Source organism: Ruditapes philippinarum, unplaced genomic scaffold (assembly GCF_026571515.1).
Source record: "Ruditapes philippinarum isolate M1 unplaced genomic scaffold, ASM2657151v2 ctg1973_1_1_1_1, whole genome shotgun sequence".
In the NCBI taxonomy this organism is placed as follows: domain Eukaryota; kingdom Metazoa; phylum Mollusca; class Bivalvia; order Venerida; family Veneridae; genus Ruditapes; species Ruditapes philippinarum.
The window spans coordinates 54364-198542 of NW_026853009.1; the positions used below are offsets into that span (position 1 = coordinate 54364).

At 32.1% G+C, this 144179-nt stretch overlaps 5 protein-coding genes across 9 annotated transcripts; 3 read left to right on the top strand and 2 right to left on the bottom strand.

The window, feature by feature from the left end:
* Window positions 1-5648: 5648 nt before the first annotated feature.
* On the top strand, window positions 5649-31703 carry LOC132731433 (5'-nucleotidase domain-containing protein 3-like). The gene is made up of 17 exons (XM_060717616.1): window positions 5649-5801; window positions 9451-9663; window positions 10289-10363; window positions 10866-10921; window positions 11439-11529; window positions 12477-12545; window positions 13274-13330; window positions 14041-14101; window positions 14560-14662; window positions 17205-17306; window positions 18045-18126; window positions 18508-18594; window positions 18960-19013; window positions 22608-22694; window positions 25255-25275; window positions 28129-28193; window positions 29532-31703. Exons 1-17 carry the CDS (start codon window positions 5649-5651, stop codon window positions 29764-29766), a joined length of 1611 nt encoding a protein of 536 aa, XP_060573599.1. The 3' UTR covers window positions 29767-31703.
* Window positions 31704-34504: 2801 nt separating this feature from the next.
* LOC132731378 (cullin-3-like) lies at window positions 34505-54685 on the bottom strand. Of its 3 annotated transcripts, none has more exons than XR_009625881.1 (20): window positions 54362-54685; window positions 51704-51901; window positions 50573-50686; window positions 49482-49642; window positions 48832-48946; window positions 48249-48428; window positions 47787-47835; window positions 46281-46429; window positions 45836-46012; window positions 45467-45637; window positions 44675-44782; window positions 44069-44193; window positions 40951-41170; window positions 40280-40397; window positions 39816-39884; window positions 39214-39289; window positions 38424-38493; window positions 37723-37829; window positions 35771-36982; window positions 34505-35664 (listed from the first exon to the last, which is right to left on the bottom strand). XR_009625881.1 is itself a non-coding variant. In XM_060717555.1 (19 exons), the coding sequence occupies exons 1-19, from the start codon at window positions 54413-54415 to the stop codon at window positions 36958-36960; spliced, it is 2286 nt and encodes a 761-aa protein (XP_060573538.1). In that variant the 5' UTR covers window positions 54416-54685; the 3' UTR covers window positions 34505-36957. The 3 variants fall into 3 exon arrangements, 1 of the variants encoding a protein (XP_060573538.1); XR_009625880.1 differs by having other exon boundaries at window positions 35700-36982; XM_060717555.1 differs by having other exon boundaries at window positions 34505-36982.
* Window positions 54686-71807: 17122 nt separating this feature from the next.
* LOC132731390 (ankyrin repeat, PH and SEC7 domain containing protein secG-like) lies at window positions 71808-93715 on the top strand. The gene is made up of 8 exons (XM_060717572.1): window positions 71808-71878; window positions 82131-82173; window positions 83955-84045; window positions 85543-85666; window positions 86641-86843; window positions 87275-87442; window positions 92265-92363; window positions 92986-93715. The coding sequence occupies exons 2-8, from the start codon at window positions 82147-82149 to the stop codon at window positions 93663-93665; spliced, it is 1392 nt and encodes a 463-aa protein (XP_060573555.1). The 5' UTR covers window positions 71808-71878; window positions 82131-82146; the 3' UTR covers window positions 93666-93715.
* A 4401-nt stretch (window positions 93716-98116) lies between these two features.
* On the bottom strand, window positions 98117-113016 carry LOC132731401 (leucine-rich repeat-containing protein 63-like). Of its 3 annotated transcripts, none has more exons than XM_060717583.1 (14): window positions 112960-113016; window positions 110776-111014; window positions 109178-109649; window positions 108071-108222; window positions 106343-106425; window positions 105841-105891; window positions 104572-104660; window positions 103183-103268; window positions 102706-102789; window positions 102102-102253; window positions 101499-101582; window positions 100419-100563; window positions 99564-99658; window positions 98117-99151 (listed from the first exon to the last, which is right to left on the bottom strand). In XM_060717583.1, the coding sequence occupies exons 2-14, from the start codon at window positions 110977-110979 to the stop codon at window positions 98956-98958; spliced, it is 1893 nt and encodes a 630-aa protein (XP_060573566.1). In that variant the 5' UTR covers window positions 110980-111014; window positions 112960-113016; the 3' UTR covers window positions 98117-98955. The 3 variants fall into 3 exon arrangements, with proteins under 3 accessions (XP_060573566.1, XP_060573573.1, XP_060573580.1); XM_060717590.1 differs by having other exon boundaries at window positions 112941-112963; XM_060717597.1 differs by lacking the exon at window positions 105841-105891.
* Window positions 113017-117053: 4037 nt separating this feature from the next.
* Window positions 117054-128210, top strand: LOC132731422 (guanidinobutyrase-like). Its single transcript, XM_060717607.1, has 7 exons — window positions 117054-117267; window positions 123201-123326; window positions 123737-123921; window positions 125166-125366; window positions 126761-126905; window positions 127243-127337; window positions 128105-128210. The coding sequence occupies exons 1-7, from the start codon at window positions 117090-117092 to the stop codon at window positions 128207-128209; spliced, it is 1035 nt and encodes a 344-aa protein (XP_060573590.1). The 5' UTR covers window positions 117054-117089; the 3' UTR covers window position 128210.
* The last annotated feature ends 15969 nt before the right edge of the window (window positions 128211-144179 follow it).

A 144179-nucleotide genomic window follows, 5' to 3' on the forward strand; every position in this document is an offset into this window, starting at 1 on the left:
CCTTTTTGAACAAAAATAAAAAATAAATACCCTTTTTAAAAAAATAATTGAAACGTCACATCCGAAAAGTTTATTTTTTAAATCCTTTTCATTTAATTAAATTTTCCCTTTTACAGGCGAATACCCAAAAGGGGCCCCCATAGTTTGTGGCAAAATTTTGAAAAGGGTTAAAAGAAATCCCGAAGTTTCTGACGGAATAAATTTTTTTAAAAAAAAATTTCCCAAAGCCCCGTCGGTGTGTTTTAATTTTTTTGTTCAAAAAAATTTTGGAAAACAATCTGTAAAACGCTTTAACTTAAAAAGTTTGGTGATGAGCGAAAAAAAGACTGATTTTTTTATTTAATTTTTTAAATTTATAAGTAACATTGTTTGAAAGTTTTTGTTAATGATAGACCATGCAATTGAAAGAACAGAAGAAAAGCTTTTGAATAAAGCTTGAAAGGCAAGTCAACAGACATTTTTTTATTTTTTCAAAATGCTACGCGTTTTTGAGCAATAACTATTAGACGTCAGGCTTGACCAACATAAAACTATAACAAGCCTGTAACGTCTAATCTATTGGACTAACCGTGACCCAAATTTGGCGTTCTCCTAAATTCGGCGATGTTTTGTTTTTGGTCATTCACGCGAGATTTCAGAGGTGAAGGTCAATCATGTTTATGTCCCACAGTCTATTTTTACAACTCGAGTGATTTTCTGTGCTAAAGATAGAGATACAGCTGGTAAACATTAAAAATTGTATATGACATGGAGAAAATTGTGTGTTTTACATAATGCAATTTCAAGTTCATCTATACTTTACTCTATTTGAGTCAAGTCAAGTCAAGTCAAAAGATTTATTCAGTAAATAAAGGCCACCGGCCCAAAATACATGTCATACAAAATTTGATATTTAACATTATAAGGTTGTGTCTTTTACAAGTTTTGACAATCATTACATTTAAATGCTACTGTGCTATAGATATCATGAGGTGGTAAATATAAGTAGAGATTTTCTTGATTATAAATATATCATTTGATGAGAGTAATTCATAAAAGTTATGTAATTCATTTCCGGAATTATACCAGTTTAGTAAATAGGTATTTCTAATTTCTAAATATTTTTTACAATGAAAAAAAGCATGATATTCACAGTCAATATGATAAGTTAAATGATTTTCAAGACAAAAGTTGCAAAAGCGTTCTTGAAAGGGTATATTTAAATGCCTACCGATTTCAACATTAAGTTTGTGATTTGAACATCGAAATTTAGCATATGCTTTCTTATGTTTAACAGGGATTTCTATAAGAAGATACCGTTCTACATTTAATAAGCTTTTAAAATAACAATAATGGTGACATCTACTGGCATTGTTAATATTATCATGCCAATTTTGAGTATAACAATCTATTATGCGTTGTTTAAAAATGCTAACAAAAATATTCACATCTCCTATTTCTTGAGAAATCCAAATGTAACCAAATCCGTAACTGTATAAAAGTATTCGTATTTTGCTAGCCCAACAAGTTCTTCCAGCTTCATCTAGTGATTTTAACATTAAATAACATTGTTTTGGGTAACGGTATGGTGGCATAACTAATAGCTTACACCAATAACGGATGCAATTTGTATAATAAGTAATACAAAGTGGGAGTCTACCACATTCACCTAACACCATGCTTGTGTTTGTATTTTTTCGAACATTTAATAAACCCTTACAGAACATATTATGAACAGATTCTATAGTTGGACTAAATTCATACCCCCAGATCTGTGATCCATAACAAAGAATAGGTTTGATCATTGTATCAAAAATTTTAAAGTGTTCCTTTATGGGAAAATTACCAAATGGTTTTTCATAACCTTTGATAGCAAAAATTGCTCTTTGAGCTTGCGAAGCTAGTTTATCATGAGCTACATTCCATGATAGTTGTGGAGTGAATAACAAACCCATATATTTATAAACAGCAGTTGTATTTACAGGCTGACCGCGAAAAGACCAAGATTCATAATTACGAAGACGACCTCCATTTCGAAATACAATTATCTCTGTTTTATCAAGATTAATTTCCATGCCTGTGTTCAAGCAAAATTGATCAATTACATTAAGTTGTTGTTGTAATTTTGTAGCAGTTTCAGCACAATTTGCAACATCATCTGCAAACATTAAACAAAGAATATCAGGAATATCATTTGTAATGAAAATGCCTGTGCCACATTTCTCTCTTAAAAGGGAAGATAACTCGTCTATAAATAATGTAAAAATTGTCGAACTTGTCTTATCACCTTGCCTTGTACCAATGTTACAGGGAAATAATTCAGTAATCATAACATTGTTAGACAAATCAGTTGTTTTAACACATGAAGAGAGATGAAAATACATTGATTTCAAAACTCGAAGAAAATTTCCAAAAACGCCCTTCTTTTCAAGTGACAAGAAAAGTTTAGAATGATTCACTTTATCAAATGCTTTACGGAAATCAACATAGAGACAGTAAAAGCGGCCACCCTTTTTAGAAAGATATTTTTGAACCATAGCTTGTAGACAAAAAACATTATCGATAGCCGAGTAACCATGCCTAAATCCTGCCTGAGATTCATCGATTTTTCTTTGATTTTCGGCCCAATCGTATAATCTTTTATTTATAATACCTGTAAAGACTTTATATAATGTATTTGTAATAGATATGCCGCGATAATTACCAGGATTATTACTTGGCCCTGATTTATGAATTGGTGTAATCATGCTATTTCTCCAAGATATTGGAAATTGCCCTGTTTCGAGTATTTTGTTAAATAGTGTATGCAGAATAGGCGCTATTTCATCTGATGTATGTTTATAAAATTCGGAAGGTATGCCATCTGGGCCACAACTTTTATTATTAACTAATTTAGATATAGAATGTTTAATTTCTAGCAAAGTGAATGGTTCATTTAATGTCTGAGCTGTTTCATCGGCGGAATCATGTTCGTTTCCAATATAAGGATCAACAAACACTGAATTTTCGTCATACAACAAATCTTTAAAATAATTGAACCATTCTGTACAAGAAATACTAGGATCAGACATAGTAACAGTTTTGCCTTTCTTCACTAATTTCCAAAAAGAACTTGGGTTGTTACTGTTTGATACTAGTTCTAATCGATTAGATTTCTGATATTCAGATATTCGTACATTACAATAGTCTTTAAACCTATTTCGTTTATCTTTATATATTCGTAAGTCAGACGAGGAATAACTTAATCTAAATGTGCGTAGCGCCGCGTATTTGTTTGCTTTTAACTCATTACATGTGTTATCCCACCACGGAGGTTGAGATGAATGAAAACAAAATTTCTTAAGCATACATTTTCCAGCATCTTTATAAATAGAAGTAATACAGTCGACCGCAGAATTGACAGAGTTATCAACTGATTCCATTATCATCGTGTAATGGTTATGAAACAATTCCCTAAATTTTTGCAAGAAATCTGTACCTGCAGACACACGCCATTTATATCTATCAAAAGTGTTCAATGATATTTGAGCAGTTTGGCTATCTGCGTTATTAGACTTTTTATGGAACACAAAAGTACAACATATAGGAAAATGATCAGATTCATCTCTAGTAAGAACCTCAAAATCTTTAATGTATGAAAATAGAGAAGAAGATGCGATCATAAAATCAACAACACTCGATCCATCATTTGAGAAGCAAGTAAATTCACCGTTTTTATCGCTTGGAAAACGACCATTAAGTATATGAATATCAAAAATACAGCATAAGTTTACTAAACATTTACCATAATTATTGCCACGTATATTATCCTTAATATGACGTACAATATCAAAAGTACTACCATTATAGTCAGTATTACCAAAAATAAAATTTAAATTATCACATGGGATAAAGTCTAAAAAATTTTTACATCGACTATTAAGGTCACCTGACAAAAATAACATGGTGTCCGGGTATTCATATGTAATTTGTTCAAAATGTCTAAACATTTCATTGATACCGTTTTTATCGTCTCTATCATTATAGTGAGAACTTCCCTCAGGACTTATATATGTGAAATACATGATAATGTCATTACAATCAAATATTTCTGAAAAATTACAGTAAAATACAACACAGTTCTCAAAATGATCAAAGATTTGTCTTAAGTTTATGAACAGTACTTTTCACGAAAACACTAATACCACCATTGTTCCTCAATGCATTATCTTTCATTTTCCTAACAAAGTCAAAATGCACATATGAATTTACAAAATTGTTGAATTCTCCTTTGAATTTACTCCATGTTTCACATGTACTTAAAATATCAAAAGTATTCACAAACTTAAGAAAATCATCATCGTTTTTAAATTTATTTAATCCACAAACGTTCCATGACCCACATTTTATTTCTATTTGTTTATTTTGATGAGTAATATTTGGACTTCGGCCAAGCCCCTATTCATTGGATGTTATGAAGTGAGGTATGTCGTCACGGCTATCTGTGCGGTTCTCGATTGGCTGACTTACATCATGTGACTCTTCGTTGGTATCGCGACTATTCCCGCGCTCGCTATCGTCCAATCGTTGAGTAGGGTTAATTTGATGATTCCCACGACCACGTGCTTCTGCGTTAAACCTTGACCGTTTTCCTATGTAAACAATCTGGTCAGTTTGATCATCAAATTTGTAAATACTATCGTTAATGAACAGTTTATCAAATCGAACTGATGCATAGTGACCTCTTTTACGTTCTTCAATCATACGTTCACCTAGCATTCTTCGATGTCTTTTCACTCTGTCGGAGTAATCTTGTTGAACAGAAAATCCAGAATTTAGGTCAGATTTACTATTGCTGGCACGGTTTAAAATTGCCTGACAGTCCTTGAAGCGTACAAAACGTGCTATTATCGTACATGTACTAGAGTTATTTGATCTTATCCTGTGTGCACGGTCTATATCAATTTGGTCAGCTTCTTCACCAAAATTGAGGGTTGTTCTAAGAAAATCACGCAATTTAGTCTCTGTTTCTGACCAGTGCTCTGAAATACCCCCTCTGATCCTGTTAAATCTAAGATTATTCCTTCTGGAATTATTTTCGTAATAGTCTAGTTTTATCTTTATCTTCGACAGTTCATTTTGTAGAGAGATATTGTCTTGTTTTAATTGCTCATAGTTTGATTTTAATTCACATACAGTGCTTAAAACAGAGTCTATCTTGGTATTAATGTTTGATTGATATTGTTGCTTAAAATAATTTGACAGTCGCCGCCTGTTATCTTACTATTTTTCTGCCGATTTAGGTCAACATACTACGTCACAATCCCGCCAAAAATAAAAATTTACTGCAACCAATCAGAATTGCCGAATTTAGGTGACATTTTCAGATCGTAGTAAGATTTTACATCAGCCATATTTGTTTATATTTGACAACCACTGAACGATAACATTGTTAGAAATCACTTTAAAGTAACTTATCAATAGTTGTAGTAAAATTATATCAAGTATAATTATAGATTACTGTAGTTTATTGAAAATGCCATTGACATTTGTTCTTATATCGCCGAATTTAGGTTACTCCGGGATATATTTAAAAAGCAAAAAAAGAAAAAAAAAAATATATAGAGTTCTATACCTATCAGCGAAATTTTCATTACCATTTCTTGTTGGGCGTCGTAAAGCAATGATAAATGGCGGTGTATTCAGATAAAAGCCAATTGCAACTTTTCGACTTACAAGATAACGATAGAAACCGAGAAACTCTGATTGAAAAAGGATGCGGGCCCCTGCGGACATCTATGGGGACCATAATAGAACAGGAAACCAGAATAAAGGGAAGCAGTGTATAGAATACCTAATGGCACTTTTAAAACGGAAAATGTAAAATAAAAATGAACAATTATTTTAACCGACTTCCCGTTCATAGGCTTTGCCTAATTTCCTATTATGAAATGGGTTATTACTTTTACTGTGAAATTATAGTATAAATGAATTGTTCATTTTTATTGTTACATTTACGTTTAAAAGTTGTCATTTGGTATTTTATAGACTGCTTCCGTTTATTCTGGTTCCCTGTCCAATTATGGTTCCCATATAAGTACGCAGGATTCCATTTTCAATCAGAATACTTCTTGTTGTTATCGTTATCTAGTTATTAGAAAAGTTGCAATGTGTCAATTCAGTACTTCGGATGAAAATTTTCAAAACCATCACTATTGGCAGACAGTGATACTCACGATACGGTAAAGCTTGCTTTGCTAGCAGGCCCTTTGGGCCAGCTCTTCGAGCTCGCTATGAATAAGGCAAAGCCTCCAAGTGAGCTCTTTGACAGAAATTATAGTACATTAATAACATACATGCCATAATTTTTAGACTCATTTCCAAGACACTATTTGGAGGTGGGGCATTGATCAGCAAACAAATTATTTTTTTAATTTACATAGTGGCATACAACCTTTATTACTGCTATTTTCAACTTGCAAATTTAATGACAACATAAACAAGACAAAATGTCAATAATTATTAAGTTTTTTTTATCTTTTTTTAAGTATTAAGGCATTGTAAATTCAATCAGTCACAGAATAGAATAAAGCTATGTTAAGTTAGGACAATTAGCCATGTCGTTTACCTGAAGCATTCCCTGAATCATGTAGATTTCATCACCTCATATTTAGCGGGAATTTTGACGGTGTTTGACCACTAATTACTGCCTGCAGGCAGATTAAATTTATACTGGCCAGTTGTTAATCACACTCCATGACACCTTCGCTTATGAAGCCACAGGGGGGGGGGGGGTAAACAATTAATCTTTTAATTGATCAAAATTATTGCTGATGATTGTTTGTCGGAAGGGGCACATAGATATAACAATCAAAGGATTAGTGTCACCATTGCAAAGCTGTAAGGGGATAATCGTTCGTTATTAGCGTTCTTAAATAGTTTATAAAAACTTGACAATAAGATTATATAAAAATGTAAAATTTCTGGCTACAAAGTAGATTATTTATATTTTTTATATATATCCGGGACGTTATGGCATATATGTTAATAATATTTTTACATTGAAAATGGCTGAACCCAGCTAAAACTATGGGTTAAGAATTCAATTTATTTTTTAATTGTTTTTATTTGATTTCCTTTTTAATATGCACATGTAGTCTATAGCCTGGCAAGCCAAAACCCTGGCCCGCTTCGCTGTCCCGGCCTTTGACTTCCCCATATGAATAAGGCAAAGTCTCAAAGCAAGCTTTTTGACAGAAATATAGAACATTTTAATTTGAAAATATGAAAACAAATTTTTCCATCGACGGCTATATATTTTTTGTTTTCAATACACTTTTAACTGCAAACAATTTGTTACACGATTCACTCAACATAACCACACACTTTAAATTCTGGTTCCCTGTCCTATCATAATTCCCATAGAAGTGGGCAGGAGACCAGTCTCTGCACCCGTTATCAATCTGTATTCCTCGGCTTTTATCCTTATCTTGTAATTCGAAAAGTTACGATTAAGCAATTACCCATAATTTTGTAGTACTTCCCGTGAAAGTTTTCAAAACCATAACTATCTAGCAGGTATTCACGTTACTGCAAAGCTCGCTTTGTGAGCCTGCTCTTTGAGCTTGCTATAATTTAAACCTCAATCGGTGGCTTCACACTTAGAACTGCATGCCCGCACTCAACACAAACACACATTATATATGGCCATTTCATGTTTTATATGATATCTAAATTGAATTGACCCATCAGAGAACATAGATGGGAACCATAGTAGGCCTTAAATAAAATTATGTTTGTTTCCCCTTCCCAACCGACCTGACGATAAACCCCGCGACCAGGAAAATTTTATTTCAGTTTCAGGCCTGAAAATATTTTTTCTGTTCTTATCTGTGTTCTAAATTGAAATCATTATAAAATGTTTTGAGTACGTAAGGGTTCCTTTTATTTTCCCTTTGTCATACTTTACCTAGTGAAAACTTAACTTGCATGTATGTACAAAAATAGTGTATACATGCATATTATTCTCATGAATTGTTTTCAATGTGACAAAATAGCCTACGCTCCACCTACATGTATTTCAAAACAGTTTGCAAAACCTCTTCATTGGTCAGTAAAATTGGAAAACCTATGAAACACAAGGAAACAAATTACCGGAAGTGCTGAAGGTGGCCGATGACATGTTCAGATGTCAATAAACATCAATTAATAATTGACTAATTTCGATTAGGACCAATTCTGAATTTACTTGATGACATCAGGTTTTTCACTTGATTTCCTTTAAAACAGTTAAATATAGACATGTCTATAGTCAGGCAAGCTGGGAATGAGACACTTCACCCTAGACACTTCACGGTGCACCCTTCAAATTTTGAAGACATTTCACCCCTCAAGCCAATGCCTAGACCAGCTTCGTGATTGGGCCTTTGACCTGCACGTATAAATGGGTTAAACCATGAAACTTGAAAACTGCTTGTATGTCATTTGAAAAACACCTTTATGTACGTGCACATGTTCTCATATTCATTTTTTTCAGTCTTTGTTATTCTACTATTCATTAAACCATGAAACTTGAAGACTAACTGTAGCCGTAGGTCAAGTGCACATATTTAAGTAGCTTTCTATATGTATGATGAATTGATGGTGATAAACAAACATGAGTTTTGTTTGTTTGTTTGTTTATAAATGAAGATGTTTGAAAAAGTATTAATTGTTTATCATGGCAACACAAGTCTGGGATGTTGTTTAACAGGACAGTTGATCAATTATATCCTGGCAGGTGTATTGATACAGTCAATGAAAATGATGATCTTCTCATGGTGGTTGTGTGAACCAGTTTATTTTTAAAATCCTATTATACACACAGAAGTTATTAAGAGAACACAAATAGGAGAGGAATTCCATGCAAGACCTTGATCATTAGATCAATGTCAAAGCCAGTGATTGATCTTAAGTGTATTTCTTATATGTCAGGTATTCTTAAGTGCATTTTAACTTTTGTGGTCTATAACTGCTGCCTGTATGATTGGATTTGGCCATCGATTGGTACACATGACCACCATAAGTGGACAATGTTTCATGTGTGAAACCTTTCTCATTATGTCAAAGTTAATTTTAATGCAAGATCAATTAAATTTGGTGTATTTCTATTATAAATCTTTTGTGCATTTTTGTATGCAACTTCTTTTCAAAACCTGTTTCAAAACTAAAATGATTATATTAATATATTTTCAGAATTCATTTTGTTCATATTTGGTCCAAATTCAATACATATCTATAAGCACCATAAAAAATTTACCACTAATATTGAGCTATTTACCAACCTGGAGCGGCCCGTGTTGCAGGAGCATTGGTGTTCCTATGGACACATTAATCAACAAAACTTCATTTCTGAATGTCAGAATCAATGTGGTGTTCATGTAATGAAGGGATTGGAGAATAGATTTAGCCTAACATATTGTTCTTCAGTTATCAGAGTATGGGTTTATTTAGAAAAAAATACATGAAAAGTTTTCTTTTACAGAATTACCATTGGAGATAGAACCAATAGCGAACAAGTTTGGTGTATTTGCTAACAATGAGATATGTTTATCAGATATTAAAGTGTATGGGTTTGATTATGACTACACTTTAGCTTCCTACAAGGATGATTTACATCACGTGTTGTATGATCTGGGTAAAGAAGCTCTTATAGAAAAATACAAGGTGACCATTTCTACTATTGAAAATAAGTACTCGAAAAAGTTCCAGTTTTTTTTGGTTGTTTTTTAGCAAATCTTTCTCTTTTTCCTATCCAGTATATTTAAATATTTTTCTCTGTCTTCCAAACAATTCTACAAGTTAAAAAAATAAGTCGGCATGTTGGAAATGTGTAATTTTATTAAGATTCATTACCATTTATCTGAATATAACCTTTACCAAACCCTTTAAGGAAATTATTCTGTTTGTAAACATGATTGCTCTATTATGTTGGATGTATTAATTTTATTTTTTATCAAGTGAAAGAATTTCTTTGGTTTTCATAATTATGTTGATAATGACTTGTGAGAAGTGAACTTTGTCATTTATTACTGAAATTCTATTATACATTGTGACTGCAGTGTTATAAATTTGAAACAAAAGTGAAGTACTGTGATTATGTTTCAAAAACTTTTATCATAAGACCTTCACAGACACCTGTATAGGAGAAACATTTTCTGAAAATTCCCAAAGCTGTTTGCCTTATGCAGATTTTACAGTACTTAAAAATTGTTTAATGGGTTATTTTAATGATGTGCAAAATGAACATTGTTTGGTTTTTGTCACAATTTTTATTTTCTTGATATTATAGTATCCAAAAGGTATTGGAGAACAACATTTCAACCCGGACTATATACTTAGAGGTCTACATTATGATATAAGGAAGGTAAGACAGTATCTTCAGATTTAATTAAGTTGTAGGTCACATGAATACTTTAATGATCATATGAAGAGTTTCAAGCTTAATTGGTGAAGGAAGAAATGTCCTGCACCATCTGAACTAAAACCATACATATGATCTGTAAATTGATTAATAAACATTTATTTTGTCAGATAACAATTTGAATCATTACCTAGATGTGGACTCAGATACAAGTAGGTGAAAGGAAAGATTTTTTTATCTTGTCGGTGTTGTTTTTTATGCCGCCACTCACATGGCTGTTTAGGGAAATATACATGTAGCATTGCCCTTGTCTGTCTGTCAGGTTGTCAAGCTTCTTGTCTGAAGGCTGGTAAAACAGTGGAATGTAGGGGCATCTGTGTCCTATAGACTTGTAAATTTTCTAGTTTATTTGTCTCTTGCAGCATTAACTATTTGGCACATTTGTAACATTGTTTTAACATATATATATGAAACAAGTATAACCGAGTATAATTTTAACTTTCAGGGTTTACTGATGAAAATAGATTCCTATCATAACATACAGCTTGGTACAGTTTACAGGTAATTTAGACTTTTTACAACTATTCAAATGCTAATTTTGGAAAAAAATTTATATATTTATTTGTCTAAATCATATGAATTTGCTAAGCAAATTTTGTTTTTGTATACATATTGAGAGGTTGATGTGAGATGTTTTTGTCTCATTCTTAGCCTCATTCAAGTTTTACATCAACCAATTTTGTTCTATTCCTTGGTGCTCTATGCCAAACAATTGCAGCTCTTATTTTTAAGAATGCCTCAAAATTTTTCACAAATACATGTATAATAATTACTCTGGAAAAAAGTTATGGAGTGAATGATCTGAAGTTTTGCACACAAGTTACTGGCCTAGACCTATATCAAATGGAACATTAATTTTGAAAATTATTTCCAGTCCCATCATGTCAAAAAAACGCACTGGAGTCCCTTTAAAGCTTTTTTTTCTGTAAACTGTTAACAAGGAAGTTGAAACATTATTATGTGATAAATGAATGATTTTATATAAGATATTGTAGCAGTATATTGTAATATTTTACAGAGGAACAACAAAATTGTCAGACAATGAGGTGTTGGAGTTGTATAAAGGAACACATGTACCAATAAGTGATATGAACACATTCTATGGCTTTGTATGTAACATTACAAATAATCTCTCACATCATGTTTCATAACTTAATGTCATATTCTATTTGTAACATTTAGTGTTGATGAATCAAGTAGGAACAGATTTCGTTATTTATATGTTTATGAATGTTATCATGAGTTTTAAATTGATGCTTATATTTAAACCCCCTGAAGGTATTCTCTTAAATCTTTACACTTTGGGATCATAATAGAAAGTCAATTTCCAACAAAGACCTATAACTCTGTCATATATTTATGAATGAAATCTTCCTCAATATTATTCTGGTGATTCTACTTGAAAACTCTGCATGGTGACCAACTTGCAGTTCCTGGTTTAACCTTGGCATGTTAAGCTAAAACCATTATGCATACACACAACATACCTCTAGTGAAGTGTTATTTTTACCATATTGATATTTTACCTTGCCCCTTAAATGAGTTTAATATTGATGGTTAAATATTCATAACTCTAAAACATCTAACATAATTATATGTTATAAATTAACAGGTTTAGGATGTTCTTCTTACAGATTTTATTGCTTTATTAGTGTTCTTGCTCTTAAGTTATGATTGTATTGTCTGGAAAAAACACACTTAGGCATTGAAGCTGTTTTAAATAAAATATTTTTGTAATCTCCTGTAGTTTTCATTGTCTTGGTTTCTGTAAATAAACATGATGGCCTGTCAATAAAGAATAAATACACATGAGCTGCGTCACAACAAAACCAATATAATGCGTTTGCGACCAGCATGGATCCAGACCAGCCTACGCATCCACGCAGTCTGATCAGGATCCATGCTGTTCGCTTACCAACCCTATTACAAGTAGAGAGACTGATAGCGAACAGCATGCATCCTGATCAGACTGCGTGGATCGATGCTGGTCGCAAACGCACTATAATTGGTTTTGTTGTGACGCGGCTCATTTATATATAAATATATATAATTTCAGGGTCCTATGGTTCAGTTAGTAGACATGTTTGCACCTCCAGAAATGAATCTCATAACTAATGTAACTGATGTAAGTTATGTCTTTTAATAATATTAACCTTTATAGTGATCGCTGATTTTTTCAATGTCAAATTGAGCTTAATTAAATATCTCAAAAGATGGTCATTGACCAAAAATTGATAATGACTAACATTAAGTATAAAATAAAAAGAAAAAGACTGCCCAATTCTTTTTGTAAATTGAACATTACCAATAGATTCGGAATGATATTTAAATAATTCATGTTGGTTCAAGGGGTTATTGATTAATTAGGTGACATTAATTATAAAATTGAAAACAAAAGTGAAGAAATGTTAAGTTCTTTTGAATTTTTTCTGAACAGTGAGTGTTTACTCATGGATTGGTATTATGTCAATTTAATACATATATGATAATATGGTTGTAATCTTACTGGAAATTGAGAAGAGTTTATCATGCTGTTGCTGGCAGACAGTAAACGTCTGGTGTACTGGGTTCTAAATCTTTTATTGTGATCATTACTGTTTAAATTTACAGGTAGTACAAAAGCCCCCACCCTCTCTTGAAATTCATATAAAATACACATACATCACATTGAGTCAAATTACAATATAGAGTGGCTGCCACAAGTTCTAGACTATTTATTAAATTTATAGTACAATAATATATATACAAAAGTAAATGCATTTATATTTTTTGCAAGCAAAAACTTCACTTGCCAGTGAATTCATTGAATAAATGTAGATATGTGTATATCAATATCTGATATTTCTTTTTCAGTATTTTATAGAGAATAATATACCATATGATCCAGAATATGTGTTTTATGACATAAGAGTAAGTACAAAGTTAAACATCTTATGTTTATTATAATCTATTCAAACAATAAATGCAAACTTTGCAATTAACTTGACTTTAATCTCAGGTTGTGAACAAATCAATACTTACACTCATGGTTTCTAAGTTAACATTATTCAATAATTTCAGTATTTTTCGGGTATGTTCAGTTCTTGAAATATATTCAGGAACTTCACAAGACTAAAAACTATAATTACAATTTGATTCGTGTATATGCTATAATCTGTTCATTGAGAAGCCAACACATTTCACGGATTTTTTGGCGTATTTTAAAGCCGATATTCGATCATATTCCCAATTGAAAATAGTATATAATTTTCCAAATCCACAGGAAAAAATTCCCAATTGAATTGAAAATTACAAAAAAAAATATTGAATAGGAAACTCTAAAATCTTTAAAAATTAAGCTTCTTAACCGTTATAGTGCTTAAATGTTTGAAGATGCCATGCTAGACATTGACTGTTTGCATTCATTTAATCACTACAAATTTTCATTCTGTCGTGCATTTTTCCCCAATTTTTTAACAAAATGTCACTGAAGTTCCCAATTCCATGGGTATCGGTCATGTTCCCAAAATTCTGGGAAAAAACCTGCATTTACCAAAGATTCCTCTATATAGGAATGTCTACTGATATTGTTAATGATAGCTTTACAAATGTTTAAGATAGTTATATATGATTGTTTTCAGAATGCAGTACAAAGTGTCCATACATCAGGTCAATTACACTCGACAATCATGGGAAATTTAGGTAAGTTGATCAATATATTCCAGTGGGATTCTTCAATACTAGTGACCTGCATTTAAGGTTGTCTATTAAGTCTGTGTTAACTTTCTGTCCAACAAAATCTGACTGACCTGGCCAATTGTCAGAATAATTTTTCTGTAAGTTAACAAAATTTGTATTATATATACCTGTGTATTTTGTTTCAAACAGGACACCTCGAGATTTGTAAAAACATAAAGATTGATGTAATTAGTTAATTATTGTAAAGTGTACAAAGTGATTTATCCTAGCCTAAAGCCCCTACTGTCCACAGAAATTACCAATAACTTGTCAAACCATGCACAACTTACCTTGTTAGTAACAATAAGAATAATAATATCTATTACTTTCAATGTTTCTTCAGTATTGTGAATATTCATATTGTATATTTGGCAGTGTTTATAAATTAATATAATACAATGTTCTTTATTTTCTTGTTGCAGACAAATACCTAGAGAATGGTCCACACATTAAAAAGATTCTAGAAAGACTTGCAAATGCTGGGAAGAAATTGTTTATCATCACAAACAGTGGTTTTCCATTTATGTAAGTTGCTAATTTGAATGAAATAATGTATGTTTTCTTCAGATAAATTATCAGTTGTTACAAACCTTGTATTTTACAGTAACTACTGTGGATTCACTTAATTCCCTGGGCATGAAATTTTGTGGTTTTGTCACAAAAAAAACATTTCTGTGGGTTCTTAAATTTGTTGACTGTAAAGTCTATATATTTTTCCAAAATGTAAAATGTAAATAATGTAATGCAAAATAATCTTACTGAAGACGAAATGAAAATTCGTTGGATCCTAAATTTGTGGATTGATATATCCACAAAAACCATGAAAATTAGTTTTGGTTTCCTCAGAATAATAATGATTTTGCAGTATATGAATTGCTCCTGTAAGTAAATCAAATGCACAATTACATGCACTACATCTAGAGAAATTTAGATTTATTAAACAGACTTGAAATACGTACCAGTCCTGATGATTCCCAATTTAACTTTTTATACGCCCGTTTGAAAAACGGGACGTATTATGGGAACGCCCCTGGCGGGCGGACGGGCAGCGTCCAATTTTGTCCGGAGCATATCTCCTACATGTATGGAGGGATTTTAATGAAACTTCATAGAAATGTTCACCACTATGAGGAGCAGTGTCGCGCACAAGAACCAGGTCTCTAGGTCAAAGGTCAAGGTCACACTTAGAGCTCATTGAAAAATGCTTGTCCGGAGCAAAACTTCCACATGTATAGAGGGATTTCAATATTAATTGGCACAAATGTTCACCATTGTGAGGCGGAGTGTTGCGCGCAAGATTCAGGTCCTTGCGGCCAAGGTCAAGGTCACACATAGAGGTCAAAGTTCAGATAAAAATATGAAGATGTGTATATGGACCATTTAGTCATCATTTATTGAGGGATTGTAACACAAATGGTCATTATCAAGACTATGGCTGTGATACATAAAATTTAGGTCAATATATACAAGGTCAAGGTCACTAAAGATGATGAAATATCCAGATTTTGTCCGGAGCATATCTCCTACACGCATGGAGGGATTTTAATGAAATTTCATAGAAATGTTCACCATTATGAGAAGCCATGTCACGCACATGAACTAGGTCTCTAGGTCAAAGGTCAAGGTCACACTTAGAGCTCATTGAAAAACGCTTGTCCGGAGCAAAACTTCCACATGCATAGAGGGATTTCAATATAACTTGGCACAAATGTTCACCATTGTGAGGCGGAGTGTCGCGCACAAAATTCAGGTCCCTGCAGCCAAGGTCAAGGTCACACATAGAGGTCAAAGTTTAGATAAAAATATGAAGATGTGTATAGGGACGATTTAATCATCATTTATTGAGGGATTGTAACACAAATGGTCATTATCATGACTACGGCTGTGACACATGTACTTTAGGTCAATATATGCAAGGTCAAGGTCACTAAAGATGGTGAAATATCCAGATTTTGTCTGCAGCATATCTCCTACATGTATGGAAGAATTTTTATAATACTTTATGGAAATGTTCACCACCATGATATGTATTGCTCCATGCATGATCCAGGTCAAAGGTCAAGGTCACACTTAGAGCTCATTGAAAAACGTTTGCCCGGAGCAAAACTTCTACATTCATAGGGGGATTTTAATATAACTTGGCACAAATGTTCACCATTGTGAGGCTGAGTGTCGCACGCAAAATTCAGATCCCTGCGACCAAAGTCAAAGTTACACATAGAGGTCAAAGTTCAGATAAAAATTTGAAGATGTGTATAGGGACCATTTAGTCATCATTTATTGATGGATTGTAGCACAAATGGTAACTATCATGACTACAGGTGTGACACATTTAATTTAGGTTAATATTTGCAAGGTCAAGGTCACTGGAGATGATTAAATATCCAGATGTTGTCCGGAGCATATTTTCTACATGCATGGAGGAATTTTAATGTTACTTTATAGAATTGTTCACCACCATGAGACGTAGTGCCCTGCACATGAACCAAGTCTCTAGGTCAAAGGTGAAGATCACAGTTAGAGCTCATAGAAAAACGCTTGTCTGGAGCAAAACTTCTACATGCATAGAGGGATTTCAATATAATTTGGCACAAATGTTCATCATTGTGAGGCTGAGTGCTGTGCATAAAATTCAGGTCCCTGCGACCAAGGTCAAGGTCACACATCCTGTGCATATCTTCCCTACTGATTTGTTTTAAGGTTCATTTAACAACACAGTGCCAAGAATAAAAACTTGCTTGCTAGATAACACTTATCCATAATGCCCCCATCTCCATCTAAAGCTTTCGTAAACGGGCGTATTTTGTGACTATGGCACCCTTGTTTCTATTAGAAAACATTTCCTGCTCGGTTATTTTATTTTGAAATTGATGAAATGATAGCCAGTATACAATCATTGGTTTTATTGAAAATTGCCTACAAGTTTGTCTTAGGGTTGTCATTTAATTGATGTATTAAAAACGTTACGTTTACTAAAACTATTTGTGTCATTTGAATGAAAGTAAAAACAAAAAAGGAAAGTAACTTTAAAAACATCTTTATCAGAAATATTGTTATGTTTTTACAGAAATTCTGGCATGAAGTATATGGTTGGTGAAAATTGGATTGACTTATTTGATGTAGTTGTTGTCAATGCAAGAAAGCCAAAATTCTTTAATGAAAATACAAGGTAAGAAAAATTTTGACTCTCATCTGTCAGAATATACTTGTATAGTTGTGCATTTATATACATGTACATGTAAATTTTATACCATTTTTGAGTCTACTTCTTAGACCAATATAACATGTGGAGAAACATTATCCTGACCCATGTGAGGCTTTAATTGCTGATGTAAGGACTGACAGTCAACTTCCTGTGAATTGATTGCTACTTTTGACCTTAAAAACATAAGTTTTACTGGCAGCAACTGATTCTACCCATGTAACCATGCTCTCCCATAATTGTCTACAATGTCTACAATTCAGTCAGATTTTATTTTTTTGCATGTTTTGGTAAAGAATATAAATAGTTTTGTTCAGATTAAACTTTAGACAAGTCCATTTAAGATATAAAGTGTGGTAAGGGTGCATGTAATGTCTTATTTTTGCCTTCTGTCTAAAACATATGTAATTTAATTGATTGATAGTTTAAAGCTCTTATGAAGTATATATTCATTTGTATTATGTTATTTCCAGTTTTTCTGCAAGTAATTGCCAATACATGTGTACATATCAAAATAATATTTTGTTGATTTATGTATGGACTTAAAGTGTGACTTCATAACTATGGAAAAATATGCCACATCAGAAATTCAAATGTGAGAAGCCAAGGTCTAATGACAGCTTTAAAAATAAACATGTTAATAAATATACAAATAAATATTATTTTAATATAAGTAAAGCCTGATATTAAATTTGTTTTTTACAGACCATTTCGTTTGTATGATCCACAGAATGAGAATTCTTGGCATAGAGTAAAACATCTGGATAAAGGTCAGGTCTATATACAGGTAGGAAAAAGCATGCTAAAAGAAATTGTTGAAGGAAAGTAAGGCAGAATGGAGTAAAAAATGAAAGGTGGCTTTTTTGCTTAAAAACCTTCAGTCGATGCCAATTAAACAAGAGCTGCAAATACAAATTCATAACTGAAAGTCAATATTCAACAACTATAAGTCTGATATGGATTTTGACTGAATTTTAGTTCCTTTTGAACTTAGAAAACTTGCTTGAAGTTTTGCATGCAAGATCAATTTTAAAAACTCTGAAGTTATTCCTCTGATATATCAAACTTGTCCCTCAATCATTATCAGTTAAACCAGATAGCTTAGTTATTGAAATGTATCAGCATTAATACATTGTATTTATATAAGTTTGATATTGTCATTTTCTAGGGAAATTTTCTTGATTTTCAACACATGACGGGCTACTATGGTTCAAAAGTTCTCTACTTTGGTGACCATGTTTACACAGATTTAGCTGTAAGTATTTGTTAGATATTTTATCTTTTTTGTGCAGACAATTATAGGAATGAACTGGTAATTATAATCTTGTTATATAACATACTAATTTTCAAGTGACATATTTCGCTTTTTTTGATGTCCATTTGTTCTTAATAAGTAATAGGACTATTATAATGGTGATTGACCAATAATTGATAATGAAAAATAATTATCGTAAAATATAAAAACAACATAAACTATTTAAAGACTGCCCCACTGATTTTAAGAATTGGACGTTACCAATACATTCTGATCGCTATTTATGAGATTTCCATTGATCATTATTGAATAAATGTCTGAAACATACTATAGAGGATATTTTCATAGTGTATGATATGTTACAGGATCCATCATTGAAGCATAGTTGGAGGACAGGTGCCATTATTCCTGAATTAGAGGTATGTTCTCTAGCTATATACCAGTCATGCTGTGTAACAAGTATAGGCCATTGGCAGCACAGATTATCAATGTAGATATTGTGTCAGATATTTGTGAAAAATGTCTGTAGCTTTATAAGGTCATTATTAAGACTGCAATAGGCTCTAGACTTTTCTTTATTTAATTAACTTCACTTAGATACAATGGAAAAATAAAAGAGAAGAATCAATTAAATTACATTGCTATATGTTTTTGATATTATTTCTTACTTGAATTTCAATGAAAATGGAACCTACCAGGAGGTTAAGAAGAAATTTATCTATATGAAAATAATGCCTTGGACTAGCAGAGGTATTTAAACATTTCCTAAAATCCATTGATAAATTTTATAACCTTGTCTTGATATAATGGTAAAATACACTTCTGTAAATATTAAATATCTATTATAGTTTATTTCAACAATATTACATTTTTGTATTGATTATAGCAATCAAATTTCTCAAACTGTATTATTATGAATATGTGTTACTTTTATTATCTCCTCTGAAAATGGGGTATGGTTATAGTTTCCTTCCACCCATCCCTTATTTTGGTCAGGAGCAAAACTCAAAAAGAATTTCAAATGTTAACTTGATTAGTGGACAGATCTCATCAAAGAGGCGTGCAGTACATAAGAAAATAACTCTTTTTATTCTCATATAATTAAGTATGTAAATGTGACTGTCAATGTATATGGACTGTCCATTTTTTATGACTTTTCTCCTATTGGATGGGGGATTTATGAATTCTTGTGTTCGTTTGTACATGTAATTGTTTTATATTTACAGTCAGATTAGAAATAAAGGTGATAACATGTATGTGTAATTATACCCCAGAAACGAAGTTTGGGGGGTATATAGGAGTCACCCGGTGGTCGGTCGGTCCAGATGTCCGTTGCATTTTCTTTGTCCGCAGCATAACTTGAAGACTAATGATTGGAATTCAATACAACTTCAAACAATGGTCAAGGACATTGAGAGGAAGTGCTGTGCACAAGAACCATAACTCCATCTTTACTAATTACAGAGTTATTGCCCTTTGTTACTTTTCCTTGTCCGGAGCATAACTTGAAAACTACTAGTTGGAATTCAATACAACTTCATACATTCGTCAAACACATTAAGAGGAAGTGCAGTGCACAAGAACCATAACTCTGTCTAGAGTAGTTATTGAGTTACTGCCCTTTGTTACTTTTCCATTGCTTTTTAGCTCACCTGTCACAAAGTGACAGGGTGAGCTTTTGTGATCGCTTTTCGTCCGGCGTCCGTCCGGCGTTCGTCCGTCGTCCGTCCGTCGTCCGTCCGTAAACTTTTGCTTTAAATGACATCTCCTCATAAACCGCTGAGCCAATTTCATCTAAACTTCACAGGAATGTTCCTTTGGGGGTCACCTTTAAAAATTGTTCAAAGAATTTAATTCCATGCAGAACTCTGGTTGCCATGGCAACCGAAAGAAAAATCTTTAAATATCTTCTTTTAAACAACCCTAAGAGCTAGAGCTTAGAATATTTGGCATGAAACATCTTCTAATGAGTGTCTACCAAGTTTGTTCAAATAAAAGCCCTGGGGTCAAAATTGGCCCCGCCCCAGGGGGTCATAGATTTTCCCTATATGCATATAGTAAAAACTTAAAAAATCTTCTTTTAAAGAACCCAAAGAGCTAGAGCTAAGATATTTGGCATGAAACATCTTCTAGTGAGTGTCTACCAAGTTTGTTCAAATAAAAGCCCTGGGGTCAAAATTGGCCCCGCCCCGGGGGTTATTAATTTTCCCTATATGTATATAGTAAAAACTTAAAAAATCTTCTTTTAAAGAACTGTAATAGCTAGAGCTTAGATATTTGGCATGAAACATCTTCTAGTGAATGTCTACCAAGTTTGTTCAAATAAAATCCTTGGGGTCAAAATTGGCCCCGCCCCAGGGGGTCATTGATTTTCCCTATATGCATATAGTAAAAACTTAAAAAATCTTCTTTTAAAGAACACAAAAAGCTAGAGCTAAGATGTTTAGCATGAAACATCTTCTAATGAGTGTCTACCAAGTTTGTTCAAATAAAAGCCCTGAGGTCAAAATTGGCCCTGCCCCAGGGGGTCATAGATTTTCCCTATATGCATATAGTAAAAACTAAAAAAATCTTCTTTTAAAGAACCGTAAGAGCTAGAGCTTAGATATTAAGCATGAAACATCTTCTTATGAATGTCTACCAAGTTTGTTCAAATAAAAGCCCTGGGGTCAAAATTTACCCCGCCCCAGGGGGTAATTGATTTTCCCTATATGCATATAGTAAAAACTTAAAAAAATATACTTTTAAAGAACCCAAAGAGCTAGAGCTAAGATATTTAGCATGAAACATGTTCTAATGGGTGTCTACCAAGTATGTTCAAATAAAAGCCCTGGGGTCAAAACTGGCCCGCCCCGGGGGTCATTGATTTTCCTTATATGTGTATAGCAAAAATTGAAAAATCTTCTTTGAAAAAACCCAAAAAGCTAGAGTTTAGATATTAAGCATGAAACATCTTTAAGTAAATATCTACAAAGTTTGTTCAAATAAAAGTCCGGGGGTCAAAACTGGCCCTGCCCCAGGGGTGTCATTGTTTTTAACTATATGTGTATAGTAAAAACTTAAAAATCTTCTTTTAAAAAACCCAATGAGCTAGAACTTAGATGTTTAGCATGAAACATCTTCTTATCGGTGTCTACCAAGTCTGTTCAAATAAACAAATAAAAGCCCTTGGGTAAAAATTGGCCCGGGGGGGGGGGGGGGCTATATACAGGTGAGCAACCTCAGGGCCATCATGGCCCTCTTGTTTCTTGTCCAGAGCATAACTCGAAAAGTGCTATTTGGAATTCAGTAAAACTTAATACAATGATCAAGTATATTGAGAGGAAGCACAGTGCACAGAAACCATAACTCTTTCTTGACTCATTTAAGAGTTTTAGCCCTTTATTACTTTTAAATGTCCAGTGCATAACTTGAAAATTAATGTTTGGAATTCAATGAAACTTTATACAATGGTCAAGGGCAGTGAGATGAAGTGCAGTGCTGAAGAAGCATAACTCTATTTTGACTAATTACAGTTATTGCCCTTTGTTCCTTTTTTGTCCAGTGCATAACTTGAAAACTAATAGTTGAAATTCAATACAACTTCATACAATGGTCAAGCGAAATGAGAGGAAGTACAATGTACAATAACCATAAAACCATCGTCAATATTTGTAGAGTTATTGCCCTTTGTTCCTTTGCCTTGTCCGGTGCATAACTTAAAACTAATGTTTAGAATTCATTGCAACTTCATACAATGGTCAAGCTCAATGAGAGGAAGTGCAGTGGTCAAGAAGCGTAACTCTTTCTGGATTTATTACAGAGTAATTCAATAAAACTTCATCAATGGTCAACAATATTGTAAGGAAATGCAACATACAAAAACCACAATTATCTTTTATTGCCCACAACCATAATTCTATTTCAATTCTTTTACTAGGTATTCTGTTACTTGTAACTTCCTCATTTCCGAAGCAGTTTGCAGGGGTATTAATCACATTTAGTGATAGTTCTAGTTGTTTTTGTATCTACAGTCAGAAATAAAGGTGATAACTTCATCGGATTATAAAGCATCTGTTAGATGGTTGATTGCTCTTCAACATTTGATAGAGGAAATGCAGGTAGGTTGTTATTAAAGGTCAGATATTTTTAGAAACAATGTTTGTTATCCATATGTTAGCTTGTAGTCCAACTTAATGAATTAGGCGTTGAGATATTGTGATATATTTATGCTTCCAAAAGGGAGAGCATATAGTTGCCACATTGTTTGTCAATCTGTTACGTCCATCTGTCCGACTTTTTTTGTCCAGAATATAACTCTGACTCTACAAGAGTTATCATAAGGAAACTTTGTAAGTAGATAGATCTCATTGAGTAGAAGTGCAGTGCTTAAGAACAGTAACTCTGCATTGCCTAATTTTGGAATTATTGCCCTTTTTCATTTTTACACTTTGAACTTTGTCCGGGGGACTTAAAGCTGCACGCCTCCAGATGAGCAAAAATATTTTGATAAAATCAAACCTGAGAAAGATGTAGTTAGATTTTAGGAAAAGTATAAAGATTCAAATTCTTGTAATAATTACTTGTTATGTGCGATTAATGACCAATTTTTCACTATTTTTTCACTTTATTTCTACTGCGTTACTAACGCAGTGAGGGCTATTTTTGCACATTTTGACCTCTTAATGGTAATTTACGTGGGTTGTAAGTGCCATTGATAATGTGTAGTTTGCACTCTTTTGGTAAGTTCACAATATTATACTGTTAAATACATTTTCAAATTTTCATGAAAAATAGCATGAATCTGGAGGCGTGCTGCTTTAACTCTGAAATTACAAGAGGTATCAACGTAACCTATTTGGAGAGCATCACCAAGTTCGATTCGCTCTTGTGTGTATGGGCAATATCTCCACCAGAACAAAAAATCTTTGACAAAATATCTTGACTAGTTAGTTTGTATTTATTAAATTGAGACAATATTGACTGATCTGTAACACCATTATAGAGTCAAGCTTGTGGCAGTTTTCTTGTAACAAATGTTACAATGATTGATTTGAAACTTAGGCCTTCAAGTAAGAATAAACTTTATAAAATTATTTTAAACTTGTAAGGATAGATAGCATCACAAAGTTGGGGGTAAATCATGAGTAAATGGTAGCAAATTGTTGCTGATGAATTTCCACAAAATGTTACCTGTAGCATCAGCATGAATATATTGTAAAATACTTTTGTGTATATTTTGTACAGTATAGATTGTTTTCTCTGTTAGTGCAAATACATTCTTTTACTTAGGACCATACACTGTTTTTCAAGGAATGGCACCAATATAAAGGTGCCACATTGAAGGTTCCATGAGACCTGCTGTATAAACACATCTGAGGTGTTTCTGGAATCCTATATTTCACTCTAATCATGTGTATATGTTGAATTCTTCTGAAGTTGGAGCAAAGATGCATGGATTGTAGGCTTGCCTAGGCCAAAAAACCCTTCTTTGTTGAGGCCGAATATAGGCTGCTTGCCTCTTTTTTTATCCCCTGTTTGGTCCTCAAAATTCCCCAGTCTTTTGAAATTTGCCATACAATTTAGAACAAAATGAAATGATGGTGTTGAATTAAGGTCTTTTACTTCCCAGTGCTTTTTGAGAACATGTTAAAAGTTTGTGTTAAATTTGAGACCCCTTTTCCCAAGTATGCCAAAGTCATGCATATTTTCTTCAAGACAAAGGCTGAGGCCCCTTCCCAAAAATGGTGTTTTGGCCCTGCTTGCTCTCACCATTATCATCTAAATAGGATAAAATCCTGGTTGTTGGACTGGTGTAAGGCGGGCAGTTGGGCATCAAACAAGATGGTTTCCAGTCAACTTGGTATATAGAAAAATAGTTTCCAGTCAATAACTGGAGTTAGAAATGATATATTTCAATAAAATTTGGTGTATTTTAAGCTCATATGAAGACCTCACTTTGGATCATTTTTGGGTCTCCTGGGGTCAAGGTCAAGATGGCTGTTATGAAAATAGAAAATTTGATTTCTGTACTATAGTTTGGAATGAGATGATTCAATGAAACTTGTTGTGTTGCAAGCTTGTGGAGACTTCCCTTTTGTGTCCTTGAAGATCAAGTCAAGGTCACTGTAACTAAAAATAGAAAATTAGTTTCAGGTTGATAAGTAAAGTTAGGGGTGATATTTTCTTAAAACTTGGTCTAAAGCTAGCTTATGTGAAGACCATGCTTTAGATTGTTTCAGGGTTTCTCAGACCCATCCACTTCCTCCAATCATTCAAAACAATATTAATATTTCCATTAGCTGTAACTACAAAATGCTTGCTAAATTTTTTTTGTTTCTTCATTTGTTTTCATTTGCATTGTACATAGTTTTATTGTACATTGCATGTATTGTATTCCATCTGGAACAAAACTTTCAACATTGGTGATCATTGAAAACCTGGTTTCCTGGCATTGCCATGTTTCTTGTTGTTTGCTTTATTGGATGTTCTTTAGGGCTTTTATTTTTTAATTTTTATTCATGAATGAAAAACTTTGAGTAACATTTCAAGACATTTTGATAATGCTATTAGATATATTCAACTGTGGGCTGTGGTTTAAAATGTAGTTGAAATGGTAGAGCTGAGTTGAGTTTGCTTTGTGTATTGTATTGACTTGTATTGAATGTATTACTATTGTAGGAGGCACAGAGCTGTCAACAGGTTGATTTTCACATTTCCTTATTTCTATTATGTAACTGTAGATATATATCTGAAAATATACTGAGGTTCAAAATCTTCAACATATTGTCCGAAGAATATTTCTTTAGGAAAATAAGATCTTATTAACATATTTCATGTGATTCATTTTTCTAGTTTAACATACTCAGATCTTGACTTTACAATGATAGTGGGGCTGTTTACCTCTATATCTGTGTTATTACATCCCTATGTTAAACTATAAAAAGTCTTCACTCCAAATATCATATATACAGTTATTTAGTGTCATGATAGTAGGTCTGTAAAGACTCGTTACTATATGACATGTTTTAACTCAATTATTCCCTTTTATATGAACTATGAAAATAAAATACTGAGGTCCTGTGATTGTTTATTGTTTCTCGTAATGTTCCTTTATATAGTTTCAATGTATTGAAAATTTCGTCCTAATTATCCCTTAGTACCCAACTATTTGTATATGTATACCTTTATTATTGTCGCTTGATGGAAAGACAACAGTTGTTCATCTGTTGTCCTTTCCACAATTTCTTTAAACAACATCTCCTAAACCACAAGGTTGATTTTGACGAAACCTTAGAGCGAGGATCCTTAGGTTGTCCTCTATAAATTTATGTAAATGTTGCCAGAGTTTGATGCATAATTAGGTCACAAGAGTTAAAAAGCATCGTCAGATACCAACAGTTGATTAACATGTAACGTAACATAACACATTATGATAAAGGTTTGGCCGTGGGTATCCAACGATGCTAAAATTGGACTTAAATCAAAGATTCTTAGTAAATTTTCTCCTCAGAAACTACAATGTGCAGAGCTTAGACATTTTACAAGTAACATCACTTTGTTGTCATTAATAAAAATCAAACCCTTGAGGTCAAAATTGATCCTGCCCGACTTGAATATAAAAAGACATTTGTTCTTATGTGAAACTTCATGGCTAATAGCTTATATATTTCCCTTCTACAAAAATTATAATAATAATACCCCTGGAGTAAGATTTGGCTTGGGTCCTTGGGGTCATTTAGTTTATATAGACTTATATAATAAACTCACTTAACTTAGATAATTGGCATACAGCTGGTTTTAGCATTGTATCTCAGGTGAGTGATACAGGGTTATAATGACACTCTTGTATACAAATACTGCACATTTTAAAAAACTAACATTGATTTGGTTTAATATGTTTATGAAAAAAGTGAAGTTTTTTTAGTGTAACATTTGCAAAACTCAAGTATATTTTTAGATCTATTTACAACATGTTTATATGCACCTTTATTTACATGCTTTTTATATGAAAGCTTTTTGTGCTTCAGGGAGCATTTAGATGTAGATTTTCCTTCCCTCCCTCGTATCTACTGCCACATTTACTGACCATTTCTCATAGGGCCTCTCATAGGGCCTTCATTTGTTTACCATTATTTTGTATATATGTTTGCTATGTAGGTCAGTGAATGTACCGCTACCCTTGGACTGAGTTTAATATTCAAGTCGTGGTCACAGAGACCAGAAATAGATTTTTGTACTTAACTGTTTAAGGGCTACAATAGAAATATTTTGCCAGATAATTTCTTTAGATAATTTGAATATAGACAACTTGTATAAATCTCTACCCTCGGTCAAGGGTTACAAACACTAAGAACAAAGTTTTGTATATTTCATAATAAAGCCTTGATTTAATTTGACCAGTATCATAGATATTTTGCATATTTTTACCTTTCATTGACATTTACCTTTTGTTTGGTATTGAAGGTTTATGGATCAAGGTCACTGAAACCATGAAATAAATGTTCAATTTACTGTGATAGAGCCTTCATTTACTGACCGATATCTTAGATTTTTAGTATGCAGCAATCTTGCATGGGTCTTTACCTTTCTGTTGTGTTTGATTGATTCTACGCTTATAATGTTTTTTCTCAATGCTGGTATATAGTTACCGTGCATTGACATTGTTATTGCATGTCAAAGTAAAATAGGACAGCATCCAATAGGGGATTTTGGCAAATTGCAGCCAGGCTTGTTTTGTTATCACCTTAACACATGTAGCTTGCTACAGAACTTTGATTTTCGATGCATTTCTTTTAGATAAAATCTTTTTTAAACTTAAATAACATTGATATTTTATTGTTCTCTTGGCAATTTAACAACACTGTTTGGATGCTTGTGTTAACTTATGTCATGTAGAGTGGCCTCTGTGGCCTAGAAGCTAAGGTCACTTGCCTGTTGTCACTATTGGTTGATATCCCATCAATTACTTGATATTCTTTCATGTGAAGAAAACAGTTTGTGCATGAAAATCGAGGCAACTAAGACTTTTGTTCTGTAGTTACATTGTGTTTTCCTCCTGTTTCACCTAGCAACTTTATATATTGTATGATATCTTCCAGTGTGTAAGCTAGTTTTGTAAGTACAATCTAGAGAATGTTACTTCTCTCGCATTTTGCTCCTGCAGTTATTAAGCTCATAGTTCCAAACTGTTTTCAATGTACTAACACATACAGATAACACATAAAGTCATTTCTTGATAAAATCTATAATTATTCTTCTTTCAGGTATTACTTTGTGTAAACAAAACATTAGGCAGCATCTTAGCTATTGTTAGTTAAATATTAGGTTGAACTCCTTCTAATTTATCAAAGTCATGTCTCCTTGTATTCAAAGAAAAAACTAGTTCTATATAATTTTTAGAAAATAATTTTATATTTCAAATATTTTTAATGTTTAATTTATCATCATCATAAATTGAAACAGACAGGTTCATAATATTTTTGTGATGTTAAAGTAAACAACATGTGTAATATTTTATGTAGATGTTAACAATGTACTTATATATAATTACAGAATGCTGGCAGTACAGAGAGCCTTGACATGATACCAGAGTTATTAGAGGAAAGATCTCAGCTAAGGTAAACAGGAATTAACTTTGCTATGTTCTTAAAAAACCAACACTAAAATCCTTTAGTTAGTATGTCTGCATTTCATTTGACTACTTTTAATTTGTAATTTCAGTACATCTAATAACAATATCATACTTGTGTTGGCTATATAACAATATCATACTTGTGTTGGCTATATAACAATATCATACATGTGTTGGCTATATAATAAATCATACCTGTGTTGGCTATATAACAATATCATACTTGTGTTGGCTATATAACAATATCATGCTTGTGTTGGCTATATAACAATATCATACTTGTGTTGGCTATATAACAGTATCATACTTGTGTTGGCTATATAACAATATTATACTTGTGTTGGCTATATAACAAATCATACTTGTGTTGGCTATATAACAATATCATACTTGTGTTGGCTATATAACAATATCATACTTGTGTTGGCTATATAACAATATCATACTTGTGTTGGCTATATAACAAATCATACATGTGTTGGCTATATAATTATATCATACTTGTGTTGGCTATATAACAAATCATACTTTTGTTGGCTATATAACAATATCATACTTGTGTTGGCTATATAACAATATCATACTTGTGTTGGCTATATAACAATATCATACATGTGTTGGCTATATAACACTATCAAACTTGTTTCGGCTATATAACAATATCATACTTGTGTTGGCTATATAACAATATCATACTTGTGTTGGCTATAAGCTGTTAGCATGATTGAGAGTTGTCCTATATATCATATGAATTATGAAAACAAATGCTAGGTTACATTTTATATATGTTTAAACACTTATCTTGCTGGCGTTACTGTTTCTACCCATGTAACCAGTATAGTACAAGTATCATCCTGCACATCCATGTCTTAGTAATTATTGTCTGCACTGTTTGCTATTCAGTCACTACATATTTTGAAGAAAAAAAATCTAAAATAATATATAGCTTTGCCCAGATTGAAAGATTGGCAAGTCTAAGATATTAAACAGGGTATGTGCCCTTCATTTATTAGGTTTCAATGTCATCAGATTAGCATCTCTTCTCTCTAGTCATAAGGGTATAACCGTATTACAATGTAGTTATCTTTCAATATTGTTTAATCCTGTACACATTGCTACTTTTTAAATAGATATTATGTGCCCTTCTTTATTTTTGATTCATTATCACATAGTTGCTTTTCTTTAAATTATATTGATACAAAGTACATCACAGTTTCTCTGTAAAATTCTATATTAGAGATCATAAACAAATTAGTAATAAATTTGTATGGAAATCTGTTTTGGATCAGTTTAATCAATTTAAACAAAAAATCTTATTTTACAGATCTCACCTGAAGTCATTGTGTAATGACAGATTTGGAAGTATGTTTCGTACACATCACAACCCGACATACTTTTCACGTCGTATGGCAAGATTTGCTGACATCTACACATCATCTCTCACCAACCTATTACAGTACTCTGTAGATAATACATTCTACCCACGGAGAACTGCCCTACCACATGAACCGTACCCGTTCAATGATCCTTCACATGCACAATGTGTTAAACCAATATGATCTTATACAGTCAACCTGTGGTTCTGATTTATCTGAATCAAAAATATAAGATCAGTAAAATTTGACTTTATGTAAAAGAAGATGGAACTTGTACTTAGATAGTGTCTACATGAAGCAATGCTAAGTCTTGTTTAAGGGCTTGATTCCAACCAATTGTAAATTGTATGAAGTAAAGATGACATACTACTGTGTATGAAGCCTTCTATAGTAGTTTTACAGCCTGACTGTACAGTTAACATTACAATATTGACTTGTCTGTAAGACATCTTGCTGCTACTGACAAGGTCAGACATAGATATGAAAATCAACTGTGGTAAACATTTAAGAAATTAAGAGTTTCATTTTAATTTTTTTGAAAATTATGTTAACATAATTAAGGATTTTAAACCTCTTTCTTGCTATATGAGAGTGTAGAACTTGTTTGCAAAACCCTAATTGTGATATTTTGATTACTTATTATAGTTTTAGTAAAATGTACAAGAAGTGTTTGTAATTATGTAAATATTGTATTTTTATATCAGCATTCATGTATTTGAGATTTTATCATTGATACCAGTGATTTTTATGCTTTAATTTTATCTATTTTAACAGGAAGTAAGAGGACTTTATATAATGTTGTTGTTGACATACTTGTTTTAAATCTCTTTGTTTGCATTGATGTATATTTTAGTAGTACAGCTGAAAGCAAAATGTGCCACTTTTATTTTTAAAGCTCCACAAGTAACAAAACTTTATAGTTCTTTTGAATATTATTCATAAAAAGCAGGTAACCTTTTCCCCAAACAAATATAATAGTTTGTAGTCTCATGTGATACTTAGGGTAACTTAATTTTTTATCAAAAAATGCTTTTACCTCATTTTTATATTTCTGTATTTAGACAATATCTTATTTTAAATAATTGTCCTATTTTACATTGGTTGCCTTTAGGGGATTTTTTTTATGCTTTGCTTTAGTTCAGTTGAGAGGCATTAGAAAAGTACAAGATACTCAAACATGTACAGTTTGTTTTTGTGTTTGTTAGTTTTAGCAATGAAAGTTTTATAATCTGAATGATATAAAGAGAATATATGGTTGATGTAGAGATGGAGAAGATTTATCAAGTGATCGAGAAAGTGTATGATATCTTAGCGAGCTTTAGCAAGTCAAAATTCAATTTACAACAAACTGGATAAACCTTTTCCATTCTGAAATCAACCATGTATTCGATTTATCCTGCTTTTGTCTCGTTTAATCATGTTTTTAGATTATTAAAATGGTTTCATTCTTACTTTTTCTCCAATAAAACAGCATCTGTATGTAGTTTTCTTTGCTGCTAACCATGTCACATAATGACTTGAGATAGAATAGTTTATCTGGCAATAATATAGACAGTAGCAGGATAAAAATATGTGTATACAGCGACTATTGACTGTAGTTAAATACCTCAAGTATAAACTGTGTTGGGCATTTTAAATGTGCTTTATTTTAGTTTGATTGTGATAAGAGTATATTTTAGATTAGTTTATATGAATTGATTTTAATTTGATTGTGTTGGAAGCTATAAGTTTATTGAAACATTCTGGAATCCATGCCTGGAACCAACCAGTATTGTTTCTTTACATTCATTGAAAGTTTAATTAGTGACTTACATGATACAAGAAAATATAGTTATGACTCCAATACTGCTTATGATCATTTAGCTGACTTAACCACTTGCCTACTTGTTGTTAAGATAACTAAAACATTACGGAAGTACTGTTATGACAATTTTCTTCGAGACATTTCACATATTGGTGTATAAATTATTAAAGTTCAAACAAATGTTTATAATTTATAGTATTAGAGTTTCTAGTACATAACGCATGTTTTAGTGATAGGCATTTTAAATTTTATTTTGTGATTTAATAGTTGTTTTTATTTTGTTACTGTTTTAATTAAAATTTATACAAGAGATAAATTACTCAGCTTTTCCTTGAAAGATTTTTTACTTCTTACATTCTCCAAACCATGAAGTAATAGTGTTCACTGTCTGACTACTACTTGTCCATTATTAGTATCAGTAATTTCTTTCAATCATTTTTCTTTTAACTGTGTGTGCAATTTTGGTGAAGTGATATTTCAGTATACCATTTTTCTTTTAACTGTGTGTGCAATTTTGGTGAAGTGATATTTCAGTATACCTTTTACTGCATTTGTGCTAATTGTTCAATTTTATTGATAAGTCTGTCATGAAGAAACAATACTGTTCCTGCATCAAAAGCTGCTATCAGGTCCCCCTTTCAAGGGAAAAATATAAGAATTTAGAAAGGGACAATGAAAGCCCAAGATAACTCACCTTAGATCCAGTGTTAGAAAAGACCCATGTTTTACCGCAGTCATGATTTATGTACCTTGTGGCGATCTACAAGGTAATACTACTGGTACATACCGAATATCTAAGCTCTGGGTTCAGTACCAGGGTAGTTTCAAACAAGATTAAAAAAGTATTTTTCTACTGTATATCATTCAAGTCTATACACACTAAGTAATCCCAAGGAAGGGGTCAAACTTTCAACCGGAAAACCCATGTGATGTGCCAAAGTACTTGAGGTATGATAATATAACTATATCCTGTAAAGTTCCTTTCAAATTGCATAAGTGGTGTCAGAGAAGTAGTCCACATAAATTACAAGAGCAATCAGTGATAATGTCTTGCCAGATGATAGTCAATTTAGCAGTTGTATTGAGGGGTGATTGGACAGTTTGTTCCTTATTTGTTGCGGCTACTTTGTAGCATGTTGCAGCTACTCGTCATAAACAGGCCAAACCACTCTTTTTATTTAAGGGGCAGAACTCAGCCAAACATTGATCAACAAAGTAGTCAGAACACAGCTTTAAAAAAATTAAAATAATGAAAGGACCACAACTTTTGACAAAAATCACGGAACTAGAAAATGCTGTCAACATGGTCAATATGCACAACTAGCCTGATACTTATAATTTCTGTAATGTTTTGATGAAATCACACCACTAGTTTTTTAAAGACTAGTCTGAAAAAGTTTTGTGACAGATAGACAATAGAGAAGTGATTCTGCATGTTACCACTATCTGACACACAACAAGAATTTGTAACAGAGTTACCAACATCCCCCCCCCCCACCGGCTCGGGGAAGTTTTATATGAAGCATAAAATTGTGCTATGATCTCAGGACTTTCAGTCCAAAATTATGATCAATGCTAGATCTGCAAATGTAACAATAAATTTATTAAGAAATAAAATGAAACACGGAATTTAAAAATGTATCATGCTAAGCTTTGCCCTCAACGTGTAACCTTGACCTTAGAGGTGCAGGTGTTGTGCATGACATATCGTCTTATTATTTTAACTATTTGTGCCAAGTATTTTCAAAATCCCTTGAAATATGAAGAAGTTATAGATCAGACACAAAATATACCCTATAACAGAATGTTAATCTTTGACCTCTAAGAGTGATGACCATTGAGATAGGGCCTGACATATCGTCTTATAATGTTAATCTTTGACCTCTAAGAGTGATGACCATTGAGATAGGGCCTGACATATCGTCTTATTGTGATTATTTGTGCAAAGCATTTTTAAAATCCCTTGATCTATGAAAAAGTTATGGACTGGACACAAAATATACCAAATAACAGACTATGTAAATCTTTGACCTCTACATGTGACCTTGACCTTGGAGGTAGGGAAATGTGTTTCGCATGACATATCATCTTATCATTGTGACTATTTGTGCCAAGTATTTTCAAAATCCCTTGATCTATGAAGAAGTTCTGGACGGGACACAAAATATACCAAATAACAGACTCTGTTAACCTTTGACCTTTATGTGTGACGACTCTGTTAACCTTTGACCTTTATGTGTGACCTTGACCTTGGAGGTAGGGGCGCAGGTGTTGTATTTGACATATTGCCTTATTATTGTGATATTGTGCCTAGTTTTTACAAAATCCCGAAGAGTTTCTAGATCGGACACAAAATATACCCTAAAACAGACTATGTTAACTTTTAGCCTCTAAGTGTGACTTTGAACTTGAAGGTAGGGATGCAGGTGTTGCGCATGACACATTGTCTTTTTATAGTGACTATTTGTGGCAAGTATTTACAAAATCCTATGATCTATGAAAAAGTTATGGACCAGACACAAAATATACCCTGTACCACTGTTAATCTTTGACCTCCAAGTGTTACCTTGACCTTGTAAGTAGGTGACCGGTTGATGTGCATGACACATTGTCTCATTATTGTGAACAATTTTGGCAAGTATATTCAAAATCCCTTCAAAAATAAGAAAGTTATGGACCGTACATGACATATACCCTCAAATAGACAATGTTGACCTTGAATGAGCAAGTGCGACCTTGACCCTGGAGGTAAGGGTCTAGTTGTTGTCTTAGTATAACACATCGCCTTAGTATAACAAACATTTGTGCCAAGTTATTTCAGATTCCTTTGATAAATGACAAAGTTATGGACCGGACATGAAAGTGTGACGGACGGACAGACTGACGGAGCCCATTTCTATATCCCCTTTTTTCTTTAAAAAGGCAGGGGACAAAAATGGAGCGAGGTAATTATCTGACTAACATCAATTGGTAAAATGAATCCTAAAAAATAATTCCAGACCCTTAAGAAACATATAAATTTATATGTGCATGTCAGAGAGTAAAAGGTCACAACTTTATTCTATAGATTTGAACCAACCGCAGACCGTTGACAAGTGTAAATAATAAACTAAATCATGAAATTTTTATTCATTTATTATGAGCAGCATAAATAATCTTATGCATACATCAAAGTTTGTTTCATCTTGAAAACCACATTCTGAATTGTGGCAAATAAAAAAACAAACAAAAAACACAATATTCACAGTTACAATGTTAGCTTAAATATCTGATATTTAATATTTCTAATTATTTTATCAATTAATTTCCCACTTGTCTATAAAAACGAAGGAAAAAAATAGATCAGAACATTTCAAAATTTTATGAACAAGAATGAATAAATCTACAACATGGATACAGACCAAAATATGTTTGACATCATTTAGTATACTATATCTCCGTGAATGAGGGCAAGTTTATTTTGCCATTACTCTACTATTTTAAACTGTTTCTCAAATCCTTAAACCTTAACCATATGCTCATCTTAGTAATATCTAGAATTTTAACACTTCAATAAAAACAATATTTCATTCAATGTACTAAAACAAAACCTATTTGTTTTACATTTAATTTTTATAAAGTCATTTCATAAAAGTATTAAAGAGACAAATTTTTCAAATGGGTGCTTTTTTTCGTATATAATGACATCAGGCAGGTTTTTAATTCGGAAATTTGACTTAATTCACTGTAATCGTCAGATAGCAGAAGAGACTAGAGGTGTACCTTTCTGCAATATTTCAGGCTGGGTAGAAACATAGTTGGATTTACTTCCTAACATACCATACATGATTTGAAATTATAGTTTGAAGGGTTGAAACAAAAATAGTTGAAGTTCATATCCAATTTGTCAAATAAGGATTAAAAATCTGAGAAACAGGCTAAACTTTACGTTGTTAAATCTAATAAAGATTACAGTGGCTAAATAGTTGAAACTATCTTTTCAAAGTTTAATAGTGACATTAAACCACAAGCCAACATAAAGCATTGGTAATTTATCAATGAAGTAACAAAATTAAATTTTCCTATACAGTGTCAGGGGTTGCAACTCTTCATGATTACATAAACTCTTGAAATCTATTCCTAAACTTATTTAAGTAAAAATTTTTTTTTATGTATGGATGTAATATTCTTCTTAAATTAATAAAATAATTTCTTTTATAAATATCAAGCTAATCACTTAGTGTTGTATTACACTGATGTAACATTGTTCACTTAGTGTTGTATTACACTGATGTAACCTTGTTCACTTAGTGTTGTATTACACTGATGTAACATTGTTCACTTAGTGTTGTATTACACCGATGATAACATTGTTCACTTAGTGTTGTATTACACTGATGTAACATTGTTCAAGTTTCAAAGACAAGGTACCCATTATATCAGGCAAGCATCTTTAGATAAACTTACAACTTCTTAGTATATTGTTAAACATTAAAATAATAGTAACATTAGCTCATATGAATATCATATATCATTATTAACAGCGAAAAAAAAAAAAGAAAAAAAGAGAATAGCTTAATGATTTGTTTCATTGTTTAACTTGGGGGGAAACAAACTAAAGTTATAAACAGAACATAATCTATATTTGCAAGTAACAGTATCTACAAGGAATGACGGACACAAAAATACAATGAATTTTAAACCCAATATATGTATGTAAAATGTTTCACATATAATCCAATGTTAATCCCCCGTTTATTTATAATTTACATTACATGAAAAAACACACAAGAATCATTCATGCTTCATACTGATAACAGGTTAATTCATGAATACATGAACAGTACATCAATGTTAATGTCTACTATCTTATACCAGGTGTTGATAATTTAGCGTGAGTGAGTGTATGCCATTCATTGCTTATGTTACCATAGTAATACACTGACCACCATAACAACAATGTTACACTCCATGGAAGTGTCACTGAGATAAAATGAACATTTGCATGGTAAAAATATTACCTTGGATACAACATTAGAAAGATAAAAAGCAAGCTGTAGTCATGGCAATAAAAAAATTAACTTAGACACATTACAGCCTGAAATCTGCAATTAGCAATCTGGATAAAATAATATCAAATTGTTAATTCCAAAAAGAAAGCAACACTTGTGATAAAATACAGTATCTACAGCAACGTAAGGTTGTTTAAAGTTAATGTACAATGTCTTGCCTTATAGTGCAATAAATCTTCACTGTACATAAACAACCAAACCCACCCACATAACTGCCACAAAATATAGTGACACTATAATCCAGTAACATTCTAGTCTAGTTTTAACATGAAACATCCTTAACTAACATAACAGTTTATCCTCAGTTAAACATAAATCCTGTCTCTCCATGAAACATCTTATTCCAAGTCTTGTTATTGAAATAAGAACTTTATAAAAACAAAGAAGTTAGCCGGGCACAAACTTGATATTCTAGTTGAGAAGTCAGCCAAGTTATAGCCTGGTATTCCAGTTATTGTGATTTTACTACAAGCATTTCCATAGTAATTGTGTCAACACTTAGTGTATCATAAATTATGCTTAGGCTACATACGTGTATACTTTCCTGAAAAACAAAAAATAAATGAAAATATAAGGCAGGGACAATTATCATATATAACAAGACAAGCATGCAGTGTTACCGCTCGCCTGTTATATATGATAATATCTAAATTAAAAGGAGCAAAACTGCTAAATTATTGCTTTCAGAATTATGCCCCAAGTCTTACAACTGCACCTTGTCGTGATGATAAGCAAGTATCAAGTTAAATTACATTAAAAGTTTTTGCATGACAACAACAATGACAACAACAACAACGATGCCACAGCAATCATAATAGCTTGACTTTTTCTTTGAAACATACAAGTTAAAATTATCACACAGATCACTAAAGATCAGCATTTTTGGTAACACTCTAAAAGTAACCCTGAAATTTCGTAATTAAGTTGAATTTCTGATACAAAAAAAAATTATAAACCAAAGGCAGACATTTCATTATTTTGACATGAATAAACAAACATTCTTTTGTAAGCTTGTAAAAAAAAACTCTACCAAAGAGACTTTCTCACAAGAGCTGACAATAGGACAGCTTGCTCGACTATTTCCACCCATTCCCTTAAGTGATTTTTGAGACATGCATGCAACAAGTGTAACGCTGACACCAGAGTGAGTACAAAAGCCCTACTTTTTCTTCAAATAGTTAAGCTAAAATGGAATTTGTACAGACATCAATCAAAGTTCTTTAGCTGTAAAGGAATGTTAAATCAATTATCATATTTGTAGTTAATAATGTAGAAATACTGTACCTATCCTCGGGTGTTCTAGCTAAATATTCTCTCTCTATAAGACCTTCTATTCTCTTCTTTATAACAACAGGACTTGGTAAAAATCTACTCTTCAGCTGTTCTGTGCACTGTAATAATCATGTTATTTACATTTAGCATGAAGTTTATATTTATACATGTAATAGCATCTGTTTTTATCGCCAATTTTCATTGGACTACTGTGACATGGCCTGCAGTAAAGCATGTTTTATAGTCCACCAACAATCTAAGATTTTAGCCAAACAATTGTTTCGAAAATACTTTAGCATTAACACTTTCTAATAAATCTTGAAATATTTCTCTATATCTTGAAAACAATCATTTCTTTCTTCAAAAAGAAAACAATTTGTTATAAGTCATTAAGTGTACAGAGAAAGAGAATATAGATATGTCATTGCATAAAAAAGTGAAATTATAAACCTTTTGCATCAATGCATTTATGCAATCTATGGGGAAAAGTTGGGTTGGTTAGGATATAAATATATCAAACATTCCTAGCAGTGATGCCAACCCACAGCAGTCATGGCTGATAATTAACAACTCAACAATTAGGACTTTCTTACCAGAAAAAATAAAATACAAAACCACTAGCAAAGTTATGAACAACAAACCTCTCTGCACAGAAAATCAAAATTACTTTTAGCCCTGGTCCTGTAAATAGTAACATATTAATTAATAAATACCTCAGTAACAAGAACATTATGTTGTAGTTTTCGTCTAGCCTTCATTATTCTCACAATGGCAGCTTCAATCGTGGCTACAGTTAAGGATCAAACCTTTAAATTTTCTATCTTTCTTCATGAAACATTGATATTGTAACTCACCATGCAATATGTGACATTTTTACAGACTGAATGTGCAATATTAACATGCTATTGATCTGTCTGCGCCTAGAGACATTATTTCACTAATGAGATTAGATATTATTAACAACTCTGTTTAATACCAAGCATCTTATCTTTATTATTTGGTTTTTATAAGCATATGAGCCCAATCTTGGTTAAGTTATAAAGTGTCAGGTGTTTCAATATTTATATACAATAGTTCTGCCTTCTTTGTTAATTTTTTTGTGACCGACTACATTATCTAACAATGATAAAATCTATGTAGTGGCCATGTTATATAAACAATATTTCACTTCTACATAACAGTTACTTATATTGCACAAACTGCGGGTATATTAAAGGTCCATTATGCGTCAGAAAATGATATAGTGAATTAGTATTTTGTATGAAAGTCAAAATTCAACTTTGTTTACATTTTGCTACCTTTACAACACATATTGCACATTCAGCGCTACTTTCTTCAGCTGTTGAACATCTAACATGACCTAAATTCATTCTAAAAATATTATTAAACTCATATTTTACATTTCTAAAATTTTTTATAAATATGGATTTCTAAGGCAAATCGTGCCTTTAATATAGCAATGTGCAGCAGTAGATTATAACAGTATAATAGTATAAAGGATATTCATGTTTTCTGTCTTCATCTACTTTAGTCCTTGTCTCCTTCCTCTCAGGCTCCGCTTCACCTTTACTAGCAGCAACTGTCAATTATACATTTCTTATATATAATACTCTAATTACTTCATGTATATAACCATTTTTTTTCTCTACAGCTTATTCTAAGTTAAACTACTTTGTTTTTGTTTTTCCTATGGTTGGAATTGTAACACAATAGCACAATTTCAAATCATATATTGCAACTTTACGACTTTACAAATGGAGTGCCACTTTGTTCTCTACTTTAGCTATAAGCAGGCACCTTTCATGAACCACATTTTTAAGTTAGCATGAATAAGAACCTGCTTTTTATTTGAATCTGTTAACAGCATCAAAATGTTAGAACAGTCAACAAAATAGAACGGTCAGACTGAAAAGATTTGGCGTTTTTTCTACTGAGAATGCAATTTAGTATGTTTTTCTTCCAAAGTGTTCAATCAATAGAATAAAAGTTTAATAATGTTATAAATGATGTTTAAAACAAGTGAGTGTAATAGACAAAGTGTTGATGGTAACTATTTAATCAAAGCAGCAAATATTTTTTTATTGTGTAAATTAAACATATGATACCTGTCTGTATTTTCACTCTGTATAATTTTGAGGTGAACTGGTCATTAACAGTAAACACATGACTTGGTTCTGTAAAACATATCATTCTGTGTAACCAAAACTTCCCCATCAAATATATAATACAGAAAAATAAAAGTGATATACAGATTCAATTTTTAGTTATCATCATTACATATAATATAATACAGTCATGAAACTGTTGAAACATGTACCACTACCTACTTTCAACATAAATCTATAATTTGTAATTCTGAAAAGTGGAAAAAGTAATCATCTTAAGACTAGTAACTCTACTTACTTGAATAAATTCAAGGAAATACTTTGGAAATGCTATGATTGCATTGTAAACGTTAACTTCAAAGACAACCAAAATATGACTTGACAAACAAAACATGACTTGACAAACAAAACATGACTTGATGAACTTTGTGAAGTATTAGTATAGAAAATGATATACACATTACCAATTTCTTTATTTTTTGGTTCTTTGTGTAGAATTCTTTGTGCTATTTTACCAACAGCTAGTGACTGTATTGCCCTCAACAAATCTTTCTCTGGTATATCAGTCTCACTTCTTATCTCCTAATGTCCAAATAAAACATACAATAATATTATACAGACATTCTGTTTATAATACAAAACAAATACCTCACAGTTTCATTGTGTTGACATTATCTAGTACATAACCCTACATGTATACTGAGTTCAGAAACCAAGTATAAGTCATGTCTCTACAACTCAATATTCTTTACATAATTCATCTTAATCAGAGTTAGAGAATTATTATAGATCAACATAACGGATGTCAGAATTAGCATTTTAACTGTAAATATAACTTCCATTAAATCTTATTCATTTCTTTTTCTGAGCTAAATGCACAAAAAACACTGTTATTGTCTTTGTTTCACATTTTTATGAAGCTGAGCACCTATAAAAACAACAACAATCTCCGCCACCTTACAAATTAGTTCCAAACCATGAAAATACAATTAAAACTTATATGTTTGGGGCAAATGATTTCAATTGTGTGGTCTTCATTTTACTTCATCATTGAAGTCCTCTTGAATATATTCGATGTAAGATATCTTGAATATATTCACTAAAAGATAAAACACTTTAACTAGCATGTACAGACCTCGTATGTCCATTTATCTCTATTGTTAAACAGCATCAATACACACATCTGGTATGTGGACACTTGTATTATATGTTTTCTTGGACCTTTAGATGAGCTGGCACCAACACTTTCACTCGAGTCCTCTTTCTTTACACCATAAAATACTGCATTCAGATCAGCTGACCCAAGCTGTGGTTGTAAGGTTAACTGTCTACCACTGTGCTTGGCTAGGTAAAACCTGTATCAACAAAATGAACATAATTGAAAAAAATCTCAAATCTAAAATGGAAATTGAAACAAACAAACAAGAGGGCCATGATGGCCCTGAGGTCGCTCACCTGTATATAGCCCCCCCCCCCCCCCCCCAACCCCCCCCCCAACGTTGCAGGGCCAATTTAACCCAAGGGCTTTTATTTGCACAAACTCGGTAGACACCCATAAGAAGATGTTTCATGCTAAACATCTAAGCTCTAGCTCATTGGGCTTTTTAAAAGAAGATTTTTTAAAGTTTTTACTATACACACATAGTTAGAAACAATGACACCCCTGGGGCCGGGCCAGTTTTGACCCCAGGGTTTTTATTTGAACAAACTTTGTAGACACTTACTAGAAGATGTTTCATGCTTAATATCTAAACTCTAGCTATTTGGGTTTTTTCAAAGAAGATTTTAAGTTTTTGCTATACACATATAAAGAAAATCAATGACCCCCGGGGCGGGGCCAATTTTTACCCCAGGTCTTTTATTTGACCAAACTTTGTAGACACTCACTAAAAGATGTTTCATGCTTAATATCTTAACTCTAGCTATTTGGGTTTTTTCAAAGAAGATTTTTTTAAGTTTTTGCTATACACATATAAGGAAAATCAATAACCCCCGGGGCGGTGCCAATTTTGACCCCAGGGCTTTTATTCGAACAAACCTGGTAGACACCTATTAGAACATGTTTGATGCTAAATATCTTAGCCATAGCTCTTTGAGTTCTTTAAAAGAAGATTTTTTAAGTTTTTACTATATGCATATAGGGAAAATCAATGACCCCCCGGGGCGGGGCCAATTTTGACCCCAGGGATTTTATTTGAACAAACTTGGTAGACACTTATTAGAACATGTTTCATGCTAAATATCTTAGCTCTAACTCTTTTGGTTCTTTAAAAGAAGATTTTTTAAGTTTTTACTATATGCATATAGGGAAAATCAATGACCCCCTGGGGCGGTGCCAATTTTGACCCCAGGGCTTTTATTTGAACAAACTTGGTAGACACCTATAAGAACATGTTTGATGCTCAATATCTTAGCCATAGCTCTTTGAGTTCTTTAAAAGAAGATTTTTTAAGTTTTTACTATATGCATATAGGGAAAATAGGGAAAATCAATGACCCCCTGGGGCGGGGCCAATTTTGACCCCAGGGCTTTTATTTGAACAAACTTGGTAGACACCCATTAGAACATGTTTCATGCTAAATATCTTAGCTCTAGCTCTTTGGGTTCTTTAAAAGAAGATTTTTTAAGTTTTTACTATATGCATATAGGGAAAATCAATGACCCCCCCCCCCGGGCGGTGCCAATTTTGACCCCAGGGCTTTTATTTGAACAAACTTGGTAGACACCTATTAGAACATGTTTGATGCTAAATATCTTAGCCATAGCTCTTTGAGTTCTTTAAAAGAAGATTTTTTAAGTTTTTACTATATGCATATAGGGAAAATCAATGACTCCCCGGGGCGGGGCCAATTTTGACCCCAGGGCTTTTATTTGAACAAACTTGGTAGACACTTATTAGAACATGTTTCATGCTAAATATCTTAGCTCTAACTCTTTTGGTTCTTTAAAAGAAGATTTTTTAAGTTTTTACTATATGCATATAGGGAAAATCAATGACCCCCTGGGGCGGGGCCAATTTTGAACCCAGGGCTTTCATTTGAACAAATTTGGTAGACACCAATCAGAACATGTTTGATGCTCAATATCTTAGCCATAGCTCTTTGAGTTCTTTAAAAGAAGATTTTTTAAGTTTTTACTATATGCATATAGGGAAAATCAATGACCCCCCGGGGCGGGGCCAATTTTGACCCCAGGGCTTTTATTTGAACAAACTTGGTAGACACCCATTAGAATATGTTTCATGCTAAATACCTTAGCTCTAGCTCTTTGGGTTCTTTAAAAGAAGATTTTTTAAGTTTTTACTATATGCATATAGGGAAAATCAATGACCCCCCGGGGCGGGGCCAATTTTGACCCCAGGGCTTTTATTTGAACAAACTTGGTAGACACCCATTAGAAGATGTTTCATGCCAAATATCTAAGCTCTAGCTCTTATGGTTTTTTAAAAGAAGATATTTAAAGTTTTTTCTTTCGGTTGCCATGGCAACCAGAGTTCTGCATGGAATTAAATTCTTTGAACAATTTTTAAAGGTGACCACCAAAGGAACATTCCTGTGAAGTTTGGATGAAATTGGCTTAGTGGTTTATGAGGAGATGTCATTTAAAGTAAAAGTTTACGGACGGACGGACGCCGAACAGACGCCGGACGAAAAGCGATCACAAAAGCTCACCCTGTCACTTTGTGACAGGTGAGCTAAAAAGAGGGTGATGACAGCCCTGAAATATAAAAACTCTGCACTTGCCCCTTCTTCTATTGTTACAGAATGACCTCTATTGTTCTGTTTACAGTTAGATGGCCCTTTAACTCTATTCGGTAGTGCAAATGGACGCCAGACGAAAAGCTATCAAAAATGCTCACCTTTTCACTTTGTGACAGGTGAGCTAAAAACACTTGTTTTGAGGCATAGTAGAAGTTCTTTGTACATTATTCAAAATTTACAAAACCAAAACCCAAACATACCCAAAATATGTTTTAACCCTTCTTTACACATATTCAAAGTGATCCACATTATCAAATATTGATGCTGACTATGTTGTTAACATCCAATCATGATCATTTATTTAATTTTGGCAACATTCACTTTCTAACACTCATTATAATTCTTTCTCTTAAAAGAAAGTTGTCTATTTCAGTTGACTTTTCCAAATACTTGGCTGGAAATTTATGATCAACCTTAAAATTAAAGGCAAGTCCTATTTCTTAAACATAAATTGAAAATGTTATCTCAATGAATCTATGACTTTGTCCGTACCTTCTGAACTGTTCGAAGGCAGATCTAGGAGCCTGTGGTATATTACACTTAGGTGTGGCAGATTGGGTGGGCCAGTATCCTGTAGTGAGTACTCTCACAGTTAAATCTACTCCCTGTAAATTTACCTGTAACATAAATTAATATAAAATACATTCAAAGTTTACCAACTCAACTTTATATATAAATAGAGAACTAGCACAGGACTTTATTTAATCTTTACAAACTTACTATGTAAAGACAAAATATAGAATCTAAGAAATGTATTAATGTAAAACACAATAAATGTGATCTTATATTTCAGGATGTAATTATTGTTGTTTGCATACTCTATAATATCTAAGTCAAGAACTGTCAAGTAACTTCCTGTATGAGTCACAAGTGTTCATTACAGAGGTTGTTAGAATGATGAATAATTCAAGTTTTGTAAATAATTTATATGTATAGTTTTTGGAATAAAAAAAACTTCAGAAGAAATACTTTTGATATATTTTGCACTTTGATCCAAAGAAAAAATTGCACTATTACACAGATTTCACAAAAACTAAAAAGTTTTTTAATTTGCGAGATATAAATGAAACATTTTCGAGATTTTATTTAAGCACCTACATTAGCTTGGTTTATAAAGCCCCTGAATTCCTCCATATAGCCATTTGACACGGTCATATCTTTAAACATTCCTTCCAGTTTTGATGTAAATTGACAGCCACATTCAGTCTGTAAATAAGGATAAATACATTTTACATTCCAATATTAAAGCAATGTTCATTATAATAGGAGCTATTTATGATGAATGGGTGGGTAGTGAGTGAAAACTAGAAATGTATCTATAGAATACCCTCACATTCCAGTGTTATGTCAGTCTACCGATGGACAGCAAAGAAATGGGGGCATAAAAATAACTTATAACTGTAATGTTACTATCCTCTTATACTGGAAAAGGAAAACCAAAGTTCTGTTTACTTAAGAGATCATGTTTTATCTTTAACTTAGAACTTGAAGATCATGTTTTACCTTTAATTTGGAGGTCATGTTTTAACTTAGAGATCATGTTTTATCATTAACTTGGAGATCATGTTTTAACTTCGGAGACATTTTTTTTATTTTTAACTTGGAGATCATGTTTTACTTTGAACTTGGAGGTCGTTTTTACCTTTAACTTGGAGGTCATGTTTTACCTTTAACTTGGACATCATGTTTTATCTTTATCTTAGAGATCATGTTATATCTTTAACTTCGAAATCATGTTTTTTCTTTAACTTGGAGATCATGTTTAACTTTAACTTGGAGTTCATGTTTAACTTTAACTTGGAGTTCATGTTTTACCTTTAACTTGGAGATCATGTTTAACTTTAACTTGGAGATCATGTTTTACCTTTAACTAGGAGATCATGTTTTTACCTTTAACTTGGAGATCATATTCTTCTCTGAGTCATCAGAAACACTCTTATTGAGCAGTAATCTACGTGCCAGATGTTGTTTATAGTATCGCTCAAACACATCTTTCTCTTGTAGAAAACGGAATAATACCATACTCTTGTCTAACACAGTCTCTATCTCCTGCTCTGTCATCTACATACATAAAGATGTCATCTATTAGACATATACATAATTGTAATCTCGATTTAAACAAATACAAAAGCCTCCCTTTTATAAGCAAAATTAACTTTGTTTAACAATGTCACATTAAAAAAACAAATGTCATGGCAATTTATACTTGTCATATTACACTTTAAATGCTTAATAATATATACAGCAAAGATTACATACCCCTTTTACTCCCTTTTTCAGTTTATCATCTATAAAGAGGGACAGAAATTCCGGGGACTTGGCATTCAGGTTTATAAAATACTCAAAGTCACTTGATATCATCTTTTTAAATAGATTATCATTGCTGAATGACTCATGCAGGAAATGGTCAAATCTATCCTTCAAATCAAGTAGATTCTGAAATAAATCAAAACATATACTGAATTAACATTAAAGTATATAATATAATGTTATACATCCATTACACCTTGAGGATGGAACAATGGAACTGACTCATTCATTAATTCATATCAACTGAAGCTACACTGGAAAATGTTAAGTCTACTTTATCTGTAGATAAAGATTTTTAATAATGCTAAAGTAAGGTACAATACATAAAACTAAATCTCACATAAAGTAAAAACCAACAAAAGGCTATGGAATTAAGGAATGTGTATCTATTTACCTGTACATATGTGATAGCATTTTTGCCATCTTCACCTTCCTCAGATACGAGAGCTTTGCCCTGCTCTCGTAGATAACCACTGATACATGTACACATTGTCTTTAAACCATTTGGTACTCGTACCAACAGTTTGTACATACAACATAAATCTACAATATACAAACATATTGTTATAGTACCTAGCTGATACATATATAACGTTAATATTGAAACGAAATCATTGTAGGTGCTGAAACTGCAATAAACTATTATATTATGAAAATAAAAAATTCAGTATTTCCGTATCCTGTTAGCTAGTCTGATAAGTTCCTTATATAAAAAATATCAAAGACCCTTGCTGGATTCAAAGCAATAGCATAGTGGCAGTCAATGAATTTAAGATTTTGAATTTACTAGCCAGAAGTCCAGTTTTGAATTTATTCTACTATATATTTAACTAAATTTTCTTAAAATGTTCACTGGCCGAACAAATTTTCACTGGCCATGGGCCACCTGGCTAGTTCTCAATTTGATGACTGTAGTGGGCAAAGTGATTTGGTGTAAGAGTACTTAAAAATTTGACAATAGATGCAGAGTCAGTTTGAAACCATCTATGATTGTTTTACAAATTGCGAGAATGACCACTTATTAATATTCTAATTAACATTAAAAAAAAAGAAATGTCAATAGAACAAAGTCTCTTAGTTTTTGTAATGTTTAAGTAGTGTTCATTGAATACTAAGCAGGAAGTTTATTACAACAGTTTGTTTTAGTATTAAGATATAGTGTGACCGAGTATAAAATATCTTTTATAACTCAAGTTTATAACAAATTGTCAGTGAGTGAGTGCACATCATTGTCAACATAATTAAAGGACTAAAGGTCATCATGCACAGTCATTTCAAGATAAAAAGTTGTCTTCTTTTTAAACTAAACTTTCAATATCAATGTGCAAAGACCACTTAACTTCTCTGATTTTTTTGTCTTATTTATCCTTTGACAATGAAAATACTTCCTTATACTACAGACAAACAAAACTGTTTATAATGCAATTTGTGTGATTTTTCACTTTGACAATTATAAGAGATAACTTTCACCTAAGAATAGCTCTATCTATAATTAGATGCTGATTCAGATGCCTATTTACATCTTTAATTTCATTTGATGCCCTTTCGTGACACATATATCTCTATATAAGTAGCAAAATCTTTCAACACAAATCACAGTTTTGTGAATTTTTAATAAGTTGCAAAGAAATAAATAAATAATGCTACCTGATTTTCAATAGATGGTAATATATCTGAAACTGTTTTCTGCTATTTATGTGTTGTCACTTTAACATTTGTGATCTAATTCTTTTATGTGAAATTTTGAGAAACAAACTTTATTTCACGATTAATGAATCTTTTATTTTTTTTTATAGACATGGGACTTTAAAACTGCCCAAGGTCTCGCTAAAAAACAAACATATTTATAATTTTATCTTAGGCCTCAGATATAAATAAATTTTCTAAAGAGCATACATACCATCTGTTTTGTTGTTTTTGAGCATATGTACAACCCCAGAGTTCTCCATCTGTAATACAGTTATATACATTTATATTTTTCAATATTATAATATGTGGGAATAATTAGAGTCCAATAATTATCTTTTCAAGCATGAATATCACATGACCACTGAAAAACACTGTATATTATAGTGTCCAGAATTGTTCTGCAAAACCTATCAACCAAATTTAATGTACCTTGATGGCAGTAACCAACATGATGTCAACTTGCACATATCATAAACAATTTGACCATGACCTTTTAGGGTTAATTTAAACTAAAGTTAATTCCTTGAATTTTGCTGAAACTTTGTTATTAATGATTGTATAAACCGGTATACTCCCCTTACAACTTTAGTTGTAGGACCAGGGGGACTGGGGATGGGGGGACTGGAAACGGGGGGACTGTGGGGAGGGGGGGACTGAGGGTATAATGACTCACCTCAACAATGGTTTTCATATGCTTGCTAATCAATTCCTCCTCTAGAACTTTAACTATTGGCTCCTCGGTTGTTTTATCAAGATAATGTGTAGCTCTCTCAGCCTCCTCATTTATACGAGCTTCAACTTTCTTTATATACATTGATGCACTGTTCTCTGCTAAAAACTTCTGACTCTCAGCCTAAAATATGTCCAATATTCTCCTATTAATTTAAAGAATTTATGTTCATCTTGAAGTATATAACCTTTGTGTGATCAAAGCTTTTAATCTGGAACTCAATTTTAATGTACAAGCATTTAAAGGGACAACATTGCTTTTTCTCTGACCCTGTTGAAAACAACTTCGGAATTCTTTAGCAGTGACATGAAGTAGAATGCAGGGGAAAAATGGTTAAACCATGAAATTTCTGATAGAATTTTAAGCACCATTAAGGGGAAAGCTTCCTTGCAGATTTGACAAAATAAAACACCACATCTTATAATCTAACCTCTAGTATACGTTACATTATACATGTTAGATACTTTCATATTACTTCATCTGTATTATCATTACACATCATCCTTACACCACAACAAAGCTATACCTGGTAGAATTCCCTGGATTCTGAGAGGAAAGGTTGTTCAAAATCTTCAACATATACTTGTCTTGTTTCTATTCCTAAAATCATCAACATCTGACATGCATTCTTTACAGCTCCCCTGTAATATACACAAATGAAATGTTCATTTTAAAACACAACTAGAAGGGGATTTTGTCACAAAAACATGTCTCCCACGTATGTACTCTAAGGATGTAAATACAACCAGCAGTTTGACCTGTGGGAGCCAGACAATTTGATTTTTTAGCTCTGGCTGCCATTTTGTGCAGAGAAGCGGAACATGCCAGCAAGCACAACTACGATTTACTGATCAATCCTCTCAAGTTTTGTTGAAATCCCCCCCCCCCCCCCCAGGAGTTTGACCTGAGGTAGCAGACAAGCTTAATGCGGACAAAAAACAATATATCTCCCAGAATTTTTGGGAGACATAACAAATACTTTAATTTTGACATACACTAGAAATACAATTTACTTTGTACATGTAATAGTGAAATTAAGGCCATTTTTCTATCAAAAATCATAACAGGAATTGCCCCATCAAGCAAAATGCACAAAAAAAGGGACAAATAACTTACAGATAATTAAATATGTAATATAAAAACTTGTTATTTTGAGACTAGGATTAAGGAAGTCACCTATCAACAACTTCTCCTCTTCTTTCTTTTGCCACCATATCTAGGAGTGTGTGTCTTAGATGTTCATTAATTGTCTGGTAACGTACTACTTCATCTCTAAATATCTTTAGTCCGAGATTATACACATTATCCACATTGTTCTGCTGTACATATACTCTATCCTTTAAAAAAAAGGTAATTTATTAGATCTCTATAGTAGAAGCTATACAACATAATTTACACGTGAATATCAGCATTCCTTATAACATACTAAATGTTGACATCTTACATGTATTGTAGTACATTCTAAAATGACCCGCAGTTTTCCCTACTGAACATAGAAGAACTGAAAGTGTGTGTTATTATGCAATAAAATCACTGTTGACGTTCTATATTTAGAAATGTGACATATAAACCTTAATACATATGACGTAACCGATAAAAAATGCAACACGCTGAAAAAAAGTAAGGGAACAAATCAGGCGCAATTTAGCTTAATATCAGGTACGGCAGCATTTGTTTGTTGATGTTGTGTTAGAATTGAAATAATATATCCAAATCCGTGATTTTATTGCTTGATAAAAGCACTGTTTGTCGTTCGGATACATATTATTATATCACTCAGACTATGCCCTCATGATATAATTCCTCTCATCCAAACTCCAAACAGTGATTTTATTGGGCGATAAAATCACTGTTTAGGATATATTATTTCTTAATAATCTTATTTTTTGTTAATGTCCAGAAAAATTTGCTAAGACCTTTTCAAGGCTCATAATAACCAATAAAACAACAGATGTAACCTCACTAATCTGCAGAAACAAACCCTTAATTTGATAAATTTTATGAATGTGCGAGTTTCATGATATTTTCACAAATCTTTTATGAAAGAGAACCAAACATTACTCTGAACTTTCAAAACAATGATATAGAGTTTTTCAGATTTTATACTTTTTTACAAATTAAGTTACACTTAAACAAATCTTATCACCTTATGAAATTACATGAAGTTCACAAAGAATGATAAGACAATTTATATATTATAATTTATAGCACTTTATTGTAGCACTTGATTTCATGTTATTTAGGTATACAGTGAAACGTTAACTTACCATATACATAAGTATATCTCTTATCATAACCATAGAAGTTTGATGATCACTCCAGGCACTGTTCAATGTTAGTAGAAAATTATTGTTTAATGCTGCAAGTACATCTACTTGTACCTGAAAAACATAAGTAACAATTAGTGATGATCCGATCAGTTACTCTTATGTAAAGCGACAATAATCGATTCACAAAAATTTGTTCTGTGACATTGTCGAAAATGTTTAAAGTATCAAAGGGAATTAATTCTGACGGTAATTTTCTTTTAGGAACACACCACTGATCGCAAAAAATCATCCCGGAGACAATTTGGAGTTGAACAGGATCAATAAGTGATGTAAACAATAGTAATATAATGTGACGTGAATGTTATTTTTTGACATCCATTGAAAATAAAATCTATTTCGTAAAATTATGACTAAATAAGGTTAAAACTGTGTTGAAAAGTGCTAAATGAAGTTCATGTTGCTAAATGTAATCAAGTGCCTTGGGAAGAAATGTTACTCCCTATTTCTTTTTAAGGTGACTTTACCTGAAAAGTTATCGATTATGTCCCATTCGACTGAACCGATGATCGATTGGGACAAATTTCACCTGATTTCCATCACTAGTAACAATCATTACTACATGTAACTTTACACACATTTCCTTAATTTTTGAAGAATTTAACTGGTGATATGGCAACTTTCAAGCCTTTTATAGATGTCAGAAAAACCTGGATAAATTATTTCAAGACAAGCAGACACCTGAATATAATCAAAAGTTTTCAGCTAGATAGCTAGTTCATTTTATAATTTAAATGAAACCAATGTAATGTACGTGTATTTCACACAGTGAACACAAGGTGCAATATTTTCATGACTGGTGTGAAAATACAACATCTTGTGTTTACAAAAGAAATATAATTTAATCTTGCATAAGGAAACCCATGCTTTTTTAACATATTGTGGTAATTTTTACCGATTTATGTTGAGTAACTCATCATTTTCTCATGCAATTTCCTTATGATGTCATCAAATCATGTTAAAAAATATACAATAAAATGTTCTGAATAAGTAAATTTGTAGATTGCCAGTTCAGGTTAAAGTAATTTAAAATTTCCAACGAAACTATCTAAACGGTCTACATAATTTTACCTTTTTCACTAGATGTTCTGTGACAACTTCTTGCAAACCGGAGTACAGTTTCTCGCCATGTTTATGTAGGACCATGGTGTATGCATTTCTATACAATTCTTCAAAACTAAGACCGCTGTTATTTTTCTTCTGTATTTCTTGTATAGCATTTTTTAATAATGCCCAAATATTGTCTACATACTTCTCATCCATAGTCATCTGTACAAAACAAGAAAATTAGACATTTTACATAACATGTTGTTGATAATTCTGGGGATCTTCATTATGATTACATGCTACATGACTCAAATATGTATAAAACTTTTGCTAGCAGTACTTGTATTGATTTTTTCACCATAACACTAAACAGATGATATATTTATATTTATTATAAGGGGCCTCTTTATATTTATTATAAAGGGCCTCTTCCCAATTTAAAATAATTTTCTTTAAAACCAACAAGTGGCACAATATATATATATTATTTCATCACTCTGCATTAATGCTGTTGTTGATTTCTTAGAAGAAGTATTTTCCTTATTACTTACACATGAAAATATGAATCAGGGCTCTGAGTAAGGTCTGACTCTTATGAGTCAAGGACAGACCAAAATTTTTGTCAATTTGATAAAATCATTTTTTCATGCATGCTGTTATTGTTGTATTTTTAAATGCTATGTATAACTTAAAGTAATCTTTACCGTGGAAGAAATAGGTATATAATTGGTAAAATAAAGATGAGTTATCAAAAATATTTGATGCATTGGGAACAAATACAACATAATATTTATCAATATTGATAAATATTAGTATTTACTAATGTTTTCTTGAACATTACTTTTCTTGTGGACAGTTATTTTCACCTGACTGCTACAGAAAATAATATGGTGGCCGTGAAATTTCCTGGATTGTTTGTGTAAATACATCCTACAAACACTAATTTGTGTTTTCATTAGTGCATAATGTAAACATATATGTAAGTTATTATAATGTGGCCCCTTTAAAAATAATTTCTATCAGATTTCTGCAGAAAATTTAGCAAATTTTACAGTTTGCCATTATTCAGAGATGTGCTTGTCTAATTTTACAAGCATTTATTTTGGTAACTTACTGGCTGCCAATTTCATTCATTCTTCATTGGCAATAAATGTGCGTACTTGCAATTGAAGACTTTAAGTTTGAAAGATGAGTACTAGTGTGACTGGGCTTGCTGAGTCTATATTCGCAAACATTTTCTAAACCTACACTATCATTATAAACACAGACTTCCAGAAATATGTCAGTCCAACGGACATGTCTGATAAATTTTGATTAGGTCTGACAATTCTTTATTCCGGATTGGTCGGTCTTTCAGCTGTTATCTAAGTCGCTCATATAAAAAATGGCTTCGCTAAATGTGCAAAACTTGGGAAGAAACGAAAATCTACATCAGAGGAGCGAACAAAACAGAAGTAAAAACATGAAAAGAATAGACCCTAGAGAAAATTTAATGACAAATGGAAGCAAGACTATGAATTATTGGTGTACGACATGGAGGAGGTGAAAATGTGCTGTACCGACTGTGCGTAAAATTAGAAGTGTCTAAGAGTAAGAAACAAAAAGTGTCTTAGAAATACAAACACCAGTTTTTCTTTGATTTTGTTTAATATCTTTTGGTCTGACAGTTTTCATTTCTGTATGGTATGTCAGACCAAATGTCTGACATTTTTTTTAAATATCCGGAAGTCTGTAAACATTATTTTACAAATTCAGTATGTACATGAATAAAGCTAATTTACCGATATCGCCCGATAAGTAATATATGCACAAGAATAAAGATCATAAAGCCAATTTAAGACCGGTAAGTAGTCAATTAGAATCTTATGTTTGATTTTTACAAATTTTGTACGTCAAAATGCAGGCGAGTACAATTTATGAAGGGTGAGTAAATTTGAAGGGGTAGGGCGAGTGACTCTCGAAAAATTCATTGAGACTTGTATGACATGCAATTATTTCCTTGCAAGAACTCTTTAACGAATTGGCAGAAATCAGATGTTAGCAGAAAAAAATGACTAATTAATATTCTGCTGCCGGCCAAATAAGGCTCCCACGTTTACAATTTTTTGTAAACGCTTACACGATTGCTAAGAACCGAAACAATACCGTTTAAACGGTGGTACCTCTATATACTATACTGTTACACACTATTTATTTGAGTCACCAAATGATGTCTTTCTTTCTATTAATAATACATGTACAAATAAAGAATGTGCAAGGCTCATCACGCTTGAGTCAGCACACATTTTTTGCATTGTAACCCCATTTTTTACCAAAAATGTATTATGTCACAAGCAATTTTGCACGGTAATGCTGTTTGGAGGGTTGTAAACACCCATTTTCCGTTTGTTTACTTGGGAATAAACCACTAGAATTGATAAAATCCATGATTACAGGCAATGATTAAGAAATTTTGTAACACAATATGGTCATTTCGATTAAAAGGTAAACAATATCGGAAACGTTTATGAATGAAAATCGAAACGAATCCGTTTAAACGTGTAATCGTGGGGGCCTTACTGCCAAAAATAATGTAATCTAAGATATATTTCTTTTAATGTGAAACACTAGATATGCAGGCTTGGAGTTTGAGACGCATAACATTTTAACAGCAATAAATGTAAATCAATCAAATCTGCTTACAGGGAATGCCCTAATCCTCATTTTGGTATCTTTTCTGGCTTGATTTCGGCTCATTTTTCTTTCAATAAACGTCGCAAATTGTGACGAAAATCAGCTGAAATCAAAATCGAAAGCGATGTTTCATATATTTTCAAAGGCTAAAAGGTTAAATCAAGTTTGGACACTCGTGTAGAGCTTTCTTTTACAAAGAAAGTTAGTGCTTATTCTTGAACCTCATGTCTATTCAGAAAATGTATTTCTTTATCAATAAATTATGTCAGCAAATTTTTTTTCTGAAATTTCTGTTGTGTTTTAACTCCCAGAATACAATTTTCCTATATCCGGTTGTAATGAATTTCGATAAAACCTATACCAATACCGTACAATATCGACATGCACTGTCAACGCTGTCAATACCGTACAATACCGACATCCTCTACTACATTAATGGCTACGTTCATTTATTAGTCGCCGGTAGAAACCGGCGACTATATTTGTAACAGTTTAATATTATACCTATGGTAGAAGAAGCCCTTAAAATCTGAAAATAAAAGCATATCATTTATTGAACAATTAAATACCACAATTAATTTTCAGTTATCTCAAAAATTCAAACATATATGATAACTTTGCTCAATGAAATGAAATATACACATATTGACATCTTAAAAAGCAACATAACAATTTTCATAAAATTAATCAATAATGTTTCCCTAAGGATCAGTTATTGAATTTAGGCATTCGGAACTATTATTTAGGCGCATTCAGATCGGTCCCAAAACTAGTCAAATCGGCCCCGAAACTAATGAAATGAGCCTCAAAACTAGTCAAATCGGCCCAAAACTTATTTGTTGGTTATTGAAAATGATTGATAATTGTATAGACTGTCGAAGTGTTGTGCGGAAACGGTTGGAGGCAGTCACTTGTGATGCTTGTGCGAATGGCAACATAGGAAGTGTAATACCGGTGAGTTACTTTAATTGACAAAACTTATCAGGAGTAAAAATATTGCCATTACAATTGAAAATATATCATCATGACTAACAGGTTTAAATACTTAAAATAATGGTGAATGAATTGCCATAGCAAAATAAATAAAAACATTTTTATTTCTAAATTCAATTTTTTAAAGAGTAGTTTTTAATTTAAATTATAGTTAATTAATAAAAGTAAATACATTAATAAAAATAAATAGAGATGCAATGCTACTGGATTAACGAATGCGTGATGCAATTAACGGTACATATGTAATTAAAGTGCGAACAACGTGCTACCTGGTTAAACGTGACGGTGTTCAAACTTAATTTGATTTGTCGCACGTACATGAGTGGATATAGAACACGCAGACAATATAGATATATAACATATATGAATGCATTCTATATGCAGATGATCAAGTGCTGTTTGCAATGTCCCCTGAAAGTTTACAGTCAATGTTAAATGACGTCGTTGTTTATTGTAATACTTGGGGTTTGAAAATAAATACGTCAAAAACCAAGGTCATGATCTTTGAAAAGGGAAGAACCACACATTTTTCATTTTATATAAATGACACACAACTTGAAATAGTAGACTCTTTTAAGTACTTAGGAATTACTCTTTTTAAAAATGGCAATTGGTCGAGGACACAAAAATGTATTGCTCAGCACGCATCGTTTGCATTATTTAATTTGTTTCGTTTGTTTAATAACGCAGAATTTACTTTTTTAAAGAAATTTTACTTATTTGACACGTTGGTTGGTTCAGTTCTTAACTTTGGATCTGAGATTTGGCGGCACCATAAGGCAAGGGAGATAGAAGTTGTACACACGAATTTTTTACGACGAATACTTTGCGGTAAACGATCAACCAACCTATCGGCACTATATGGTGAAACTGGGCGTTTTCCCCTTGAAATTATGCGAAAGATTACTATGTTAAAATACTGGATGAAAATATTATCGCAAAACTCAAATTCACTGATTTTACAGACATTTCTAATGCTTAAAAATGACATTGATTTTAATAGACATTACGCACGAAATAACTGGGCATACCAAATCAAGACTATACTAGATAACTATGGTTTTAGTTATATTTGGGATCACCAATTTGAAATCGACATTCCTTTCGATGAAATAAGAAAATAATTTATGATTCATACATGCAAACATGGTATGGGGAAATTAATAATTCAAATCGACTTAATTCATACGCGATATATAAACATGAATTCGAGCTTGAGAAATACCTTAATATCATCTACGAAAATAAATACCGAACAGCATTAACTAGATTTAGAACTTCGTCACATAGCTTAAATATTGAAACCGGAAGATATAATAACATCCAAAGAGAAGATAGATTATGTAGGTTATGTAATATGAATCAAATCGAATCGGAATACCATTTTCTTCTAGTTTGTCCTTTTTATCGTGATTTAAGAAAAAAATATTTTCAGCCTTACTTCTGTCACTGGCCAAATATCAAGAAACTTGAGTTACTATTATCATCACGTTCGAATAAAACTATTTATAATGTAGCTAAATTTATATACTATGCGAATCTAAGTCGCGACGCGTAAATAAATGTTCATACAGCATGTTCAATCTATAATAAGTTTAACTCGCGATTTTTTCCCGTATTTAGTTAGTTTACTACTAGATAGAAGTATTTTAAGTATTTACACGCGCACGAGAATCTCATTTTACGCGCGGGAGGTATAAACAGAAACCTTGTGTAGCTGATTCAATTTATATTTAAATGACCAGTCTTTATTCTTGTAGGTTATATGTAAATGATCAGTCTTTTTTCTTGTATCAAAAGTAAAATATCATCAATTAAGTATTAATCATTATTGATAATCATGTACTCTTCTGTAAACCATGTTCTCTTTGTATATTATACTCTGTATGCTAAAAACATTGTAAAATGTTTAATGTTGAATAAACTATTATTGTATTGTATATTGCATAATTTGAGATTTAATTGATGACTATCATATTGAATTTATTAAAACATGATTTCTTGGTGCATGCATTATAATAGATATACATGTATATGGATGTTGTGATGATGGGTGTTAAGCCCCAGTCAGAAATAAAGTATATGTTCTGTTCTGTTATGATTATTTTGTCCGAAAAAATACTTATTTATAGTGATATTCATCCAGTTAAAGAGTGAGACGTTTAATCAGGTAGCATGTTGTTCCTACTTGATTGCTTTAAATTAGCTGTTTATTAGTTACACGTGTCCGACACACCTGTATATATTTTTTTTTACCAATCTAAATAGAAAAACATGAAAAAATTCACTCTTAAACATTTAACTGTAGTTTATTAATGTATTACATATTTTAATACATATTCTTGTATGATACTACAAACGTTTTCATGGGGACATTAAATACATAATGATGATACTTAAGAACTGAAAAGTTTTATTAATATATATTCTCGTATGATACTACAAACGTTTTCTTTTATAAAAATAAGGGGACATTAAATTTTGATCAATACATTTTTTTACAAGTAATAATTAAGTATAAAGATGATAATATCTATGAAAAGTAACGATATTTTTTTTACATTACAGGTCATATGTTGACAAGTCGCTGTCAGCATCACCAATGCCAGATATGCAAATTGATTGATTATTATATGTTTTGTTATTGTTTTCTTTGTAAGCCATGGTTTGTCATTAGGTATTCCCATCCACACAATTGTTTTTTTTATCAATATGCATGCAACATTTAAAAAAAAGAAAGAAAATGAAAAATGAAGAAAGAAAATAAAAAAATTGGGCCGATCTGACTTGAGGCCGATTTCACTTGAGGCCGATTTGACTATTTTGGGGCCGATTCAACTTGGGGCCAATCTGACTTGGGACCGATTTGACTGTAAATCCAATCATTAAGGCTTTTATCTATAATAACTTATCCTTATCCGAAGACTGACGCAAAGGGCCGAGTAGTTGCGATCGGAATTTAGGGATACTTTTACTTTTTTCTATGTGTCAAGCGTTGCTTTTTTATGATATATAAATCATGAATGATATTTGAAATGACACTTTTAAATTATTTGGTTGTTTATATTAAAGATGCAAATCATTGTAATTTTGTATAAATAATAACAAAGTTATTTTTGATTAATCAGTTTCATATCTTATATCATTAGAAAAACCTGTATACTAATATTTTACGCATTAAAAATAGTTTTTCAACACCTTTTCCTTTTTTCTTCGTATGGGGTTAAACTTGGCCCTTTTCTGTCAAACTTTTGACAGTTTAGTTTAGGTTGAACATCACAAAAAAATTTATGCTTAAAAATATATAATGGTAATTATTCCGTTGGTTTCCGTCGCGCAGGTTTCCAAAACGGTATGTCGGTAGGGGTCCGGAATCGTATTAGATACACAGAAAAAAATAATAAACTATCTTTGATTTGATAGTTTATCGCACTGAAAGGCAATAAAACGTTAATTATATCGTATATAACGATGGGAATACATGTATTGATTTCAACTAAATTATATATTTTTTCGATACGCATAATAATGATGGACAACACTTTTACAGTAGAACTGCATTGTTTCATGCAATTATTAAACATATATATTTTCATAGTCACTTTGCAAATATTCGATGATCGGTAATTATTTATCGGTAATATCGGATTCTGAACTAGTAACCCATACGGATTTCAATGTAACAGTATGGTGTATAAAGTAGAATTACAAGAAGAATAACCAGCATATCACTTGCCTTACAAGCCTCGGTGGCAAAAATTACTCAACAAAGTGTTCCTCTTTTTTATACTTGAGCCATTAAACTGATATTTTCTTATGATCTTTATGATAATACAATCATTTTTCTATCCGGCGACTTGATGCTTTAGCATCAAAATCTCTACTTGTGATGTATATGTCCATGCGTTGGGGGTATCTCATGTATAGTGAAAGGCTGGGATACGGACAAAAGCCCCCGGACGAAAGCCCCCCCCCCCCATCTAAAAATGACAAGGTGGACAAAAGCACCCCCCATGAAATTTACACGTAGGACAAAGCCCATCAAAAATACAGGTAGGACAAAAGCCCCCCCCAGTCCATCAAACAATTGTTATTGAGAATCTCGTCAGTTTAAATCCGGAACTTGATGTATTGAGACAAGTCAAAATCGGTATGTTTAATTTAACAAATAAATGCAATTGTTTTAAAAGATAATTTACATTAAGATTTAAATTTAAAGGTACAAAAGTTCTAATTTGATTTATTGTGTAATTCGTATATATAATTCATTGATGATATGAATGTTTTTATGTTTACTTTATTATATATTGTGCAGTACAAATGTAAATGAATATTTTCAGAGAATCGCTTATCAACGCTTATCAAGGAAATAAAAGTGAAAGGCGCATACTTGTTTAGATTTATTTGAAGTATAACCCAAGTTCCCGAACACTGGGCGTGTGAAAAAAGATAGTAATCAGTCTGGTCTATAAACCTTATAGGCTTAGGGGGCTTTTGGTAAATGGACTGGGGGTGTGTGTGTGTGGGGGGGGGCTTTTGTCCTACCTGTATTTTTGATGGGGGGGGGGGGGTTGTCCTATGTGTAAATTTAATTGGGGGGGGGGGCTTTTGTCCACCTTGTCATTTTTAAATGGTGGGGGGGGCTTTCGTCCGGGGAGTCTTTTGTCCTATACTCAGATAGGCTAGCTCCTGCTTTAGTGAATGTATGTTACGTTTTAATAAGTCTAAGCTCTGGCTGACTTTACTAGAGATCTTTAATATTGATACTAGTATTATTTATACACCTAATTAGGTTACAACTGACAGAGACTAATTGTTAAGTGTCTGAACAACTTTGATTAATTTAATTTGCGATTTCTCGTTATATGGCTGGTATGACATTTACTAGTGTTCAAAGACATCTTCCATTTCTGCTCCTACATGTATAATGAGAAACTGTCAGAATCTATTCTGTTTGGTTCAAAACCAAGGTTAAGGTCAAAAGGCAATTTAAATATTTCATGTAATGGTATAAATATCCAGGCTACCAGCTCAGTTAAATATCTCGGTGCAACTTTGGACCAGAACCTTTCCTGTGAAGAAATTGCACGGTCAGTGGTTACGAAAGCAAATGCCCGGCTGAAATACTTGTATAGGAAAAGTCAATTCTTGGATCTCCACACTAGGAAACTCTTGGTCATGTCCTTAATTCAATGCTATTTTGATTATGTTTGTTCTTTTTGGTACCCAAGTTTGACTCAGTATTGGAAGAAAAGGCTCCAAACAACCCAGAATAAATTGGTTCGTTTTGTTTTGAATAAGGACAGCAGGTCACATGTTGGGCCAGAGCAATTTAAGGTTCTTAACTGGTTACCGGTCTCCAAAAGAGTTGATCAGATAACTCTTTGCCATGTCCATAAAATAAAGTCTGACACAGCCGCAAAATACCTTAAGGAGCATTTTGTACCCCTTAATCAGGTCCATGACCGCTGTACCAGGTCTAGAGTGTCAGCACTTTCAACATCAGATTCCTGTGTAAGCTATTCTTTTAGTGACACAGGACGATTTTCTTTACCAAAGGTTGGAAGCTTTGGTAGAAAATCTTTTGCTTTTAATGGTATTTCACTATGGAACGGCCTTCCTCAAAAATCTTAGAGATATTCAATCTTCCCACACCTTCAAGCATGCCATCAAAGCCCATTTAATGGCCAGTTAATTTTAGTTTATTTTTCAAAAGTATTTGAATCTTTTAATAGTCTTAATAGAGTCCCAGATTTTACTTATTCTTAAGTTTAAGCACAAACACACATATGTTGTGTCCTTTAGTAATTTACCCATTTTTAGCTTGCACATTTAACGTTTTATAATATTTTTATTAAATTTTTACAGTTTGACTGACAATTTCTGTGATGCACTATTTCATGATTTATTGATGTGATACAAACTTGAACTGTGATTTTAATGTGATACAAACTTGGACTGTGATATATTGTGATCTCAACTAAATTATTGCAATTTATGTCTTATTAGTAAAAGAATTAATTTCAATTTCATACAAATTAACATGACTTTCTGTGTCATGCCTCCAATATCAGGGACCACAATGGAAATAAGAGGAATCCTTTCCTCTTTTTTGTGTTATCCCTGGTATTGGTGGGCACTACATGGCTCATATATTTATATTTTGTCGTATACTTATGTCATGTGATATTTCTAGTCTCTTTAATATTTTGATTATTGTTATATGTATTGTATCATTATGCATCATTATGTCATTGCCATGTCATGTACACTTTTACCGAATAAAATTATTATTATTATTCCTGAAGCTGTACTGTATCAGTCAAAGTCTTAACAGATCTGTAAATAACGCAGTCATCTGCAAAAAAAGGCGAACATTTGACTTTATAGATGCAGGTAGGTCATTTATATAAAGCAGAAATAGAAGAGACCCAAGTACTGACCCTGGAGATCACAGGAGCCATGGTGGATGCTGTCCAATCTACAACGACTTGCTGACTGCGCTTTAATCCACGAATGTATAGTATATAGTATCTTAATGATATTGAACAAAACTATCTTCTCACTTCCCCTCGGAGCGTGCACGCCGCTGAGAAGGCACAGGGCATCGGCAGAAGATTTACAACTTGGCTGGTAGACAACTTAAATTTTGCCTTCAACCGTGGGCGGTAACTACGGAACTCCTACTTCGTCACTTCTGCGGACCAGCTGCCGATGTCCTGACTAATGCCGAGGGGAGTGGCCCTACAAAGTAGGCTGAGACGACGAGGATGGTGTGCTAGGGTGCGTGAGCCCCTAGCACAGATTGACGGCTTGTAAGGCAGGCCTATAGCTGGCACCAACAGCCCTTTTTAGGGCTAAACACCCTTCCTATTGTCACTGGTTACTGTACATTTAGGTTCTCATTGACCGCCGTACAGTGACCTACTTTTCGGCTCAAAATTCATATCTTTGGCTAATACTCCGTGGAAATTGCATGGAGGTAAATTATCACCATTTTGTGCTTCAAAATTAACTCTTTAAGGACATGACTGGTGACATGTCCGGGGTCCGTACTCGACAGCGCAAGCTGCATTTTGTGCCCGAAAGGGCGGATGGACCCTCATTAACACGGGGGAGAATCACGCCGTTCGTTACCCAAACAAACAAGATGGCGGATGCAGCCAAAAAGTAGGTTTTTCCCTTTTTTCTCTGAAATTCGTGATGTTCTAATGTAAAAGTACATATAACAACCTTCTCCACAATTTTCCTGGCACACAGGATTTTATTTCATGATGTTTCGTCCCGTACTTCATCTGAAATGCGCGTCACCAGATTCGAAGCGAGAGAATTTTCCACCGGTTTGATCGTGGTAACGTACGGCTTTTTCTCTAAAATTCACTGTTTCTTTTACATATATGTATATTAACTGAAACCACTGACTTTAAAAAGTTGTAATATGTTGTCAAGTAAGCAATCATGCCCATTCTGGCTAGATTTACTGCTGTAATTATTAATATCGGGCATTTTCTGGAAATGATAACGTATGGCGCACAAAATATCAATGATAACGTTCGGCGCATTTTACTACTTAGTGGATTTCCATTTGTCGAATCAGCTGATGGTGAATTATTTTTATGAAAGAAATGATAGATATCTGAAAAAAATGTTGGTCAGGTCAGAAATAATTAATTGAACAATGCTGTACCATCGGGTATACTGGTGGCATAATAGATATCCGTTGTTAATATACCAATTAAAACACACGTGTATAGTTTGAGAATATTTTGTATAAAATGCAGAATGGAAAGAAAAGCCTCATCTTTCAGGAAACATTTGTGTAGTGTTGTCTTCACATTAAATTTCGCCAGTGTTGTGCGATGATTATGGTCTGAACCCCTTATCAGAAAGAAGAAACGCATTCAGCAGAGCAAAAATGTTAAAACGGTACGGACGGCTTGATATATTTTCTTTGCCAAAGAAAAAGTCTAAAATCATTCCTAACAAATTTCTGACAAGGAAATCTTAATATTTGAACCCGTCAAACATTTACAAAACAAAAATTGATTGCGACTAGCTTACACCCAGATGAGATGTGCCTGTGTTTATTCAATCTGGTCGCTCATTGAAAGAAAAATACATAACAGAGAATAATGAATGAGTGTAGGTTCTATATTGACTTTATTGAATGAGTTAGAAAATAATGTTATGCGAAAAACTTCAATGAATTTAGTAAATAAGAAATTTTCTGTTTATTTGACGGGCGGTTAATATTGAAACGCTAACATTTAGCGTGACGTTGTGCCACTATGACGTCAGATATATTTACGCGACATAGCCTTACAGTTTTTTTTATTATAGTAGACAGTAGACAGTAGACATTTTATTTTATTCCAATAGGCTTTAAAGCCGATGAGGACATAAAACATGCACAATAACGAACAGTTCATATAAATCATGAAAAAGTTTGGAGAAGATCAATTTTGATTGATAAAGTAAATACCAGCCGAAATTTTCTTAAGTAGTTACATAATGAACATTTTCATATCAAAATTGATCTTTAAACCACTTAACTTGACTTATAGGTCTCTAGTATATACATATACATACACACATATACATGTACATACATACAAAAAACATACATTGCATGAACCATTAATGCAAAATTGTTGTATATTAATCGATTTTTAATACATATTTTTTACGCAATTGGTTTATACAAATTTATTTTTAGTTCGATTGTGTTGGAAGCTATAAGCCTATTGAAACACTCTCGAATCCGTTCCTGGAACCAACCAGTACTAAGCAATGAATGTAAAGTTGCTCAAGGAAACAACGGCTTGCCCCTGACAGGGTTTGAACCCACGCGGTCAGCAATTTTTAGATTACTAGTCCGACGCGTTAACCACTCGGCCACGCGATTACGCAATTACCATATGTTTATACACATATCCTAAAAAATGAAGGTCCCTTCGCATCAATTGCGGATTTCATAATTGTAAATGAAAGGAACGCCATAATTTGATCAAAACAATTACATGCAAGAATTTGCCTATCATATTCTGGCGTGTTTTTTTCCACAAACGCCCCAACAAAAACAATAATTTATTTTTTAAAAAAGTATTGCAGGTATCAGCAATAAAAGAGTGACATTGGAATTTCCTTATCAATTTCTAGTATTAAATATAAAGTTTCAAATCGGATTATGATTTCGATGTTTTTATCCATGCCGGAAAACCCGTCTGAAACCTTTAATGCCCGACCGCTCATGCGCTTAGATGACGTCATTATCGTTTGCTACTCTTAAACTAGTGTTTACGAAGTATATGTTAGTGTTCATCCGTGTTGTTCTAACTTCGACGGGAGCGATATCGACCGGAGAATATTTCTTATTTCTTTAGAACCACGGGGGAGGAAGTGTTACACGAATAATGGAGTTCTTATGATAACTTGTTCAGGAGTTCTTGTGATAACTGTCACGGAGTTCGTCGGAAAACATCTGTATATACTACAAAAACACTCGTTAAAATGGTTATTTTCATCGTTCAAAAATGAGTTTTAGATGCTAAATTAAACTTTAATGATTAAACTTGTCTTACACCTTGTATTATGTGTCAAAAACTAATTCACATGCCATTTTTAATCGCCTCTTGCTTCAAATCTGGTAGTTTTCAGTAAAATTTCCAAATTATTTGCCTATTCACAAGTTTTGACCTGTTTATTTCTGGTCTTCATCCTTGCCATACATAATTACCTAATTATAATGCAAAATTGCAAACATAAAGCACCGGCTAACAGATATATACCCGATTTTTCAAATGTTCCGGAGTTCTTGTGATAACTCTGAAGATGTCACAGAGTTCTTATGATAACTTTTGTTATTGCCAATGTGTTTCTTGCGCTAAATCACGGCACGTTTTAGCGTTTTTTATTATTCAATAAGATTGTAAATCATTATGAAATGTAGTACGCTCATCCTTTGCGCAAAAAATAGGATATATAATGTTGGTTTTGAGTGAATTTTAGTTCAAGAGATATTATTTCTTACCCCCGTTTCTTTTTCATAGTATTTTTTTTTTGTTTGACGCAGATTTTGTAGACTGGAAAAAGGATTTATATACTGGTTTCCTAGCAGTTTCCGGCTCCTAGCAGTATTCTGGCCCTTTATCATTTTCATCCAGGCATACAGACTATTTTTTCTCAGTTAAGCATCTATGTTACTGCATCAGTCAGAGAAACAATTGTTTTCTATGTAACACAGCAGTTATAATAGTACAGCGATTAATATGTTTCAAAGTTTTGTCTCTTGTTTTAAGTTACATGACACTTACAAGCAACACCTGGGGAATTCTAGTTTGTATGCCCATGCACAATAACTGAAATCCCATTCTAGGTAAATCACTACTTTTAAACAATATATTTGCAGACGACACGGAAAAGTTTGGGAAGTTATCTTCATGTGTATTTGAATATATCAACATTGCTTATTGGTACTGAATTATATTCAAAATAAAAAAGGTTCGAAAAACTGCTATGAAATTTTGAACAAATGTGAGCAAAGTTGTTACATCTCAGGCCTTTATTCCATCAAAATGTAAAATAAAAGAGCAACATTAAAACATGATAATGCTGGACAGGTACCTAACTTTGTTCTGTCAAAGTTTGACTCTTTGGTAGACAGATTTTTACTTTATCTGTTAAAAAGTGCGATTTGGTGCCGGGAACTGCTATGAAACCAGTAGGGCATTTATGTACGTTATAAAATGCGCTTTGAAATACTCAAATATGGTATTTTCATGCCTAATTCTCTGTCGATGTTTGATGAGTATTTCCCCTATGTAATCTTAGTGGAGGAAACTCTGCTACTTTTCTGTAATTGATAACAAAAATATATAGTCAAACTTAGTTCGCTTGAACCTGGAGGGACAGTTCAAATTTGTTCGAGAAATCGGTAGTTTATCATGTATCGTACTTTTTTTAAGACATAGGTGTGGAAATTATCCTGGTTATATACTTATTTATTATGGTATAAAATGATACAAATTACTTAGCCCTTAAGTAAGGGAAGCATGCCTTAAGAATGGTGGTTGCTTAAAACATGTGAAACTGAGAACAACGTGCACGTTTTGAGACATTTTTGTTTTGTGGTTTAAGCCATTATACTGCTGAATATCAGTGACCGCTGGTTCAATTTTTACTGTAGCTATTTATCCTTTGCAGACACTTAAGACCAACTTTTTATCCACATTTTTTGTGCAAAGGATGATCGTAATGCATTTCATAATGATTTACAACCTTATTGAATAATAATAAACGCCAAAACGTGCTGTGTTTTAGCGCAAGAAACACACTGGCAATAACAAAAGTTATCATAAGAACTCTGTGACATCTTCAGAGTTATCACAAGAACTCCGGGACATTTGAAAAATCGGCTATAAATAGGTTAGCCGGTGCTTTATGATTGCAATTTTGCATTATAATTAGGTAATTATGTATGGCAAGGATGAAGACCAGAAATAAACAGGTCAAAACTTGTGAATTGGCAAGTTATTTCGAAATTTTACTGAAAACTACCAGATTTGAAGCAAGAGGCGATTAAAATGGCCTGTGAATTAGGCTTTGACACATAATACAAGATGTAAGACAAGCTTTATCATTAAAGTTTAATTTAGCACCTAAAACTCATTTTTGAACGATGAAAATAACCATTTTAACGAGTGTTTTTGTAGTATATACAGATGTTTTCCGACGAACTCCGTGACAGTTATCACAAGAACTCCTGAACAAGTTATCATAAGAACTCCATCCTTCGTGTAACACTTCCTCCCCCGTGAGAACAGCTACGGATGAATACAAGCATACTTAGTGTTAAGCTTTATTTGGCTTAATTAATATTAACTTTATTTCGTCACTATACAAGTCCATTTGCACAAACGCGGTTCTATGAAGCACTATGAAAAATAGAAGGCTGCTATGAACGGACTTTGATATATCATCAACTTTTGTTCTTCTATGAAAATTTACACAAGGAATTTCTAAGAAATACAGCGCTTTCATTGGATGACAAATAAAGCTGGACACTAATATTATTTATTTCAGTTTCTTAATTTGGTTCTACACATCCTCTTATGTATTGTAAATATAAAGAAAATCAATTTATCAGAAAAGAATGCGCCGTACGTTATCATTGATATTTTGTGCGCCATACGTTATCATTTCCAGAAAATGCCCGATATTAATATTTTCAGCGGTTATTCTAGCCAGAATGGACATGAATGCTTAGATGACAACATATTACAACTTTTTAAAGTCAGTGGTTTCAGTTAATATACATATATGTAAAAGAAACAGTGAATTTTAGAGAAAAAGCCGTACGTTACCACGATCAAACCGGTGGAAAATTCTCTCGCTTCGAATCTGGTGACGCGCATTTCAGATGAAGTACAGGACGACGAAACATCATAAAATAAAATCCTGTGTGCCAGGAAAATTGTGTAGAAGGTTGTTATATGAACTTTTACATTAGAACTTCACGAATTTCAGAGAAAAAAGGGAAAAACCTACTTTTTGGCTGCATCCGCCATCTTGTTTGTTTGGGTAACGAACGGCGTGATTCTCCCCCGTGATTAAGCTTTAACTACATACATACATACAGAACAAAACTATTATTCTTTAATGGGACTTGCGATATTTGTCCCAGATAGCATTTATATCCTGAAATATTAGATTAAATTACACATGAGTGTACACTCCGTATAACCGGCACCAGTGATTGTGGCAGATTAGTGCAGTGTTGATAGAAATCTAAATTTACTGATTACTGCAGGTTATAAACTTGATTGGTATATATTCTGTTATTACGCAAATAAGGTTCATTTCATTGCTGTTGACTTAAATATTGTCCAATGACTATATAGATACTACACGGTAATTTTGGACTCATTTCCCCATTTCATAAAATAGTTTGAGCTTTTAGTAAATCCGTCGTGAAAATGTGTGTATGTGTGGTTTTTGCTGTTGTTTGGTTGTTGTTTTGTTTGTTTGTTTGGTTATGTACAAAATACCTCAAGTTTGAAATAAATGAAGAGATTTTGTGTTATACACATAAACAATCATCTCTTAGGGTTACGCATGCACAATATCGACCCAGTGTGTCTTTTCCTGAGAACATTACAGGTGACCAAATAGCCCTGTCAAAGTGAAAATTTAAATTTAATTTTGCTGTTACAGGCAGGAATATATTTTTAGGGCTTCTCTCTGAAAGTGGCTAACATTCTGACCGTAAATCAAGATCACTATTTTATTATTTTTTTATTCGTATCGTACCTTAATTCACTATTGAAAATTTATACTATAGTTATAATATCTTTCTCACGACGGAAAATATATGAATGCGCTAGATGCATCGAAAACAATTATTTATTTTTATTGAAACTCAGTTACAAGATTCACTACGATCAAATTGCACTATAATTAACTAGACAAATTATCATGAAAACAATTAATTTCCTGTGTGTGTAAGCAAGTTATCTGTTGTGACACTCACTGTTTCGGTCATGTACATAGGGATATTATTCATATTTTCATGTTATGTAAAACTGCATTGAATCAATGAACTTGGTTTGATTTTAATTTATGTTTACTTTGTGTCATTAAAAAGTGTTTCTTCGATGCACTTTTCGAATTGCAAACTTTTCCATCTTGAGAAAATATTACAAATGAAAGTAATTGACAAATGCTACAGTAACATAGAAAGAAAACTGTATAATAGAATAAGTTTAAATTTGAATAAGCTAAGAATATGATAAAAGAAACATTTTAAGCAAAAAGCCCATTTTCGACTTATCTGCCCTTGTAATTGTAGAAATCAGTAAATGTTTTGGAATGTTGTCATTACTGCTGCAATCTGTTATCACTGGTACCGGTATGCATTACGGTCTGGGTATTATGTATGCAATGAGTCTCAAGGAAACCACGACTTGCCCATAACGGGATTTGAACCCACACAGCCAGCAAGTCTTAGATTACTAATCCGACGCGATTGTGTAAATATAACACTGCGCCCTTTATACCGCTGGAACCGAAATAAATTAATCAGTATCTGGAACCAAGCCAGGTTGAACATTCGTGCCGTCTGATCAGGCTCTGTACTGTTGGCTAATAAAGTTTTTTGAAATTTTTATCTTGATATATCCAGATTGATAATGGATAGTTCTAAAAATGGAAGCTTGTAAAGTTCATCTCAGATATTCAGCAGACTAAGGATTAGGCTTGCAGATTTGTACCGTCTTACCAGTGTAAGTACCGTCTTACCAGTGTAAGTACCGTCTTACCAGTGTAAGTACCGTCTTACCAGTGTAAGTACCGTCTTACCAGTGTAAGTACTGTCTTACCAGTGTAAGTACCGTCTTACCAGTGTAAGTACCGTCTTACCAGTGTAAGTACCGTCTTACCAGTGTAAGTACCGTCTTACCAGTGTAAGTACCGTCTTACCAGTGTAAGTACCGTCTTACCAGTGCAAGTACTGTCTTACCAGTGTAAGTACTGTCTTACCAGTGTAAGTACTGTCTTATCAGTGTAAGTACCGTCTTACCACTGTAAGTACTATCCACTGCTCAAGTTTAACGTATTTTTATTTCTTGTAGCCTTTCACACCATCTTTTCTTTTAGAGAATTGAATTACATGTTGTTGCGTAATTTTGAAGATATCCCCCAGGTTAATATTTGAAAACAAAAGTGTGAAATTTATCTAAGTAAGATATCTATTTAGTACACATATACAAAAAACATACACTTATGCATTTTTTTTGTATAAAAAGGTATTTAAACAAAATTGTAATAAAATATTTCGGAAGTTTGTCAAACATGCATAACTATCACAGGAGGCACATTAAATAATAGATAACTACAGATTACAATTAAGACAAGACCAAAAAATATTTCTGTCTCTCTTTCGTTTGACTATATATATTAATTTAAAAATTATTTAGACTGGCCGGTACATCTGTACGATACCAAATAAAACCATGTCTACTTTAATTTGCAAATTGTTGTTAGCCCTGGGAGCCTCCTCACAGTATGGTTAAGGCTCATGTTCTATAAAATATACAAACACACAACATGACTCTGGACACTTTTATCTTATGTTAATGTATCCCCTGCATACTGTTAATGTATCCCCTGCATACTTAATATGCTTATTATCATTTTGGTAAATAGAGATTAATGAAATAGTAAAATCAATTAGATTTTATTTGATCTCATTTTCATTTAAATATATTGTAATCTGAAAGCATTCAAACACAGAATGCAGTATTTTCATTCTTTTTCGTTTATTCGGATATTTTGATTTACAAATAAATATGCCTTTATAAAAGATTAAGGCTATTCATGTTAAATGATTAATAATTTCACAAGCGAAAACTGCATAAATTTTTAACCATTTTACCACACAGTATCCAAAGAAAGGTGCTCGACATATATGTATATACAGTCGACTCCACTTATAACAAACTCGCTTATAACGAATTATCGTTAATAGCGAACTAAATCTGAAATCCTTTGGCCGATTCCTTCTTTATTTTATATTAAATTACATCGCTTAATTTGTACTCCCTTAAAAAAATCGACTCTAGTGAACCATTTTTTAAGTCTCAAACGGCGAAAACGCTTAAATTACCTCGGTTAAAACACGGATTTATATTATATGTAATATAAATCCGTGGTTAAAACAAACTTATAATTGAAATATTGGGATGCGCTTTAATAAAGATCAGTTCATAAATACCGCTATCTGATAATTATTCAATCGTTATGGCTTCAGGGATTACAGATTTTCGTAAAATGTTCTCTCAATTGAGGGATAATGGGTAAATGCTATATATCCCCACCCCCAGCACAGGCTTAAGCAGTATTCAAATTTCAACAATTAATGCGCTGGAATCGATGATTTCGAAGAAGCAGAAAAATATAACAACACTGAATATCAGTCATGAATAGAAATTGACTAAATTTAAACATTTTAAATTTACATTCAAACTGGCTAATAGAAATTAGTATTTTAGAGTTACAAATATAAAAATTATTGTCAAAATTTGAAATTTGTATCGAGTTTTAAACAAAACAAAACAAAAATGGTCATGATCTACCATGGATGCAATTTTTGATGAATATATTCCGTCAGTACATGATATTCTAGAAAAATGCAAAAGAAAATTGAAGGCTTTCACGAAACAATATTATACACTTTACTGTATTCAGAGCGTGATCTTACAAACTTTATAGCAATATTATCTGAAAAAAAAATCTAATTAAAATTTGATATTTTTAGCGATATCATATATCACTCAAAAATGTACAAACTTATAAAAAATCAAAATTTATTTTACATTATTTAGGTAGCTAGTTAAATTGTCATGGTAAAACGAAGATATTGATCTAATCCCGTCGCATGGAGTTTGGATCAGTAGTATAGCTCAACTTATTTAACTCCCTTTGATTTAAAAACGCCGTTTGCAGCAACGTAATGAATCGATCGCGATAAAAGTACAGGTAAATAAAATTTATTTACAACTATGCGTTCTTCTTAATTGATATTTAATGACATGTTTAGAATTTCATCAAATATTTTGTAAATACTCAGTTACGGTGTATATTAACATTGATACCATAAGTTAAACAACAAACTCCTAATTTAGCTGTTCTTGGTGAACTGGGTAGGTACCCACTTTCTGTTATTTGTAAAGAAAGAGCTATTAAATATTGGTTAAAAATAATGAAAAATCAGGATTCACCTATGTATAGATTATATTTAGATCATAGCAATGGAAATAATGTGAATTGCTGGGCGTATAAGATTAAACAACTGATTGACAATTTAGGCTACAGTAATCTTCTAGTGAATTTTGGGCAAGATGTAAATTATTTTCCTGCTATGAAACAACGTATTAGAGATCAGTTTATACAATCTTGGAATGAGACAACATTGAATATGTCTAAATTAGATTACTATAGAAAGTATAAAATATATTTTGGTTATGAAAGATATCTGAGCATTATAAGAAACGATAAATTACGAAAATGTTTAACATGTTTCAGAATGTGTTCTCACAAGCTAGAAATTGAATTCGGAAGATTTAGTGGTTCACAAAGAGACGAGCGAATCTGTAAAATGTGTAATACAAAATTGATTGAATCAGAATATCACTTTTTATTAACTTGTCCTGCATATGTTGATTTGAGAGCTAAATATTTGGGTAATTGTTCATGGCCTAATGTACATAAATTTGTTAATATCATGTCTTGTAGTAGTAAATGTAAGCTGTATAAAACTGCAAAATACATATATGAGGCTTTCCAGTTAAGGAAGATATGTCTAGAAACGGAAGCTGCTTCTTAAACTTTGAAAATGTACACGTTTGTTTGTATGTTTATATGCTTATCTTGTAAACTATGTATGTTATATGTCTTGGCCATATTCGTCATTTGTATTTGTTAAATTGGCCAAAGGTATGTTAAATATGCCGATTTGCCAAATAAAAACTGAAACTGAGTAAAAAGTGAATGGTCAGGTGTCACAGTGAGGTGTGATATTTTTTTTACTCCATAGGGCTGGTGAAAATGCCCGATCGGGCTTTGTCATAAAAATCATATTTCTAGAAAAGTAATTAAGATATTTCTTTTAAACTTTGTTTGTTTATTGAGAATAATATTTGACATAAAGAGAAAGAAAAATATTTGGCTACTGTCACTTTTGTGAGATTTATTTCCCTTTTTTTCATGTTTTTATAACACATAATTTTTGAAGTTCTTAAAAAGTATGTTACATATGCAAAGTGTAAAACAAAATAGGTTAAATAACTTCTTTATACTCTTATTCATTGCGCCAACACCTGTCAGCATACATTTCATTAAGTTTTCAGAAAAAACTTCATACTAGTATTATACTATATATTGTTCAGTGTCAAAGAATTGTCAAAATATAAATGCCAGAAACAGAAATATTAAATCCAAATATATAGAATAAAGGTATTGGTGCAATAATCTAGAGCAAAATGAAGTTGTTGGACACATTTCTATTTAGAATTTTACATTACAATATAATTTTTATGAACTTCAAATATTTTGTTTCTAGAAAATGGGAAAAAGGGAAATAATACGCCCATTGACAGTCTCAATATGAACTACTTAAATAACTGAGGTATATCGAGTGAAAAAACATGAGTTGTTTCCAGGGGCGGATACAGAACATGGTTTCCTGGGGGGGCTGACATATGGGTGTAAGATTTTGATAAAAATAACGCAACAGGCAAAAATTGTGCACTTTTGTTTGAAGTTTGGGCCAGCATCTTGTTCATGTAACAAAAATTGCAATTTGATGTGTTTTATAGGTCATCTTATGAGTGGCAATGCACTTTGCTTATATATGTGTATATGATATAGTATGGAATTAAGAAAAAATATATGTAATTGGGGTGGGCCTGGGAGGGGTGTCCCCTCCCATAGACTGAGAAAATTTTGAAATACGAGTTGAAAATGGTGTTATTTCCTTGACTTTCGAGTGCTGTTTATGGTACCTTTTGGATGATTTTACATCACGCTGTATTTTGTATGCAAGGTCATTCAAATAGAATTCCCCTGGTGTTTAGTAGTAAGCATTGTATGCGCGACCGTTGATAAAAATAATTTCAAACACTTGATCAATTTACTCATCTGAATAATAGACGATTTTCCAAAGTAAAGTGATATTAAAATACTGCCTTTCTATTGTGCAAAAACATAATTTCAAGCACTAATATTCAATAAGATTTTTTTTCCATCAATGAATCGGTCAGTACAATTTAAATTTTATTTAAAAAATATAACTGTCATAAAAAGTTACTAAATGCAAATTACCAGTCTTTTCATCTTGATAAAAATCTAAGTTAGTTAATTTCTTAGTTATTAAAATGCGATTCCTTTAATATTATCTTCATAAAACTCGCCATCTTTTTAATTTACAAATAATAATTTTCAATTTATTAATTATAGGGCTTTCCTTAAGAAAATGAAAAAAAGATAGTTTAATATGGTGTACTTTTTAACATATCTATTTGCCACTATCTGTGACTATTAATTTCATTAGACCTTTGGAAAGTAATTAACCAATCAATTATGCAGTTTAAACATTGAAGTCAGTCAAGCATATTGATAGATAAAGATCTCTGCCAAGCCCCCAGGCAGGAGATTAACAACTGGATGATAGCAATAAATGTTTTTATAAGGGAAAACACTACAGCCAATAAAGTTTGAAACTGATCCAGTCCAGCTGGTAAACATATCTTAGGGCAAAGCTGGGGGGGGGGGGGGTGAGGGCTGCAGCCCTGAAGCCAGGGCCTGAATCCGCCACTGGTTTCCCTTATCTTCGAGTAAAATAGATATCTCTAATGCTAAAACAATGCAAATTTAGCCGTTTTTAAACCGCTAGTTTGGGGCGATTTAATGTCCGATTTTAAAATTTATTACACCAATGAAAAGCTTGAGATCTTAACTTTGTCTCAGTATATATTTCAACACATTGTTTGACACTGAAGGTATTTTAATTTATGGTTAAACCTACCACAATATGTTTTATACAGTGAGATACGCAATCGGTTATCTTTACTCGCAAATCATATGATAAGAATAGCCTGTTGTCTGCTAGTTCGGAAACTGTCAATCCGTGTATTCTAAGAAAATAAAAGATAACCAAAATATTTTGATTTTGATTTGTATCATACATCAATTCTTAGTAAACAAAACAAGTGAGAAAGAAACATATATTAATTATTTTTCTAGAAATATGATATTTCATGTCCAGTGTTGCATGTAGGCCACGCGATTGCGCAATTTGCGCATATTATTTGCAGATCGCTAATTTTAATGAAGTCAATGCGCGCCAAGTCGCGCATCTGACGATCTTTCTTATCTTCATCGTATCTTGAACGAGCTGCTTGAACGCTTTAGCCATGTTTGTTTTCACTCGCGGTTATGACTAAAATACATACTGAATTGCGTGCAGCAGCATACTTGGTCATCTCGCGTGTGTATTGTAGTATTGGTCAATATTTTATTTTTTAGCTCGACTATACGAAGTATATGGAGAGCTGTCCTACTCGCCCCGGCGTCGGCGTCCGCGTCCAGATTTTAGATTAAAGTTTTGGTGCAGTAAAATATTTTTCACTATAACTTTGTCATTTCTTAAGGTATCAACTTCAAACTTCAAATATATGTTCCTTATCATCAACCACATCTTAAGTGACAAGGTTCATAACTCTAGCACCAATATTTTCAGATTTATCTCCCCTTGAACTTAGAATTTTCCTTAAAAAATACTATTTTTTACTGATACTTCTTTATTTCTTAAAGGATCAACCTCATACTTCAAATATATGTACCTTATCATCATCCCCATCTTATGTGACAAGGTTCATAACTCTAGCACCAATATTTTCAGATTTATCTCCCCTTGAACTTAGAATTTTCCTCAAAAAATACTATTTCTTACTGTTTTTTCTTTATTTCTTAAGGGATCAACCTCATACTTCAAATATATTTACATTATCATCATCCCCATCTTATGTGACAATGTTCATAACTCTAGCACCAATATTTTTAGATTTATCTCCCTTTGAACTTAGAATTTTCCATACAAAATATTATTTTTTTACTGTAACTTATTTATTTCTAAAGGGATCAACGTCATACTTCAAATATATTTACGTTATCATCATCCACATCTTATGTGACAAGGTTCATAACTCTAGCACCAATATTGCAAGAATTATCTCCCCATAAACTTAGATTTATTTACTAGAAAAATGTTATTTTTTATTTTAACTTTTTTATTTTTAAAGGTATCTACCTCAAACTTCAAATACTTATTCCTTATAATCATTTACATTTTATGTGACAATGTTCATAACTCTTGAAGCAATATTTACAGATTTATCTCTCTTTGAACTTAGGATTTTCTTTAAGAAATATAATAACTTCTTTTTTTTTTAAGATATCTGCTTCAAACTTCAAATATATATTTCTTATCATTACACAAATATTGTGTGGCAAGGTCCATAACTCTTGCATGACCATTTCTAGAATTATTCCCCTTGATCTTGGAATTGATGTTAACAAATGTTATATTTTTACTATAACTTAATACTTAATTATACATAATTGATTTTTCTTTCATAGTTTTGTCCTCCTTACTGCGTCCAGCATTTTATTAGTCGAGCTTCGCTGTCTCCTGTGACAGCTCTTGTTTATTTCCGTTGTTGAGCGTATGATAGCTGTTAAAAATGCCTAAATGTAAGATAAATGAATTCTTTTCGGTATGTCATATTGTTAGGTAAATGCATGTCCCCCACATTTTTAGCTCACCTGTCACAAAGTGACAGGGTGAGCTTTTGTGATCGCTTTTTGTCCGGCGTCCGTCCGTCGTCCATCCGTCCGTCGTCCCTCCGTCGTCCGTCCGTCCGTAAACTTTTACTTTAAATGACATCTTCTCATAAACCACTAAGCCAATTTCATCCAAACTTCACAGGAATGTTCCTTTGGTGGTCACCTTTAAAAATTGTTCAAAGAATTTAATTCCATGCAGAACTCTGGTTGCCATGGCAACCGAAAGAAAAAACTTTAAATATCTTCTTTTAAAAAACCATAAGAGCTAGAGCTTAGATATTTGGCATGAAACATCTTCTAGTGAGTGTCTACCAAGTTTGTTCAAATAAAAGCTCTGGGGGTAAAATTGGCCCCGCCCCAGGGGGTCATTGATTTTCCCTATATGCATATAGTAAAAACTGAAAAAATCTTCTTTTAAAGAACCCAAAGAGCTAGAGCTAAGATATTTAGCATGAAACATGTTCTAATGGGTGTCTACCAAGTTTGTTGAAATAAAAGCCCTGGGGTCAAAATTGGCCCCGCCCCGGGGGGTCATTGATTTTCCCTATATGCATATAGTAAAAACTTAAAAAATCTTCTTTTAAAGAACTCAAAGAGCTATGGCTTAGATATTGAGCATCAAACATGTTCTAATGGGTGTCTTCCAAGTTTGTTCAAATAAAAGCCCTGGGGTCAAAATTGGCCCCGCCCCAGGGTGTCATTGATTTTCCCTATATGCATATAGTAAAAACTTAAAAAATCTTCTTTTAAAGAACCAAAAGAGTTAGAGCTAAGATATTTAGCATGAAACATGTTCTAATAAGTGTCTACCAAGTTTGTTCAAATAAAAGCCCTGGGGTCAAAATTGGCCCCGCCCCGGGGGGTCATTGATTTTCCCTATATGCATATAGTAAAAACTTAAAAAATCTTCTTTTAAAGAACTCAAAGAGCTATGGCTAAGATATTTAGCATCAAACATGTTCTAATAGGTCACGGTCTACCAAGTTTGTTCAAATAAAAGCCCTGGGGTCAAAATTGGCACCGCCCCGGGGGTCATTGATTTTCCTTATATGTGTATAGCAAAAACTTAAAAAATCTTCTTTGAAAAAACCCAAATAGCTAGAGTTAAGATATTTAGCATGAAACATCTTTTAGTGAGTGTCTACAAAGTTTGTTCAAATAAAAGACCTGGGGTCAAAATTGGCCCCGCCCTGGGGGTCATTGATTTTCTTTATATGTGTATAGCAAAAACTTAAAATCTTCTTTGAAAAAACCCAAATAACTAGAGTTTAGATATTAAGCATGAAACATCTTCTAGTAAGTGTCTACAAAGTTTGTTCAAATAAAAGCCCTGTGGTCAAAACTGGCCCGGCCCCAGGGGTTTCATTGTTTTTAACTATATGTGTATAGTAAAAACTTTAAAAAAAATCTTCTTTTAAAAAGCCCAATGAGCTAGAGCTTAGATGTTTAGCATGAAACATCTTCTTATGGGTGTCTACCAAGTTTGTGCAAATAAAAACCCTTTGGTTAAATTGGCCCTGCAACGTTGGGGGGGGGGGGGGTGGGGGTTGGGGGGGCCTATATACAGGTGAGCGACCTCAGGGCCATCATGGCCCTCTTGTTTTTCAAATCCCCCACATTTTTCAGTTCAGTGGGGGACAATCCCCCATAATTTTGAAATTCTAGATGCAACACTGCATGTCTAAGCCTGATCAGGCATTTTTACCTCCCTGTTCAATCTACTGTATTGATCCTTTTATTATTAGCTTTATTTATGTTTGGTTTGTATGAAGATAAACTGTACAGTAGGCAATGGTCAGTTTAAATTATTTGTAATATGAAGTATTGATAAATCTGTTGTCTATGATTATGATGAAATGTACATTAGGTATTGTTAGTGGGCGCGGCTGAAGTGTTATTAACTTAAAAAGCTCAATGAGTTAGGTCGGAGGTTCACAGGATTTGTTTGCACAGAGACAAAGATAATCTCTGGTTTGCACAAAAAAATGTAAATAAATTATGACAGTTATCGTGACATATGATATGTATTTGTATGCATTATGTAGTCCTGAGAGACAAACAAAATCACAGTGGTGTGACTGTGGAAATGGAAAGTCAATACTGTCAATACTAATGCAGAGATATTTTCTTTCAATTTTCAAAACAACTTGTAGCTTTCTGAAGGGGAAAATATAGCACAATACATTGCCACAGCCCACACCGCTAGCTCAACCCAAAGATACGATAACTAGCTGGGCTGGAATATTTTCATGACAGTTGCATGCTTAGTGTACTCCCTCATTAAAACATTTAATTGATGTCATCCAGTTGTTAATCTCCTGCCTGGGGGGCAGAATAGAGTTGTTAATTACCAAAAAGCATAGAGAAGTCAAGGAAATAACACTATTTTTTCAACCTCAGATTTTAAAGTTTTTATTAGTTTATGGGAGAAGATGCTAGCCATACAGAGTAAGCTCATTCTGTATTTGTAGTATATAATTATTACTATATTAGGCTGTGATAAACTTTAGGGGTATATCATACATAACATATCCCGGTGGGATTAAAAAATCCCGATATATATCAATCCTGATCCCAATTTCTGATAGTAGAGATTAAATTCGCCATAATATTATTCATCTCTCAATAAAAAAAAATGTCAATGTAAAAAATCAAACACAGCACCTGTATATAAATTGTAAACCACACTTCAGGGCAACAATGCTTATAATCGTGTCCCAAAATTTTTGGGAGACAGTTTTTGGGAGATATATTGTTTGTGCCTTTGCTGTCTGTCTGTGCGTCTATCCACATTCAGCTTGTCCAGCTTTCACAGAGGCCAAACTGCTGACTTGATTTCAAAGAAACTTCTCACTAGTGTACAGTACCATTCGTAGTTAAAATTGCATATAGCTGGCATGTTATGCTTTGCTGCACAAGAGGGCGAAATTTAGTAAAAGGGGGGAAATTTAGTACTTAATTTCGCATGTCTTAAATTTCACTTGTCCCTCAAGTCATAGCTATCATCTTTCCTATAGACCAGAGACACTTATACAAGCAAAATTTAACAATTTCGCCTCGATATTATCGGCTTAGTTTTCATATATTGTGTGTCGCATTGAAGGGTGATAATTATTGCATGAGAGACTAGCAAAATTCAATACATGCAAAATTTAGTCTAAATTTCGCTTATAAATTATCGCATGTTTAAATTTCGATAGTTTCTCATGCAATAATAAGTAGAACCATAACTTCATCTGTCTAATTACAGAGTTATTGCAATTTGTTACTTTTCCTTGTCCAGTGCATAACTTGAAAACTGGTCGTTATTCAATACAACTTCGGTATTCAATACAACTTCATACAATGGTCAAACACAATAAGAGGAAGTGCAGTGCACAAGAACCATAACTCTATCTAAAGTAATTACAGAGTTATTGCCCTTTGTAACTTTTCCATTGTTTTTGCTTGTCCGGAGCATAACTTGAAAACCACTGGTTGGAATTCAGTACAACTATATACAATGGTCAAGCACATTCAGAGGAAGTGCTGTGCATAAGAACCATAACTCCATTTTGACTAATTACAGAGTTTTTGCCCTTTGTTACTTTTCCTTGTCCAGAGCATAACTTGAAAACTACAGGTTGGAATTCAAAACAACTTCATAGTACAATGGTCAAACACAATAAGAGGAAGTGCAGTGCACAAGAACCATAACTCCATGTAAAGTAATTATAGAGTTACTGCCCTTTGTTACTTTTCTTTTGCATTTTCTTTGTCTGGAGCATAACTTTAAAACCACTAGTTGGAACTCAATATAACTTCATACAATGGCCAAGCACATTGAGAGAAAGAGCAGTTCTCAAGAATCATAACTCTATCTGGACTTATTATAGAGTAATTCAATAAAACTTCGTCAATGGTCAACCACAGTGAAAGGAAATGCAACATACAAGAACTACAACTATCTTTAATTGTCGACAACCATAACTCTATTCAAATTCTTTTACAAGGTATTCTGTTACTAGTAACTTCCTCATTTCCGAAGCGAGGTCTTCCTCCACCAGTAAAGCTGGAACGTCCCCAAATGACCTATACTGTGTCGGTGTGACGTAAAACCCAATCAAACAAACAAACATTTCCGAAGCAGTCTTGCAGGGGTATTAATCACATTAAGTGATAGTTCTAGTTTGTCTTTATGAGATTCTTATTTGTAATGAAACTTTTTATATGTTTTAAGTGTAATCTGGTGAAACTGTTATTATCATTTACATTGGATATTTTTTTGATAAATGTAAATTACCATATGTAGTTCATCTTAATCTTACTTATACTTGTAATTGGATTTTTTTTTATTGATAGTTGGTAATTGTTTTTTTTGTAATTAAATGTATTCAAAGTGAACAAAGAAATTGCCTAGGGTGAAAAAGTTCAAATACCTCCCAAAGCATGTTCAGAAATTACAACTTTATTTATTTTATGTTTGCAAATAATATTATGTATAATTATTTCCAATCACAGATGTACAGGTTAAGAATACAGATAAGAGATTGGATTTTAATTTGTTTTTATTGAGAAGGTTCAGATATAGGTCACATATTGTTGAAATGATATTTTGTCATGACTATATGCATACATACATGTTTATAATACATGCTTGACTACATATAACATCAACTATGTTATCTATACATGTCAGCTTCTGCAAATTTATAAGCTAACTTTTATCATAATCAAAGAATGGATTTATTTTAATATTGTATATTATTACAATGAGTATTGACAGATTTAAAACCAGTGTTTGCTTTATAAGGTAATCATTTATATACTGTGCCATATAATCATTCAAAACATTGATATATAGATTTAACATGTGGACTGTATGATCTTGGTAGTAAGATGTAGAAATTGTCATGACTAGAAATGGTACACTCTATATACATTGACTTTACTGTGTAAAAAATGTACTTTGTTTTAGTGGAAATCAGGTATTAGTTAATTAAGAATTAAGAATTTATTATGTGGAGATATTGTATATTTGAAGTCTGGTTTACCATTTTATAGGGATGTAGTAAATACCTGAATTTTTAAATTAATTCTGCCTTAATTGACATAAAAAATAAACCACACACTGTATAAATAATTATGTGCAGAGTTTAATAATATTCTTTCCCAGGTTCTGGTTAGTTGCTCTAAGACACTGTTACAGTTATCCATGTCAAACTTCATCTTGGTATACATGAAAGGATGCCATTAAGCCATTTCAAAAAGCCTAATCAGTTTTGCAATATATGCCCCTTATTTGACTTAATTTTTTTGCTGATGTTATTTTGTCGAAGTTAAAGGAACTCCACTGAGGTCAGGAAGCATAAAAAACCCATAAAATTTCAATATATTTATTTTTCAGATGTTGGCACAATGAGATGACAAAGAGGTCACATGATGATATGGTAAGAAATGATAAGTTTAATGTATCCCTGAAGTTTGCTTTATAATGATGACCATTAAAATAAGCTGACACATGTCTGAAATATCAAGCACTTGAAATAATTTGCATATGAAAATTAAATCCAAATAGTAACATTAAATAGAAATTTATTACATGTGGAAATTTTTTTTTAAACTCGTATATCATCATGTAAACAGTTTTGTATTCACAAGATGAAAAACGTGTCATATTATTGAATGCCCATAATGGACAGCCATCAGTGCTAGTTTTGTTGCGAGCATGTTACTTCAACTTGACAGATCATTGACAGATTTTAGAACTTTAAGATGTAGAAGTTCACCATCAAGAGATGAGGTATCGTTCACATGAAGAAAGTCTCTATGTCCAAGGTCAAAGTCACACTTAGAGGAAAACACCCATCTACAGCTGAACTTTTGCATGCATTTAATGATTTAAATATAACTCAATACAAATATTCACTATCGTAAGCACTTACAAACTTGCTTGCATGATTTCAGTCGGCCATTTTCCCTAGCCATGTAAGATAACTCCCCGTTTCCCTGTCTAAAATTCCACCAAATTATTCCCCTTTCAAATGAACTCAAAGAAGGGACATTTTAAAAAGACTTTGTATTTATTTATTCGATTTTTTGTTCAGAAACGGACAATTTTTTCTTTACCTTTGTTTAATTTGCTTTCAATCTATATGTGGTTCCTATGGTAAACATATGAGTTTTGATGGTAAACAAATGAATTTTCTGAACCGAAAGTAATCTAACACACAGCGTTGCTGTCATCACAAGTAAACAATACATTAAATCGGTAAGAATATTGAGATATTTGTTTGACTATCAGTTTCAAATGGAAAATATTAATATGGAAAACAGCTATGTGTAGTTTATGTGTATTGTTTTAATATGTTTGTCTGATATTTTAGTTGTAAAAGCCATGTACACTTATATAGTGTCGCTTCATAGCAACCGAGTTTAAAACGTGAGCGGTAACTGAACGAGATATGGCAAAGCGCATGCTTGCGCACTGACTTCCGCTCTATCGAAATACTGCATATATGTATAGCGAAAGTTCGTAAGTGGTAAGAGATCTGAGGTCTTTTTCTACCAGTAAAGCTGGAACTTCGCCATATGACCTATACAGTATCAGTGTGATGTAAAACCCAATCAAACAAACAAACAAACCATCATGAGACAGTGCTACATGCTTGAATTAGGTCAGTTAATACTTAATAGGTTGAAAGTCAAGGTCAGACGACAACATTCTCTGTGGCAAAGTCCATTTCATTGCAATTATTCCCTTTTGTGAGCTCAGATATGTGTTAATTTATTTTCAGTTTCACTTGTGTGTTTAACTATCCAGCACTAGAAGTAGTCAAACTTGCTTCCATCTTAATCTGTTAAACTTTTTAGCAAGCTTTTGTGATAGAAATTTGTCTGTCATCCCATGTTCTTCATTATCCTCAATTTCTGTATACAACATATATGTATACAACTGATTCTTACTGGCATTTGATATCTGGGGACACCGTGGCCTTCCTGATATCTATACTGCCCACAGTTATTGCCCACAGTTAGTGAAATCTTTTGTGATGGACATATTTTATGATAATGACACCATTTATGATATTTCCCCATTCAAGAAATAATTTTCTGCAACAAGAAGTAAATCAAATGATCAATTTCCTTGACAATGTGAAACATATTGTAATATAAACAAAACAAATCAAATGACTATCAGCCAAAATAACAAATTCTGTTTTGTTTTCAGAATAGTTTGAGAAATTGTCAGGAAATTACAAGTCTTCACTCAGCTGTAAGGAGTGGAAGTTTAAATGCTGTTAGAAACTTTATACAGACAGGTAGAATTTTAATGTTGTTAAGTACATAAGACATGCAAGAATTTTAATGCTGTTAGAAAGTTGATACAGACATGTTAGAATTTTAATGCTGATAGAAAGTTTATACAAACAGGTAAAAATTTTAATGCTGTTAGACAGTTTATACAGACAGAATTTTAATGCTGTTAGAAAGTTTTTACAGACAGGTAAGAATTTTAATGCTGTTAGAAAGTTTATACAGCCAGGTAAGAATTTTAATGCTGTTAGAAAGTTTATACAGACAGGTAAGAATGTTAATGCTGTTAGAAAGTTTATACAGCCAGGTAAAAATTTTATTGCTGTAAGAAAGTTTATACAGACAGGTAAGAATTTTAATGCTGTTAGAAAGTTTACAGACAGGTAAGAATTTTAACGCTGTTAGAAAGTTTATACAGACATGTAAGAATTTTAATGTTGTTAGAAATTTTACAGACAGGTAAGAATTTTAATGCTGTTAGAAAGTTTATACAGACAGGTAAAATTTTAATGCTGTTAGAAAGTATATACAGACAGGTAAAAAATTTAATGCTGTTAGAAAGTTTATACAGACATGCAAGAATTTTAATGCTGTTAGAAAGTTTATACAGACATGTTTAAGAATTTTAATGATGTTAGAAAGTTTATACAGACATGTAAAAACTTTAATGCTGTTAGAAAGTTTATACAGACAGGTAAGAATTTTAATGCTGTAAGAAAGTTTATACAGACAGGTAAAATTTTAATGCTGTTAGAAAGTATATACAGACAGGTAAAAAATTTAATGCTGTTAGAAAGTTTATACAGACATGCAAGAATTTTAATGCTGTTAGAAAGTTTATACAGACAGGTAAGAATTTTAATGCTGTAAGAAAGTTTATACAGACAGGTAAAATTTTAATGCTGTTAGAAAGTATATACAGACAGGTAAAATTTTTAATGCTGTTAGACAGTTTATACAGACATGTTTAAGAATTTAAATGCTGTAAGAAAGTTTATAGTACAGACATGTAAAAATTTTAATGCTGTAAGAAAGTTTATACAGACAGCCTCTGACAGGTAAGAAGTTTAATGTGTAAGAAAGTTTATACAGACAGGTAAAAAATTTAATGCTCTGAAAAAGTATATTAAAACAGGTAAGATTTTTAATGCTGTTAGAAAGTGTATCCAAACAGATAATAATTTTAATGCTTTTAGAAAGTGTAACTAAACAGGTAAGAATTTCAATGATGTCCAAAAGTATATACAGACATGTAAGAGTTTAAATGTCGTAGGAAAGTATATCCAAACAGGTAGGAATTTAATGTAGTCTGGAACTATATACAGACAGGTTAATCATAAGGGGCATTGATTTTCTCATGAGGTATGACCTAAATTGTGTTGGTGCATTGTTAAACCAAACAAAAACAAAATATAAGTATGGTGTTTATCCACTATCTGGATTATATGACATATAACTTCCATACATTATATGATAAACGTTTTATAACACTTGTTTTACAGGTGTGTCAGTTGACAGTTTAGATGATACAGGTGTAACACCACTACTACTGGCTGTGTTGACAAACCAACCAGAATGTGTAAAACTTCTCCTTACAACATGTGCAGATGTTAACTTTTCTACAAGGTTTGTCATTTAATGTTTTGAGACATTAGTAATAACAATTACCCCAGTGTGTATTCATTCTCATCCTGTTTCTATGTATAACTTTACTGTGTAGTTTATGTGATTGTACTGAATATTTTTGTTATTCAAACCTTCAATTATGAGTATTTCACTAACTTGCCATAGTTACATCAGTGTCTATTCTAGGATTCGAAAACCAGGGGGGATTTTTATAGAAAAGTTAGAATTTATTACATTTGTTGATCTTTTTCCTTCTTTGTCTATGTAAAATTTTCCCCCTGCCTCTGAAAATATAGGGGGGAATTCTAAAAAATATGGGTGAACCCCGCCCCCGCTCCATCCCCCCTCCTAGAATAGACACTGGTTACATGTCACCATGCATTCTTTTCTTGACTTAAATCACTTCATATTGAGCTTAAACAAAATTAAATCTCTTACAATCTTTTGTAATCCATATTATAAAGATTTCAACATTTCTTACCTGTTTATATTTTAACGGAAACACACTTTAAGTAATAGTATGACAGTATTTATGACTTTTTTTTATACTTGTGTGATTTATAAATGACTGCATAAGGTAATTGAAGAGATTAATGATGTTTTCTAGCCGTCCAGTTAGCTCAATAGGTAGAGCATTGGACTGTGATTTGGGTTACCCGGGTTCAATTCCCGGACAGTGGTCTTTGTGTGATTGATCATGAAATCCTTTCTACGGTCATTTGCACTTTACCTCTGCTCTGGCATGTACAGAATTTTCAGTTCCTTGCGAAAGTGAAGGTAACTAGTACTGGTAAACTGCCTGACAGAGCCAGTCTGGCTGAACTGTGCTCTGGTAAATTCAATGTGGCTTACTGTTGTGATCTGAAGTGAAAACTACCACTTGACTTGACTTGACAAAAGGCAGCATTTCATTATAAAGGAGATCTTTAAATTGACACAATGCATAATTTTAAAATGATATACATTTCTTTTAGGGAACATGGAACTGGCCTCCACATAGCTTGTAGTCATGGTAACTTGCAGATTGTCAATTATCTACTGCTTGCTGGGGCAGACAGTTCTCTATGTGGACCTGACAAACAAACATGCCTTCATCTAGCTGCAGCAGGTGGTCATCTTGATGTGCTGAAATCTCTAGTATACAATAAAACATCAGTGAATGTATCTGATCGTAATGGTATGTTTATATCTATCATAATATCATATGTCTGTGTTTTAGTAAATTTATCTTTTCTCTAATTTTGGATTTTATAATCATTACTCAGAAGTAATCTTCAGTTATTTAGTGTATTTTATACCGTGTATATTTTCCTAAGTTGATATTTTAGTAAGATTGACATTGTCAAGGTCATATGATGACTTTCAAGCTTTACTGTTGAGAGTCTCTCGTGAAGATTAATTAAACTTAGTATTAGATATTAAGCTGGACACGGTCTTAAATTTACCCGCTTATGCCAGAAATTTAAGTATCAATGTGACTTAAAATCCAAGTCTACGGAAATTAGTTTTTCAGGTTGGACCCTACACCTAGTTTAGTTCATGAACTCATTTTTTTGTTAGATTGAAATGTTCTTATATGCTTGTATTACTGTATTACTGTATGTTTAGGTGTAACACCACTACATTTATCTGTGATGAATGATCATGAAGAAGTTACACTGTTTCTCATTGACAATGGTGCTTTAGTCAATAAACAAGATGTGAAAGGAAATTTACCTCTACATTATGCTGTAAAACAGTCTAATATTGAGATTATTAAAACTTTAATTGCCCAAGGTAAGTTACTTACATTTTTATGCCCCCACAATGTGGGAGCATATAGCGTTGCACTTGTCCATCCGTCCGTACGTCCGTCCGTATGTCCGTCTGTCCGCACTACCGAAAAGGGATAGGGGGCCATCTAACTGTAAACAGAACAAAAGAGAACAATAGAGTTCATTCCGTAACAAAAGAGTAAGGGGCCGTTGGCCCTCTATTAAACAATAGAAAATAACAAAAGAAATGGCCCCTTATTCCATTTCGGCCGGACGTCCCGAAATCTTGTGAACGCAACTCCTCTGAAACCGGTTGGCAGATTTTGCTTAAACTTCCAGGGATGAACAACCTTAATGTGTAGATGGTGGTAAAGGAAGGAATTTTCGCTGCGACCAAATTTAACAGAATTATGGCCCTTTGTTGATTTTTTCACTATATACTACAGTCGGCATCGTACTTGCGTCCACCTTTATTAAGCGACTTTTCTATTAAGCGGCCACATAAAATCCCTCCCGATGATTTTTACTATATAAGTTAATTCCATTAAACGACGATTTTATATCGCGGCCAGCGGCCACTAAATGTCGGCCCAAATGTACAAAATTCAGTGTTTAAGTATCTATTAAACGGCCGTGACAAACAATCGTCCCTACGGACATTCTCACCTGTGTAATTAGCGAGTAGGTTTGAACAAACAAATATTTTTCATGGTCATTGATCTTAAAGTATCTATTAAACGGCCGTCAATTAGACCGTCACAAATAATTGTCGTTTAAAAACGAATTGAATAACAATTGCCATCGTTTTAAAATCGGAAAGAAAGAAACAGTTTTCCGATAGTAATATTTATTGTGACATATTTTGTCAGAGCAATAACGTATCACAACACCGCATTGGCACAGTTTTGTCATGTGCTCAGAGTGACCTCCCTTCAAAAAAAAAATCGTCGGAACGAGCGAAAAAATGACATACCCAATGATACCGGATAAATTGAATGAGGAAATCGTGCATGGAATTGAGTCTGAGTAAATAGCAAATGCCATCGTTTGCAGTCGAAATAAAATCGTGAAACGTAGTGGACTAAACATTACAGAACCGAGCCTTTCATTGCTGATGGTGTAGGTGCTCATCTGATGCTTTATAAAAAACATGTAGTACCCCATTAAATATGACACTTCGACAAAAAAAATAATAAAATAAAATAAAAATAATGATAAAACTTTAATTTTTTGAAATCAGGGTAGTGTGAAAACAAATTGCTGAAAAAATCAAGAAGTTTAAAACTCATTGCGATGATTTGAAAGTATGTTCAGCAGGAGATGTGTATGAACATATTAATAATATATGACAATATGCTTTGTTTCAAGGTCAAAATGACCTGTTAATAGTATTATGAGCGTAGATCACATTTGTACATAAATTTCTACTAAAAAAACCCAAACACATATTGATGACTTTTTTAAACGAAAGGCATAAATGTAATTATGAAACTGTAATACATATATATAATATTGTACAATTTTTGTTTTTATATTATATCTATGACTTGTAACATAAAAAAAGTCTCGAATTTTCCAGAATTCTATTGAGAGACCACTTTATTAAGAGGCCACTTTTTGGCAGACCCTTGAGTGGTCTCTTAATACAATGTCGACTGTATGTAGAAATTTTGTGAACGCAACTCCTCTTAAACCGGATGGCAGATTTTGCTTAAACTTCCTGAGATGAACAACCTTAATGTGTAGATGGTAGTAAAGGAAGGAATTTTTGCTGCGACCAAATTTAACAGAATTATGGCCCTTTGTTGATTTTTTCACTATATACCATATAGAAATTTTGTGAACGCAACTCCTCTTAACCGGATGGCAGATTTTGATTAAACTTCCAAGGATGAACAACCTTAATGTGTAGATGGTAGTGAAGGAAGGAATTTTTGCTGCGACCAAATTTAACAGAATTATGGCCCTTTGTTGATTTTTTCACTATATACCATATAGAAATTTTGTGAACGCAACTCCTCTTAAACTTGTTGGCAGATTTTGCTTAAACTTCCTGAGATGAAAACCTTAATGTGTAGATGATAGTAAAGGAAGGAATTTTTGCTGCGACCAAATTTTACAGAATTATGGCCCTTTGTTGATTTTTTCACTATATACCATATATATGTTGTCAGTGGGGGCATCCGTGTCCTTTGGACACAGTTCTAGTTTCCTTTTACAATTTAGTGTTATTTCTTTATTTGGTTGCCTAAATCTAACAGACAATTAACTGCTGCTTATTTTTATACCCGCAAAAACGAGGTTTGGGGGGTATATAGGAGTCACCCGGTGGTCGGTCGGTTGGTTGGTCGGTCGATCGGTCCAGACGTCCGTTGCATTTTCCTTGTCCGAAGCATAACTTGAAGACTAATGGTTGGAATTCAATATAACAACATACAATGGTCAAGCACATAGAGAGGAAGTGCAGTGCACATGAACCATAACTCTATCTTGACTAATTACAGAGTTATTGCCCTTTGTTACTTTTCCTTGTCCGGGGCATAACTTGAAAACTACTGGTTGGAATTCAAAACAACTTCATACAATTGTCAAACACAATAAGGGGAAGTGCAGTGCACAAGAACCATAACTCTATCTAAAGTAATTACAGAGTTATTGCCCTTTGTTACTTTTCCATTGCTTTCTTTTGTCCGGACCATAACTTGAAGACTTATGGTTGGAATTCAATATTACTACATACAATGGTCAAGCACATTGAGAGGAAGTGCAGTGCACAAGAACCATAACTCTATCTTGACTAATTACAGAGTTATTGCCCTTTGTTACTTTTCCTTGTACGGGGCATAACTTGAAAACTACTGGTTGGAATTCAAAACAACTTCATACAATTGTCAAACACAATAAGGGGAAGTGCAGTGCACAAGTACCATAACTCTATCTAAAGTAATTACAGAGTTATTGCCCGTTGCTACTTTTCCATTGCTTTCTTTTGTCCGGACCATAACTTGAAGACTAATTGTTGGAATTTTTATAACTTCATACAATGGTCAAGCACATTGAGAGGAAGTGCAGTGCACAAGAACCATAACTCTATCTTGACTTATTACAGAGTTACTGCCCTTTGTTACTTTTCCTTGTCCAGAGCTTGACTTGAAAACTACTGGTTGAAATTCAAAACAACTTCATACCATGGTCAAGCACAATAAGGGGAAGTGCAGTGCACAAAAACCATAACTCCATCTTGACTAATTACAGAGTAATTGCCCTTTGTTACTTTTCCAATGCTTTTTTTGTCCGGAGCATAACTTGAAGACTAATGGTTGTAATTCAATATAACTTCATACAATGGTCAAGCACATTGAGAGGAAGTGCAGTGCACAAGAACCATAACTCTATCTTGACTTATTACAGAGTTACTGCCCTTTGTTACTTTTCCTTGTCCAGAGCTTGACTTGAAAACTACTGGTTGAAATTCAAAACAACTTCATACAATGGTCAAGCACATTGAGAGGAAGTGCAGTGCACAAGACCATAATTCCATCTTGATTAATTACAGAGTTATTGCCCTTTGTTTCTTTTCCTTGTCCAGAGCATAACTTGAAAACTACTGTTTGGAATTTAATACAACTTCATACAGATGTCAAGGACATTAAAAGGAAGTGCAGTGCACAAGAGCCATAACTCCATTTTGACAAAATACAGGGTTACTGCCCTTTGATACTTTTCCTTGTCCGGAGCATAACTTAAAACATACTGGTTGGAATTGAAAACAACTTCATACAATGGTCAAGCACAATAAGAGGAAGTGCAGTGCTTAAGAACTATAACTCCATCTTCAGTATTTAATGAGTTATTGCCCTTTGTTATCCCCCGCCGCCTTTTCGGCGGGGGATAAAGTAATAGTCTCCGTCCGTCCGTCTGTCCGTCCGTCCCTCCTTCCGTCCGTCCGACATTTTTGTCCGGAGCATATCTCTAAATGTATTTCAGTTATCAACTTGAAACTTCATAGGTGGATAGACCTCATTGAGGAAGAGTGCAGTGCACAAGAATGATAACTTTACCCTGCATTATTTTTCAGTAATTGCCCTTTGTTATTTTCAGCCATCAGTATTCACATAGGTTTCAAATCTGTAATCACTATAGCCATCAGTTTTCATTACCAAAAGACCTTAAAATGGAGTTATTCTGCTCTACTACATATACATTCTTCCAATGAGCAAACACATTCGGCGGGGGATGGCCATGTTGACATGGCTCTTGTTCCTTTTCTTTGTCTTTCTGGATTTATTATAGAGTAATTCAATAAAACTTCGTCAATGGCCAACCACATTGAAAGGAAATGCAACATACAAGAACCTCAACTATTTTAATTGCTCACAACCATAACTCTATATTTCAATTCTTTTACAAGGTATTCTGTTACTAGTAAAATCCTCATTTCCGAAGCAGTCTTGTGGGGGTATTAATCACATTTAGTGATAGTTCTAGTTTTAATGACTGTTATAATATAAATTTGAAAGTTTTTCTTTATACTTTTTACCAGCATTACTGATTGTAAGTTAACAATATTACTTTGATCCTAAATTTACACTGTACCTTTGTCATAACTTTACCTACACCTTGATTCTAGCCGGAACCAAAAATATACATTACTTTTTATCTCAGATTCTAGATTGAGATTGTATATAAAACTCTACACTGTAGGTGTAATAACTAGTTTATAAAGTTTCACCTGAGGCAAAGTCATTTCTGACAAACAGTAATTAATGCCATTAAAAGATAGTGATCAGTTTTGAAATGTTATATAAAATAATTGACATTACTAGATAGATAACATGTTACAGGATGTGATAAAGATCGTAAGAATTATAATGAGGAGGCTCCAATCTGTACAGCAGTCAGGATAGGTCATGTGCAGACACTTCTACTTTTAGTCAAACTAGGTATCATCATATTTTATATATACTAATTTATCATTTCTCAAAAGCTTCTTTTGAATTTTTTGCTTGACTATTCGACTTGTTCTCTGTGTTAATCTAACATGATTGAAATAGGTCCTATAACTCTGAGTAACCTTTTTTTACAGAACTATTTCCTTTTTCATACTGTGAAAAAGTGTCAATTGCGCTATAAATCAGTGGTTTATCTTTGAAGCCCTTCCATAAATAAAACAGACTGTAAACACTTCAGCTTTAATCAAGTCCAACTGGTGTCATGTCTAAATAAGACAGCAGATAATAGAGAGTTTCACCTTAGAATGTCCCACAAGTTGAAAGTGCAAGCTTTTTAATGAATTTAAATTTAGGGAGTCTATTTAAAGATGTAGAATATAACTATGCATTTAGAATTTCATTCATGTTAGTTTGATTTCATAGGATTCAAGTTGTATGTCTGGTTTAAGTGTGAGTGTAAGCAGATTGAATTCCTGGTCAGGATTGTAAGGTGTTTGTAATCTATTTCTATTTACATTATATATTTTAAGGAACTGTTTCAATTTACATTGTATATTTTAAAGTGATAAAGTATATCAGACTGTTATGTTAAAATATTTTATATAAATTACAGGTTGTAGAACTGATATAAGACAAACAGATGGCAGCACTACTATACACACGCTCGTGTCTACATACAATTCTAAATATCCTACATATTTCCGTACAGTGCTAGAAATGTTATTATACGGCGGATGTGATATTAATTCAAGGGCATATAGTACACTTGAAACTCCATTATATCGCGCTATTAGTCTTACCAAATCTGAATGTGCAGAAGTTTTATTAGCATATGGTGCTGATCCAAACATATCTAGCCCTTTTGATATTACTGCATTACGTTTAGCATACATGAGACAGTTGTCACAGACTTGTGTTTTTATGTTGCACTGTGGGATGACTTGGAATCGGGAAAGTTGGATAAAAAGTTTACCTTCCATACATTCTTCGGAGCCTAATACAGTTCTAGAAAAATGCAAACACTGGAGGACACAGCCTAGTTCATTATTAAACATCTGTAGGATAGCCTTTCGTAAACACTATGGGAAAGATTTACACAGAATGCTTGTAAAGAGAGTAGATATGCCATGTGCCATAAAGAATTTCTTCCTCCTAAATGACTTAAAGAGACAGAAATATAACAGTTTCTTGGAAAGTTTTGGTGGTGGATCTTGGGTTAACAGTTTGTTAGATGAGGAAATAGAATATGGTCCATTTAAACGCAGGAAAAATGATATCCCTGATATATGTTAGAATATGGTCCACTTAAGCGCAGGAAAAATGATATTCCTTATATATGTTAGTGTGGATATTCCTAATATATGTTAGTGTGGATATTCCTAATATCTGTTAGTGGATTCCTGATATATGTTAGTGGATTCCTGATATATGTGAGTGGTTCCTGATATATGTTAGTGGATTCCTGATATATGTTTGTGGATACCTGATATATGTTAGTGAATTCCTGATATATGTTAGTGGATTCCTTATATATGTTAGTGGATTATTGATATATTTAAGTGGATTCCTGATATATGTTAGTGGATTCCTGATACATGTTTGTGAATTCCTGATGTATGTTAGTGGATTCCTGATATATGTTAGTGGATTCCTGATATATGTTAGTGGATTCCTGATGTATGTTAGTGGATTCCTGATGATGTTTGTGGATTCCTGATATATGTTAGTGGATTCCTGATATATGTTAGTGGATTCCTGATATATGTTAGAGGACTCCTGATATATGTTAGAAGATTCCTGATATATGTTAAGTGGCTCTTACATGCTTTGATAATCTCGATAGGAGAAAAGTTTGGTTCTTGTCTGTCTGTCTGATAATTTCTCTTCTTTTATGGATTGTTTTTTATTCCCTTTAACTGTAAAATTTTGTTTATTTTTGCTGTTCTTAATAGATAATGGTTTACATTTTAATCATTTTTTTAATCAGTTAGCTAGTCTATATTTTACCTTTTGTGTAACTATTTTGTCATAACATTTCTATTTTACTTTCAATTTACAATATCATATATACATCAATATATACATCGCTATACAATCAGAAAGGTAAAGTTTGCTGACTTAATGTTACAGTTTTAAATCAATTACAGTTTATACAAAGGTGGGTTTATACATATACATGTAGAATAGTTATTGCTTAAAAACATATTATTCACATATGGCACATATTTTTATCGATTTTATTTAGTAATTTAATTCTACACAAGTTGTTCATGGTTTACACAGGTTTTGTAAATAAAAAATGTAAACATATAATTGTGTTATATTTAATTTATGGAGCTATTTATTTTCCAGATCTCTATCAGTTGATGTATGTAATGTAGAAATAACTGAAGTACCGCTACAGAAACCAGTCAACACATGTTACTTATTTTCTCATTGAGAAATTTCTTATAAACTGTTTTAGACTTATGATTAACATAAAAACCGTCATTACAGGCTGTCCAGCACCTTCTGACAAAAAAAAATTTTAGGGCAATATTTAAGAAATTTTAGGGCTAAAAATAAGGAATTTTAGGGTAAATAAAAGAAATTATAGTGCTAAAATTTGGAATTTTGTAATTAAACTATGGTCCCAAAAGACCATGAAATGGGCTTACTTTTGCATATTTGACACAAAAGTAACTAACAAAACTAATGCTCTAGTTATAACAAAGGTGACTCAGTGTTCCTAAGTAGTATGGAATAAATGGATTTACTGGTCAACTGTCTACTCTGAATAAGAAAAGCTGAACATTAGAGCTGTTGGTAGGACAGCATGCTCTACTATTCTCAGACAGTGCTTGTTAGGAAAAGAGCCTTGATAATATATTTTTTTCAAAAAAAGGTCAAGGAGTTTTCAAAAAGGGCCAAAAAAATTTCAAATCCATGTTACAGTTATAGGCCTTGGAGAGTGAGCTGTTAGACTTTCAAAGAAGTGTATAAAGTTTCAACTTGTTTCAAAGCGGGATGTCAATGGAATATGAAAATATTTGAGGAGGTACACAAACTTAAACCTTAAAAAGGAGCATAATTCTGTCCAAATGCTTGATAGAGTTACCTCCTGTTAGCAAATTTAGGGCATACTTGTAATGGTGAACAAGTATGCAAAGTTTCAAAGCCAGATGTCAATGTAATTTGAAAATATTTGAGGTGGTAGCAAACTTTAGCGTAAATTCTAAGTTGAAAAAGGGGCATAATTCTGTACAAATGCTTGATAGAGTTACCTCCTCCTGTTTACATGATGGGGCATAATGGTGAACAAGTATGCCATATTTCAATGGACTTTGAAATATTTGAGGTGGTAAGCAAACTTTAGCGTAAATTCTAAGTTGAAAAAGGGGCATAATTCTGTACAAATGCTTGATAGAGTTACCTCCTCCTGTTTACATGATGAGGCATAATGGTGTCAACAAGTATGCAAAGTTTCAGTCATATTACAATGGACTTTGAAATATTTGAGGTGATAAGCAAACTGTATCATATATGTTCTCTGGCTGCTACTATTCTAATTTGACTAAATTTGAAATACAAAACTCAGTGATTGATATAGTAAAACTATTTATATCAAAGAGAACAGGGAAAGGATTAAAAGATTTTAAAAAAGGGGCATAAATTTATCCACTTATGCTCAAATTTTGTAAATAAAAATATTTATGCATATTACACAGTAACTAAATAAACGTGTAACACAAGCAGTTAATTAAACAGTTTTGGAGTGGTGGTGTAGCCGAGTAGTAAAAGCGTCGGACTGGTAATCAAAGAATTGCTGGCTGTCTGGGTTTAAACCCTGTCCGGGGCTAGCTGTTTTCTTGAGCAAGAAACTTTACACTCATTGCTTAATACTGAACAGATTCCAGACTGTGTCTATAAGCTTATAGCTTCCTACACAATTGAACTAATATGAATTCGTTATAAATTAATTTAGAATTGTTCTTAGACAGTGAATATATGTGTATAACTGTTATTAATAGGAAAATTATTTGATATAATTTAGTAATATCATATAACAGATAAGTCAAATCTACAATAAAAATTATTTTATTCAACAATCAATAATAATACATTAATAGCATAAAATATCACAGAATAGCAAAATATTTAAATACTTTTATGTTTGAATATATATAATTCATACATATATATTAAAATTATACACAAATATTATTTGTACTTCTTGAAAAAAATGTATAACAATTATAGCACAATATAACACCTTGTATATAATCAGCAGTTTAAATATCTTTTATTAGTCCCCTACCGGTTTACCGGAGGGGACTTTAGGTTTACCCTCCGTCCGTCTGTCCGTCCGTCCGTCTGTCCGTCCGTCTGTCAGTCCGTCAGTCCGTCCGTCCACAAAACTGGATCCCGCGATAACTTGAAAAGTACTGAAAATATTTTTATGAAACTTGGTATATGGATAGATGGCAGTCTTGAGATTATGCACGTCTTTTTCTTTTCTTCCTATGTTGAAAATTCTGGTTGCTATGGCAACAAATAGGCTGAAAATATGGCAAATTTTACACATAAACTGGATCCAGTGATAAAGCAAAAAGTACTGGAAATATTTTTATGAAACTTGACATATGGGTAGATGGCAGTCTTGAGATTATGCACGTCTTTTTCTTTTTTTCCTATATTGAAAATTCTGGTTGCTATGGCAACAAATAGGCTGAAAATATTGCAAATTTTACACATAAACTGGATCCAGTGATAAAGCAAAAAGTACTGAAAATATTTTTATGAAACTTGGTATATGGATAGATGGCAGTATGGAGATTATGCACGTCTTTTTCTTTTCTTCCTATGTTGAAAATTCTGGTTGCTATGGCAACAAATAGGCTGAAAATATGGCAAATTTTACACATAAACTGGATCCAGTGATAAAGCAAAAAGTACTGAAAATATTTTTATGCAACTTGACATATGGGTAGATGGCAGTCTTGAGATTATGCACGTCTTTTTCTTTTCTTCCTATATTGAAAATTCTGGTTGCTATGGCAACAAATAGGCTGATAATATGGCAAATTTTACACATAAACTGGATCCAGTGATAAAGCAAAAAGAACTGGAAATATTTTTATGAAACTTGACATATGGGTAGATGGCAGTCTTGAGATTATGCACGTCTTTTTCTTTTCTTCCTATGTTGAAAATTCTGGTTGCTATGGCAACACATAGACTGAAAATATGGCAAATTTTACACATAAACTGAATCCAGTGATAACTCAAAAAGTACTGGAAATATTTTTATGAAACTTGACATATGGGTATATGGCGGTCTTGAGATTATGCATGTGTTATCTGTTCTTCCTATTTTGAAAAAATATCAGTTGCCTTGGCAACAAATAGGCTTAAAACATGGCAAATATAACAATATTTGTGATAAGTCAAAAAGAGCTGAAATTTTTTTATGAAATTGCATCTTTAATTCAAGAGTTATCTCCTGTTTAAGAATTTTGCTTTTAAAATGTTATATTTTGGTAACAGGGATGTTTCAAATATTAACTTTAGAGTGTCCTTCAGTCCGTCTGTCTGTCTGTTCATAAAAACTGTTTCCTGTGATCACTTTTAAAGAACTTTTCCAACAAATTACTTAAAATAGAGAAAACTTGAAACATTAGTGAATGGCCCTTCAGAATGTTGATGGGGTTCTAACCGGTAGGGGACTTATGGATTGCTTGCAATACTATGATAATTGCTTGTTCAATTTGGTATGGAGTTTAACAATATCATGTCTTAATGCTTAAAAATAGATAATAAGGTAAAGAGAACAATAATTGTATCAGCTGGGAATTGCAGTCTCCTTCAATGTTTAATGTGTCAGTAACAACATATGTTTCTATGGAATTTATACTTTCAAAACTACTTCTGTAAAACAAGTTTCAATAGTATCATTCACTAACTAAAGGCACATGTATAATTGATCATAGTTCTAACTTTTTTCATTCCAATGCTTTCATAACAAACAGTTTAGGTGAATAAAAAATGACACCAATACTAGTATGTCACAATAAATAATTGTCAAAATATACAGGTTTTTAGCAATTACTACACCTCCTGACACAATTTATGAATACACCAGTCAAGTTCAGTAATTGTATGTAGAAACAGTGACACTCTACAAGCCAGGTTCCCAGGTATAAGTTATACACAACACACTGTCTTATATAATATTTCATAATGCTGCACATTTATTAATGCCATTTTTATTGAATAAACATGCGTTTATATAATCCATGAATATGACTGCTGTAAATTTGTGAAAAACATTTTCATTTTTCTTCAGATAAAGACATTTTGCATTATAAATTTGTTAAAAATATTTCTGACAGGTTATTATAAGCATGTATAAACGGTTGTTTGTAATCTAGTCCTTGCCATGTGGCCTGTTTTCTTCATCAAACCTATCCTGTAGTCTGCTGCATTTACAAAACACACTTTGTTTATCATGTAGTCTGGTTTCTTTACAAAACACAATTTGTACTTTCACTTTACAAAATGCACTTTGTATAATCATCACATAATCTGTTTTTCATACAAAACTCTACTCATCACTGTGTTTACCATATAAAATATCAGATAAAGTATCTTTGCTACACCTGAAATCTTTCAGACACTGTGGTGAACATGATCTGAACATAAAAGGCAAGTTCTTGATACCAAATAGTTCTGTAACAGGTCGTATTATCCGTAGTCCAGGGCCAAACAGTGGCCCTCCACAACAATCACATTCTGATCGACTGAAACAAAACAAAAAATATTTTGATAATCATAAAAAATTAGAATTAGAGAATTACATACAAACAGACCTTTTTGAGGAGATTTTTTGACAGTTTATATATTATATCAAGATGAATTCATTTCTTAAAAAACAAAGTCATTGAACTCACCAATATATTTGTATTGACAAAAAATTTGAAAGTACAAAACAGATTTTATTCAGCCTTATAAGGAAAGCAGGTATAACAGTCGGCTATATTTATAGACATGATAAGAAACTGTTACTTAAAACACAAACAAAATAGAGGAACATCAAACCAGTTCAAAGAAGGCACTTGCATAGTTTTTTATACTTCTAAATAACCTCTCACAATTTTATAAAAGGTACACAAGTTCCAGATAAAGTATTTTAAAGAAATAACATATGCTTACTGTGCTACCATCCTCTGTACAGCTTCTGGTAATAAACCAGGTGATTTTCCCAGGTCAGATTTCATTATGTTTAGTAATACCAGATCCATCAACCTCTGCTCAATATAAACATTAAAGTTTTATTTTATTTTACACTTCATAAAAACAAATTTATGTTAATCCTTCAAACCATAATTATGTTTGAAAATATCTTAAACATCTTTGCTTGACAATATCAAAATTCTGTTATGTATTTGGAATTATTTCACATAAGAGAATGTTGAAATATGCTAAGGTTACTATAGACTAAAGTAGAATACAAAGTAAATTTTGAAAAAGATAATACCTTGAAGTTGTTACTTAATTTTGCTTTTCTTTAAAAGGATTTTTTAACACGACCCAATGTTTACAAAAATAAAGTATCTATTTTGATGTTTTTATTATGTATTATTATACTATAGAACTAAAATCATTGAAAAAAAAGTATACCGGCGTTTTTTACCAGACTATATTTTGGGGTTTTCCCCTTTTTTTTTATTTTTTTTGTCCTTTTAACCCCACAATGCAGAAAATAACCCAACAAGAGAAACAGAATGAATGACATCAAAGACATCTATTGTTATGAGAACAATAGACCAAACCCCATAATGTAGCTCTGGTTTGTACGTCCATACATGTAATTAAGACAGTAAATGGTGTTTGGTTATTCATCTTTTGTTTATCTATATCCTTTAATCTTGATAATGCCAGTTGGATAGACTCCTCAGCTATATAGAGCTAAATAAAACATTCCTAGTTTGTAACTAGAGAGTCACCATATGACCCTGACAGTGTCTAACATCGTTACAAAAATCATAGCTATGTATTCTATTTTACCTGTGGTTCATTATGAGTGTTTTCATGCCAGAATAATGGATGCATAAAATTATTTTTCACATTAAGTCTGTCAAGATCTAGTCGCAGGGCACCAGACGGCATGGCAGGTAACTGGTTCCCCTCAACGTTAAGCTCTCTTAATGACCTGTGAACAAAATGTTCAATATAGTGGGAAGATACTTGGCATTTCAACTAATATACTGTCTTATACGGTAATACAAATATAAAGATCTAAAGTTTGATCAAAGGCTCATACAATAAAGATAATAACTAACAATTTTCAAATCACTCTTGAATCGAAGTTTTCTGTACATAAAGAATTTAGTGATGAAGCACGACAAATTGTTGTCTTTCACTATCCTCAAAAACATAATAGTATAAGTTACATAAATAAACATAATCTTCAAAAACATAATAGTATACGTTACATAAATATGTTTCTCCTTTACTTATATAAGTGTCAATGGGCCTTTAAATTATATAAAATTCAGGATGATGTCAGCGGTGCAACAATGAAATAAAGTGACCACCTGAGTTAGCACTAACAACCTTTTTACAGGACTGCTAAAGTTAAGAGGTGTATAGCAATTTACAAAATGTACATTATAAAAGCTACAATAAGAGAATTATTATAAAAGCTAAATGTTGAAAGTTTTCTGTACATTTCACTTGAAATGTTGTTATTAAAACAATGTAATTTCTTTCCCAAAAGAGCTCTTGTCATTCTGTTCTAGCAGTCATTCTGTTCTAGCAAAGTGTGGTATTATAAAGAAAATAGTACAACATACTTCGGACCTGAGGCCCCTGTTTTTTTTTAAATGTGTGCTGGCTGAATGATCGATTACTACAATACCAGGAGGTCCTTAGTACTATGCACTATTTCTTAGATAGTGACACTCTACAGTTTTCCACACATAATTTAAAATCAATAAACATACACTAACATACAGTGCTATCTCTACAGAGTAACACTCTGTACTGTAGAGCAATAAATTCTACAACAGTTCCAATCAAAATCTAAAATAAGTTGTGTTGTAAGCATAGAAAATAAACATTAATATGAAGCATATTACAACTTACTCTAGATGACAGATTTCATTCTGTATAAACGTGATTCTATTGTAGGAGACATCCAGATAGTCTAAGTTAGGTAGTGAAAACAACCTGTAAATGTAACATAGTTTATATCTTAAAAAACAAAACAAAAAACAACATTTATATGACTGTATTTCTGAGGTTTAAAAAAGTTTTTACTCATTTAAGCTCATCAAATAAGCTATGATTATATGAAGCCTTTCTTCTATTGTATTTGTGAAATGGCCTTGCATAGCTTTAACTGAGAATTATGAATGTAAGGAATTTCAATATAAAATGTAATAAAACTAAGCATCAAGGATAAAGCCTAGACAGAAAACAGAGTTTCTTTAATTTAAAGGGATTCCATCAAGGTTTTTTGAAATGAAGGTACTCCAGGGTTTTTTCTGCCTAAAAACATAGAATTTGCAATGCCCTGAACCATTTATATAACAAAAAAACTCCTAAAATTTCGAATAATAACTTGCTTGGAAAACCATTGATAATTGTAAATTAGTATATTTCTCAGTTATTTTAAAAAATTTACTTGTATATAAGCAAATAAGGATCATATATCAAGTCATATATCATATATACTCAGTAACTTACCTGATAGGTAGAGACTGTATCATACAGAATGATACAACAAGAGTTCTGAGTTTCTTCAGTCTATGTATATCTGCAGGTAAGTCATGTAGCGGGTTGTTCCTTAACTTTAATATCTCTAGTTGACTTATCTCTAACACTGCTGTAGGGAAAGTCTACAAATATACATGTAGTGTTAATATCTAGTTGACAAACCACAAACAATACTGCGTTAAGATAGTATAAAGTAAACCCTTATTATATCACCTTGTCTAATATAACAACAGATCATCAACATTTACAGACACAACTTATTTATGTGAAGGAATGTGGATTTGTGTGACACAAGATCTTGGTATTATAATTATCAAGAAACACTTGTTAAGTAACAAGCTATCTTTAGAAGGCTGACATTTAACAACATAATAATTCTAAACCTAAATCTACAATAAGTACTTTGTAGTGTATCTTTGTCAGTTAATCTGTAAATTTTTGTATTTCCATTTCTATTAAACTCCCTACAAAGCAATTACTTCTTTTTCAAACAATCATAATTCTGTAACTATAAATATGGTTATAACAAGCCTATCATTTCATAAACACCATAATAATACACATGAAAACTTACCACAAAATCATTGAAGGACAGGTTAAGATATACAAGTTTTCTGGTCAATGGTGAAATATCTGGCATCTCGGCTATAAAATGTGCCTGAAATTTATATAAACAATAATCATTTCATTCCATATATCATTTCACTTCATATAAGTTCAAAAATCACTAAACACTTTTTACAGGATGTACCATTTCTAAGCCTTCTATTGTTTGGTCTGCAGTTTTTTATTGCAAATAAAAGAATATTGTCTAGTATTGTATGAAGTATGGGAAAACTTGTGGTCTATAATGGTCAATTTACAAATAAATGAATACATCCACACCATACATATTAAACTACAATAATTTACTTACAGATAAATTATAATTGTTACATATAACAGTCTTTCAATCATTAATTAAACAATATACTTGATTCATGAACTTATCAATTTATAGAGCTCTATACAATCCCTTTTTGTCTGGGAACAAATATCTAACTATGCTCACCTTTAAACTAAGAGCTTTTCCACCTTGTATAAGAGAATCTAGTATAGCTATTTCTGATGGTGTTATCATCCCCTCCTCATTGCTAGCTGTAAACAACATTCAGACATTGTTATAATAACAACAACAACAACAACAACAAAATCTTAATTTCATTTTAGAATATAATAAATATGAACCAGAAGTAATGATACACTACAGATGTAGTTTGCAGGAGGAAACAAGAGCGATCAGTAATCACATGTGTCGCCTCATGATAGCCAATTTCATGTTGGGTCAAATTTTGTGACAGACGGACAGACAGACAGACAGTGCACAACTAGACTTGGTACTGATCATTCCTGTAAAGTTTGGATAAAATTGCACCAGTAGTTAATGAGGAGTAGTCCGGACAAGCTTTTGGCGTATCTGGCAACACACAGAAAAAAAACACCTTTTTATCAAAGGGCCATAACTCGGCCAAAAATCATTCAACCGGAAAACCCGTGCAATGTGCGCAAGGACTTGAGCTACAGATCAATCCTGTAAAGTTTCATTGAAATTGCATTAGTGGTATAAGAGAAGTAGTCCGGACAAACTTTAAAATTAAAAATTATTAAAGGGCCATAACTCTGACAAAAATCATTGAACCGGAAAATGCTGACAATATGCACAACAAGACTTGGTACTGATCATTCCTGTAAAGTTTGGATAAAATTGCACCAGTAGTTTATGAGGAGTAGTCCGAACAAGCTTTTGTGTATCTGGCAACACACAGAAAAAAACACCTTTTTATCAAAGGGCCATTACTCGGCCAAAAATCATTCAACCGGAAAACCTGTGCAATATGCGCAAGGACTTGAACTACAGATCAATCCTGTAAAGTTTCATTGAAATTGCATTAGTGGTATAAGAGAAGTAGTCCGGACAAACTTTAAAATTAAAAATTATTAAAGGGCCATAACTCTGACAAAAATCATTGAACCGGAAAATGCTGACAATATGCACAACTAGACTTGGTACTGATCATTCCTGTAAAGTTTGGATGAAATTGCACCAGTAGTTTATGAGGGGTAGTCCGGACAAGTTTTGTGACGGACGGACGGACGGACAGACAGACAGACAGACGGACAGACAGACGACGGAGAAGTGATCCCTATATGTCGCCACTCCGTAGAGGCGACACAAAAATCTACAACAGCTTTGCACAAGTGATAATTTTTTCTCTCATCTGACCAACAGAACTATCCAATTAACAATGCTAGTGTAATAATTAAGGAGATTATTTTACTATTACGGACACCTCTTTGTAAAATGTCTGGCACTTGTAGACACCGTACAAGTTCCACATACAGCCTGATATGTTCAAGGCATGAAATACTGCAATATACAGGTGATATAACAGGTACTTACTGAAAGGTGATCGACTCCTGCCAGAGCCCTGGAAGTATTTGGACCTAGCAGAGTGAAACATAGCATCTGTAGCTGGCAGTTCTGACTCCCTATAAATATACCATGTTTAAATGATAATACATGTTAATGATGTTTCATTTATTAGTTACCTTACAAAAATTATTTTAGCAGACATTCCTCAGATTGTAGGATAGGAATCATAATATGACAAAGCAAAATGAAAAACAACCTGATCACTGATACATTGCTTGCTTACAAATCAACAAAATGAAACTTATCTTATGCCAATCAATTACAGTTATCAGTGTGTATAACTCATAGTGAGAAAAAAAAACACACACTCACACACATACACAAACAAACAAACCCTACTTATCATTCAGTATCTCAATAACCAAATGTAGAATATAATCTTATATCCGGAAAAAAGTTTCATTTAAGAACAAGATTGTGAGATTATTTGAAATATGTCACTCTCCTGTAAAATTTGATATTTATTTTCCATCTGAAGATATGAAAGATTTCTACAAAAAAATCTCATTAACAAATCATGCATTTTTATAATAATTTTCAGTATATTACTGAAATACAATACTTGTTAATTACCTTGTGGAAATAAAATAAAAGATTGTAAATATTTTATGATATGAAAATCTTTAAAAAAAAAACAAAAAAAAACTGAACAAAAAACACCCACTATCTTTATAATTGTACATGTATATAAATCTTTCAACTTTTTGCTTAGAAAATAAAACATATAAATTTTATAATAAAGAACACTGCAACAAAATTGTATTGGTAAAGAATTCGGTAAACTCTTCAGAATCATCATTTTTTTGTGGTTGGATTCATGTTTATTCAGGACAATGTATGGAGTGCACACACATGTGTTAGTGAATTTTCAACAGTTTTAGTTTAAAATTTTGTAATAAAATCATCATTGGAAAATTATTGGTGATTTGTTAACTTAGTTATACAACCAAACCACTTTTCAGTGATTTTCATATAAAAAAATCTGCTCTTAAAAATGTAAAAAGCTAAATATTTTTAAGGATAACCCAATATTTATTCAATTTCATTGTTATGAAAAATAATTAAAAAAATATATGAAAATATAGATTTGAAAAAATCTTTTCACACACATACAAATGGCACTTTCTCTTCAACTCTAATCATTTCATTTATTAGGTGACTGAGGAGTGGGGGTGGGGGAATGGAGATGTGAAGGAATGGGTGTAATATATCAGGAGGTAGGAGAACACAGCTTACTGTATCTGCTCTATGATTTTCTGTCTTTTACTTTGTTTTATCTCACTTGGTCTTTAAAAATAATCAATGAATTATCAATAGCTGATGTTGATATTTATTCTGTATTCTCTAATTAAATTATTTTTATTTACAATTTTGTTTTGTAGCAGGCTTACTTTTTTCCCCTTTACATACATGACTTCATGAACAGTGAAGTATACAAAATTCTTCATGGTGAAACAAAAAAGATATTTGGATTGCTAATATTATATAAGTATTAATTTGGTCAGTGTACTTTTATCAAATGATAAATTTAAGTATGTACATCTATAAATTGTCTTATTCCAAAATTTGTACCTAGAAATCTCTTTAATGGTCTATTAGAAACCTGAACAATTTAAAAACAAAAAAACTTCCCACTTATTTGCATGGAAAATGATTATAATCTACTAAGTACTAACTGTTCTAAATGTAATGATGGTAGAAATATAAATATATTATATAGATAATTTACACGACTTACTGTCTAACTTGTTGTTGTTGACTGGTAACCTCCAATGTGTCGTCTTCTACCAGGATAATTTCTGTATGTGGTGCTGCTCCAACCTGCAGTCATATATAATATGCTGATAGAATACTCATAGCTGATTAAAACATGTAACATATAAAACATGCTGATAGACTACTCATACCTGATTAAAACATGTAACATATAAACATGCTGATACACTACTCATAGCTGATTAAAACATGTAATATATAAAACATGCTGATACACTACTCATAGCTGATTAAAACATGTAACATATAAACATGCTGATACACTACTCATAGCTGATTAAAACATGTAACATATAAACATGCTGATACACTACTCATAGCTGATTAAAACATGTAACATATAAAACATGCTGATACACTACTCATAGCTGATTAAAACATGTAACATATAAACATGCTGATACACTACTCATAGCTGATTAAAACATGTAATATATAAAACATGCTGATACACTACTCATAGCTGATTAAAACATGTAACATATAAACATGCTGATACACTACTCATAGCTGATTAAAACATGTAACATATAAACATGCTGATACACTACTCATAGCTGATTAAAACATGTAACATATAAACATGCTGATAGTAATACACTACTCATAGCTGATTAAAACATGTAACATGTAAACATGCTGATACACTACTCATAGCTGATTAAAACATGTAACATATAAACATGCTGATACACTACTCATAGCTGATTAAAACATGTAACATATAAACATGCTGATACACTACTCATAGCTGATTAAAACATGTAACATATAAACATGCTGATAGTAATACACTACTCATAGCTGATTAAAACATGTAACATGTAAACATGCTGATACACTACTCATAGCTGATTAAAACATGTAACATATAAACATGCTGATAGTAATACACTACTCATAGCTGATTAAAACATGTAACATATAAAACATGCTGATACACTACTCATAGCTGATTAAAACATGTAACATATAAACATGCTGATAGTCACTACTCATAGCTGATTAAAACATGTAACATATAAAACATGCTGATACACAACTCAAAAAGTATTTAACAAGTAATTGTCAACATAAATAATATGGACATATGTATGAGGGTATAAACTATAATATAAGGGTATCAAAGTGTGTGGGAGTGTTTCTATGCTATCTGGGTATACTGATCCTCACTGGTTTCAACTAATTGGAGTCAATATGTTATAAATTTTATATTATTTCCTAAAACATCTTACAATCATCCTAATGATTAACATTTTATAATATAATTTGATACATGTATGTATTGAATTTGTATGTTGTAGTCACAAATTCAATACATACATGTATCAAATATATTGTATGTTGTTGTCTCAATGTTTATATGCTTTTACTATTTGGAAAGGAATATTTCCTCTTCCTTAAACATTGAATGACATGTATATTCTAATGTACAGCTCTGTTGTTTCCTTCCCTTTGACGGTTAATGTATACTGCCACACTGTTTCACTTTCTCTCTGTGAGCCTTGTTACTGTTCCCATGTCAAATACTATTACAATTAATGTGTAAACCTATATTACACATATATAAGAAATAAAGCATGATATTTTAACTTATTTATGATGTTACTGAAAATGTAGAGTTACAGCTGATAAAGGAAAGCATACTGTAGTATGTATTACAACTTTATGTCACATATATATTACAAACTTCATGACTTGGAGAATATTTAGGTAATGGTCGAATAACTGACTTCACTTCTGTATTCATTAAACTTCGAACATGTTGTTTTATCATGGCCGCCATTTCTATCAGTAACTGTCTTTGAGGAATTCTTGGTTCTGCAGCTGGAATTTCTTGACCTTTAAAACAGACATATATACATTGTAAATAATGTAGAAATACATAGTAATCATTTGTAAAAATATTCCCTTTAAGTAAAAAAGTACATCACAAAGAAATTTGATCATACAACATTCTTCTCTTGCAGATATAAAGGTAAAAGTATGAGGGGTAGCAGCCTAGTGGTTCAGGTGTCTAGGCACATCCTGATCAACGGATGGTGGGTTTGAGCACTACTAGAGTTATTTATAGAGAATAAACTCTGAAGCAATTAATATAAGTTGCAAGAACCTGTTCACATTAAAGCTTTATAAACAAATATATTTAAACTAAACATAAGTAAAAGCAATCCTTGAACACTTTTAGTAACTTGTATAGAAATTTATCTATTGGTTGCTAAGAGTTATTTATATATGTAAGTACTAGATGATGCCCATCAGATACACATGCTTCATAATTTATTTGGCTAGCAATCATTTTTAATGGTGTCAAGCAATAAATTATGGTTATATCAATTTACATTACTGCCAATACTTAATCTCTGTAGTATCTTGTATAGTTTTAGATAACTTTAAAGATATTTATCACACATCCATACCGATTTTGCAACTCCGTAAAAATGGTATTGCACGGCCGTGCTTATATTTTGACGTGACGTCATTAGCGCTATACAAACATAGTGTAAAGACGTGCTAAATATTAGCGTTATACTATAGGCGCGTTAATGAAAAATGACTCTTATTTCACTTCAAACAGTCTTTATTTTGGGTATGTGATAAATAGAATATTAAAGTCGTGTAATTTCAATACTGAATTTATTGCACTTGTTGAATAAACTAATATTATGCTCGCCAGAGGCTAGCATAATATAATTTTATTCAACTCGTGCAATAAATTCAATATTGAACTTACACTCATTCAATATCCTCTATTTATATCATAATATTAAAAAACAAGAACAGATTTATTTCTTACTTTCAGGTGTCAGATGTTGTAAATGAACTTCATCTTGTGTAGGTGGATAAATACATTCCTCTGCAATCAATTTAGTTAATTTCTTATAATTTTCCTTTGAGTATACCAACGCTCGCACTTTACGTAATGGAATGTTTCGTACATCAGCCACATCCACCATAAAGTTTTCTAGAGTAAATGCTGGTGGGTTATAAAACCTGATATCATCCACTATGTCTATAGCATGAGCAATCTCTGGATTTCTCCTTGGTGGACGTGCTGGCAGACCATCAGGTCCTCTTGGTTTGTATGGTTTAACTAATGACTTGCCATCAACGTAGGTTCCAAGACTTGTCTGGTCGCGAAATAATGGATCCAAAACAAATTTCTTTTCATCTCTACTTACATATGAAATATGACTGAGTGGTGAAGGATATGTGAATGTTCGAAACACAGATTTTCTTTGAAATGATTCTGACGGTGGTGGTGATACCTGGGAAATAAACACAAACACATGTTTGAATAGTCTCAAAATACAACATTGATATCAACTTACATAACAAAAAGTGACAATTGTAAGAAGCAAGTCTGAAATCTAAAAGCTCTAGGTAATAACATTTTACAAAACAAAAGTTGAATGTATGATCAATTATTACACTGGAAAACATACTTATACTTTAATTTCATTGCATGTACATGTATATTAAAACTAGAAATATTTCTGTAGGACACATAATATGCTCTCACTTCATTTGTAGGTCACAGTGAATATTTAATGCATTAAAGTCAAGTGCCAAATTATTATTATAAGTAATATATATAATTATAGTAAACACATGTATATTTAATAAGTTTCACAAACCTATCAGTAATTGATTAGACAAGGATTTCAAGTGTCAATGTTACCTTTTACCTAATGACCTTAAAATGGAAAGGTGTTGTCTGCAATGTCTAATCCAAATTAAAAAAACCCACCTAGGCTTCTGTTTTTTTGAGTTATTTGTTAGAAAATATTTCACACAAAGTGTCACTGTGACCTTGACAAATGACCCAATGACCTCACAATGAATAGAGGCTACCTAATGGCCATATGAAAAGTTTATACCAAGTTTCATAAACTTTGACATATTACTTAAGTAATTGAACATAATTTATATGTAAATAATTGGATTTCACACAAAATGTCTCAAAACCTGATAAACAGTGGTCATCTAATGGCCATGAGCAATGTCCCTATTAAAATCAACTTTAACAAACTTAGTCTTACTCCCCTTATATACATATATAAGCTACTGATTGGACAAGGAATTTAAACAAAGTGTCACTGTAACCTTGACAGTATGACCGAGAAATCAATAGGGGTCATCAATTTGCCATGGCCAATAGCCTGAACCATGGCTTATTGTTTCTCATTTAATTTTTTGATCCAACAAGGATCACAAGACATACATACGTTAAAACTAAATACCTCTTCTGATAGTATCAATAAAAATTCAAATCATAATAATAACCATGTATTAATAATCCAAATCTGTAAATATTATTTTGTACCATATCAGAATCTTAATGTAAACTGATGAGCAAATAAATCAATAAGATAATACAATGCACATAGTTACCAAACTAGGAACTACACTAGGTGTGGGTGAATGCCGAATGGTTGGATCTCTCGATCTATATGCTAAGTCATCATCTAGGAAATCAATAGACTCAAAGTATTCTGTCAGTTTAGAAGCAGCACCAGGTCCGCTAGGTGCAGGAGTTACAGGGAGGGGTGGTAGAGGCTTTGGTGCACGAGGCTTACGTAGCAGTTGTTTACCCATTGTTCTTAATCATACATTAGACAAATATTGATAACCTGAAATAAGAAAAAATAAATATTATTATATGTATTATAAATAAGACACATATTTACAAAATAAAAATTATGGAAAACGCATTAAAATTTAACATAGGGCATACTAATTCACTTCACTAATACTGGATATGCATTTAACTCAATTAAAAGTGTGTAACTGGTCATAAAGTTTCAATGCGGAAATCAAGCATGCCATAAATTGCACGATTGTCACAGTTATTTTGATTAAACTGGTTTTGATCTGTTGACTGTTTTCCATGATAGTGGTCAGAGAGAATTACTAACTACACCCATGTATTTGCCACAATAATGATTCACCACAGTGAAATAATGATTCACCACAGTGAAATAATGCTTTGACTCAGTAGGATTAAAGCAATAATTGTCAACAAGTGTGACTGGTCTTTTAATGTTAGATTTACTCAAGGAAAAGTAAATCAACTTTTTAAGAATTTGATATTGATTTAAAATTGATTAAAAAATGCACATATTTCTAAAACAATTGTTACTCCTTTAATTTTAACAAGCCTAAAATATATAAAGATTGTTCATAATATATTTGACAGCGGAATTTTCCTTTCAATCCCTGTAAACATTGTGATACCAGAGAGAAATAAAATGTTCTATCTATTTATAATTTAAACTGTTGATTAGCAGTAAATATATTGTTTTATATTAATTATGTTCACTCTGTCCTTGTTAATTTATTTACAAGTCAACCTGTTGTGTAATTTTTATAATAAATTGTGTTTGTTTTCATATTTTTTTTAATAATTCATTATTTAACTGTGACAAATCATTACTACTCTGTGGCGAGTCATGTGGGGAATCTATTTAGCATGGGACTCCGTGTTATCGACATACTTAAAGTTTCCTATATGTCTGTATTGAATTGACTTTAATAATGAATATTTGTATTGAATTGTATTTGGTGAATTTAATAATGAATGTTTTGTGTAAAGCAGAACAAATTTGACTAAACATTACATTTTTCATTGAATGTTGTCAAAAATTGTTCACTTCAACATATGCATGCATGACAGCAAATGACAAAATACTGACAGAATGTTGGTAATAGAGATGCGTCGATAATACAGAGTTAGAGTAGATGTTTTTATTTTTGCAGGTAGATCATTCATAGAGCTATTTTGGATTTCTTTTTGATAGCGAGCTCGACGAGCTGACCCGAAGGGCCTGCCCGCAAAGCGAGCTTTACGGTAACGCGAGTACCTGCTAAGTGATGGTTTTGAAAACTTTCGTCCGAAGTACCGAATTGGACACATCGCAACTTTTCGAATTACAAGATAACGATAAAAGCCGATGTACTCTGATTGAAAACGGAAGTGTAGACTGGTGTCCTACGCACTTATAGAGGAACCATAATAGAAAGTAGGAACCAGAATAAACGGAAGCAGTGTATAAAATACCGAATGACAATTTTAAAACGGAAAATGTAAAATAAAAATGAACGATTATTTTAAACAATCTTACGGTAAAAGAAAATCGAGCTCGCTTTGAGGCTTTGCCTTTTTCATACTATTCTTTTCAACAGTTTTCTGAAGCACTTATGAAAATTTGAGTAAGTTAGGTTTTTATAAAGGAAATTTTTTCTTCCAATTCATGAAAAAGTTTGAGGTAATTTTAGATTCGAGTTCTACTAGTTCTAGAAAGAAGTTCTACATCATACTGCTTTAAAATCGTTTGCGATCACTCCAAGCAGGCATACATTTTTAAGAGACAGCTTAGGCATGTTAGGCAAGTTTTTTTTATAATCAGTGATAATCAAAATTAAGAATAAACAGTGTTTGGCATAGTAAAGTAGATCTATCAAATATATTTTCCTATATCAGAGACAGCTTCGCTGTGAATTTAATACAAAAACAATAGTCTGTTCGTTTATGTTGCATTTTCTTATCTTATATTTACATTTTTTTCTAAAATTTACCTATTCGCGGCCATTTGTAAACTGTCACCATAACAAATCGATCTGGATCGTTAGACGAATGATACGAAAAGTTGAATACCACTAAATGCCAGTTTAGCCTAAAAGTGCGAAAAGATCGTACATGTGGTGTTGCCGGCTCGCCACGGCGAGCCGGTATTACGGTAGGATTTTACTGAGAAACAACCTAAAACTCCGAAGCCATCCAAAAATTTAATCGACGCTTGGCTTCCAGCTTTCTACAAAATTTATCTATCAGGGCTAGGATCCAAAATTATTTAGCCAATCAAATTTAATCTTACATAGCGTCAAAAAAACCTTCAATTTTCACGCCATTTTTAAAAATCAGCAAGTATTGTTTTGAGCGCAAAGATATAATAATGATGATTAAAATGTTTGTCTTTATGAATTCTTTTCAATAAATCATATTTACACTGACTTCTGATTTAGCGATTTCACCTGTTTTCTCTGTAGTAAGTTTTCGTTTGGTTAATTAACATAAGTGTACATCTGGTTCTGTGCATTTTTTATTTTTCCCTTTTTCCGGTCATTTTATCCTTTCCGGTATTTAGTGTATGTATTTACTGGCCGGGATCCGGGACGCCCGGGATCCGGGATCGTATAAGATATGGAGGAAAAACCTAATGAACTATATTTGTGTTGATTGTTGTCGTAATGAAAGACCATTAAACGCTAATTTTTTTTATTGTATGTAATGGACGTTAAATTAATTTAACTTAGAATATAGATATATTTAGAGCTATTTATTAACAAACTTAAAATGCGGAAATCACAATACTTGTAATTATATGCCTAATTAATTGGAAAAATCAAAGACTATTTTCTTGAATTGGTCAAATCCCGGGATCCCTATATGTTTTAAAACGATCCCAGCTTTTCTGAAAACTATATACTTGAACTGGCCAATCCGTGAGATCTATTTACATTTTAATACGATCCCGGCTTTTCTGAAAACTATATTCTTGAACTGGTCAATTCCCGGGATCCCTATATGTTTTAATAGGATCCCGGCTTATCTGAAAAACATCTTCTTAGACTGGTCAATTTCCGGGATCCCTATATTTTTTTAATAGGATCCCGGCTTTTCTGGCTGAATTGATTGACAACTTGTGTTTACTTTAGGACTTGTGCCTCTCATTCCAATACTAAATAACATACATGTATTACAACTTAATTTTGTATAAAGAGACATCTTTATGAAATCTACCTATCTAACATTTTGTGGTCAAGGTCAACAGGCCATATAGTAAATGTGCATAGACATAGGTTCTTCATTCTATCTGTTTACATGCACCTTCATATATACTCATACTCATCTTGGTTAAACTGAGAGAACTTTATATGTCACTTTCAGTCAATGAGTTTAAGATTTTGAATTTACTGGCCCGAATTCCAGTTTTGAATTTATTCTACTAAATAATTAACAAAATTTTTCTTAAATTTACACTGGCCTGAACTTATATACACTGGCCATCGGGCACCGGGCCAGTGTTGACTTCACTTTTATTTTGATGTTCGCTGAAGTCTCTTCAGCTAACAGAACTGTTATTTTTACATTTAAACACACCCCTTGAAAAAAATTACGAAGCGAGTCGCTACTAGCTTTTTTAAAAGCTAACCTTGTATTCTTTTATTTTATGTCACATGTTCTTATGAACCATGACAGTATTGAATAAAATCAAAAATCTGAAATCAACATTGAAATTTGAAGATCTTATGAATGGTAAAAACAAGTCACATTTAAAAACCTTGCTTTATTTTGCACATAAAGAAATCACAGACACTTGGATTTTAGAGCCCCACTCAACTGCGCCCCTGAATATTACAAAGCACAGAAGGCGCTGAATTTGTGTGGGTCTCAGAATGTCACAAAGGTGAAGGTTGTGAGATTTATTAACCAATTTGTTTGTATAGTGTCACCAATGCTGTTTCCAGTGTTATAGCTATAGTAAATTGGCTATAAGACTAATTAATTGCAACACTGATAAGATCTTATCTTATCTTATCTTATCTTATCTTATCTTATCTTATCTTATCTTATCTTATCCAGTGTTATAGCTATAGTAAATTGGCTATAAGACTAATTAATTGGAACACTGATATTCTTTTCAATGTTTATCAAAATAATAAAATAAAAAAATAAACCCCCATCAAAAACATGAGTTGCCTGAGCTGGGGTTTGAACTCCAAATCTCTCGCTTCCAAAGTGAGCGTGTAAACCCCTCGACCACGGGGAATTATAAGATAACAGCCTGAAGAATATCATATTATTCTAAATTATAGAGTTTGTAACCCTTATTAATTTCGATATATTTTGTTCACGTTAAACCTGTTGTTTAACACTGAAGTAAATAATCATGGAGCTGAATATAAGCATGTTTATCTTTAAGAATAACACAATATTAGAAACCTTCAGGGGAGGGCCCCCGATAATGTTGTTATAACTTTTGGCCCAACCCTTTTGTATATTTACATTAATGTATTTATGTATAATTGTGAACATTTATGTATGTATGTATATATATACAATAAAATATGTTTAAACTAAAATTAGAAACCTTCGACCAATCGGGAATTATTTTTTCGTTACGAAAATTAATGCGCCTGTCATTTGACAATCTTTACGCAGTGATCTCCCTTTAATTTTTCGGCGTTAATGTACATATGAAGGGAAGTAACCGCTTCGAGGAGTTTGGACTACTTTCGGCATTTGCAAATAAGAACATCAGGGTCTGAAATTTCGTTACCATTATTTGTTTGGTCTAACGACCCAAACAAATAAAAACTGATGTATTATTTATTCTAGTTTTGGTAGGCTGACCACTGCTAAATTTATGAATAAGAACTAGTTTTAATTTTTTGCTTATATTAGTATGAGACGGTTAAGTGTCTAACACGTGTACAAGTTTAAACAGAATTTCATAACGTTTTTAAAAAGTCAATTTTTTACCAACGCTTCAATTTTCTTGAAATTATGATATTTTAGGGATTTTTTTAAACGTTGTCAAAATAAAAGAAAACAAGTTTTATGTTCAAGACACGTGGCCAGGTTGTAATAATATGCAAAAAAAAAAATAAAAAAAAATATATTGACGTTTGCTTTGCAAACGCGGATCAAGGGAGTCACGCACATTACCCCAAGTGTCTGAAAAAGAAATAATTACAACATGCAAATAATAAGTATACAGTAATGTTGTATTATAAGTCTCCTAGATATTGTGTTATTGAAGTATAACTTCCGGTTATTATTAAGAATCTAGTAATATCTTTATTCTATTTGATGGGTACAATATAATTGTCACTCATTCTCCTGTTTTATGTATATTTTTCTGTGTTCCGGTTGTTACATGTTCACAATTTTTGTATTTTATGTCACATGTTCTTATGAACCATGACAGTATTGAATAAAATCTTGAAATCTAGAAAACAAAGTGTAGGCCTATTTATTATTATTATTACTATTATTATTATTATTAATAATGATGATAATAATAATAATAATAATAATTGTACTTGTTTTATCTTAATACTTTCTAATACTGCTATGCGCATGTCAATAATCTTCCCGCCACTCATACACTTGAAACATCCAGTGGTCATAAAACAACACGTGTCTGTGTTATATATTACACGTGCACGCTCTGTGTAGATAGATCCATAATACAACAACAACAACAACAACAGCAGCAGCAGCAGCAGCAGCAACAACAACAACAACAACAACAACAACAACAACAACAACAACAACAACAACAACAACAACAACAACAACAACAACAACAATAACAATAATAATAATAATAATAATAATAAAAACAACATATAGTCTTGAGCAGTGAATATGTATTTTTTAACTTAAAGTCAACGTACGTAGCACATTCATATTGGGTCGATGTAACGTTTATAAAAATTGAAAAATGTTTAAAAATAAGGCTTGGGCAGTGTCTGGCTTACGGGGTTAATGAAAAATATACAAATTTATGAAAATAAAACAATAATGCAGCATGTATATGCATAATCATGTTACAGATTATTCAATAATTTAGCAGTGGTCAGCCTACCAAAATACCGTTATCTTTATCATCCACGTGACACTTCTATTCTCAAATACAATGTTGTCGTCTTTCACCAGGAAGGTCTTTTTCAGAAAACAAGTGCAGCGGTGTTTGGATTTTTCAACAACCGCATGCGTCGGGAAAGTGTACAATGAACCTTTGTCAGGCCATGAAATGCCGCGGGCCGGTGGCATCGCTTCCATGATGAGACTACCAGTTCAAACCGATACTGAAGGTAATATTAAATAGCTGTATATTAAAGTGTAACCAGATTTTTTGGAGCAACGGATAATCGGAGACGCCGAGAAGTAGGAGAAAAGTGTTAAGTTTTAGATATTTATATTGTGTAGTAAATCATACATACGGAAATAAAATAGAAATAGATAAAATAAGATGTGGTTAAGTGCATGTACTATATCCTAAATCACGTACTTTAATTCAAGTCCACGCATAAATGCACATAGAGATAGGTAAACGATGAATTAAATCGACTCTTGATGTTGAAATATATCTGTAGAAAAGAATGTTTAAAGATAAAATAAAAAGTAGTACAGAATGTTATGAAAGTACGTACGTTATCAAACGAGGATTCGATCATCCGTTAATTTGTATATAATATCATGTCCAAGAAAATATTTTATTTATTAAATATTGTTGTTAAAAGGCAGATTTGAGGGTTATTTTGTGAAAAGCATGAAAAGATATATATGATTTATAAAGAAATAATTATAATGATTGAAGGACATTTAAATTATAAAAGGTAACTTGATGAATTTCGAATAAATACTCCTACGATTTATTCTAAATAATCAAAAGTGATTTTCCCTCGCAAATAATTCAAGTTATTATCACAAAATGATAGCAATATAAAGTTTTTTATTATTTTATCGGCAATCTCATAATCGACGGACGACCAGTCATTTAGAGGTTGAACACCACTAAATAGTTTTCACGTGCAAAATACGCGTCTTATATCCAATGTATCGATATACAATCCTCGATATCGGAGGTGCCAATCAAACTAATATATGATTAAATCTAGGAGCTAATATTTCGTTCGTTTTGTTTATGCTCACAAACTATTATGCTTAGATGTTTTCTTCCTCAGCTATATGTCGTCCATTGTTTTCAGTTACGCTGTCACCAACCGTTTTATAAGATCTTAAATAAACCATGTTAGCATGTTTTTATGAATGATTTCTTGAAAAGGTTTGCTTAAGCCTCTATCTCATTAGCCCTACGGCAGCCGTACGAACACATTTTGACAAAAATCGCTGTGTTTCGTGCGGGAGCCGCAAGACATTCGTAGGGATTCTTTGAGGTCGCAAAGTTGCCGGAACGTCGCAGACTGATTTCTCAACATGCTAATTATTTCTGCGATTTTTTGTTCAGAACTTCAAACTTCAGAAACTATTCTTGATGATGTAAACAATGTCAACAACGGATCTTCTGTTGCTATAAACATGAACTTACCCTATTTAAAGGATATCTCATCTAATGTTTCTAATGATGATACATTGCTTTTTAATTCTTTTCTTAATAATGAAAATGTTGATGCACTTGATATTCATGTTTTGAATGAGCATACTTACTGTGTGCCAAAAAACCGAAATATTATTAGTTTATCGTTTATAAATGTAAATGGTTTAACTTCTAAGTTGTTATTACCAGAATTTGATTATTTTATAAAACAATATGATATTTGCTGCTTTGCTGAGACAAAGCTTGATGAATTTGATGTGCCCTATGTACACGGGTATACTTTTAAGAGTTTAAATAGGGAAAAATGTAAACGTAAATCTGGAGGTGTTGGTATGTTTATCAAAGTTATATTTGCGAAACATTTTCAGATGCTTGAACACTGTAATGAAAACTTTATTTGGTTCAAATTCAATAATGACAATTGTATTTTTGGGGTGATTTATTTACCACCGGAGAGTTCTAAGTATAGTACATTAAGTCTTTTTGATGATTTAGAGAACGTTTTACTTGATTTCTCTGGGAAATATCATGATTGCACATTTTGCTTGTTGGGTGACTTCAATGCAAAAACTGGCAGACTGAGTGATTTTCAGGAAGTAGATAGTTACATTGCAAATTTGAACTTTGATCATGCTACCTATAATATTGCTGGTACGAATCAGCTTAATGAACTTGGCTTTACAACATCACGTTTTACTTGTGATAATCATCGTCCTGACAACTTTGGTCGTAGGCTTTTGGAACTTTGTAAATTGGTAGGCTTATACCTGGCCAATGGAAGGTGTGGTGCTGATGCTTACATAGGTAAAACCACAACTATATATGATAGTGTTATTGACTATGTTTTATTATCTGGTAGTTTATTTCCAAGAATAACCTTCTTTGATGTTAAAGAATTTGATCCTTTATTGTCTGATGTTCACTGTGTTTTAGAACTTTGTTATTCTTGTGAGGTTCAGGCAGAGGATGATGATGAAAACAAGGGTAATGATGGTTATCAATCTGATAGTGTAATCCACAAAGCATTGTGGGACAATAAGGCCAGAGCAGATTTTATTAGTAAATTTGATGACAATCTAGTATCAGATCTTATGAAAGAACTAGATGACTCTACTCAATTGAATGTTTTTGATCAGCGTAAAATAAATCATCTTACAGAAAAAGTTTCAGATGTGATTTTTTCTGCAGCTCAAAACTGTAATTTGATCAAGAATAGTTATCCTTTAAAAGATAAAAAAAGTAAGGTTAAGAAGCCAGCATGTTCAGACAAGCCTTGGTTTGATCAGAGTTGTAGAAATGCTAGGAATGGTTATTTTTTAGCAAAAAATAAGTATAGAGTAAACAGATCTTTAGAAAATTTTGAAGATATGCAGAGGAGAAGCAAACAATATAAGACGGAAATTAACAAAACATTTAAAGAGTTTAATACCTGCATTGTAAACAAAATTAAAGGTCTTAAAAACAGTGATCCCAAATCTTACTGGAATCTTCTTAATAAGTACTCCAGTGAAAGAAAAACTGTGATAAATAAAATTTCATGCGAGGTTTTTTATGATCATTTTAAGGATCTAAATAATGTAGACTTTCATAATGAAGAAAATTTTAACGAGGTAGACATTGATAAGATAAGCAGCTATAATGAGGAATTAAATTTACCATTTACAGTTAATGAAATTCAGTCAGTTTTAAAGGCTTTAAAGAACAACAAATCTGCATCACCAATGGATAATATCTTAAATGAATATCTTAAGAATTTGCCCTGTTCAATGTTACCAGTTGTTTGCAAACTATTTAATATTATTTTTGATTCAGGTTTCTTCCCTGAAATTTGGAGTAAAGGGGTAATTCTTCCTTTATACAAGAATAAAGGTGATATTAATGATCCTGACAATTACAGGGGAATAACAATTTTGAGCTGTTTTGGTAAATTATTTACATCTGTTGTGAATAGTCGGTTGAATAAATTTTTAGAATCTGATAATATTCTTTGTGAAGAGCAAGCCGGGTTTAGAAAGAAATACAGTACAGTTGATCATATTTTTTCACTTAAATGTTTAATAGATTTGTACTTGGCTAACAAAAGAAAACTATTTTGTGCTTTTATTGATTATAGAAAAGCCTTTGATTCTGTAAATAGACTTGCTTTATGGAACAAGTTATTAAGTTCAAATATAGATGGTAAATGTTTTAAGATAATACACAATATGTATGAAAATATTAAGTCCTGTGTTAGAGTCAGTGACCAATTTTCTGACTTTTTCTCAAGTCTGGCTGGCGTCCGACAAGGAGAAAATTTATCCCCAGTTTTATTCTCTTTGTTTTTAAATGACTTGAACTCGTTCCTGTCTCAAAGATTTGAAGGTTTAAATTTCCTGTCTAACAGTGTTAGTAACACTTTAAGCACAGATGATTTTGAAGTTTATCTTAAATTGTTTATGTTGCTCTATGCTGACGATACAGTTATTTTAGCTGAAAGTCCTAATGAGTTACAAAAAGCATTAAATGCAATGTCTGATTACTGTAATACTTGGGGTTTAAAGGTAAACACTGCCAAAACAAAAATTGTTGTGTTCTGTAAAAGTAAAAGGGGGTGGAATAATATTAATCCTCTAGAATTTGAGGGTAACATACTTGAGATTGTAGATTGTTTTGATTATCTTGGGGTTCAGTTTTCATTTAACGGAAAATTTTTAGGCACAAGAAAAAAACTGATTGATCAAGCTCGAAAAGCTATGTTTTCTGTGTTAACAAAGTCTCGGAAACTTTCTTTACCATTTGATATACAATTGAGTTTATTTGATGCAATGGTGGCTCCTATTATTTTATATGGATCCGAGGTCTGGGGAGTAGAAAATGTACAAATAATTGATCGTTTCCAATTGAAATTTATTAAATTAATTTTCGGACTGAAGCAATCTACCCCATCATGTATGATTTATGGCGAGCTAGGAATATTGCCTTTGTCTTTGCAAATTAAGTCAAGAGTTCTGAACTATTGGGGCAAACTGATTAATGATAAAAAAGATAAAATTTGTTCTATGCTGTATTGCATGTCAAAGAAACTTTATTCTGATTTTGATGTTGATTTTCCTTGGTTGAAATTTGTGCATACTTCTTTAGATTCTCTCGGTCTGTCAAGTTATTGGATTTTTCAAACAGTTAGTTCTGTCCCACATTTTAAGAAAATTATTTCTGCTAGAATTAAGGATCAGTTTATTCAAGATTGGCAATCTTCTATTCATGAATCCAGTAAATGTCTGAATTATAGAATTTTTAAAACTCAATTTGGTTTTGAAAAATACTTTAACATTTTACCATCAGATTTAGCAATAGCGTTTTTCAAATTTAGATGTATGAACCACAAAATGCCAATTGAAACAGGTAGATTTTTTAATTTGGATAGAAGTCTAAGAGTGTGCTGTTTACGTTCTGATAATTTGTTAGGTGATGAATTTCATTATTTATTTCACTGTTCCTATTTTCAACACCTGAGAAAGACATATTTAGACAATTCATTTTTTCATAGACCTAACATTATTAATTTTTCAAATTTAATGAATAGTGAAAGCAAAAATGTTTTATTCAATCTAGCAATATTTTTTTTTCATTTTGATCTCATTCTCCGATTCTAAATTGTTAAGTATAAATATGTTATATTTTTATTCTATTTTTTTTAATTCTATTTTGTTCTCTTTTTTTATGTACATAATTATGTTCATAAAATTGCCATTTCAATTATGTATCACTTTACTTTGTTTTGTAAACATTTGTTATATTGTTGTTTTCTCACATGCCCAGTTGGGCCTTGAGATATCAATTAAAACTTGAAAACTTGACAGATTTTGGACGTCTTAAGACGTCGTAAGACAATCGTACGACATACTCACGATTTCTAGAGGTTCCCATGTAAAAATGTTTTGCGTTTGCCTTGCGAGGACGGCAGGTTTGCGGCTACCGTGGCCGTAATCAAATGATATTAAATAACATATATGTCTGGAAAGACTGCGAAATTGCCTGCGATCTTTCTACGGCATAGATTTCTCTACAAATCGTACGAACCAAATTTCGTGCGGCTGATGTGAATGAGGTTTTATGGGTCATGCATGAACGCATTTTAGTATTACTCAATACACTATGTAGTGGACAACTTTGTAGGTTTTAATTGAAGGATTATATCACACATGTTCACAAATATGAGACCTAGGGTTACCAGCATAATCAAAGTCAATTTTCGCAAGGCCAAGAGATGATCAAATGTCCATTATAGTTATACTAGATACAAATGTTCATCGCCAAAAGACACAGTGGTGTGCGCCTAAACCAGTGCGAGCTTGAGTGTCACAGTTAAAACACAGGTCCCTGCAGCCCAGGTCAAGGCCACACATACACGTCCAAGGTCAGATTAATGGAACAGTTTTGAAACCTTGAATAACGGGATTTAACACACATGTGTTGTGAGCACAGTCCTATGTCGCTTTAAATCGTAATTGCAATTAGCCTCTTACCATTACATAGACGTTGATTAACAGATGTAAATGAATACTTATTGATGAAGAAGCTAATTCTTAACATTACATTTTATTAAAATTGTGTTTTTATGTTTCTTAAAAAGAAAAAGAAAAACGGTATATAAAAAAGGGTAAAAAAGAAATGTCCTTGTGTTTTTCATTTTTATTTATTATTCAGGTCTTGATGCATGTTTTGTGGGTGTACCATTAGATATTGGTACGTCAAACAGGTCAGGTACGCGGTATGGTCCGCGACAGATTCGCTGTGAGTCTTCTCTAATAAGAAAGGTCAATATTGCCACAGGTGAGTGTTATACTTCTACACAATTATAAATTATAACATCTTATTTTTAGACAAAGAAAATTTGCAGTGAAATTTTACATATTGTAAATTGATTCATTACCATTGTTTTTATTCAACAACAAAAAGGCACAATGGCCTCAATTCTGGACTGAATGTTAGGACAAATTATTGAACTTGACTGAATTTAATAACTATCATTTCCGATATTCAAGAATGTATAACACGTTTTGCCATTAAAGTTTACCAGCTGTATTTGGGATTAAGTTAAAAGTGACCTCTGTCCTAAACAAATATATTGTTATATTTTGTTGACCATTATTTCTACAATAATTTATGACATTATGTTATATAATGACATTATTTACGTTAAGAAAATACTCCCAATTATTCATACAATTATAATGTTGCAGGTGCTTGTCCATTTGACTCGATGCAAGTAGCTGATGTTGGTGATGTTAACTTGAATCTTTACAATCTGCCGAAAGCTTGTGAGGATATTCGCAAACATTTTTGTAATCTAATTAGGAATGGGTGTATTACATTGGCAATGGGTGGAGATCATACGTTAACATATCCTATTCTTCAAGCCATTAAGGTAACATGAAAATCTCAATAATTAAAGTTATTGATAAAAGATCATTTCGAAAACAAATAAAGCAAAGTCTTATCTTTTTATTCAGTGTGTTACATCTTTTATCTCACTAAGCAATTCATATAGCTGTTTTATGACACCCTTATTGGCTAACTTTTTGATTTAAGGGTACATTGTTTTAAAACTATCAAAGATAGTAACTTTCAAAAAATGGGACCTATTTTCGAAATTGCAGATAACCCGGTTGAATAGTTTGAAAGTTCCGGTTTCGTGCATTTTTTCCCTTTGACAAAGCAGAGTGAAACTGACAGCTCTTGTTTGGATTTTTTGAATACATTTTGTAAATAGAATTTAATATTTCAAATGCTCTTCTTTCAATTGAGTTGATTTAAATATTAGTTAACCTACAAGGTAACTCAATAAAGTGACAAGCTTTTTATCTTATGTATTATCGTATAAATTTACGTGTGAATTTGTCATTAATGTTATTGGACTTACAATGAATGTAACAGCAATTTCAATTTTATTCATGCAGTTGATATTGAGATTTTATGAAGTTATGTCTATGCATTCCTAATACCATTTCAGTCATAAATAAACATTTGTGCTGGGATAATATAATGTATATATAGTGATTTGCTGACCTGCATATTTGAATAAAACTACTTTATCTTATCTTAGTTAATAAGTCATGATAATATTTGACCTATAACAGTATAACATGACCTTGCATCAATTAAAATAAGCTTTATAACAATGACAATATCTAAGAATAGATAATGACAGATACTTTTGATGTAAAGAAGATACAACTATCATTTAACACTGTATATATTAATCTAGGTTAAATATCATTATTATTTGTAGAATATTTGAAACATTTGAATGGCCAGAGAAAACTTATTTAAAAAGATATTAATTTTGATGCAGTTTGTTTGAATAATTATTCCGACTCTTGTTTAACGAACATCTGAGCGTTGAACCATACAGATATCAACTGATAATGTTGTTTGAAAATAAACCACGGTCTTTCAAGTCTGAAGTATTATGTAACAAAATTTTGCAGATTTGACATGTGCACTATCAACTATCGAATATAAGTAATCATAGATTTCTTTCAAGTCTATGGCCTTTTGAAATATTGTGGATCTTTATTATGACTGATCTACTATTGAGAATGTGCTCAAAATTATGAGTCATGCATTTTCTCAGTATAAGTTTATCAAGTTGAAATTATTTCTCTATAGGAGAAGTACGGGCCTGTTGGACTGGTTCATGTTGACGCTCACTCGGATACGAACGATGAGATGTTGGGAGAAAAGATAGCTCATGGCACGCCATTTAGGAGAGCTTTTGAAGAGGGATGTCTTGTGGGTAATAAAGTTATACAAATTGGTCTGAGAGGTAGCAATTATCACCTCACTGATTATGACTGGGGTAAACAACAGGTGTGTACATGGATTATTTAGTTATGTTAACAAAAACAGTATTATTGTATATGCAGGTATGACAGCTAGGGTTATTGTATCTAGTTAACTGTGAGGCTATGAAAATTGGAGAAGCTAGAAAAAAATGTTACTAAAATATCAGCGGTGTACCAGAACACCATGAACGAAAATCCTTTCACTGTTCCCGCAGTATCTTAAATGTTTTTGAAATCGGTCTTGGATTAGAACCAGAACTGTTATTATAGTTAGAAAAATACCTCAGAAAATGTGAAAAGTACCAAATTTGGTACAAATGAACATTGGGCTATACATTGGACTAATTTTTAAAAATCCAATATGTCATTAGTTCTGTTTGTCATTACCTTTCACGACTCTGGAAGTCAGATGAAAAAAATTATGCAGAGTTTTGATATCGCTACATGTCTTCTAAGGATGTTAAGATATCTTTTTAAACAATTCTTTGGCCTTTTTTGTTCATCACAAGGAAAACTTTAAACAAAAGTACTTTAAAAATCAAGTACATAATGTTACATAGTTCATTGGCATTAATTACATTGGCATATGGACAGGGCAAGCAAACGGAAATTAATTAACGCTATCTTATCTGCCCGTCTAGCCAGGTGCACGCGCCGTAAGTTTATCTTGTTGATCGTTGTAAACGGGTATAAGGAAATGAAAGGTGTGGATAACTAAATGTAATCTAACTGGCGGAAGTTTTTATTTAACAGTTTTTTTTTTAGTATTTGAATGGTCAAATTATAATAATATGAAATTTTATCAATGCAATGCTTTTTTTATATGTGCAAGAAAAACCAAAGAAAGACAGACATATATAACACACACATATATATATATAAATTTGGAGAAAATATTGTTTATTGTTTTTTTCCACGTTCTTGTATCCTTCTTTGGATCCAGTGTTTTTGAAAGGTATTTTGTAGATGCAAATATTTTTCACAAACCTATATATATATATGATCAGGGTCTTTTAAATAGATTTATGATGTACATTTTTTCAAGGTATGCGTTATACTCGTAGTTATTACATGTCAATCAAACTCATTCTAAACTATGCCGTTCTCTTCATGAAAACACATGTGCATTTGTTGCATAAGCATAAAATGGATTGATTTTTTTGGTAGAAATGTTTGGTTTATAGGCTCTTATTTCAACACACCTCAGATGAAATAACTACTTTTACTTTTTACACATTGGTTTTCGATTGATTAACTGCCAGTTTGCCACTAATCGTGTTGGTAGTTGCTTGTCATTATTTTGAAAAAAGAAACACCAACCTTTATTTACCTTCTTCTTAGTTTTGTTTTTATATACATTAAGAATGGTGGGTTCAATTTATAGAACATATTATATTAAAATGCAAACCATTTTTTCAGGGTTTTAAGATAGTACAAAGTCACGAATGTTGGCACAAATCACTGACAGGTCTGATGGAGGAAGTTAGAGATATGATGGGGAATCATCCTGTGTATATTTCCTTTGATATTGATGCTCTAGATCCTTCCTTTGCTCCTGGAACAGGTAAATATAACAAAATCAGGAAATGTGTCCATGAAAATTAGAATATATTGCCCGATACTTTAATAACTTCCCGCTTTAGCTTCCCTTATTTACTTAAAAAAGGGTATTTATTTCAATGTAAAACGACTTGTTTTTCAAGTGAAAGTTTATATGCCAAACATTTTTGCAAAATTATATTCCCATTTATCTACTTTGCTTTTACCATACTATTCAGCACTACCTTTGAACGTTTTGTGTCAGGTCTTGTTACACTTTCACCTTATCGATCTTTGTTAAATATTTGACTGTATATCAAATTTATAAGATAAAGTTAGAAGTTTTTGTTTTTATTGTTAAGGCACTCCAGAGATTGGCGGTCTTACATCAATTCAAGGACTGGAAATAATTAGAGGATGTAAGGGACTCAACATCATAGGAGGTGACCTTGTAGAGGTACAAACACTTTAAACACAAAAAGTTTTATAATAGCGTCAATAACTATTTTATGAAAAAATAATGATAGACCATGTTCCATGGTGTACCAATGAAACAACAGACATGCCACTTATGCTATAGCATAATGCAAATATGTTGAAGACAATATGTGTAGACCATGTGTATGAAATATTTGTAAATGTCAGTAAAATATGTTGATACCTTTAAAGTAAAGTTTAAAAAAATGATATTTGATTGAGGAACTAGTTGGTACAATTGCAATAAAACTTGGCATGAGTGTGCATTTGCATGGATAGGAGAATTAGGCTTACTAGATGTCATTGAAGTCTGTTTGAGTTGTATTGTCAAAGTGATTGGTAAAACTGTAAAATAAACTCTACACTATTGTATATAATAGTAAGGTCATGATAAATACTATCAAAATCAAATTGTGCATTTTTAAGTTATGACCAAGTTAATTGTAAGAAAACAATTTGTACTTTGCAAATACGAAATTGGATGGATAACAGACGTATTACAACCGAACCATATAAAATAATGCATGTCATGTGCAAAAGAACATGATATATAGCTACCTCTTTGCTATTGACATTACAGGTAACCTCTCTCATATACATTATTTTAAAGCAGAACAGACATCCTCTTAGTTAGTTCAATAATGTTTGTATACTATGCTTACACATAATGTTAGTCATATGATGTAAAATGTCTCTGTTTATAACATATATAATAATTTGTATTATTCATTTATTTTCTATTTATAGGTATCACCACCTTATGATTTCCAGGGTACAACAGCACTTACTGGAGCTAATCTTCTATTTGAAATGTTGTGTATTTTACCAAAAGTTAAGTACGATCTGAAGTAATGATTACACCATCTTTAATGCTTTAAATGTCATGTAAAGTTGTTGGACACACGTTAATGTCAATCTAGACACATTAGGTGAAGACAACCTATTTTATAATACATTGAGCAGAATAACATTAGATATATACAAGGGAGACACAGGCAAAATTTACATTTCTTCGTTTTGAATTTTCATTCATAATTCTGTGATTGTCCTCAAAAATTAATACACTAGGCAGTCACAGGAACAAAACTTTTCTCCTTATAAAAATAAAATGGTGGTTTCCTAACTTGACCCACGTGGGTCAGATTAGAGCGTTAAGATTTCACAGTTAATTCTGGACGTTTAAGAGCATGTCAAATGAATGGAATAGGTTTGTTTCATCATACACTACCCACAATATCTGTTATTCTTACTTCCAGGGTTTGTTCATGTCACTTGACTATTTTTAAAAATACTCGGTGATGATTCTGTCGGCGTCTAAATTTCGTTCAACATATATAGATATATTTACGCTTCAAACCCAAAATATATAGAATTTAAACAGAAATTTATGATGACACTTTAACAAATGTCATTTTAGGGTGATTTGAGTACATAAGATAATTTTGATATTTTTGTCATTAATTTGCCTGAGTATCCTACTTTATACATCTTGTAAAACAAGTAAAGCTTACAATAAAGTGATTAACGCTAAGGTTAAGCGCAGAAATCACCTCTCATATTTTGTTGCTTTGTTTTAATCGATGATATTTCAAGATCTTAAATAAATATTGTCACAAGTAGAATTATTTCATATTCACTCAATGTCATCTTTTATGTATGTGAATTTGTGCAAAGCATAGTGCGCTCTAGAAATTAGTCAAAGTTTTAACATGGAAACAATTTTGACTTGGTCAGAATACAATTTCAAGCATCCACTTTATTCACGTTTGAAATTATTTTTATCATGTGTTGTATGATCTTATACAGGTTTAGAAAAGTGTACTTGATGTACTTTATAACAATTTAGGACAAGTAGCAAAAGCAAAAGTCTATTTTAACAAAAAGAAAAAAAAATCATAGGTTTTTAAAACCTTCATAACATACATAACGTTTTTGAATTTTATAGATTTGTCCTATATAGCATAGCATTAAAACAGTCATTTTAAGTTTAGCAATCATTATTAGTGAGAACATGTATTCATGCGAACAAGGTTCTGTTTTCTCTCTTGTTTTATTTAGAAATATTGTAACAGATTTATATAAATTTACATGGTTTTAAACAAGGTAAGTATTGAGTGCAATGAACATTAATTTATTATAGATGTTAACAAATTTATATTTAGATATATTTGTGTTTCATTCAAATAAATAATTTGATTGTTGTATTAACGGTATTTAATAGTCTATATCGTTTAAACAATTACATTTTGGAGAGATATTTTTTATTATTTTATCATTTTATGTGATTGTTTTAATCTTTAAATGATATATTTTGTTGAATTAAAATCATGTGAATAAATCCAATAAATATATTATGGATTATAAAGGATAAATACAAACAGTTGATGTATATTTTAGTATTTAACACAGAATAAATTTGAAATGCTATGAAGTACAAATCATATTATTAATCATCTAATAAAAAGTCTGATATTTTTTCATTGCTATTGTGTGCTACTTTCCTCTATATGCAATACTTTACATATTGACTCCACTACGTACAGGCGAATTTAGATGTCCTTTTATTAGATAGCTTTGTCATACAAATTTACTGCTTCCTCCTATTTTCTACATAACTTCACATGTTGTTAAACAACTGCAATAAAAGAAGATATTTTAGTTCTTTGTTTATATCTTTGCCTTTTTATACAAAATTCTAAAATATATGATAAACAATTAAAACTTACATGTTTAAATAACAGTGCAAGTACCAATATGTTTGAATAACAGTGTAAATACACTTCTTCTGTTGTTGTTTTTTTTTTCAGTAAGTGTAAAAACCTTGTTGTACTGAAACATAAATGGCTGGAAATATTTCATTTTTATTTCTATGTCAAAGCTTTCTAGTAGCAGACAATTCATAGTCAAATTAACAACATTATGTTGGAGAATAATCAGCGTTTTTTCCTTTCAACTACGACACCTGTAACAATCAGTAAATGAAATTACCAAACTTAACTCTGCTCCAACGTACAACTGTTATACCCAGCAATGCCACGGATGATATATCTAGAGAAGAGGGTTACAGACATGTTCAAAATAGGATTGTGCGGAAAGAACTAATATGTAAACGTGAGTGGTACAAAAAACATACGCCGAATTGAAATCATACTGTACAAATATGTCTTCTAGTCGAGGCGTTGTGGAGAATGACTAGATGTATCCAGAATGTTGGCAGCTTGTTACAGGTTGATATTGTCCTCAGAAAGAAGAGGAATTGGTAGACATTGACTCACTAATGTGATTGTTGAACTTTTAAGGTGTAACTCAATGGAGCGGATCGAACAAAGGTATGAAAAGGGTTTTATGATGCAAGAACTCTTACAATCCATGGATGGCACTGTACAGAATGACCAAAACAAGGAGTTAAACGTAGAGTAATGACCTGAGAATAAAAAAGCCGTATTATAGTAAAAAATTATTTGCCATTGATAGTTTGCTCCTTTTCTTGTCATATCAGAGACCAGTTCTAATTCATTTTGAAAAAAAAAGAACACCGCGTTATGCAAATTAGCTGGAATAACACACGGTATTATAATCTGGAAAAAATGAAACATTGTGCAGATTTTATTATAACATACAGCTAGCAAATACATGTAAATGTCAATCACAAACGTTTGCTTTAATAATATTATATTGCAAAACACCTATAACGCCAGATGGCAAATGCATGGAACTGAGCTTTGTTGCTTATTCTTGTTCTGAGTTACTGACTGAATACTATGGTATAACTTAAATCATCTGAAAAAAATATAAATGTTTATTCACAAGCTCATTAAAGATTGGATTTCTGTTTCACAAAATCATAAAAATGTTATGTCTATGAAATTCTAAAAACCATAATCAAACAATAAAATATTGGATGTATTGTATTGTGATACCCTATACAAAGCAAGTGATATTTTATTTGTTTATTTCTAAATGATTTTCTGACTAACCTGTATATAATTTGCCATTCAGAAAAGTACAGAGGACGAAAATACTTTTAAAAGGAATGTTGTTAGACATTTTTATTTATTGAAGCCTAACAAATACCTGCGTCAGAAGTAATGATATCAACACAAGAAACCTTACACTGTTCAAAGAATCTTTGTAGGAAAATGGATATTTACAATATATACAGATGAATATAACAAGCATAATCAAACTTGTGAAATACAATCACATTAAATAAAGTCTTCAAACTGGTGTTTTATCTGAATTGAGCAGTGCGTTAAAAATGCATGAATACTAATGAAAAGCTACAAGCCTGTGTTGCGCAATAATGTGACCCATGGAATAATGACTCCACTGGTCCCACTTTTCTTTAGAAAAAATGACCCCCTAGTGTCATCGCCTGAAGAAAAAAGACTGGGGTCCATACTCCAAGTACCTGAAAGGGCGCATGGAGCCTTATTAAGCATAGAATACACAAGAAAACAAGACAACTTCAGCGGGAACCTGTATGTTTCCCCCACCTCCAATCTAATCGATCTCTTAATATTAACTACCAAAAGTTGTTGATTTTTTTACTTTATTTGTGACCTCGACGTTTCCATTGACCTAAGTCATAATCTGAGAAGTAAAGTCATGAAATTCTAAGTTTTTTTTCGAGTCTATGTGTAGACTTGTTGACTCCACGGTCATCAGAAAATGTTTGTTTTTTTCAAACACAATTCTGCAAATGTTCAATATTGTAAAAAATTGCCCTTTTCATACATAACTGAAAGTTAAAACTATTAAAGTGTATTTGTCTACAAAGGGCACGTTTTCCATTAGATTCTCAAATACGATGAAAACAATAGAAATGTATCATTTATTTATACTTACAAAATATACCTTGAAAAATAAATGTTGAAAAATTTCTATGTGATTTAATTTGAATAATTATTTGATGGAGACTTACTTCGTGTTAAGAAGTCATAAAACTTTGACCGGGGGACTTATTATGACCGGGCGTTTTTAGATTAAAGGCACATTTTGCCTCAGAAATCATACTTTAGAGAGGAAAAACTTAAGTTTTATAATGTTTATATAATAGATTTAGAGCATGTCAGATTTCACCTGAAGAAAGTAGCGCTGAATGTGAAATAATTTTTTTGAAAGTAGCAAAATGTAAACAAAGTATTATTCTGACTTCCATACAAAATACTTAATCATTATTAATCTCTAAATTTCTAAAAGGGAACAGAAGCAAGAGATGGTTCTGGTAATTGGCAAATGAATTACTTTTTTTAAATTATAACAGGGCACCGTTTGGGAAATGACAATGAAAGCATTTCTGAGGCAAAATGGGCCTTTAATAGGAGAATAATGATTCTATGCGATCGTTTACTTTGTAATTATACGTTTTAAAGAGAAAGTAAACTGATTAAGGGTACAACTCAATAGATGCCTAATCTAAGAAATGATCATTGGAGAAGTATGTAAAATAAAACAATTCCGTATTTCGTTTTTACTACAATCACCCACACTATCATAGACTAATTGGCTAACACTGTTTTTAGGCCACTAAAGTTATGAGTATATGTAGCTTGACATCAAACAAATTGCAACACAAGCTTTCTTTAGTATTTTGCAATCAATATATATGCATGGACCTTGTAGTAAAACCCTAAAAAAATATACCTTCGGAAACTTGACTTATGGCAGGTAGTTTAAGAGTTCCTGTCCAGGGATAAAAATCGTAATATAACACTGTTATATGTTTAATATGTGGCGACTGTCTTGTTTTTCTCTGTTATAGATTGGTAGTTTTTTAGCCAGCATGTATTTGGTGTTCATAAAAATAGAATTTGCAATGAATGATAAAATGTTTGGCCTTTTTTTATTTATTCACTTGTGACCCCCACGATTATTACCCCACCCACTCATAATAATAATGCAAAACGTTCAAATTGCATTATCTTAAAAATACCTAATGTTTACAATTGAGAAGAGGTTCAAATAATATTTATATCGCATAACCTTATATAAATAAAGAAACTTAATCACTTAAGACATTTTAAAAGCAAAATGTAGCATACGTTACATCAATTACATTGACATTATTCTAACATCTTTAACTATTTTTGAAAGATTTATGAAAATAAAGAGAACAAACTCAGTTATTTCTCCTAAAATACGTAGGAACAAACACTGTACCTGGTAATATACTCAATTTCTGAAAGTAACTCGTTATATAGTATTTTGCTGTGTCATTTAACGTATTTGTACGTTACCAAAGTCTCATCCATCCAAATATCACCCATAAATGATATGCAAACTATCACTTTTAACATGATTTAGTAGAAATAATTTCATTTATCATCGCCAGTATTGTCCAACTATCTATATTGCAAAACACTTAAGTAAGTTAAGAATAAATCTTCGTTTATAATGCTGAACATGAGCTGTAGAAATGTCTATAGTGATGCTTCAAAATTAGAATTTTATATGTACAAAATGTCATTTTTATGTCATGTATCATTTAACGGTAGGTTGCTTTAAAAATATTTCACCCTTGAATGCCATCACACCTTGTTTAAACTATTTATGTTTTCTTCCTTATTATATTTTCACTTTTCATGAAAAGAGATATAAGAGTGATTTCCACATCTCTATGTCTCTGATAATGCTCATTAGTTCGACTACACCTAGTCACATTTAAAAACTTGAAATGTGTCATCATGCCACGGATGCCCCCGCATGCAGCCAAAATTTCTGATGGTGCATTAATTATTTTTTTCATTTTAAGTTCAAAGCCCTTAAAACTTTTCAATGTTAACACAAACCATTTTCATACAATGTTCAAGGCACTGAAATTATTCAGTCTTAACCTTTTAAAAATAGCATATTGCATATTTGTAGCCAAAATAATGGCTAAAAGTATGAGTGCTGAAACTGAAAGTTCAAAATTTTTCCAACATTCAGGAAAGATAAGTTTGTCTAAAATCATTGAACCACGACCAAATTCAAACTTAAACTGCTTATTCCTAAGATGTATCTATATTATTTTCAAAGTGAAAGGGACATAACTCTGCCAAAAAATCATCAAACCATGACCAAATTCCAACTTGACCTGCCCATTCCTTCGACATATTCATATGTCAAATTTAAGTTTAATATGTAACACTGTTGGGTAGATAATGAACAGAAACTGTAAATTTCATATTATTTTCAAAGTGAAAGGGGCATTACTCTGCCAAAAATCATTAAACCATGACCAAATTTGAACTTGGCCTGGACATTCCAAAAACATATCCATATGTCAAGTTTGAGTTGAATGTGTTGTACCGTTGGGGAGATAATGAACGGAAACTGAAATTTCATATTATTTTCAAAGTAAAAGGGGCATAACTCTGCCAAAAATCACCAAACCATGACCAAAATCGAACTTGACCTGTATTTTCTCATGACATATCCATATGTCAAATTTAAGTTGAATGTGTGCAACCGTTCTTAAGATAATGAACGGAAACTGATGATGACGGAATGACAGAATGACGGAAGGACAGAAGGATGGAAGGACGGAAGGACGGAATGACGGAACAGGGTAACACTATATGCCCCGGCCATTACATGGCGGTGGCATAAAAATGCTATCCTTTCAATAACTTTCAAAGTATTGCATAGTGGTTAAAAAGCCTTCTGCTGTTTTCGATGGTCTTTTTCACTAGATTTGCAAGTAGTGTGTTTGCACTTTTCATGAAAAGAACGTCTTGAAATGTTTAACTGTTACTGTTACAACAATGGTGGTAACGTAGTTTATCTGTCAGGAGGCCATTAACGCCTTTGATTCTTCCTAGGACCTTACTTCACGCTTAAAGTGTCTTGTTTTACACAAAGACTTGATTTAAACAATAAAGTCGAAGGTTTCAAATTTACTGACAACATCGCCACGAAGTTTATGTTCTTCCTGCAACTTACACAGTTATTGTATTCAATAAATATACGTTCAACATTTTTTCTTGTTTCTGAACTTCTAATCATATAATGGTCTCTTGCAGTTTTCTCTTCTAGTCGTAATCATAACACTACTCTTTTCTAATATTTCGGCTTTACATCCAGTCATCTAAAAATGGAATTAAAAAGAGATAACAAAAAAGCATTGTCTGGTCTTAAAAAATAATAATATTCATCATAAGAAAATAAAGAAATAAATTTTACCCAAAAAGTGGAGTCCTCTTCAGAGAAATCCATAAATTTGGGTGCACTATCGAGCGAAACGTATGTTTCAACGTCAAATACAGCTTTCATGATCACATACTCAATCAAACCATGTCTGCAATTTTCAGTAATTTGCTGTTTTTAATCTGCTTCCGAGGGATCACTTTTTACTAGATATTTATACATCACAACAGCAGATGTGAAGTGTTGTGTGGCAGCCGTAAAAAGTACTTCACTTCAGTGTTGTTATATTTTTCTGGTCTTTCGGGATCATTGAATCCAGCACTTTTAAGTGTTGAGAATTTAGTACCGCTCAATCCGGTGCTAGGGGCATGAGGGATGTTGCATTTTTTCATTATCCATCATGTACAGAGCCAATCAAACTGACTTTGCAATTTTCATGTAAATTTGCTTTTTTAATGCATCTGAGGGATCACTATTTTACCAGATATTTAAATAACATCTGTAACCGTTATTGACGAGAGAAACAGACTTAAATAAAAGGAGGCATTTCCCCTGTGGTCACATGGTTGTTGGTATGACAGGGCTTTCATTTTTGGCTTATCAAACAAAGCACTTGAATAATTTATCAATCACTCTTAATATCCATATAAATGAGTTATCTGTTCGTTTTGGCCAATACTTTCAATATGATTCACAGACCATATGTTGTAGTCTCATAAATATAGGACGAACAGCATAAGGAAAAATAAGCAAACAGATAGACATAGTAGACACACCCTATTAAAGATAGGCAGATATTCTACATAAGTTAATAGTATCTTAGAATCAAGTTTTACAAATATCAAATTTTATTTTTTGGTAAAAAAAAAAACAGAGAGCCAGACGGACAGAAAGGCAGATAGACATGTTTTAAAACAGAAAGACAGACGATGTAGATGGACATACAGATATCCATATAAGCACAGACATCTCTGACTTATTATGTATCGAAACTATCTTATCGTCATGTGTTTGTAAAATTGTACAACGAATTTAACTCTCAAAAATGGGGATCTATTACCACTGGCAAAGCAACAGTTAACTCCGACAATATTTGGAGCACAGTTTAGTTAAACCAGAGACATAGATTACATGTTATCTATGTCTCTGTTTAAACCATGGAGCTCAACAACAATTTGAACGGCTTACTGTGACTGTAAAATAATTTTTCTCCCTTTTATGGAATCACAATTTTGAAATTACATAATAGTTGTACATTCCATTCTGTTTTTGACTCCCCTGACATCTCATATATCACTAGTATGTAAAAAAAAGGATAAAATATTACGCCCAGTATTACCTTTCAATTCTTATCTAATAAATGTTATTAAAATGAAAACTTAGTATGTATCACACACAATGACATTTTTATACCAAAAAACTAATAATCTGTTAATAAATATCATGCGTTTATGATTCTAAAATTACTTACAATTTATTTTAGATTTCGTGCATTGTTTACCCAAACACGCTTCCGTAGTTACTTTTTGAAGCTACCCAGGATAAACTTAAAATTGTTTATTTTTATTTTTCCTACTTCATAAACATCTTATTACCAAACGGAATGTTGATATATAGGCTAATTATTACTTATATCTCATGAAAATTGAAAAATCTTTACTGTTTTAAACGACAAACGCTGATTTATATACACGCGAAAACCCATTATAATTCATTCATTGTATTAGATATTTGGGCATGTACGAGGCTAAAAGTTGTAAAAACAAGTAACTATTATATGAAATTTTATACATACTTTGCACAACAGCTTCTAAATCCAACTTCATGTAGTAAATGTGTTAATTTTGATTTATCTAAATCGCGGGGCCTCATAACTACATGCAGAGCCATATAAAAACTCGAAACAAATGCAAAATTTGAATTGCTTTTTTTACTGGTTTGCCAAGGTTAGATTTTTTTAGGGTTTTTACCTGTTTTATATAATGTGTATAATAGACTAATAATGTAACAAAAGCTTGTGTTGCAATTTGTTTGACGTTAAATTTTACTTTAATCGGACTATTTCAGATTATTATAGATATGACTGAACTATTTCTAAGACTCATACGTAATATCAGAGGAATATATAAGCCAGGTAATGCGTCTGATTGATTTTATTACTCTCATAATCCTTAATACTCTTCCATACTTTGAATTAGAAACTTGTCTGTTATCTTATAGTTTGTTGTAACATCCTGTCTAACAGCAAGTTGTAAACTGGTTGGTAAGAATGCTTTCTGATTACTCGAAGCAATTAAAGTAAGTATAGATGAGCGGAATTTTATTTTACAAAAAACGATTTTCCTATAAAAATGTTAAAGTGACTAGATTTTAATTGTACAAAACATGAACCCAAAATGCATTGCATCATGTCTAATTGAAAAAAAAAAATTTCATTAAATACATTTATAATAAATTTATAATAAATCCGACAATAATTTAGAGTTTGTTTCATAAAAGAAAAAAGTTCTTTTTTTAATTTTCAATTAGAGAAGTATGTTTGAATGATTTTTTAAGATAATTTTGCTATTTTGTTTTATATTGCTTTCCACCATAACTTGATAAATACAATAACTATGTAGAGAGTTCATATGTCTGGTAACATTTGTTTGTGACATCAAGAAAACGCCTGTTGTTTAGCTTGCTGATTGTAGATATTTCAATCTCCTGCTTTTCTGAAGGAGGCTAAAATAACAATGGAATTGACTACATCTAGACTAGACATATAATGGTTAATTTACCGATTAAACACAACTTCATTGTTAAATCATTTTTTATCATTAATAACGTTACTATTTAGATCAAATCATGTATAACTACTGATCAAATGTTCAAAAGAAAAACAAGAACAACAACAACAAAACCTACAAAACAAACTGCAACTTCAAGTTGTTTTGCGAAAATGAAGTATACCCAATGATATTTCAACGAATACCCGAGTTTACCCAATACACGTAGAATTTTTGTGAATTACACAGTATGTGACAGTAAAGTTCATAGGACGAATTTCCAGCTTTACTGGTGAAGGAAGACCTCAAATGCCCGTCAATGCATTCGGGCAGCGACGTTCCATTACCTAGCTGGATAGCTTCCTCATATGAAATAATTCAAAATCCCTGGCGAGAATCGAACACACAGCGGTAACCAGTCGGCCACGGTCGGCCCGGCAATATGGCTGACATGTAATTGTTATATACGATGTTTTTATGTATAGAAACCGGGAACCATCCCGTGACATGACGTCGGGTCTTTCGGACAATGGAGGCTATATCCGGATACCTCCAAGCTTTTTAAAAAATATGATTCAACTACAAATTGTATTACATTTTCGCTCTTTATTTAATTCAATCAAACATGTTCACTACGTTTAATGACTTTTGAATACTAGTATTGGTAAATATTTAAACATTAATTATGTTTTTAAATGTTTATAAATCAAACTCATTATTCTTTAACAGAAATAAATTGTCTCATCACTGTTCCTCCTGTATTATATTACCTATCAAAACATTCAACAAAACAAACACTCAAATGGATATTCCTGCACCTCTTCCTCGGTCATATCAGTGAAATCAATGTCTGTACATCCTCAATGAAAAAATCGCAAGCACCTTTGACAACCTATCCACCCTTCTTTCATATCAACACCATAGCATTTGTAACATTTATTGTCACTAAATTTACTACAATCATCATCATCCGCTATCATCACACAGATCTTTCGGTGAACAGTCTGTGTCATCGCTGTCCGAGTCAGACCGGTGTTTTTGTGTCTGAGGATGCCAGTGCTTGCTTTTCAATCTCAGCTTACGGGCCCCTTTTCTTCTTCTTTCTCTTTTTTTTCTTAAGAAGTCTCTGCTCAGCCTTAGTTGTTGTTTCTTCTGCTTTTTTTTTTTTTTCTAACAATTTCTCGATCTTTTTGCCGTTCTCTTTTCAAGTTTTCGTTTCCTTTTTAGCCTGCCTCTGCCTCTTCTCTTTTTTCGTTTCTTTTTCAATTAAAATATTTTCTAAATTTCTTCACCTGTAACAGCTTTTGGTTAATATTTCTCTTTTAACTGACTTAAAACTTTTTTATTTTATTTCAGGTATTTTTCAATATTTTGATTAGAGGGCGATTTCCACTTTTTTGCTGAATGCCTGCCACTTTCGTTAATATTAAAAGTTTTTCGCGCTAGTTGTAGGGCATTTCAGCATCAAGCGAATTTTCCTGTGAATAATTACATTTCCATTTGAATTTTCTGCAGGGTTTTAAAACAGTTTCGGCCGGTTTCTGTTCCTCTTCAGGGGTTTGTGGGCTAGGTTTTCTAAATCATGTGGTTCTACCCTCACATTGTTACTGAATTTTGGGACACTTCCTTTTTTGACTTTTACACTGAGGGATTATGAGTTTAAGAAGTTTCTTTGCCCGGGTCTTGTTGTTCATATGTTATTTCAGGGCTTACTAAATTTAATTTGGTTGCTTGAAAATTTATCCGTTTTTAGCAACATGGCTTGCAAGAGGAAAAAAGACCTGCACCTTTAAACCGTTCACAGCATTCTCAATCTTTGCAAGTTCCCTTTCCAAGCATTTTTGAAGATGGCTGCAAAGTGAAAACTTTGTTACATTATTGACCTACAATGGTTTATTTGCCACCTCTCGAAGCGATAGCTTCCATGATTCTTTGAGAGGCCCAAATTAAACGTAGGTCACCATGGGTTGAATTTAAGTTGCGAAATATGTTCTTAGCCAAAACAATTAAACAAAACCCAATGCCCGTTTTCTTTGCAAATATCTGGGAAGCTTTCAAGTGTCAGATGAAGTTTTTGACCATCTACAAAAAAAAAAAACTAGGTTCTCTTCCACTTGTCTGCTATCTATATCTGGTATGAATACAATTTTTAGCCAAACTTTTATGAATAATTCAGGGTGTCCATTCCAACCATTAATTGATTCTTTCCCAAAACAGCTTCCTTTTCAAAAAACCCTTCCAGCATGTTTCTTGTTTAAACCGCTCCCCTGTTAAAATATAATTAACAATTATCGGCCGGAAAGAAAATGTCCACTTGCACCAATGCCCCCCAAAGAAAAAGTTTTTTTTGGGGATTTTTTCAACGCCGAAAATTTTTTGTACACAATTTTGCTCCCCCTTTTAGGGCCAATTAAAATTTTTTTCCCGTTTTTTGAACAAAGCGGGAAAATTTCCCCATTATTTAAAATTTAAATAATTTTAATATTTTTAAAAATTTCATCAACCTTTTTCTTCCCTTTAAATTTTTTAAAATCTTTTAAACCATTTTCTATTTTTTCAGGTTAATCACCGCTCTTTCCTTTTCCGTACGAGGGAAACCATTAAACTTTTTTTTTTTCCTTTATAAACCCAATTTTTACCAATCGCAGGTTTTAATTTTTTTGAATGGTTTTTACGTCTGCCGTCAGATTGAATAATTTTCTGGTACCTCGGGTTATATATAATTCATGTTTACTTCTACTTTATCCAATTTTTTGACATTTCAATTCATTCCAATTTTCGATTAATACTTGTTTCTTGTCCTTGGTAGTACTGTAATGCGGGTCAGAGATACATTCCTATAATTAATAATTTACCTTTGGACTTTATCAAATATTGATTGATCTCGGTATCATGAAAATTTTGGATCTTTCAAATTTTTTATCCCATGCGATCTTCGACGTATCTGCTTTCACTGCGAGCAACTTTGTTCATTTAATAATGGGTTTGTCCTGCTATCCTGGAAATATATAAAATGATTTATTATCCAGTATTTATTTAATGCAGTATGGGGAAAAAAATTAACTTGACCAAAACGTTTAATATGTGTTCAAAATATTTTGGTCTATGTGAGTTTGTTATAACTGCCCAATTTGTAAGTTGTGGGAGGTGTCGGAATCTGCAGGAAAAACTCTTAGCTTCAGCTTGTCTTTAAAAAGTTTTGGACAGTTTTCAAACTCCCGCTTTCTTAGATCTAGCATGCATAAACACGCTCTCTGATATTTTTAATAAATTATTTAATATGCAAGTTCATTCTTTTTGGCTCCATAAGCATATTCTTTCATAAAATGCTTACATAATAATATAGATAGATTTAAATAATAATTGTTTCTTTTTAAAAGATTAATGGTTGCCTTTAAGCAAATTGTAGAAACGGTTTAGAGTCGTTTGGGAAAGTTTAAACAGTCGTAATAAATTTCTTTTGCAGAGAGTTCCTGAGTATAGTTTATTTAAAGATGAAACTTGGCATAATTTAATTTTCCATTTTGTTAGGTAAGATAGAATTTAATGAATTGTATGTAAGATTCTTTGTCAATATTATACATAGTAGACTTGTTTAATTTTTTTTACTAAATTTTGATTTCAATATTTTCGAATCATATATTTAGTTTATTTCGGTAGTCCTTAAATAAATATTTTAACTTTAATTGCCTTTATTTAAATTAAAATTTTTTATAAATAAATTAATTTTTTACCCCAAAATACAAAAAATTTTATTCGGGACATCCCTTAACCCCAAACCTTTTCCCTCCTTAGTATATAACATATAATTTTAAAATCCACCCAATAACTTTTTTTTTCTAATTATTAAAATCAAAACAGCAGTAAAACATATTTTAACACTCAAATTGTAAAATTTCAAAACAAATAATTTTAAAATTTAAAAAAAATGCCTATTTAAAATCATTTTTAAAATTCCTTTTGTTAAATAATATATAAATTTTGATTTATACTTTTTGGGCCCTTTTTTTATAAAAATTATTAAATTTTGTTTTCCCATTTTATCAGTTGTATAAATATTTAACTAATTTTCCCAATGACAGAAACTTAAAACAATTTTTTTCGTTTTTTGCAGTTGATAGCTAGAATTTTTAAACCAAATTTAAATTTAAAAATTTAACATTTATATAACCCTTTTAACCCCTAAATTTTAAATTTTTTTATTTTAAATTTTTTAAAGGGAAATAAATTTAAAAAATTTTTTGTTTTTTTTTCTTTTGTATAAATTTATTTCAAAATTACAATCCAAATTTTTCTAAATCATTAATAATTAAATTTATAATCTTTTTATATATATTAAAATTTTTGTCTTGGGCTTATATAAATTTCTGCCACACTGTTTTTACTTAAATAGTTTTAAAAAACTTTTAAAAAAATTACAAAAAAAACCAGACAACTTTACTACTGTTTCAATTAAAAATGTTTGGGACGTTTTAAATTTGTGGTTTTTTGTTAGAATTTACCCACTGGTTTTTAAACAGACCACAATTTATAATGAGAAAGTGGTGACTATGGAAATTTTAAAAAAATACACAATTGTGTTTAAAATAGGCCCGGGTTTTCAAAGAAAAAATTTTTCAATTTTAACAAAATTCCCGTTTTATTCCCTTTAAAAACAAAAAGTATGATGCCTAAGACCCCCACGCCACACTATACAGAAAAAGTTTATTTTTTCTGTTAAAAACAATCAAACTTTATATAAAAAATCGGACAGTTTTAAAAGAGGAAAAAAAGCTTCAAGTTCTTTCCACTAAACCCGTGTTGTATACAAATTATTTTGGTTTTCAGATCCTGCCCGTAAAAATGAGTTTTTTGGGAAACTTTGTTTTAAACATGATTTTCTTTTTTAACAGAGATATATTTCTTTATGATAGAAAGGGTTTTAAATTTTTTTTTTTCATTTTAAAAAATTTTTCACCCATTAAATCACGAGATTTATTTAAGGGCTTAAAGTCATCGAGGGACTTGTGGTAAAAAGTAGTTAAACATTTTAAGTCCCTCCTTTTACTAAAATGCTTTTCAAGATGCTGTAACGCATCCGTTTGCACTTTGAGTATGGTATCTTAAATGGATAAAACGTTTTAAGGGCTTTTTGGCGACGCACGTTTGAACGTGAAATGCAAGCCAGTGAACCTCTTAAATATTTTTATGTGGGGGTTCAACCCAAAAAATTTTTTTTTTTTTTTCCCCCCCACCATGTGTTTTTTAAAAAAAAGCCCTCCAAGGATTTTCTTGTTTTTGGGGGATTGCGGTTTTGCTGGGTGATCAAATGGTAACGTTTCGTTACTTTTGTCGCTAAAGTAAGACAGAGTGATAGAGGAACTTGGCATTCAAACACCGGTACGTAGACAGACTTATAGTGTAGTGTTCAGTAACTGCAGAAAGAACAACATCTAAGCAACCAAAGATCAGTGAAAAAAAAAATCTTTAATGGCTACAAGGCAGACGTGATCTTTATCAAGGGAAAAATGAAATAGAAATTCGTTGGAATAAGGAAAGCAACTAATGTCCAAAATAATTCGTTTAACGACTCGAGATTTTTGGAATCTATAAACATATTTAAAATACGATTGAAAAATCAGTAATATATACAGCAGTTATTATGAATATTTTGTAATCATTTTTGTAATTATTTTATATATATAATATTATTTATGTATTATTTATACTATATAGTATATTATATATATTTATAATGGTTTGTCGAGCTATTTTGAATTTCCTCTATTAAGTGTTGTACGCGTTTGCCTTTGTTGGGTTTTACGTTCACAAATAGTTTTTAGCGTCATTTAGGAGGAGACTTCGGTGCCATTCTGTGCATTTATTTTCAGGCACGGAGGCATCTGAGTAGAACCACCAACGTTTCTGTTTATCTGTGAATTAGC

Excerpts from the sequence above, each read along its gene's own strand:
- LOC132731422 (XM_060717607.1), top strand. The coding sequence starts at position 117,090 with ATGTTGTCGTCTTTCACCAGGAAGGTCTTTTTCAGAAAACAAGTGCAG. Across the intron at positions 125,367-126,760 it reads ATGACTGGGGTAAACAACAG|GGTTTTAAGATAGTACAAAG; the intron begins GTGTGTACATGG and ends CCATTTTTTCAG. Across the intron at positions 127,338-128,104 it reads TAGGAGGTGACCTTGTAGAG|GTATCACCACCTTATGATTT; the intron begins GTACAAACACTT and ends TTCTATTTATAG.
- LOC132731433 (XM_060717616.1), top strand. The coding sequence starts at position 5,649 with ATGGCGGTGTATTCAGATAAAAGCCAATTGCAACTTTTCGACTTACAA. Across the intron at positions 19,014-22,607 it reads CCATTATTCCTGAATTAGAG|TCAGAAATAAAGGTGATAAC; the intron begins GTATGTTCTCTA and ends TTGTATCTACAG. Across the intron at positions 25,276-28,128 it reads AGGCACAGAGCTGTCAACAG|AATGCTGGCAGTACAGAGAG; the intron begins GTTGATTTTCAC and ends ATATAATTACAG.
- LOC132731378 (XM_060717555.1), bottom strand. The coding sequence starts at position 54,415 with ATGAGCCGAAATCAAGCCAGAAAAGATACCAAAATGAGGATTAGGGCA. Across the intron at positions 47,836-48,248 it reads ATATGAAAACCATTGTTGAG|ATGGAGAACTCTGGGGTTGT; the intron begins GTGAGTCATTAT and ends ACTGTATTACAG. Across the intron at positions 44,194-44,674 it reads GCTTTATAAACCAAGCTAAT|GTAAATTTACAGGGAGTAGA; the intron begins GTAGGTGCTTAA and ends TTTATGTTACAG.
- LOC132731390 (XM_060717572.1), top strand. The coding sequence starts at position 82,147 with ATGACAAAGAGGTCACATGATGATATG. Across the intron at positions 84,046-85,542 it reads TAGAAACTTTATACAGACAG|GTGTGTCAGTTGACAGTTTA; the intron begins GTAGAATTTTAA and ends CTTGTTTTACAG. Across the intron at positions 85,667-86,640 it reads GATGTTAACTTTTCTACAAG|GGAACATGGAACTGGCCTCC; the intron begins GTTTGTCATTTA and ends CATTTCTTTTAG.
- LOC132731401 (XM_060717583.1), bottom strand. The coding sequence starts at position 110,979 with ATGGGTAAACAACTGCTACGTAAGCCTCGTGCACCAAAGCCTCTACCA. Across the intron at positions 102,790-103,182 it reads GAAAAGCTCTTAGTTTAAAG|GCACATTTTATAGCCGAGAT; the intron begins GTGAGCATAGTT and ends TATAAATTTCAG. Across the intron at positions 99,659-100,418 it reads ACACTCATAATGAACCACAG|AGGTTGATGGATCTGGTATT; the intron begins GTAAAATAGAAT and ends TATATTGAGCAG.